We start from the raw sequence: 144,179 nt of genomic DNA, 5'->3' as shown, positions 1-144,179 counted from the left end.
AGGCGTCAAAATCGGCCAAAAAAAGTCCAAATTTTTTTTGACCTCAAAATGTCATAAAAAACGTCATAGTATAGTAAGGCGTTTTTTTCAGGCAAAAAAAGTCAAACATTTTTTTGACCTCAAAATGTCATAAAAAACGTCATAGTATAGTAAGGCGTCAAAATCGGCCAAAAAAAGTCAAAATTTTTTTGACCTCAAAATGTCATAAAAAACATCATAGTATAGTAAGGCGTCAAAATCGGCCAAAAAAAGTCAAAATTTTTTTGGACCTCAAAATGTCATAAAAAACGTCATAGTATAGTAAGGCGTCAAAATCGGGCAAAAAAAGTCAAAATTTTTTTGGACCTCAAAATGTCATAAAAAACGTCATAGTATAGTAAGGCGTTTTTTTCGGGCAAAAAAAGTCAAAAATTTTTTTGACCTCAAAATGTCATAAAAAACGTCATAGTATAGTAAGGCATTTTTTTCGGGTAAAAAAAGTCCACATTTTTTTGGACCTCAAAATGTCATAAAAAACGTCATAGTATAGTAAGGCGTTTTTTCGGTCAAAAAAAGTCCAAATTTTTTTGGACCTCAAAATGTCATAAAAAACGTCATAGTATAGTAAGGCGTTTTTTTCAGGCAAAAAAAGTCAAACATTTTTTTGACCTCAAAATGTCATAAAAAACGTCATAGTATAGTAAGGCGTCAAAATCGGCCAAAAAAAGTCAAAATTTTTTTGACCTCAAAATGTCATAAAAAACATCATAGTATAGTAAGGCGTCAAAATCGGCCAAAAAAAGTCAAAATTTTTTTGGACCTCAAAATGTCATAAAAAACGTCATAGTATAGTAAGGCGTCAAAATCGGGCAAAAAAAGTCAAAATTTTTTTGGACCTCAAAATGTCATAAAAAACGTCATAGTATAGTAAGGCGTTTTTTTCGGGCAAAAAAAGTCAAAAAATTTTTTGACCTCAAAATGTCATAAAAAACGTCATAGTATAGTAAGGCATTTTTTTCGGGTAAAAAAAGTCCACAATTTTTGGACCTCAAAATGTCATAAAAAACGTCATAGTATAGTAAGGCGTTTTTTTCGGGCAAAAAAAGTCAAAATTTTTTTGGACCTCAAAATGTCATAAAAAACGTCATAGTATAGTAAGGCGTCAAAATGTGCCAAAAAAAGTCAAAATTTTTTTGACCTAAAAATGTCATAAAAAACGTCATAATATAGCAAGGCGTCAAAATCGGGCAAAAAAAGTCAAAATTTTTTTGGACCTCAAAATGTCATAAAAAACGTCATAGTATAGTAAGGCGTTTTTTTCGGGCAAAAAAAGTCAAAAAATTTTTTGACCTCAAAATGTCATAAAAAACATCATAGTATAGGAAGGGGTTTTTTTCGGGCAAAAAAAGTCCAAATTTTTTTGCACCTCAAAATGTCATAAAAAACGTCATAGTATAGTAAGGTGTTTTTTTCGGGCAAAAAAAGTCCAAATTTTTTTGGACCTCAAAATGTCATAAAAAAGGTCATAGTATAGTAAGGCGTTTTTTTCAGGCAAAAAAAGTCAAACATTTTTTTGACCTCAAAATGTCATAAAAAATGTCATAGTATAGTAAGAAATTTTTGACTTTTTTTGCCTGAAAAAAACGCCTTACTATACTATGACGTTTTTTATGGCATTTTGAGGTCCAAAAAAATTTGGACTTTTTTTGCCCGATTTTGACGCCTTACTATACTATGACATTTTTATGACATTTTGAGGTCCAAAAAAGTTGTCTTTTTTTGCCCGAAAAAAACGCCTTACTATACTATGACGTTTTTTATGACATTTTGAGGTCAAAAAAATTTGGACTTTTTTTGCCCAAAAAAAACGCCTTACTATACTATGCCTTACTATACTATGACGCTTTTTATGACATTTTGAGATTTTGAGGTCCAAAATGACATTTTGACTTTTTTTGCCCGATTTTGACGCCTTACTATACTATGACGTTTTTTTTTTCATTTCGGGCAAAAAAAGTCCACATTTTTTTGGACCTCAAAATGTCATAAAAAACGTCATAGTATAGTAAGGTGTTTTTTTTGGGCAAAAAAGTCAAAAAATTTTTTTGATCTCAAAATGTCATAAAAAACGTCATAGTATAGTAAGGCGTTTTTTTCGGGCAAAAAAAGTCAAAATTTTTTTGGACCTCAAAATGTCATAAAAAACGTCATAGTATAGTAAGGCGTCAAAATCGGTCAAAAAAAGTCAAAATTTTTTTGGACCTCAAAATGTCATAAAAAACGTCATAGTATAGTAAGGCGTCAAAATCTGCCAAAAAAAGTCTTTTTTTTTTCAGACCTCAAAATGCCATAAAAAAAACGTCATAGTATAGTAAGGCGTCAAAATCGGCCAAAAAAAGTCAAAATTTTTTTGACCTCAAAATGTCATAAAAAACGTCATAGTATAGTAAGGCGTCAAAATCGGCCAAAAAAAGTCAAAATTTTTTTGACCTCAAAATGTCATAAAAAACGTCATAGTATAGTAAGGCGTCAAAATCGGCCAAAAAAAGTCATACTTTAGTAAGGCCTCAAAATGTCATAAAAAACGTCATACCGTGGTATGACGTCAAAATATGCCAAAAAAAAAGTCATACTTTAGTAAGGCCCCAAAATGTCATAAAAAAACATGCTTTCCTCTCCAGTGGTGAGGGGTAGCTGAAATTGAGTGAGAACTCAAAGAGACAGCAGAATTGTTGTTTTCGAGGCATGTTGTTTATTTGATTTCTGCTCACAAAAACTTGGAAGATGCACCCGCTAGTGAAGTGTGATACTACTGTTGTTGATTTCAGTGCATCAAAATGCAAACATGGTCTGAAATTCACCACATTCAGTTGCTCTGCTTTGTTTTGAAGTAACTTTAGGAGGAAAAAAAAACAGGTTACAGATACTAAACACAGCAGGTGCATTTGATTACAGAGGAACACAATTTAACATAAACTTCAAACGTATTTTTTGCTTTGTCAACCTTGAAAAGTGTAACTTGACAAGCCAATAAACATCACTAAACATTTGAATATGAAGAGGATGTGCAGTCATAATGAATGTCTCATTCATTCATTCATTCATTCATTTCAATGTCAATATGTGGATATATTCATGAGAAGTTATAATATGCTGCTAAACTAAAACAAAGTTACAGACACTGTCTTTTGAAGTAGTGTTGTCTACTTAAAGAAAAAACTTGCTGCAAGACACTCAATAGGAGAAATGCATGTTTTCATTTTCTTATGACAGAAAATATGACCAGAGATAAGTACAAATAAAGACAGATCCATTTAGGATGCTAATTATGATGAACTGCTTTTAATTAAAAATTTTTTTAAAGCAGAAAAAATTCGTCAACTGAGAAAGTTTCTAAGAAAGAGACCCTCTTATATGTAGTGCCTAGACAATAGCAAAAAGGAGTGAAAAAAAAATGCAATTTCAACCAATACCCTCCAAGAACATCTTTCTTCGTGACTTAACTTGATTTCCAGAATTTCCTGAAGCACCTTTGGGTGAGACCCAACAACAAAGAGAACAATAACTCTTTCTACTAGACATAAATGTTTGACTGTGACGATATTTCCAGCTGAGTTGAACACAGCTTACAATATCATAGCTGTAGGAGTTTTCCTAGTGGGTGTTCTACACACCCTCCTACAACAATACATAGAAACACACGCAGACACACACACAAACAAACAAATCCCTATACCCACAAACCCATGGAGTCTTTGTTTATTCTCATCTTTCTGCACTTGCACTCCTGTCATAAGAGCTAAAACAAAATGAAACACACACAGAAGCAGAAATGGTAGTTGAGCAAATAACCAGAAAAGTAACAGCATGTAAAGTTTAAGAAAAACTGCATTAAAATAGTTTAAAAAATACACTCAAAAAATAATATATATGTATTTTTAAAGTATATTATTGTTGAGTTGTATTGTCTAAAAAGTTGTAGCATTACATTCTCATACAAATATAGAATAAAAACAAATCCCATAGAAAGTCAGCATATTAGGTAGATTGCTGGTGTAAAATTGACAGTAGACGATACAATATTTGACCAAACTGTATCATGTCCACCATAAAAGTCACAGAAAATCCTGAGTGAGATCTGATTTTAGCAGCTCAATATATCAGTTTAACCTTGTACATAACTATCACTTCAACAACAACACTTAATTCCTATTGTTTAGACTGTTACAGATCAGAACAGTTATGCAGAGCCATGGCTGCTACCCCACAAGGCCTGCTTTTTCACTAAGAGTCAGCTGCCTCGTCTGGCGGTGTTGGGTAACCCTGAGTCAGAGCTCTGCGGCTTGTCTTGGTGTAAACAGATGGTCTAGGCTCTGATGACTAGTTCCTGATCTCACCCAGATAGAGATCCAAGCTGTCAGATGAGATTTCCAAGCTCCACAGAGGTGAGACAACTGAAACGGTTTGAAGTATGTACAGTGTAAATAAAGGGCCAGGTCCAATTTCCAAGGAGAAGTTCTATTTAGATAATCACAATCGAACTGTGTGAAGAGTGACAAGCTCTGATGTAGGAAACCATATTGGGCATGTGCAGTCTTCTATGTATGTCGACACAATGTGTCTTCAGATTCAAAATATCCAACTTGAAAAACAAAAGAAAGAAGAATAAAAAGAAAAAGAAAATTTAAAAAAAGACTCATGGAAAGCGGTCAGAAACTCTTTATAAAGCAATAATTGTTCAAAAAAAATGTTCAGTTTTCTTAAACCAAAAGTGGTAATTGTGAACAAAAATCACTTGAATGTTGTTCTCTTCTCAATCCAAAAAAAATGGTTTAATGTAGAAACGAAACGATATTGAAACAAAAACAAACTGTACACTAAACACTATAATCCCATAAAATGGTTCAGTGAGGAACCATGCTGTTCTATATGTGAAAGGTACAACTCTGGTGAGTTTCAGACGTCTCACTTTAGACATTTCACTTGCAATGCAGCTGTGTCTGTTTGGTTTAGGATGAGCACTTTAAAATATGTTCAGGAATCTAACTGTTAGCTAGACAATTAGTTTCACTTCTAACTTTAACAATCAGCTGAAAGTTTCCAGTAACATTAACATAATTGAAACAAACCAGTTTTTATAGAATATATTTTACTTCAAAAAAGCACCCAAATCTTGATGCTAGCTAATATTAGCCACACAGGTAAGTTAGTGAAGCCAGATGCAATGTTACAGTTCTCCTTGTGGCCACAGTGCTAAAATTGTTTCAGAGCCCAGCTCCGTCCTCATTTTGTTATCCCTCATTTTGCTAACATTTCGTGTTACTGAAAGTTATTTAAATGCTGTTCATGCATCTAAAGCCATTTATGAAATCATGTAAGCAAAGACCTGGCTACATGGGAACCATACATAGGAACCAAATGTCCCTGACCTTTGTTCTCACTGTCCACCCTCCTTCACATTCCTCATACACTGACAATATTCTTCCATCTCATGATGTCAGTTTGAGAACAGTCATATTCTCTGGATAAGGAGGAAGAAGGATTTTCCAAGTGGGATGAAGTGATCATCCCTTTAGGTATTCTGCTCTCAGAGCTTGACGAGGACCAGGGTATATCCTAATGAAGCTGCTTAATTCAATGGAAATATTCCTCCCAATCTCTCCACCTTGCTTTTCAGATGGGAGACAGGGGAAGGAGGGGGTATTTGGAGGGTTTGTGTGGATTGTACTTGATCAAACTGGACCTTTACTAAGATCTCTCCTCACATTTTCCATCCAGAGGCTGAGGCGCTAGCAGACCATCACATCATTACAAGGGCTTTGATAGCCATACCTCTGTTATGAGGGAAAGTAGGCAAGGTGCCCTGTGTCTGTGTGTGTCTGTCTGTCTTTGTCTGTCTTTGTGAGCGTTTGTCTGTGTCTCATCTACCAGTTTGCAGCATTTCAGTTTGCCAAGTTGTGGTCCAAGCTGAAATATTAGATTTTGTCAACATCTAACATTTGTCTTGCATTTATGTTTTCAGACTGTTTTCTCGCTCCTTTACTTAGACTGTTTTTCTGGCCCTTTCTCAGTGACTCTTAGAAATAATCTAAAACATACTGTTTGAATCCTGTGTGGTTTGTTTATACATATCATTTTATTCCATTTTCCCTTATATTTCACCCTGATATTGTCATGTTGTAGAATTGTTAATGTGTTGCATATAAATACTGTATTTCACATTTTTCACAGCTTTGGCCTATGTTTAGATCTGACATATGTTTAATATTTTATATCTAATATGAAATCAGAAAAAAAATAAACACACTCATTATATTGAAAACTACTTTTTTGGTAAAGTGAACCAAGTCACTAATACTAAGACTTGAATTCTGCTCAGTGACTAATTGTAAAAGTGTGATTATGTAAATGTTAAGCAAAGCACTGCTGACTGTATCTTACTACAAAAACAATGGCAATACTTTGCGGGATTTTTTAGAAACAGAATCATTTTTTCATCATAGTTTCATCATTGTGTTTTTCTTTATCGCTCAGTTCCAAAACCTAGCTAAGATTATATTTGGTAATACTATTTCATACATTTTAAATCACTGCAAAACTTATTTCATGACATAACACTCTCCATACATACATCAAGTAAGTATATAAGTATACATGTAGTCAAGACATGTGATCAATAAAGCAAAAAAGCTTTTATTGCCCCTAAATGTTAGGTTCGTTCCTCTAGTGGCCTGCTATAATATTATGTTAACAGCATAATGCCTCCATTAGGACAAAGTGTCATCTTACAAAATCAATACCGACATGTCTGACAGTCACAACGAGTCTGTCTGTCTGTCTATCTGTCCCCTGCTAACTGTTCATGTCATTAGTGAATTACAGCAGCCACTTCCCTGAACTGTTTGGATGGCTGTAACTGGAGAGGAAGTCAGAGTCAGAGAGCATGAAAGCCCAGCCGATACTGCCTGGCTTGTTAATGTTGTTTTCCCTATTTTGACAATCATCGGAAGTGGAAAGGTTTTATCATTTCTCATTGTAGCAATAAGCTCCATCCGGTTCCTGAAGGCCCTCACCGGGCCTGCAAAAGTCTTTCTAGATGTATACAGGTGCACATGTTGACATGAAAAGAAAAAAAGGCCCACAAAAACGCCCCATGCCTGCCAGCCGAGCCTGGTCATGCTTAGCACTGCACATGCTCACATTCATTCTGAAATGTACAACAAAAGTGCGAGTGTGAGCAAGGATTTTCACACACATGCTGTACATCCCCCCTCTGCACTCACTTACACATGCACACACAAACAATAAGGTCCCCATGAAAGGAGGACCGAGATCTAAAGAGATGTAACCAAGTTTGACAATCAACAGCCCCATTAAAGCAGGCCCCACTGCAACCAAACACAGCAGTAATTGTAAATGTCAGGCAGAATTAACACAAAAATAAATAGCTTAACTTTCCTTATGTGTATATATGAGAAGGAACAAGGGTGATTAAAGCAGAGGCCAAAGACACAGCTTTACACAAATCAGTCATCAACTAGCTACATAGCAAGTATTCTGTATAATTTTGATCTTAAAGGGAATATGATCCATGTTCAAAAGCATCAAATTATACATTTTGGCTGTATAAACAGATTATATGTATGTGAACCTTGTAACATTTATGGCTTTTCAACAGAACACATTAACTATGCCATTACATTTGTATGTAGTTTTCCACATTCTCTTCTTCAGCATGATCACATTGCAAATGAAATGACTGACGATGAAAGGACTAACCCAACGCTGGACTCTTCCTCTACATTCCTGCAGGACTAGTGTGGTATGACTGACTGACTGGTTGGCTGGCTGACAGACGGACTGTGGTAAAATCTGAACTGGAATACTTGGGGGAAAGGCCGGAAAGAACTTGTCATGTCTCCTCAGCTGACATGGAAACACACAAGAGGAAAGAGGAACAAAGGGGGGAGAGAGAGAAAAACAGAGAGAGAAAATGTGAGAGAGATAAAAAATATTGCTTTATGCACTATGCGGAAGCATTCATGCATGTATGCCTTACGGTCTCAGCAGTACTTTGGCTTGTGTCATTTGTTCTTTTGACTGTGTTTTGTCCCAGTTGCCTGGTGCCTCCGTATTTATGTGAGCAAGCACAGATCTGGTGTTGTGTTCACCAGTTATGTCATGGTTCCTGGCCTGAGTCCTTCTAGAGCGGGTATGGATTAGCTTATGATTGTTTTGGGAAGAGCTGCCCACACAGCGGCTCCATCTGCAACGTTCAGAAAACAAGAATTTCTACACACTGTACTCTGTGCTCAGTCATGTCGTCTTAACATCTTCAGAACAGAAATATAATCTGAAGATCAGCATGAAACCCACAGTGAGATCACATGAAACCACTTGATCCTGCACGTAGTCTATGACTACATTAAACTCAGGAATGCATTTAAGATTGCCTGCATTCAAAACAAATGGAGGTTTGGTTTTATTGGAGAAGCCAATAGATTTGTGTACAGACATAGTGTAAGAAATGGTCAGTTTGTCTCGTGAATAGGCTCATAAATACATTTTCACTTTTAACTTGTGCTTTTTAACATCTTATGCATCTTAATGGTATTAGACATTGCTGGCACACTGTGGACTGGCAACTGTTATAAATCCTTGCATATTTAAATGCTTTCTGCCTAAGTGCTGCCTTTTTTTATTCTTTTGAAAAGTACACTTTGATATCAGTCACACTATATTTCACTCGCAAATAATTCTAGGTGAAGTTCTCCAATCTATCCAAAAAGCTCTGCAGACTTTTTCACAAAAAATATGTCAACCCACCCAAGAATAAAAACGACCGTTCCTTAACCACTGCAGCAGCTGCCTAGTGCTGGCTGCATCATCTTCAAAGAACTCAGCTGTTTAAGTCAAAAGTGGCATTAACATGTGGCCTTGCAATTCACAGAGGTCAAGCTGAGCGAGAAGGCATGAAAAGTGCTAGAAACACACAGTAGTCAAAGAGAGACCTTGTCAGAAATGTATCCCTGTGCCCATGGCCCTCGACCCCAATCATAAAACTCACAGACACAGAGGAAACCCGCCAGTAAATCAGCTTGTCACTGGCTCTAACACACTGGGTTTGATCCTGGTGATATATGACTTTAATATGTGGATAGAAAGATGGGGCAATGGAGAGGATGTAAGACAAAGAGAGAAAGAGTTGGAGACAGAGAGGGAGAGGAGGAAGGACACATGTAGAGAGAATTTTGAGTATATGAAAGTGTGCGTGCACATCAGGAAAAAACTTCAACCGTGTAGGTAATGGATGGATGGTAAATAACAATAATTAAACAATTATATGTAATAACACGTTTGATTGTAAATCAAATGATCAGTGATGCAGAACTTGGAGGAAATAATCTACACAATGTCAGCAAGACAAGATTTAAACTCAAAAGATCCCTGTCAGGATTTTATTTTTTTTTTTACATAAAATGGTAAAAAGATAACGCAAATAAAGATAAAATACAAGTAAGAAGAAAGTCACTGAGTGTTAAACATGACATGGAGATAAATTGTACAAACATGTATATACATGTTCAATAATTGCTCTTGAGACTAATGACCAGTCATAGTCATAGTTTACTGACCAATACATTACTGTATATTTATTAATGGAGAACAGCAAATGCAAGTGACAAAAACAGGAGAACGTCAGCGGATTTAAGTAAACAAAAGCCAAAATAAGGACTATCACACTCAACTGTGTGAAATTCAGTTATGTGAATGATGCAAAGAATGTGACAGCAGTGGAAATCGGGCTCTCATTTAGCATCATGATCTCATCATGTAATCATCCTGCCTGCCGCTTTAGATGAAGAGTGAGGGAGTGGAGAGAAGGAGAGCAAGAGACGTCTATTTACTTCTGTTTAATTATTACTAATAAGCTGTTAATGACTATAAAATTATGTTAATGAACACTATGTACATTACCATGCGATACCAATAAAGCAGAATTGACTTGAAGGAGGCTGAAGGACAGAGACAAGAAGATCAAAGACAGTGATGGAAGAAGAACAGAAGCTTAAGAGTGACGACAGAGGGCAGAGAGGTGAAGAGCGAGGAAGAGACAGAGGCCTGAAAAGAAAGTGAAGAAAAGGAGGGGAGAGAGAAAAAAACACCAGAGAGAAAGGAGAACAGAGAGTGACAGAGACGATGTAAAGGCAGAGAGAGGGAGAGAAATGACAGAGTGCTGACAACGGAGGGCCAGCAGTCCCTCCACATCACTCAGCTTTCATGGAAAATCAATTCTCCCTGGTATGGACGACGGTGTCAACAGCAGCTCTACAGCCTCGCTTCAGCCATTAACATTAAGAGACGCAGCGCTAATAGTGCTGCCTCTTCAGGTATCATTACAGTCCCTCGGGTCTCTCAGTATAGTGTTCTGGGCTGTGCTCCAGAAAAGGTGCTGAGACAACTTATAATGAAATGACAACTTTCTGTGGAAATTTAAGAGAAAATATAAAAGGCAATCAAATTTACTATTTAATGCTGTATATAATCACAAAATGCCATCAGATGTCTCAATTTAAGCATTAAACCTAAACTGGCTTTTCCAACAAGCTGCATCCATCACTGTGATTGACCATGAAGTCCGGGTATTCACTTTTTAAGGATTTTCCAACCCTGTATCAACCATCCCAGTGGTTGCAACCGAAACATGCAGTATTTAATTCAAAGTACCTCATGCACCTCAGTAAGATTTTTGTGCTGTCATGCAGTATGGGTTTAACGTCATGCAGTACATCCACATGAATCAAACTTTTAGAAAATGAATCCAACATGTGAAATTGTTACTGTGAGCCAACCGCTTAAAAATAAAATAAAACAACAAAGACATGCACAGAGAGCCATAAAACCTGTACTTTCCAATTAAAAAGACAGATCCTATATTTGTCTTTTCACTGTACCACCACCAGTCAGGAATCAGTTGTGTTAGCTTCACTTCCCTTTGGGATGGCATCATTTGTCAAAGTGACAGAAGTAGTGTGAGCACTCGCAGTCCTGGGACCTGTGTATGTGTGTGTGCTGTGGTGATAACATTGCACGTTACTTTGGTAATAAAATGATTGAAGAGTCAGTGTGTGCATTGGTTCCATAGAGAGCACAAACAGTACAAAGCCAACAGCAAACAGCCATCTATCTTTGTATGCGTACAATGTGTGGTAGAGACAGTACTGTGATATGGTGCTGTTCGAGTGTTACGAGTACAGACTTCTAAATATACTGAGTATTTCAAGTATTTCAAGTTATTCAGAATTTGGTGTTCGCCTTTTGGGCCTTTTAGAGTGCAGGACCAGTGGTGGAGGAAGTACTGAAGCTTAGTACTTACGTAAAAGTACAAATAACCCCCAAAACATTTATTCAAGTGAAAGTGGAAGTACTACATCAAGAATCTTAAGTAAAAGTACTAAGTATTTACTTTTAAATTTACTTTAAAGTATTGTTTTAGTGTCGGGGCTGTGCCATTTTTTAAAAAATTTTAATTACTTTATTGATCCCTCCTGGGGAAATTACTCTCTGCATTTTACCCACACCAAGTGAACGAAACACAAACAAAAGCATGCACATGCACATGCACTAGAGAGGCTGTGGCAGGGAGCTACCCAGTGAGGCGCCCGGGGAGCTGGGGTGAATCGGTGCCTTGTTCAGGGGCACCACAGCCATGGTCGCAGAGGCAGGGGAGGCGCGTCTCCTTCACCACCACCGTATCCGTTTTTTTTGCGCTTGGTTGAGGGATCGAACCCACGACCCTCCGATCTCAGGCCAGTCCAAAGTCCAAAGCTGCACTCTTAACCCCCAAATTTTGATAAAGAATGTAGATATACAGATTTATGCCTCTGCCTATGTCACTGCTCACAAGCAACTATACAACACCTGCTTAAATACAGCCAAAGATGGCTGTCTCAAGAGAGCTCAGGCTCACGCTTTTTACAGTAAACTAGCCAATTCCCCTGCAGGAAACTGTGAGAGTGGTGCGGTGTGCTGTGCTGTCCCATTCATTGTCTGTACTGTTACTGTAAAGCAGAAACCAAAATATATTCATGACCTTTGTAAATGAAAAAATGATAAAAGAGAGGGTGGGAGAAGAAGAAGAAGAGAGGGAGTGTAGGACAGATAGAAAAGGGTCCGATTCACAGAGGGGAGAAGAATGATAAAAATGGGCTAGTATGGAAAATCACTGTAGGAAGGAAAGAAGGAAGAGAGGGTAGAAGAAGGATACAGAAAGGATGGATAGATGGGGATGGGGGCACAGAGGGATTAGGAAAGGGAGGATCTATCTATCTATAAAGATAGATAAAAATGATTTGGAGATCTTAAGAGGAGTCAGGGAGGATAAAGGATGGAAGAATGTCAATAGTAGTGTCTGTGTCATTTAAATAAAATTCAATAAAATATGAACAAATTACTTTGGGTCTCTAATTACATCACATTCAGTTATATCATGAACATACTTATCGCAGTTCAACACAGACTGACCAGAGACTGGAAATGACACAGAGCATCAGCTAACAATCAGGAGAGAGCACAATAACAGCTACTACCAACCTCACAGTACAAACTGAGAACGGTAACCTTGGAAACAGCAGAATATCCCATATCATAAGAACTTAAAGTTAAAGCAATAATTTGCTATGGTTTCTTCTGTTAGACATACACATAATTAAGATGCCAATACAGATTTGAAATTCATTCATAAAATCACTCACTTGGTAAAAATACAGCTTTAAGACAGAGTCAGCAACAGTCTGGATGAACAGTAACTACTTACAACAGCACTATGTCATATTAGTATCACATCTTATGCCATATGAATCGGCTCAGTTTGACCTCATTCACTATATAATAGAGAAGGTCTGGCTAATTGAATCCTGTTAATGACACCAAATTACTGCCAAGAGACAAAGAAATCCTTTGACTTCAATATTTTTTTTATTGTTTTTTTTTTTTTTTTTTTGAAGATACCATTTCTTTTAAAAAACACAGAAACCAGCACGTGTTCAGACAGCTTCTCCAGGGTTTGGATTCAGGTGTTCAACTTCAAGTATGTTAATAGCATGTAGCTCAGAAGGAGCAAATTAATCATTATTGTTCAACCTAGTAAACTTGGAACATCTATTAGGTTTTCACAGAGGTCACTATGTTCATCATCACCACGATGGAAAATGAAGCAAATATACGCAAACTGGGCGCATCTTTACAGTCATGTGAGCTATGAGTGGTCTCTCTGCCAAGCTTCCTTCCCTTACCCTGTCCACCCAATAAAAAAATAATAAAAAAAAAAGGTACAAACCCACCTACACTTATACCTGACCCAAATAACCCCATGTTGCTTGATACTGCAGTAAATCTTTTCCGCGATTGACCATACATAGCGCTTTACAGGGGTGGGAAAGATTCCCCTGCCGGGAGGCCTCCCTATGTGCCGACGCCAAAAAAAAAAACATAAGAATCGCAAAACTTTTCCTCACTGCACCTACTTCAACCCAGAAAGGTCCTACTCCAGTCTCCCTTGGAACGAAACTTGGCAGAGAGAGACTAGCCAGTGTTTGACCTCAAAGTCCAACTCACCCTGCCTGTACAATAGCTTCTATAAGCTTCTATCAAAATTTGGGTGGTGATGATGGACAGCAATGCAACTATGCTCAGGACACAGGCCGATCTACACCAAACCTGCCCGTGTACCTCCATCTAATGATGGAAAACTTACCAACTTGTAAGTGATTTTACTCAATATCAAAAAATGTGATCACAAATGTATCTCAAAATCCAATACAGATTTTAAATTCATTCATAAAACATCATCCATGGGCTGAATAACTGCTTGAGAAAGCCAACATCACAGATCCAGCTGTGCTTTGTTTCCTCGTGTCCTCTTGAGGCATCACAAGTGAAGAGCTGGTAAAACTTCAGTTCTAACAACAGAGTTAATAAATGGTCACAGTCTGTGCTTAATCAGCACTTATGCTTCACTATGCCGAAAATCAGCCCATCCACCTCCTAGATGCAGCAGACTCACTTCCTGGTCATGTCTTGTACTTTGAAGAGCAGCTTGTAGACTTTTGCGATGTGGGCTACAACAGTCCTTCAGAGGTGAGGTCCGGAGATCTAGGCGGTGTCCAGGGCTTGGTGGGTCAGGTTAGGTCACAACATTCCCCTTCCAGACTTCCTTAAGGTTGGACATATGACTAAAACAGAAAAAAATCATTAGCAATAAGTAAAAAGCAAACAGACTAAAGCAAACCTTCAACATGACCTCAGATCTTACCTTTGGTTGCCGCTCTCTCACTTCCTCTGACTAATTTCCCCTGACTCTGGTGTCTGCTGCTTTCACATACTGTTGTGGAACAGTCCAGTGCATCCATCCCTACAAGGTGGAAAGTCTGCTGGGAGTCTTCTAAGTCATCTATCCATCAGTCATTAAGTCAAAACTTCACATTCCAGTTCTTTATTGCCTGTGGAACTCATCCTCAGCATGTTCTGCCGTGGTCTTGTGATCTTTGCAAACCCTTCCACAGAGGCTCAGCAGTAATTACAAAATCCAATGTCCTGATGTACGTGGAGACAATCTGAGAAGATGCTATTGTATCCTACTGCACTTTACACCTTTTGCAGAATAATCATATCAACACATTGACAGCTCCATGTCTTGGGCTCAGAGACAGAAAAGTCCAAATGTAAAGACATTTAAAAAAAAAAGACAAAACAAATGATCAAGCACTACAGAGTACAAAGTTTTCTTCATCCAAGTGGAAAAGTTAAATAAATTCACAATAACAAAAAAATTTAAGAAAAAAAGATAACTATGAAAACAAAAGGGAAAAAAAACTACACATAAATATGTAAAGTCAAATTAAAATAAATAGCATGACAAGTGTATGAAAAAAGTGCTAAAAGACAGAAAACTGACAATTTGGGAGAAATGTGTGCAACAGATGTAAAAGTTAAGAGTAACACTATCACTGGAGGTTCAGCCACAGAATAAAGCCTCAGTTCACTCATAACTGAACTACAGCAACCACAGAATCACTTAAGCAGAATTTATAGTCTGTCTAAACTTCAACATGTCTTCCTCACTGTTTCTTCAAGCGCTGGAAAGAGGCCTTGACTGTGTCTTCCCTCTAGTATCTTTGAAATGGTTTCTAAAACATAGTGAAAGGTTTCTCTACTATCTGTAAACATCTTTTCAGGTTTGCCTTCTGAAATGGCTGTCACTCTGTTCACATTTGTTTATAAAGATTAGCAGTTCTAATTCAAGACAAAGCCTGTTATCCTTAAGACTTTCTCTTCAATTCAGCCCATGACAATGTCTCATTTCAAGTATGTCAATAGCATGTAACTCAGCCTGGTAAACTCTATTAGGTTTTCACAGTGGTCACTGAATTCATCATCACCACTAGATGGAAAATGAAGCAAATATACCCAAACTGGGTGCATCTGTACAGTCATCTGAGCTATCTGAGTGGTCTCTCTGCCAGGCTTCCTTCCCTTACCCTGTTCACCACGCAATAAAAAAAAAGGTACGAACCCACCTACACTTAAAACTGACCCAAATAACCCCACGTTACTTGATACTGCAGTGAATCTTGTCCGCGATTGACCGTACGTAGCGCTTTACAGGGGCGGGAAAGATTCCCCTGCCGGGAGGCCTCCCTATGTGCCGACGCCAAAAAAAACATAAGAATCGCAAAACCTTTCCTCGCTGCACCTACTTCAACCCAGAAAGGTCCTATTCCAGTCTCCCCTTGGAACGAAACTTGGCAGAGAGAGACTAGCCAGTGTTTGACCTCAAAGTCCAACTCACCCTGCCTGTACAATAAAGCTTCTATCAAAATTTGGGTGGTGATGATGGACAGCAGTGCAACTATGCTCAGGTCACAGGCTGAATACTACTTAAAAATCAACTCTTACTTTGGAGGATCCCCAATCGATCGACCTCAGACCTGCCTGTGTACCTCCACCATTTACTGATTTTTTTCTGATTTTGGGGTTTATGTATATTCTAAGGGGTGGGTATTGTAGTTTTTTTTTATATTATTTTTGTTATTCATAATTTACATTTTTCTAAAAAAAAAAAAAAAAAATGTTTATATCTTACTTCTGTCTGTCAACTCTTCTGTATACTACGTTGCATTTTCTTCATTTTCTATTGGGAGTTTGATTGTAACTAAAGAATTTCCCTCCAGGGATTAATAAAGTTTCTCTGATTCTGACACACATCCGAAGATTGTTTGTTTCTGATAACAAAAAACAAAAACAGCTGGAAAATTCATTCATAACACATGATCTAACGAGATTTAGGTATGACAAGTGAAGAGCTGGTAAAACTTAAGTTCCAACAACACAGATAATAAATGGTCACAGTCTGTGCTTAATCAGCACTTGAGCTTCACTACGCAGAAAATCAGTCCATCCACCTCCTAAATGCAGCAGACTCACATCCTGGTTGTGTCCTGTAGTTTGTAGAGCAGCTTGCAGACTTGTGCGATGTGGGCAGCAACAGTCCTTCAGACATGAGGTCCGGAGATCTAGGCGGTATCCAGGGCTTGGTGGATCAGGTCAGGTCACAACATTCCCCTTCCAGACTTTCTTAAGGTTGGACATATGACTTGAACAGAGGAAAAAAATCATTAGCCATCAGTAAGAAGCAAACAGACTAAAGCAAACCTTTGACATGGCCTCAGATCTTACCTTTGGTTGCCACTCTCTCACTTCCCCTAACTCTGGTGCCCGCTGCTTTCACAGACTGTGGTGGAACAGTCCAGTGCATGAAAGTCTGCTGGGAGTCTCTGAAATCATCTATCCATCAGTCCATTAACTCGAAACTTCATCACATTCCTGTTCTGTACTACCTGTAGAACTTCTCCTCAGCATGTTCTGCCGTGGTCTTGTGATCTTTGCAAACCCTTCCACAGAGGTTCAGCAGTAATTACAAAGTCCAATGTCCTGACGCACATGGAGACAGTCTGAGAAGACACTATTGTCTCCTGCTGAGAAAAAACAGTATATAGGAAAAAACATACACATAAATATGTAAAGTCAAACTAAAATAAATAACATGACAAGTGTATGAAAAAGGTGCTAAAAGACAGAAAACTGACAATTTGGGAGAAATGTGTGCAACAGACCATGTAAAAGTTAAGAGTATGGATAACGATAGTAACACCATCATCGGAAGTTCAGCCACAGAATAAAGCCTCAGTTCACTCATAATCGAGCTAATGAAGCTACAGAGTCATTTAAGCAGAATTTATGGTCTGCCCAAACTTCAACATGTCTGCCCAAACTTCAACATGTCTTCCTCACTGTTTTTTCAAGCGTCTCCTTGCTGAATAACTGCTTGAGAAAGCCAACATCACAGATCCAGCTGTGTTTCGTTTGAACTTTCCTGAGACCGTCTCCTTTTGAGGCATCACAAATGAAGAGCTGGTAAAACTTCAGTTCCAACATCAGAGTAAATAAATGGTCACAGTCTGTGCTTAATCAGCACTTGAGCTTCACTATGCCGAAAATCAGCCCATCCACCTCCTAGATCCAGCAGACTCACTTCCTGGTCGTGTCCTGTAGTTTGAAGAGCAGCTTGTAGACTTGTGCGATGTGGGCTGCAACCTTCCTTCAGAGGTGAGGTCCGGAGATCTAGGCGGTGTCCAGGGCTTGGTGGATCAGGTCAGGCCACAACATCCCCCTTCTAGCCTTCCTTAAAGTTGGACAAATGACTCAAATAAAGAACAAAACAATCATTAGCAATAAGTAAAAAAGCAAACAGACTAAAGCAAACCTTCAACATGACCTCAGATCTTACCTTTGGTTGCCACTCTCTCACTTCTCCTGACTCTGGTGTCCGCCGCTTTCACAGTGGTGGAACAGTCCAGTGCATCCATCCCTACAGGGTGGAAAGTCTGCTGGGAGTCTCCGAAGTCATCTATCCATCAGTCCATTAACTCGAAACTTCATCACATTCCAGTTCTTTATTGCCTGTGGAACTTCTCCTCAGCATGTTCTGCTGTGGTCTTGTGATCTTTGCAAACCCCTCCACAGAGGCTCAGCAGTAATTACAAAGTCCAATGTTCAATGTCCTGACGTACATGGAGACAGTTTGAGAAGATGCTATTGTATCCTACTGCACTTTGCACTTTTGCAGACTAACATCAACAGGTTGACAGCTCCATGTCTTGGGCTCAGAGATAGAAAAGTCCAAATGTAAAGTAAGAAACTTAAAAAAAAAAGTGACAAAGTTAAATAAATTCACAACGACAAAGAAACTTAAGAAAAGGGATAACTATAAAAAAAAAAAAAACAACATACACATAAATATGTAAAGTTAAACTAAGATAAATAAAATGGCACGTATGAGAATGTGCTAAAAGACAGAAAACTGACAATTTGGGAGAAATGTGTGCAACACACCATGTAAAAGTAAATAGCATGGATAAAGAGAGTAACACCATCACTGGAGGTTCAGTCACAGAATAAAGCCTCAGTTCACTCATAATCGAACTACAGCAGCTACAGAATCATTTAAGCAGAATTTATAGTCTGTCCAAACTTCAACATGTCTTCCTCACTCTGTTTCTTCAAGCACTAGAACAAGGCCTTGACTGTGTCTTCCCCTCTAGTGTCTTTGACATGGTTTCTAAAACATAGTGAAAGGTTTCTCTACTATCTGTAAACATCTTTTCAGGTTTGCCTTTTGAAATGGCTGTCACTCTGTTCACATTTGTTTATAAAGATCAGCAGTTCTACTTTAAGACAAAGCCTGCTATCCTTAAGACTTTCTCTTCAATTCAGCCCATGACAATGTCTCATTTTAAGTATGTCAATAGCACGTAACTCAGTAGGAGCAAATTAATCATTATAGTTCAACCTGGTAAACTTGACACATCTATTAGGTTTTCACAGTGGTCACTGCATTCATCATCACCACTAGATGGAAAATGAAGCAAATATACCCAAACTGGGTGCATCTGTAAAGTCATCTGAGCTATCTGAGTGGTCTCTCTGCCAGGCTTCCTTCCCTTTCCCTGTTCACCACCCAATAAAAAAAAAAGGTACGAACCCACCTATCCTTAAACCTGACCCAAATAACCCCACATTGCTTGATACTGCAGTGAATCTTGTTCACGATTGACCGTGCGTTGCGCTTTACAGGGGCGGGAAAGATTCCCCTGCCGGGAGGCCTCCCTACGTGCCGACGCCAAAGAAAAAAATATAAGAATCGCAAAACCATTCCTCACTGAACCTACTTCAACCCAGAAAGGTCCTACTCCAGTCTCCCCTTGGAACGAAACTTGGCAGAGAGAGACTAGCCAGTGTTTGACCTCAAAGTCCAACTCACCCTGCCTGTACAATAAAGCTTCTATTAAAATTTGGGTGGTGATGATGGACAGCAGTGCAACTATGCTCAGGTCACAGGCTGAATAATATTTAAAAAAAGAAACAACAAGTCTTAATTTGGAGAATCCCCAATCGATCGACATCAGACCTGCCCATGTACTTCCAACATTTAATGATAGAAAACTTAACAACTTAGTGACCTAACAATGATTTTACTCAATATCAAAAAATGTATCTCAGATGCCAATACAAATTTTAAATGCATTCAGAAAACATCATCCATGGGCTGAAAAACTGCTTGAAAAAGCCAACATCAGAAACACATTTACAACGAGAATCAATAACTCCATTTAGACCAGTCAAAATACAGGCAAGTCATTATCAAAGTCTTGGTCCTAATCAGTTATGATGATCTTAAGTTATGACCAGGAAATAACAAGGTTAATCAACAAATTAAAAGAATTTACAGGGAAGCACGTGGAGACAGTAAAAATAAATAAATAAATAAATAAAAATTAAAAAGTTCATTCAAACAGATTGATTAAACTAAAATACAGCACCTACTTGGAGGAAACACCATCAGAAATTAAGGGACGGCCAGCACACCAACATGGCGGCTGTAGATGCCTCCTTTCTCACACTCTACCTTTTACCTCAACAGTAGTCACTTCTATATACAGTAGAACTATGACACACACATTCTTGTCTTACTTCAGTTGTGAGGACACAATGAAGCATAATACCTTAGGTCCTTACCCTAACCTGACCTTAACTATCCAAAATGAAAGTTGAAAGGAGGATCTGACTTATCAAAATGCTTGTTTTTTTTTTTGTTTTTTTTAACAGCTGCCTGCTGCTGTATTTTTTGTCACGCTTGTGACTGTGGTCACAAGTTCAAGTTAATTTGTCTTTGTGACAATTTGGCTAATTTGTCTTGTGACATAACTGCTGATATATATCAATGTGTATTCTGCCAATCATCTGTCTGCTTTGGAAATTTGGTGTTTAGGTTGATCTGATCTGCCAATAAAGCTAATGGGGTGGCCTAAACAGCCCCAATGCTGGGCCCCCAGATCAACCCCTAGCAGGCTGATTAGAGGGAGGGAGAGAGACAAAGGTGTGAGTGTGAGTCTGTGTGTGAGACAGAAGGACAGAGACTTGCACAGCAGCCGAGAAAAGGTAAAGTGATGGCACGGTGGCTGAGCAAACATCAAATACCACATACCTATTGAAGACTCAGACAGCAGCCAGGTTGGAGGGATGGACAGGAACAAATTCTGTAGGAGGAAAAGTTATGGCACGGCGGCCAGACATCCCAGCATCAAAGAAATGAAAGTCGCATACCTCGTATAGCCTCTTGATCCCACGTGGTCAAAATCGACGAGCAAAGAATAATCAAACAAACAATAATCAATTAATCAAACAAACAACCGCCCGACCAACAGACTGATAGAGAGAGAAACAGCCAATGGCAGCCATATTGGATGGACAGGAACAAATTCTGTAGGAGGAAAAGTTATGGCACAGCGGCCAGACATCCCAGCATCAAAGAAATAAAACTCATACCTCGTATAGCCTCTTCATCCAACGTTGTCAAAATTGACGCTAAAATGCTGAGAGAGGGTTAGAGCGCAAGAGAGCGCATGAGGGAGAGACAGACGGGCAAACGGTCGGGCGGTCAAATAATTATGGCATGGTGGCAGTGTGTGAGACAGAAAGAAAAAGAGGGTGAGACAGATTGGCACAGTGGCCGTGTGTGTGTGCGTGCGTGCGTGCGTGCGTGCGTGTGTGTGCGTGCGTGTGTGTGTATGTGTGTGTGTGTGTGCGTGTGTATGTGTGTGTGTGCACGAGACACACACACACACAAACACATCCCAGCAGAAGAATAAAAACTTCACTTACAATTAGTTGATTTCTTCTCATGCTGATCTGTTTGTGGACCTGAAAGAAGAAGAAGAAGAACTAGCTCAGTCTGAGTCTGCAGGTCAGAGCCAGTTTAGTGGACTGATCCTGTCCAACACTCACACTCTGTGGACATCAGTTCACTGAATATAAATCCATCTGTGTGAAGCTTTATTCACACACACCTCACACTGATCAGGGAATAATAATTTCTCCTGGTGTGATCGAGCTTATGGAACATTCCTGTCTTAGTTATTGATCATATTGTAGACTGATGTGTGAGTGAAAGAGAGTGAAGCTGAAAGATGAAGATTTTCAGACTGCAGGTTGTTGTTGCCTGCAGATCGGCAGCATGTTCTCTTCACTGAGCAGCGTTTCACAATCTTTAAATATTGTTTATTGATTAAATTCTGCTCAACGAGTAAAACGGAAAATCAACACTGATCAAACTGATGATCGCGCGCACTGACCTGCAGTTCTGAACTCTGATATAACTAATAAATGTTTATGTGGGTAAAAAGTCTGAGGACTTACAGGCCTGTCTCCACATACCCCTGATAACCTGAGCACGTGGGAGGTGAACTGAGGGTTTACTAACGTGAACTGAGGAGGCCGCTGAGGCCTAATTATCTCTGTGCAGCTGCGCTGTCCCGCGTGTCATATTCAGCTTTTATCTTTACCACATGAACCACATCACGGTTCAGAATTTAAATATGTCAAACCACCAAGACTTAATAAATATTTACTACAGAACCAGGTGAGCTCCACCTTAAAGCATAACCCCAGGTGGCACCAGCGCAACGTGGCACCGTAAACTGTGACTGTTTTCGGAACCATATTGTTGGCGAGCTCCTTGGGGTGAAATCGTGTACTGAAATGTGTGTACTCACTTTCCGAAGAAAGTCCAGAAAGCCGTTTCCAAGCCGTCTGTCTAAGGTGAGCGGTGCCATGGAGACGCGCACTGAGGCTGTGTGCGCGAGCGTGTGCGCGGGCGTGAGCACAAAGTGGCGTCTTTGGCTCACAGGGTGGAAAGGCCCGGGCGTCTCTGTTGCAGCGTCTGAAGAACAGAGATTCACAGGCTGATACACCTGGTGTGATACACCTGGTCTGTTTCCCTCAGTGTGCTCGCACTGTCTCCATACTCACTCAGAAACTCGGTAGAAGTCTGCGTTCCGCGCACACGCGCTCTCCTCTCCTCCAAACCGGCGCGGTAATGGCGGACTCGGTGCAGCGTCTAATAGTCACAGTGGTTAAGGTGAACTACGAGCTGAACTACGAGATGAAACCAGCTCCAACACAGGGCTCAGCGTCCGGTTTTATCAGGTTACACTTTAACTCAAAGTCCCGGGTCTTCACTGAACAGTATTTCACAGATTTGAATAAACTCACAACCAGTGCCTCCGTGTCCCCCTCTTTCTAGCGTCCTCCCGGCCTGCACCTGGCTTATTTAAGTCCCACCCCTCTAACAACCAGGTGGGTCGTCATCTCTGATTGGCTAATGATTGGCCAGTGATAATTGAGCCAGACCATAATATCACAGGCCATGTATTACAAAACAAAACATAGAAACTAATAAGAATGTGCCATACTGCAAATCTGATACCAAGTAAATACAGGGCCAGTACTGCTGATACCACTATGAATGCTTTTTTAATCAGAAAAGCAGCTTATCTACTTTTGTGTAGGGCGGAGCAATGCGTCATAATGACGTGAATGCAATATGCAAACTTGAATGAAAATTGAAAATTTGAATTTTCATGATCATTGAATGATTTTGTGATTTTTCAGTTTTCAATTGATCATGATTATGATCATAATAAAACACAGGACAAAGATTTTAGGCAAATAAATAATACTTTTCAAGTCAAAATTTAAATTTAGATTTTTCAGTTTTTAACAGAAGAGGGCAAATTAAAAAAAGTGCAAATAACTAAACTAAACAAGCAAAAACTACTATTCACCACCTTTGGCTTAGGTCCCCTTTTGGGCCCTGTCCCCATGTTTAGAGCCACAGATTTATAGGTTTTTGTTCAGAAACAATAACATGTTTACATTTTTCCCTTTTATTGCACTTGCTGCAATTGCAATTGCTGACCACTAAATCTGCTTTATCTATTTTATATGTTTTATATTTGACTTTTACTGCAGTTAGTATGACTACTGTTATCACTGTAATAATGTGTCTGATCCTATGAATGGATCCAATGTGCCTGCACCATGTCAGGACACTGGAATCCTCACAGGACTGTTTTCTCTTGTTTTCTTGTATGCTGATGTTTTGTCTTTGGGAAATTTTCGGAGCACCTCACAGCTGCTCCGACGGGCTCATTAAACTACTGCTATTTATTCAAAAACCAAACATGATATCGCCAAACAAATTCACCACCATCACCGTCAAAACCACGAGACCTTAAGGAACACAGTGATGTATTTTTTTTGGTCCTAGTGTCAAAAATGTGGATAATACAGCGAGTTTAAAAAAGAATATTTTCTGCTTTTCTCCAAAATTCCTCTTCTCGATTTACATTGGAGTCAATGGTGCAGTTGAAAGTGACTCATGTCGGTAAAAGGCAGACTATTCAAAAACCGTGTACGGTGCTACATCCCGCACCACTAAATAGTGTGCGATGCTACATCCCGCACCACTAATAAACAAACCCCTACCATCAACATACCATGTTGTATCATAGTAGCAGAAATAAGAAGGGGTCTGAAGATGCAAAACACACACACAAAAACAGGCACTAAAAGTTGTGTAACTTTTGGTGAGCCCCAAAGTTCTCAAATGGTTTTTTCAGCATTTTTTTCGCACATGGGCTGTTGTTCAGCATGTAAAAGAAGAGTGGAGGGGGCAGAGTATGCACAAGAACTGGTATCAGCAACGGCCGCATTGAGTATATGGGTTTGTAAGGGTTTGTGGTACCGAGCAGTGCATGTGTGCATAACATCCTCTTATTGTCAGCACTGCCTTGCTTTATATGTGTCCATGCGCATTCTGGAGGGGTGATGACTTAATTTTTCCACAGTCTACTGCTGCAGGCAGATAAACATGCTGTGCAACAAGGATAATTAACACATGATATCCTGGTCCTTTATCAGTAAACTATGAACTCAGTAAGTGGGCTTCCGAGGACAACATCCTCACAGCAAGACCTCACCGGTACAGCTGAACAGAGCGTTATGAGTTTGCAACATGGCGTCAGGCCCTTCAAAGCAGCTGCACACAGCTGGAGGCCAGTTTTTAGCAAGGACCCAGAGAGAAGAGAGAGAGGAGATAGAGGGATGGCCACAGGACAGGCATCAAAGGGAGGAGACATCTCTACATCAGGTGCATCTCCATAAGCTGTATTTAAGTGACTGGACGTGAGAATAGACAGCAGAAAATAAAAAAGTGTCTTTCAAGAACTGACAGTAGTTGGATAAATTATTACAATTTTGTGTTGGAAGCTAAAGACAACTATATTTCCTGCAGTCTAAAAATGAAAACAAACACAGGCCAAAATGCAAATGCACAAACTATGGAATCACAATCATCAACAACAAAAACCAAAAAACAAAAACCACAATAAAACAACACTTTGTCTTCAGTTAGCAGAAAATAATAATATTTAGAGAATAAATGAACAACTTGACTAACATGCATGTTTTTTTTCTCTTTTTCCTTTCTTTGGCGTATACGCATGCTTGGGCTTAAGGAGGTGGTTGGGCTTGTGAGGATGGTGCATTATTTTCTCAAATAAAATACATATTGAAAACCACAGCAGCAAAAATGTCAGTGATGGTTCTGTGACAACCAAGCCCATACAGAAACAACGGCGGTTGTCAAAAATCTCAAAAAAAGGAGCACTGTCTTGTTACATGCTGTATTTTTAATGATTGCATATTTGCCAGTGTTCAAAGTGGGAAATTAATTTTACACATCAAGACTTTGTTTTCTCATTATCATTACACCCCAAGTGGAACCATGCTTTCTGTATCTGCAGCAGCAAGGGGAGCGCATTTCAACAGTATGCTGCCAAGCAGGATGATGAATGGTTCTGGTTAATCCTCTCCTATTGCATTATCGTATGCCATTGTTCACAAAGTTCTTATCTACTTGGACAGAACTGACACAGACTTCGCACTTCCAGCACACCTGCCTTCTACCCTCCTGTCTGTGGTTTCATCTCTGCTCAACTTTCATTCCCCTTACCTCCCCCATTTCCGCCCTTCCTCTGTCTTTCCCATCACCCCGGTGGTTTCAGAACCATGGAGGTTTTATAGATAAAAACAAGACCATATTGGTGGCGTTGTAAAGCATACTGCGTTCATTGTTTCCTGACTTGGGGAGGGCAATGTACTTTTTTTTTCTCTGTGCACATCTGCCTTGGAACATCTGGATAGTGTCAGCCTTTCAACATTGAAAAGAGTGACCATCACTCTTTCCTCTCTCTGACACATCTCATCTCCTCCCAGTCAGCAAACAGAGAGAAAAAGCAGATCTACCACATTAAAATCAGACAACAAATCGGCTCTAACCGTGCATGATTGGAAACAAAATGCTTTATTAGAAGTGGCTAAGGAAATAAGGAGAAGGCGGTATGGTGGAAGGGATTAGAAACAGAGGTGGCTGAGGTGGTTAAATTGGAAGGTGGTTAACAGATGTAGGAGGGTTTGTGGACAAAGTCTAGTAGGTCCAGTGGATACACGGAGAGTGAAAGGTGGTGTAGAATGCCACTTATGACAATCCTACATTCAGAATATTGATATTAGACAGTAATGCAAAACCCTCAATTACATTAAATGATAATGTTTTCAAACCTTCAATACTGACATTTTAAAAGTTAGTTATATTGCAATGGGCATGCAAGCATGTGTAAGATATGGTGTTGGTTAGAAACATATTGTGACTATGACATATCAACTATGCTTAATTGTTAGTCAGATGATTGGTGGCTTTTATTGTGAAGAAAGCATGATGTACCAAAGGACTGATATATGGAATGTAAGATTAAAAAAAAGAAGAAGAAAAAAAAAGATGACATCTGAGTGTTTGACTTCCATTTGTGATCTTTTAAACATATGGGAAGACAATAACAGTTAAAAGAAAAGCTAACATTATGTGTTGGTCCGTGATATCAGCAAGTGATAAAATAAAAACACGGGAGCAGGTCTATCATCATCCATTTTTTGGAAAATATTTTGCCAATATTTATTATAAAAATATAAATGTTTCCACTACAAATCATTTTACATTAGTAGACAAGGCCATCTACATTTGCACACGTAAACTCTCACACAGACACACGGGTCAGTCTTGAGACAGAAGATGAGGGATCTGGATATAGGGTGCATAACAGTATTGCTCTCTCAGATGTCCCAGGTTTATAAAGTAAGTCTAAAACCAAAACACAGATAGCACTGACACATAATTTACTGTATGCTACAAAAAAGACATCAACATTGCGCTGTATAATGTTAACAAATAAATAATAACGTAATCATAATTGCCTTTTTATTGTAGAAAAAAAACAAAGCTGACAATTATTCAAAATAAGATAAAATATAATACAGATGATTTTTGTCTCTTTTTTTAATTAAAAATGTTGCACAATTTTTTTATTTATTCTTTTATACATACAAACATTTTTACAAAGAGAGATGGCCATGTACATATAGTGGGATCTGTAGCGCTAGTTGCTATCATTACGATGGTTTACATTATGTACATGCTAATTAGAACACATAGCAGCAACAGAAGCATCCACAGGTAGACCAAGTAACAAAGGACCAACTGATATACTGAACAGGTCTGGGTTTCCCAAAAGCACCAAAATCATCCCTGTCCATTAGTTAAGCTTAGTCTATAGCCAAGGCAATAACATTTCCATTCAAAGTGCTCAAATATTGTGTACTAAGTGCTTGGAGCAAGCTTAAAGATAACATCTTCATGGTTAAATATTACCCATCCAACAGCACAAAGTACCAAAGTGCCAGTTTAGAAATACTGGGTATGTGTTGCACTGAGGGATTGATTGGGTGACATCAAAGCAGGAGACTAGCATCTTTAAGTATGTACTTCATTTTATAAAGATCAACATCTAAGGTGCCTTTAGGAAATCCCATCCTGGACATTTGATGTACAAGGATACTATCTCAGAAAGCAATTATCTATAGGAAGTGTTGCGTCTCTTTCAGGGTATTTTTACATCTTGTTAGTCTAGGGCAGTGATGGTAAAACCCCATACCCCTCTGAGAACACAGGGAAAAAAAGACCAAAACTTAAAATTAAAACTGGAGCTTTTTGCTTGGTGATCCCACCATGAACCAGCCCTACACACAACTACAGGAGGCACTCTAATTTTTGCATTTAACACACCAGGATTTATAGATTAAGAGTCAATTTTAATCTAGAACGAAGTCCTTTTTTTTATTTTATTTTTTTACAGCAAATTTCTGATCAAAGGAGAACATGACAGATCCCATGTGACTTTTGTTAATAAGTTACGGATTCGGACCAAAGCAAACAAACTATAGGTTTACAACACTGTCAGAGAAGCAGTGTGACCTAAACAGACTGAACAGAGGACATTTCTCACCCCTTGGAAAAAGGAAATTATGCCTGGTGCTGTGTGGGGTTGATGATGCTAGCCTGTATTACCTGAAGAAGAAACTCAAGTACTAAACTCACTTCTAGTTTAAAACACTTCAGCAACACAACAACATCTGAAGCGGAGGCCTCGATGACACTACTTCATCTTATGTAAGTTCTCTTTTCCCTCTTATCAATTTCTCTCTTGCAGCTTCCCATTTTCTTGCTCCCGTTTTTTTCTTAACCTGCACTCTCAATTCCTGGCTCTGCTCCATCTCTCTGTCTGTTTCTCCTCATTAGAGAAAATAGAACAGAGAACGTATACATCCTGAGATTTCACACAAAGGGCATCGGGTTGAGGGAACAGCACTAAAACTGTACAATATCTGCTCATAAGCACATAGAACATAGATGTCACCGTAAAGAAAATTCTGTGTGTGTGAAGTGTGTTATGGCCCCTGTACCTTCAAAGCACAGCGTTCAATACTTTAATTATACATGTGATAGACTCATGGCTTCCATACAATGAGACTATTTAACTGATTATCATAATTATTGCTTTTATGTGACATGTCTACTGAAAGCAAATGCTATAGGTTAGAGCTACAGAGTAAAATGGCTCGGTTATTGTCTAGGTGCGTCCATATCAGCTCAGCTCTCTCATGGATAGAGACAGTAAATGTAGGTAGTTACAAAGAAAATCTCACACCTCAGACTTTTCTAGTCCAGGAAGGGTCCACAGCCAGGTGAGCTGCTGTTGTCTGCCATGCTCTTCTATACAAGGCATCTCAGCCATTTTGCCGCCTCGTTCCACAGGCTGGTGGGAGGAGACTGAGAGCATGCCCGTCCCCCTTTTATCTGTAAAGGGAAGACTCCCCTTTCCAGCTCAGCCAAATATGGGAGAGCTCCGACTTTTGTGTTAGTCCAGTCCTTGCCCTGTATCCCAGTCCAGTCCCAGTTTGAATCCCTGACCAGGTCTCACTGATTTCCTTGGCTCTCCTCTGATCACTCTACCCTCCTAATAGTCTGTAAGGCATCTCAACTTGGGCATGGAGGGATGGAGGGTTGAAGAGTCAGCCAGTTAACTAGCTGGCAGATCTGCACTGAACTCTTCCTGTTCCTCTGTCAGGACTTGATATCGTCTTTCAACAAAACAATGAAAGCCCTCATCTGAATCATATATTTTACCTCCATTTCCATCCATTTCTAGTTTGGATACACAGCCACTGAGTGCGATTAGCAACCACAGTCTGTTAACACAGACAGAAAGACAGGTTCATTTTTTTAAACGGGTACTGGGCCATTCTTGGTGTGGGAATCTAGGGCTTTGAGGCTGCTCACGATCTTCTTCTGCGGTCCTACGATAGTCACTCCAACCTTTTTCAGATCCCTGGTTTGTGGAGGGGAGAGAGAGTGAAAGACAGAAAAAAATGGAGAGGGTGGAACATGAGGCACAGTCAGTGAGAGGGAGAGAAGTGACAGAGGGAAAGATGAGGAGAAAAAAAGCAAAGTGTGCGTTAGAGATGGAGGATGTGACACCCACGTGGCATTTAATGACATGCTGCCAGTGCTGCTCCCTTCACTTTCCCATGCTGTCATTCACAAAGGACTGCATTTCCCAGAAGGCCACTGGACTGCCACATCTCTGAAGGAGGTGTGCATGTGTGTGCGGGGATGTGTTGACTCCACTCTCCATCATTAACAAACAGGGAGGTGGGCCTGTGGGGCTGCACTGACAGCTGCTATTATGACCCTGTCAGTGGAGGAAACAATGGCATGCAAGGGCCACAGTGGTAGAAAAGACCTAGTTTCCTGCAGTGAACTGGATTTTTTTTTTTTTGACAGGGTGGGTATAAATATGTGGAGAGGAGCAGCACCGGATCCTAGGCAGGATATTACACTCTGATTCAGATGTGTCGGTTAACTTTGTTAATACTCTTAAAAGCTCTTAAATGATTAGTTACTGTCCATGCATTCAAGTGTAAGAAAAGACCATTTGAGCTACAGTGTCAGTTTCACACGTTACACATCATACACATCAAAGTCATACAGCAGTTAGTCAGCTTCATTAAAATACCAAGCCTCATTTAAAACATACAGTAACAACAGCATTAAAATGTATTGTATATACAGAGCAATACACACAACATTGTTGTACACAAAAAGTCAAAGCTCATATTAAGACTCATCTCATTTGCCCACCTAAGAACAATGATATTGCATTAGTAGAAGCAGTGGATCTGCACTTGGAGTGGTGGCATTTCTACGACAAACACTTTCAGCCTTTAAAATATTTGATGGGTTATTAAAATGATCACAGTTAGGGTTGTTTTTTATCATTATTATTATTATTTGCAAGCAGAAGATTTAGTTTGCGAGAGCAGCCAAAAGAGCAGACATTTGGAAACATATTGACCACCCAGAAAATCACAGACTTTGCTTCACTTTGTGTTACAGTGTAAAGGGATAGTTAGGGCTTTAAAAATAAATACATAAATGTAAAGCTTTAAATTTAAACAGCACAATTTGTTGTGTATTTCCATAAAGTTCACTTTAAAGAAACAAAAGGAACTTTTTTCTCCTTTGTTGCTGTAACAATGCCAGACAGACAACAGCTCAGTTTCCATCCACACACTAACTCATTTTTACATACAATGATCAAAACAATTGTAGTATAAAGTCTGCAGTATTTTGACAAACATCCTAATACAAGCAAATGCCACTAATGACATAGCATTTTCAGATTAATTATTAATTTAATTATCAACAGTATTATGAGCATATTCATTATCAGCACTCCTAGAAATATGTCATATTAATACTCATGTCATGCTACTTTGTACATCATCACCAGATATTGTTCTTTTGTCTTTTAGCAGCATGAAATATTATATTATATATTATATTTATAGCTTACAGTGGTATGGAGTCATAGCTGTTGAGTTGTCACTGAATATTAACTAACTATCCCTTTACAAATCAAACAAGTGAAAGCCCATCAGTGGTTCCGGAGGGAGATATCTGCTGCCAGGTATGGGGCCTAGGCCCTCATCCTCCACCCACCATCCAGAGCCTGAGGAGGCGGAGAGAAGCTGGGCGTTAGAGAGTGGTGATCCCCATGGACGGCTCCCATTCTGGGCAAGTGGCGGGTGTGACGTGGACCTCCGTCAGAACAACTCTACTGAGAAACAGCCAGGCCCAGCAAAATTAACACATTCAACTGAATGTCATCAAGGTGCCTTTTCTCTAGGATGGTATCTAAAGCACATTTTTAGTTCTAATAAATCAGGCTAAATCATGTGGCTTCACCTATACAATATAAATTAAACATTTATGTTACAGTCAGGAAGGAACATACTTCATAAATCATTAAAAACTCATCATGAAACAGCCGCAGACTAACTCAACAGCAAAACTTTTATGACTTCAAAATATATTAAAAAATCCCCCATTTATTGGTCCTAGAGGACTTTGCAAAAAGAATTACTCTCAGCCAAAATCTACCATAAATCTGACAAATAATATACAATAAATAATAAGAATTAAAGAATAAGAATAAAACTCAAAAATATAAATTAATGACTGAAAAGACAATGTTTTTTTTCCGTGTTGGTGGTCATTTGCTTAGCAATGTAGAGGTCGTAATTCAGACAAATTTTGATTTATCACTATAATATTATAATCATGTGCTTTTGGGATATAAACCTTAATCACTGTAAGACTTTAAATCCTGTTTTGTTTTGTTTTGTTTTTTTACTATATAGAGTGGAACTAGCAAGGGAAGGGGAACCCTCTATCCATAGGCTGTGCAAAATTTGACAATGACAAAAGCAAAACAAAATAAAACACACCACAGCATCAGCTGACAACAGTGTTAATTTACACTTGAACTTGAGGTAATATTTATTAAGGATGCTCTTTGTTTCAAAAAGTATGGACTATACTGTTCTATCTTCATTTTAGCTATATTTATAGCATTATAGCTGTATTTGAAACACCGACGCACAATAATTAACCTCTGATGTGCCTTAGTGCTGTTCTATTGAGAGTCAAAGCAGCAAAAACTATGTTACACATCTATAATTGACAGAACTCTCCTCATGATGAGAGTGGCAATGAGTGTAAATGAGTTTTTTCCTTATCTTATTTAGACAGACATTTTCTTCTCTGTCACTAAGCTTTTTCAAAGCCACATTAATCATCTTAAAAACAGACAGCACTGATTAAATAACAATACAATAAATGACTACAGTAAAACACAAAACATATAGAAACACACACACCATCACATGAGACAGATTAGCAGCTGAAAGTTTCTTTTTACAGTTTGCCACACTGTTGACTGAACAATTCCCATCATCCCACAGCAATGCCTCTGTTGAGTTTTTTTTCTCCAGTTTAGTTAACAGTGAATGCTGGTATAAAACAGTTTTCCATGAGCAGAAACAAAAAAAACCCATTATGCTTCCACTGTATCAACTTACAAATACACATGAGCAAAGAAAGTGGATGCTCGGTAACTTTAGGGTATCACAGTGTTTTCACAGCCTGCATCACAAAGTGCTGATCGGTCTGCCCTGATTTGCAGAGGAGCACAAACCGTTTGTGAATATGTATTAAACCACCTGCTTCGAATTTTATCACCCCATTAAATGGCCGTTATCAGTTGTCATCAGGAGCATAAACATGTGGGTTAGTAGGGTCCTACTCCACCTCCTAATTAGTTCAGCAGGCCATTATCATGTGCATGTCCTTCGTCATCATGGTGACAATAATAAACATGGAGTATATCAGGTATAAGCACAAAAACTACTTGTTTAGGTTTGGGGAAAATCTTTAGATCATGGCTTCTGTTAAAGTAACTACGTAGTTAACGGGAAACAAGTAGCTTTTTGATTATGTTACCAACGTCACCACACTTTTGCTTCTGTCACAATTACTATTACTGCTAGAGGTTGCCTAATTATAAAACATAACTAAATGTTTTAATAAGCTGCTTGGATAGATGGTGTATATGGTCGATTTTTACGGGAGGACAGTGGTGATGATATGTACCTTCTGGGCTACTGGTAGGTCATTTTTTCCCCTTCTGAAGCATAATTATGGGAGAGATGACAACTGATAATGGCCATTTAATAGGGTGATAATATTCAAAGTGGGTGACTGTGCTGTTGCATATTTGGCTCTGCAAGACATTGTCAGCATTTTGTCACTTCAGACTGTTTTCCTTTGTCCAGCAGAACAGGTAAAGTTCATCACTTCCTCAATCAAATAGTTGCAATGAACTTTGCATGCACTTTGTCCAGATGAGGAAAATAGTCCAAATGATGGGGTATTTCCTAGTCAGTCTATCCTATCCTGTCTCAAAAAAGGACTTCAATTACTCCAGCAGATGACTCAGCACACAGCAGCCAAGTATGATTACTGTTCCTCAGAGGTCAGAGCATCGCCAAGCCTTGTGCTGAATATCAAGGACTAGATTAAGACTGTACAAATCAATAGAGCAATCTATATTGAGCAATGCATAGTCTCAGCCAAGGCTGCTAGCCTTGTAGCTGAGCTAGCCTTGGGTTCCTCTGCCTCAGCCTTCAGTGGATTAAATACTGCAGTGATCCAATTTAGCACCTAGCTACAGAAAAAAAGGCATTGTAGACCAATATGATTTCTTCAGTACGAGGTTACTCCGCTGCAGTTCATCTGTGATGTATTTTGTCAATACCACTATTCTGCAGTGCAAGCATTTTTTGTTTTCTAACATGTTGACTGACGAGAACTATTCATTGATTTAAGGGATTTGTTGATTAAACTGCACGAGAAATGTCTTTTGTGTTGTACCCCTGACAGAACAGACAGAGAAATTGAATTAAGGTAAAACAGACAAAATAACAATGAGAAAGAGCGAGAAAGAAATCAACATTATAAAGCCTTGAAATTGCTGGAATCCAAAATCTGCAGTAAGCAAGCACTCTCCGCATGCCTCATGTTCCTATGGTATCTTTGAATAGAAGCCTTATAATATTAAATTCAGTGATCAATACAAAGCTGCCAATGTGGGAAGTTCCCATTGGTGAAGATATAAACTTCTGTTTCCTTCATAATACTTTTAAGTGTCACTACTGGCCACGTACTGTATTGACATCAACTCCACAATTCATCATTATTTAAGAGGACACACATTACATGCTGCCTCTTTCTAACACATGCAGCCCAACACTGTTAATGACTGCTGGTAAGTTATATACAGCAGTTACAGCGAGATGCAGCACTGACCACCCTTTCCCAACTGACCCAGCTGCTGCCATCACCACAGCGAATGACTGCTTTGATCACAATAATTAGAAATGTCCAATTATTTACCCGGTCACATTCCACATCAATTAAAGCAGCAGCAGGCCAGCAGAGCAAGAGAGGTGGGAGGAAAGAGAGAACCATTCTGCACTTTCCATGGATAAAAAAGAAAGAAAAATGAAAAAAAAAAAGTTAGCTGTCCTTGATTTTCTCGAATGGCTGCACTCTGAACTGTAAGTCTGAAGCTGTGTTCATCATTATAATCTCCCACTCTATTATCACTGTGCTTGGGATTCATAATTCCTTTCAGCCAACCAGTACAGGACCTTGGCCAGAACCTGATCCACTGTCTCAGAACCTTTTATAAACTGGAGGATCCTGTCAGCAGGACCAGACATATCACTGTCTCAGGTACTATTTCCCCCATTATTGAAGGACACTGATTTACTAAACCCTATGCTGTGACAAATACCCTGCATCTATATCATTTCCCACCATGCTCATATGCTCTAACCTCTACCAAAAAACATCTGCATATAAATAATTTATTTTACCGAAAGTGCTTTGGGGGAACAGTAATTGCGAGATTACATACATTTTTCACATTCTTGACATCCAGGATGTGTGGACATGGTGACTGGGCTGTATTTATATACCACTTTTCTAGTCTTATCAACCACTCAAATCTCTTTACACTACAAGTCACATTCACCCATTCACACACACGTTCATAGAGCGCTTTACTAACACACACACACTGATGATACATTGGGGGCAATTTGGGGTTCGGTATCAAGGGCACTTTTAAATGTGGACTGGAGGAGCCAGGGATCGAACCACCTTCTGATTAGTGGATGACCTGCTCTACCACCTATGTGCTTAAAATCAGTGTTGACTTGAATATTTACCCAGAAACCACAATCACATTATGTTGTTCCATCACATTGTGATGGAACAGTGACTGACCAGATGTTATCATATGGTCAGTGTGACCCAGGTCAACATATCACAGATTACATAATCTTGCAGTATGAGGTCTCCCAGTGTGATTTCACTAGATTTGGCTTCCAAATAATTTTCTGACAAACTTTGCTTGATCTTTGCCTCATACTGTTCCACAGTATGGAGAGTGCCAAATCGTTGCATACAAATTTGACAGCTATGCCCTTATTTTTTCTTTCAAAGGTCTCTCTCTCTCTCCCCTCTTTTATCTTGTCAAGTCTCGCCTCTCATTCCCACCCTCAGTTTTCTCTTGTTCCCTCATGGAACTCACTCTCTTTCTTTATTTCTTTCCTTCTGTTTTCTGTTTCTCTATTTATCTCTCTTTCCTTTCATTCTCTCACCTTCTCCCTCTGTGGTCATACTTACAACACTGAGAGCGTGGCGAAAGGCCTGTCATTATAAGTTACCATGAGTCTCATCTGGACACTTTTAGTAATGGCTCTATAGCTTTCTTTACTTACTGAGAACAAGAGTATGTGTGTGTGTTTGAGAGTGTTTATGTGTGTATTCTTCACCAAGAGCCTCTTCAAATTCCTGGGCCTTGCCACGGGTGCTGGGGCCCTGCAAACACTAGTAACATGAATAGGCAGGGAAACCTAATGTGTGTGTGTGCACGTTTTGTTGCCTTACTCTGTGGAGGTCTTGGCCAGGGTGTCACAGGAGCTGTAGCTGACCCCAGAGAAGGCCTCCTTGCAGGGCAAGGTCCTCATTCCATCCATCCAGTCAGCCATCGTCCCCATCGAGGGAACCTCTGAACTACTCCTGTCCAATAACAAGTTGGCTGGCCTGAGAAGAGAGAAAGGAAGGAGTAACATAAATTAATAGTGAAGTAAGAAACACATTTCTTTGTGTAATGACCTGTAAAAAGAAATGGAGATCATAGTTTCAGGAACACAAGGCCATTAGAACCACCCAGATCTGACAGCCTAATCTTATTGCTTCTGCAGCTGCCATCTGCTTTTAAGTCAACCACAACTTGCGAAGGGATAACCCTGCTACAACTTTATGAATCAAGAGTTTGTACAGCATATGTATAGAATATGTACGAAGCTGGTATTTAGTGTTTAGGCACTGATCTTGTCCCATCAAGCATAAACCAAGTCAGCACGGAGGAGAATGGGAAGTGACAAAAATAACCCCTCCACCCAGTGTGACTCAGAGCCTACAGGTGGACACAAGGATGGAAACAGGGCTTATGAAATGCTTTGTGAGCACTGGCACCAATAGCAGCAGTGTTAGCAGTAGTGTTGCAGGACTATTTACAAGGAGCAGTGCAGCAGCATCACTGGCAGAACAAAGGAGTGTACAGAGCATTGTCAGCAACTAGAGTCCCACAATGCAAGGGAGTAATTACATTTGTGCCTATTTTAATGAATAGTTTATGCATATTGCCATACATGGTGTGGATACTGTGCTTGCATACCTGTACAAAACTAACTGTAAAAGCCACACACACACACAAACACACCCACACACACACACAGACCAGCCCTATGTTTCTGTTGCATACAGTAAACTTGCACAATACCTTTGGGCTTTCAGTACAGTGGGGAAATCAAGCTGTCACACAAAATATTTCTATAATGTTTTTAACATATTCAAGAACAAAATTACTAACAAAAGCGGCATCAGTTTCTGTCTAATTTCATTACTGTTTCCTGCAGCACATGTACCATGCGGCAAAATGCAATATTAGATTTGATTAGACTTGATGGTTTCAATTGGATCAAATCAAATTAAATGCACTGCGTTGGGCTTTAGAGTGCTCAGTCAACAGTAGAGGGTGAAGGAAAGGCTGCAGGCACTGTTCTGACTAGCTCTGATTGATGTTTGCTGTAGATGGGGGAAGAGGAAGGACGAGAGAGGTAGAAAGAGCAAGAGAGGAATATTAGAGCAAGAGAGTGCATGGGAAGCTGAAGATGACAAAGAAATTTTCTTTTTCAGTATCTAATTTCTGATGTAATGAATGATTCTGTGTGTTTTATACAAATGTGGTTCATTTTGTTGTTATGAAACCTGATCACAAGGCAGGAAATGGAAAACTAGGTCAAAGCACATTAGGTCAAACTGGAACTCAAAACACACTGATCAATCAAACAATAATGGGTAGGCCAGATCCCTTTGTCTGTGTATTGCTGAATTTTTGAGTGGTACTTAAAACTGGGTTGCAAAGGCTCTCTTTTTTTTTTTTTTTTATAAAGACAGGCAGCACCTGTCTTGGAGATTAGACAAAGACACCTGCATCAAAAGAGGCACAGACACACATGCATACACACACATATATACACACACACACACACGGACACAAGGGAATAGAGTCTTGCGAACAAGGCAGGACAGGACAGGACAGAAAAAGGGTAGTTCTCCCTTAGGGAATACTATTCATAGCCTTGTAAATAAATTCGTTAGAATACCAGGAAGTCCACCTCCGCCTGACTGATTTGGATTGGCAGGGAGATTTGGAGCCACTGTGTGTGTGTGTGTGTGAAAATCTGGGAAATATTGGATACCCTCAGGGAATTAGGAAAACATAATTCTATAAAGTAGGTGAAAAATATTTCCAAATATTTGGAATGTTTATTTTATGTTTTAAGCAGCCTTTTGTGAAAAGGGTAAATTTTAAATTTAAATGAAATACAAATATGCACTACCCACTGTAACTCTCTTGGGGTGTCTATTTTGCACAGGAGGAGTGAGACTGGAGATTTATTGCACTGGTACACTAGACTTATTCTCTAACTACAAAACAAAGTATATTACAATGAAAAAATCATCAAGCTTCCATCAAGCAACAATGTAAAAAACACCAGACTAAGCCAACAAAAGTGAAATGACATGTCAAACGGAGACAGTAAAAAAATAAAAGGAAGAAAAAAAGGGGAGAAAAAGATGCATTTGAGGCGGTGGAGTGGGTGTTGTTACAATGATTGAGTCTTTTCCTGCCAGATCAGAGGCCTGTCAAAATGCTGAGGGCCCCCCAGGACCCCGTGGAGAGACTGGTTTGTAGGAAGAGGAGGGAATTGAGGGCTAGATGGTGGGGGTGGTTTGCATGAGGGGAAAAAAAGGAAGTGTGTAAATCTCCCTGAGAGGACAGTAATATCTTTTTTCTCTTTTTATGAGAAAAAAATGCAAAAATGCTAGTTGCTATTTAATTTTTTTTAAATGTAAAGAAATGATCATGAGGGTTTGACTTTTTTCTACATTTGCTGCAAAACAAGCTGGGACAAAAATGTAGATATATCCAAAATGTCTTGGGTTTCAACTTTTGGGGTTGTCAGATTGAGAATGCTCAGCTTTTTTGCAGAATTATTGATCCTCTCTGCTCTCTTTCTCTCCTCTTCTGTACCCCTTTTCCTCATTTTCTTCTCTGATCTCCTCTTCCCCTTTATCCTCTGCTTTCTTTACCCTTCTCCTGTCTCCTCCGAGAGGTAAACTGCAAATGACCTTGTTTCCCCTCCCTTATCATTTTCTTTGTTTCCTTTGTTGTTACATTTTCAGCAACATCTCACGGCAGCTCAAGAGACAAGATGATTGGAGAGGAAACAGTGAAACAGAGGGATGTGATGAAGGGGAAAATAAAAGAGAAAAGAAAGCATCTGTCTGACGGCAGAAGGGGGTTTCAAAACCCCTCGTGGACGTAACACCATATAGCATGGCAGAAAACACCCGCTCAAACAGAAGGAAGTATAAATACACCGGAGAGAGAATAAAGTCAACCCCCCCTTCTCATTTTCATTTCCCTTTCCCCTCTTTTGCTCAATCTTTCATTCTTTTGACCCCTAAATGACCAGGGCTGTGTAGTCTCTTATTTTTAAAGCTCTCAAGGGAGAAGAGAGGTGGATGAGGAGTAGAGCATGAATAGATACATGTGGGTAGGACAGTGTGGGAGGAATTCACCTCTCACTGTGTTACTGGGACAATTCCCAGGGTGTCCCTTGGAAAGGTTAGACCGATATAGAGGACCAGTGTCAGCCCCTTTAATTGAAATGTTGATAGGTGATCATTAGGCATCTTCTGCCTTTGCTGGATACGATGAATATGATGTAGTTTTAATCAATATTATTCAGGTGGTCTGAGGGAAGCTATTAACCTAAATTGATTCAAGTGTGATATTTTGAATTCCAGTCAAGAAAGCATGATTCTTAATCTGAGTGCTTGATTTATATTTCTAGCCAGAGTTTCACTGCAGAGTTTCAGTTTAGTTTAAGAGAGTTTTTGACTTTATTTAAAGTGAACTTTATTTGAATACAAAAGACACTGAATATTTGTATTTGGCTAAATTAATTCAAAAGGTCTACAGAGCTCTGTTTCTGTAATCCTTGGAGTCTACCTTGTGTCCCTCACTCAGTTTCATTTACTGTCCATCTTACTCAGCTTACATAATTTGACATTTTTTATTTACTCAGCTGACAGATCTTTCCCTATTATGTGCCTTTTTATATCCTCATATCTTTGAATAAATATCTGTGCTCTTTAGTACCCTTAAAGGTTTCCTTTCACCAATAGAAACTTATTTTCCATTCCCAGTCCCAACCTTACCCTACAGGCCAAGATACACACCAACACACATCTCAGCTTAGTTCCATCTGTAGCCATGGCCCGGGCCCCAGTCCCTCTTGCTTTCTCCCAAGCCCTTCACGAGAGAACTGTTTAGCTCTTATTTCAGCCCCTAACCACCTTTCAGCCCCCAACCCAGCCCTAACTACTGAAAGTGAACCAAAGACCCTTGTTCTCTGGACAGAGTTTATTTCAAAATGAGGTACAGTGAGGAGTAACATATATAGATTTGATTTGTTGTTACATGTTTAGAGAAGCTTGTCTTTATTCATTTTGTCTTGCACAGAGTTAATAATGCACAGAGTTAATAATGTGAAAGACCCAAACCAGCTACATCTTTAGCAATGCATTACTGACCACTGCAGATTAATGTTGACTGATAGAATGATTACTAGTTATATTTTAGAATTATGGTTGCAACCATTACCATGCTTTGCTGAACACAAAGGAAGTCACTTTTTCAGTTAGAAGACAGAATAACCTGTGATCTCATATGCTTTAGACACCTTTTAAAGCCAATGGGATAGACAATGGCCTCTAACCCTGACTTGACACCTTTCTGCCCTATAATTAGTCTCTGATGGCCAACCACTGACTCCAGCTTCATCCACATGCAGTGACACTAAACTCTGACCAGGTCCCACCCCCAAAGTCTCCAGATGCTCTACCCCGGCAGCATGCTTTGGTCTGGGATTTGTGGAGGAGGGGGGTGCTACATTAGCCAGCCAGGACAGCCCTGAGACAAACGAGGTGTGTAGAGTTGAGTGCAGCTGCTCCCTCTGCACAACTGCCGCCACCACACACACATACGCAGATGCACACATACACACACCACTCTCATAAATCACAACAGCCGCCTCTGTCGGCCAGCCTGTGCTCGCCCAGTGTTAAAAGCCAATCAGGAAAATTACATGCAAACTCCAAGGGACCTATTTTCACTTTCTTAAGAAATCATTAGTCAATGTTATGAGCTTTGACATCTCCATAATACCACGGCCGTCTGCTGCAGACCCACTGCCTGTGTCCCCTCCCTGCTCAGAACTGACAACTGTACATGGGGCTGCCCTGGTTCCCCACGGCCCCCTGGGAGGGAACGGTGGTCCCAACAAAGGAGAGAAGCGCAAAGGAGGTTAAAAAAGGAGGGAAAAAGTAGATGAAAAAGTAAGGAGAAATATGTCATTACTGCTGAGAAAGATAAATATTCAATGGAAGTGTTTAAGGTAAACAGAAGGGGAGGAGGGCGGTGATAAGTGAAGCTAATAACACCCTGCAAACACAGGAAGCAGGAAGGCAGTGTTTATGTCGAGCTCATGTACTGCCTGATTCCAAAAACAAACAGGCCTACACCAAGGAAAAAAGAAATGTTGATCTAATATCCTTTTCTGTATCCCTTTTGTCTTTTTTATTGTCCATTACATTAATAATTAGAAATTCTGTTCCATTCGTGGAAATTAAAACTGCAACAGTCATTAGTATCCTAGTGCAATATGGTGACAGAGCAGAACGAGCTATAACCTGTAATAATGCTGGGTATGTGAAAGGTGTAATGTACAGTATATCGAGTATTGGGTTTCCTGGAGCCAGGTGTCCGTTAGTCGGGTGCATTGGAACCCAAGCAGAAAAAGGCAGCCAGGAAAACAGTAAGGACAGCCGTCATTTGTGCTATCAAAATATACTGAACCCACACTGAACACCACAAACACCAAAGTGCAAAGCAAATAAATGTGACAGCATACATAGATTTACCTGGATGTGGTGTTGGCCGTGATTTTGAGGCTACCGGGGTTGCGGATGAGTTTATCCAGGATGCTGACTATCTGTTCAAACTTAGGCCGGTTGTTCCTCTCCTTCTGCCAGCAATCCAACATCAGCTGGTAGAGGGTAGCGGGGCAGTCCATGGGTGGGGGGAGGCGGTAACCCTCATCTACAGCTTTAATTACCTTGATGTATTAAAGGAAATACAAGATGGTAGAAATTACAAATGAGAAATATTCATAATCAAAATGACATCTACACTCTATATAAGTTGGTTTTTTTTATCATCATGTTTTTTACATATAAAAAAGTATTCTTCTCAAAATTCTCTGTGTATCATTATGCCCTTAGAGGTGAATAAGACATATTAACTCTCTATGATATAGTAGTTGATCTGCATTTTTGGAGCTAGTTGTTGCATTGTTTTGTGCTGGGTGCACTGCATGGATGCTGGAACTGTTTACACTTCAATGAAATGTATGGGGATCCTAATGAATTAACAAAGCTGCAAAGAACTAGTTCTGAAAGAGACATCCCTGCTAAAGGCAGTTAACTTGGCAACTTGGCAGTACTTACATCCTGATTGGACATTTCCCAGTATGGCCGTTCCCCATATGACATCACTTCCCAGAGCACAATGCCGTAACTCCAAGCATCACTGGCTGATGTAAACTTCCTGTAGGCAATAGCCTCTGGCGCCGTCCACCGAATAGGGATCTTACCTCCCTGAGACACAGAAAGTAAGGGAAAAATTAATCAGTCATTCAATAAATCAGTATTCTTGAGCAGAACAGTCTTACTGCCTGATATCACCATGTACTGTGGCTGATCAGGTTAACTTCTGTACATGAAATCCATGAAAGACCAGATCTGCTGTATCACAGAATAATATCCTGAAGAATAAAAACTGTCAGCATGTTGGCTCAGAACAATGTGCTAAAATCAGTTTTGTGGTGTAAATGTGATGGTATAAATGCTACAAAAAGGTCTCCAGGTCTGTACCGCAGAATCCATTTATGTAATATTGGGTATAACTGAAGAAATGAAATAAAATTAAAAGACACATTTTTATGTCATGTGAAAAGGCCTAAATATCCTGAAAGATTCAGAGAATTTTATTAGCTGTTCTGAAACCTGTTGACCCATATGAGCTCTGTGGTTTGGACTGAGCACGGTGATCTCAACCTCAGATCCAGAACTGGAACAGTTATCTGAAATATTATTATTATTATTATTTCCAGTGCGGTGTGGAGGACCTGCAGTGCAACTTGCTTCATGTTGCCTACAGAAGCATTTGTTGAGTTTGAGTTGTAGTGGAACACTGTACTCTCTCATTGATGAATTTTCTTTCCCACACCGGCAAGTATAAACATTGCAATATAAATGTATAGCACTGACTTTTTTTTTTTAATTTGAAAAAAGTCATGTAAAGAAAATTGAATCTTATTGTAACAGGAATATTGGTAATGATTTAATAAAAAAGCATTGATAGTAAAGTAATAAAAGAGAAAACTGTTAATCAAACCATAATCCAAAGTTTCCTGCATAAATTCCTGCTCAGTGTCTTCTGCATTTGTCATTTTAGTAGAGAAACAGGACAAGTGAAGAAAAAGGAGCTGAGGAAAGGAGGCCGGTGGCAGCCAAAGCTAACACAGACATTGGCCAAGTCACTCAGCTCTTGCCTGGTGCTGTGCAGTCATACACACAGAGTGCCCCCTTAAAAACAAAACACTCTTTTACTGCCTGGCCCCTCAGGGAACAATGAGTAATCTATAAGACACAGAAAAACACACAATCAGACGTGATTGGTGCACAAAGAAACGAGGTACAAACACAAACACACACTGCACTTACACTCGCACTGTGCCCACCTGCTCCACAAAGAGGTTAAAGCATAGGATGTGTGAACACAGCTCACACACGGGGGACATATAAACACATACGAACGACCCAGAACTATAGATTTTGCCTGAAAAGTAAGTGAGAAAGAAAAAAAGGGAGCGTTCCACAGAGGGCTGGATGAGAATCCGCCAGCAGGCGTGGAGCGTTGTCAGTTACGGTAACATGGCAGAGTTTATTATTCTGTCGTATTATTATAGATTATGAATTTCTGGGAGAAAGGCAAACGGCACACTGACTGTTTATTTGACAAGCAATTTTCAGCCAGTAAATTATACTGTGTTTAAAGCGGCTGCACGCATGGTCTAGTCCACAGGGTCCTATGATGAAAATGACCACACACACACATACATGCTGCAAAAATGATATGTGAGTGGTGTAGTGCAACTGCTGGTTGTGTTTCATTTTGTGATATGAGCATCAAGAAGTGAAACAGGTTTTTGTAGGGTGAGATAATTTTCGGTATTTTCATTACAAGTTTCTTTAAACTATATGTCAACTACCACCTTTCAACTGTTTTTCAAAAACCAAATTATCCCACATTACAAGCTGACCATCTTTGAGGTGTTTCTGTTAAAATGTTTTCTTTGCCTATTGTGTTGTGTTGTAAGGTTGTGGTGACCTTTAACAAATTCTGCAGACCCTCAAAATACAATTTGGAATAAAATCTAAGTATTGGTGTGGATTTTGCAGTGGCAGATGGATCAACAAAGCATTTGACCGCACAAACACACACAGCTTCTTATGGATGTAATGCATTCCCTCAGGGCACATGGCGCTTGGAGGGGTCCTCTCCACAACCTCCCAGCTGGTGCAAGTTGTCATTTCTGTGCAGTGATCCAGGGAGGCGAAGCTTTCTGGATTTATGTTGGTCTTATCACAACTCACTGTTTTTATTTATGCGTTCCTCTCTCCAGCCATGATAGAGGGACGTAGTGTATGTGCATAGATTACTTTAACATGTGTGTGTGAGAGAGCAGGAGACAATCGAGGTGTAAATGTGTGATCCATTTTGTGTCCACATTATATGAAGTCCTTATGCATAATAACAACAAAATCGCACAATGTTACTTGGTTTTCTCATCATTTTTGCTGGTGAGAACCAACAAAAATGTAACTTAATCCGATTTTAAAAGAACTGAAAATGCTGTAACCAGTTTTAGGGCTACATTAAAGGGAAAAAGTAAGCTAGCAGACTTTAACACAACATTGCATTATAAGCAATATGTTCCTGAACTGCGTTCCCTAAGACTGCCCAATATATTTGTCTATGCTGCCATTTGTGTCCTTAGTTTGTGTTTGTGCTCCAGCTCACCCTGGTGGTGTAAGCCGCCTCCGGGTCGTCCTCCAGCACTCGGGACAGGCCGAAATCTGACACTTTACACACCAGGTTGCTGTTGACCAGGATGTTTCGAGCCGCCAGATCTCGGTGAACGTAGCCCATGTCTGACAGGTACTTCATGCCTGAGGCGATGCCACGCAGCATACCGACCAACTGGATTCCTGTAAACTGCGCATCATGTTTCTACAAGAGAGGGAGAGAGGAAGGATGAAAGGAAGAAAGACATGCATTGTTAATGCCACACTTTAAATGTATACTATATAGAACACAAAGGCGGTCTGACCTTTCTTGCATAAAATGAAACCTTTCTACATTACTATCCACAGCATTTTCATTAACCTTTAAAAACCACCTTTGACATTCTGCACCCCACCTTCGGCTCAACTGTGAAATCCCAAAGCCAGAGATGCACTAAAGTATGGAAATTAGGATCAGACCAATATATAATTGAAGTGATTTTTCTCTTTTAATCAGTACAATCGCTGCTATCCACTACTCATTTAAGGCTATAAGGCTTCTTCACAAGTATCCATCAATTAATGTGTATTTTCTATAGCTTTAGGTTCATACAAACATTAACATTTTCACAAAGCCATATCAGGTGAAAACACGCAGTGCATTGTGTACTTATATAGACGTTTTGTCTTTCCATGACTCAGTATGAAACTGTTGAGTAATATGCCTCTGAATCCGCATTTAGATTATCGATTGTATTTTTATAGCTCTACAAAATGTTTGCAAAGTGGTTGGATGCAACATTCAAACACAGACTAGACGAGATATAAACATCAAGCACATTTTTGTCTGTTTGCATTGGCTAGCAGGAGTGTTTACACTGGTTTACACAGGCAAGTGTTTATGAGTAAGCCTATATGTTCTGTGATCCACTGCTGTTGTCTGGATGGGGGAGAAATATAAACAGAGGAGACATGAGGAGAGTAGAAGCTTAGGATGATAAAATACTTGACCCTATCAACATATCTATATAAGTGGTAGTTTTTGCTCAGGGTTTGTGCTCAACATTTAGCATGAGTGTGTAGGCCCTACAGTTTGTGTGCCACTGTTTGCATTTACATCTATTGTTCTTCACATGCCACGTCATTTGTGAGATGAGTGTAAGATGAGTGTGTTTTCCTTTAAAAACCACCCGGGTGCACCTAACCTCCCATTTCGTCCCAAGCAATTAGTGGCCAGACCACCTGGCTTAGTCACTTCAAAGCTTTGCAGATTTCAGAACACGGGCAAAAGCTACAATGCATGTGCTCTGAATTTGCATGAGTGTGTTTTCACGTATGACACATTTTCAATGATAAAGTGCAGGCCTCTGGGAAAATGTCAGGAAACAACAGCTTCTCCTCCTGGACGTGTCTGGATGCTGTGCAGACACATGTGGAAAAGGGCTAAAACAGGCATCAGTACACATGCTTTCATGCTAGTGTGGTGGCTTGGCTGTTGCGCTTTGGCTATGTTCAGTGAGGCAGGTCTATTTCTCTTTAAGAGACAGAGGCACGGCAATAATCAAATTCATTCCTAGCTGGCAGAGGAGTGGGGATACAGTTCATAAAGTTTTGCCATTTGATAAGCCCTGTATAGAGGGTACAGCTGGAACAGTCAGAATCTCAGGTACATTATTTGTTGGAATCTACAGAGTAGTCTTAAAACTTTTTAAACATGTGAAAACAATTTTTAGTCTGTGAAAACTGGCAGCTATTGTTTTCTTCTTTGAATTTTCTTTTTTTTTTTCGTTGGAGGTATCACATCTGTTACTTAATAGAACCCAGAAAGATAGATTTATTTGATGATTATCAGAAACATTCTGAAAGCAGAAGACAACATTAAAACTTCTTGATGTGTCAGTACAGCTGTTTTATTCCTACTCTATTAAAATTCTCTTACTTATATAAATAGTTGGACTTCCCAGAGTTTTGACACCTAATGTTAAAGTAGTGACATTTTTAACCAAATGTCACTACTAAGCATTTGACAAATGAAACAGGTGTCATGTTTAACATGTAAAAGCAAAGATTTACTGCCCTGCTCTCCGGACAGAGTGACCTGATGTGTAATGTGTGAACGCAACCTTAGCCTGTGCGTTGTACAGGTGCAATACTTTTTTCCACCACATTAAGGCGGTTCCCTGGTGTGTGCACCTTAATCCTCAGCTAGCCATCAAGTATGTGTTCTCACAGCTGCCTCAGGGTGTGTACCTCTGTGATGTATTACAATCCACTATTACAATCTGCACTTCTTCCAAAAGTGTGTGTGTTTGTCTGTGTTAATACGTACTCTCAAGAAGCTGTCCAGGGATCCGTTCTCCATGTATTCTGTGACGATCATGACGGGTTTACCTGTGACAGAAAAGAAGATTTCAATTTATGGTCACATCATATCAGTTGTATTACTCACAAAACTACCAACCCAGAAAAAAAAATATATATATATATATCACACTGATCTCAGATTTATTCTCTGAAACAAAGTCACAGGGAGTAAACAGGGAGGGCTGTAACTTGACCTAAAGCGGATATACATGGCCATGGGCCCTGATAGGGACCAGGTTGAAATTATTCTCTTTTCTGTCTTTCGCACACATAGGACGTGCATACACACACTCAGAATGGAATGTTTCTTGTCATAGTTTTAGGGCCCCGGCAGGTCAGCTGTCAAAGTGTGACATCTTTATTTCCGTGGACGATCTAGCTGTAAATCTGCACTGCTTGCTATCATCTGTACCTGATCAGACTATAGCTGACACACGGTTTATTACTGGGAAGGTTAAGGGGGAAAAAAAAATCTCTTTAGGAAACCTTTAAATCAGCCATTGTTAAATGAACAGTGTCGGTGTCAGGACTTGTTTGTGTCCCAGATGGCTTTGTTCTCCCTGTTTCACTCTTGACTTACCACCAGCCGTATGCTTCTTCTCCGTTTTATTCTGATTAATGTGCCCTTTTCCATCCACCCCCTGCGTTCTTTCATTCGCAGCCTACCTTTTCTCTATCATCCCTTCCTCTCTTTCCCCATCACCCCATCCTTTCCTTTTCCTTATATTCCTCTTGCATGTATTGTGAACCCTCCCCACATCTGGTGAGACAGACTTTTATTCAGGAATGAAATGGACTGAGTGGAGAGGGTGATGGAATCCGTTGTTAAAAAAAAAAAAAAAATCCTTTACTCCCATTGGAAAAAAAGAACTTTCCATTAACAATTATGGAAGTTGGATGACTCAGTATCTCTAATTAAATCAACTCAGATCTGTAAAAGCAGATCTGGTATGAATTACAATTCAAAATGTCCCTATGAGTCAATCAGACTCCAATAAAAAAAAGTCCTATTTTGGCCCAACAAACAGAACAGCTTTAAGCAAATGAGTCAAAACATCATTATCATAAAGCAAATACAACCCCATTTAAATCATTTTTTTGTAATGTAATTTTTTTCTGCTTTTCACCAATGAAAATAAATAAATAAATAAAAAGGATTTCACTCTGCCAACAGCATGGATTGTCTCAATATAGTCGCAACACTTTCTCCCATGAAAAAACCCCTCAGCATTTAAACACAGTCACAGATACAGTTGGCTGTGATGGATCACTACCAGTGGACTGCTTTTATAGTCACAGACGGGAACACACACACCCGGTCCTCCCTCCTGTCCTCTGTCCTCTTCCCTTTCCCTCTTTCTCTCTATTCCCAACATTGGCAGCAAAGATAAAGGCCCCCAAGCCCCTTTGTTCTGCGTGTGGAAGTGTGTGTACATGCATGTGTACGTATGTGTGTGTATGTATGTATGTGTGTGTGTGTGTGTGCGTGCGTGTGTGCGTGCGTGTGTGTGTGTGTGTGTGTGTGTGTGCGTGCGTGCGTGCGTGCATGTGTGCTTGCATGCGTGTGTGTGTGTGTGTGCCTACAAATATGCAGCCTGTGGATCAGCCAAAAGCAGCAGCAAGGTAAATGGGCTGTGAAAGTCTCAGGATTATTAAGAATTAACAGGAGCAGCTTAATAAATCACCCTACAGCAGTGTGTGTTTATGTGTGTGTGTGTGTGTGTGTGTGTGTGTGTGTGTGTGTGTGTGTGTGTGTGTGTGTGTGTGTGTGTGTATAGGTGTGTGTGAGAGCATATCAAATGGTCCTCCTAAAACTATATCCTGCGCTCATACAGCTCCAACTCACGCACATGTGTTCAGGGTATCCCTCCAAATGTTACGTACACACACACACACACACACACACACACACAGCAGTGAATACTGAGCTACCCCTGTTAGTCTAAAAGCAGCAAATGAAACCACAGTCCTGTGTTATTGCAGCATTTCTCACTGGTTGGACATTAATAGGACGAATGGTGTAAGATATATTAGACACAGTCTTGTGGATGAAAGATTACACACATGCAATGCTTTCACTTTCAGGATGTACCTATCATGTTCAAGGCAACTAACAAGGAGCTAGGAGCAAACCTAAAACTTATAACTGAATGTGCTTTCTTTACTAAATCCTTTCTCTTCCTTTACTTCCTTCCTTTACTTCCTTCCTTAACAAAAATTTTGGTTTCTTCACATAAAAAAATCGCAGATGAAAAAATATAATTTTCCAAAGCAAAACTCCTGATAAAGAAGACGACTACTTGCCTATTTCACTGTTTTCACTTTCATGTAATACACTCAAAATATTTCATAGCATGTAACGACAAATCCCACAATGCAATGTTTCACCTTTGCTTCTAAGAATGTAAATTACACTTCTGCAAAATTACCCTTGTCGTGTTATGAGAATGAATCATAAGTGTCAGAAATTTCAGTTTACTGAACTATCCACTGTAATGTTCAGTGTTTAGTAAGTGAAACAGAGAAGGATTATTAATTAATTAATTAAAACAATGTGACTGGAATATCCATCTGTGGCCATTTGTACAGCACATTTTGAAACATTTTGGTAATTTTTTTTTTTTTTAACAAGCAGGGAGCAATTAAGACACCAAGACTACACAAGAGAAAGGGGAGATGAAAAAAAGAGGAACAAATGAGACAAAAAAGGGAACCAAAATTGAGGACAATAAAGTGAGGGGAAGTTCTCCAGGTATTTTATTCTACTCTTTAGAATAACCATACTAGCAGAACTACTTAACAAGCCTGGTGCCGCAGGGAGAGATAGAGGCCGGGCCCGTTTCTCAGCGACAAAGTTCAGACTCATTATTTCCCTTTTTCTGCAGTCATTCCATTTTAAAGAGGCCTTCTGTGTGCTAATGATAGTCTTATAAAGAGGCCCAGAGGGGAGCAAGTCAGAGATATGGATTTATGGATTTATGCCCACTTTGGACACAGGCTTTGATCAGAGCACATTGATCTGCAGAGATTTACACCACGGCAACTCAATAAAACTCTTGCGCTCTTTCACAGAAGTGTCAGCCACTTTAGAGCCATTTGTCAAAGACGATTGCAAATCCGGAATCAGTAAAAAGACTCTCTGGAGATGTTGGATCTGTGATAGAATGTGAATACAAATCATATCTCTGTTCCCTCTGTTTCTGTTGTATTCTATTCTATTCTATTCTATTTTATTCTATTCTGTTCTTGTGCTTCAATATTATTTGTTAAATATTATTGCCAGTTTTCTCTGCTAATTTGTAATGCATTTATTTTGCCAAAAATATTTCATTTTTGTAATAATACCCCCTAAATATGAAATATTGAAAAAAGAAAAAAGTCACTTTTATGACCTTTGATCAAAGTTAAATTCACAAAGTAAATTCACACCAATGTGCCTTTAAACCATGTGTCATGCATGCACTTACTGCGTGTCACCACCCCCTCCAGTCTGATGATGTTGGGGTGGTCAAACTGTCCCATGATTGATGCCTCAGCCAGGAAGTCCCGCCTCTGTTTATCTGTGTATCCTCCTTTAAGAGTCTTGATGGCCACACAGATCTCCTTCTTACTGGGTAGCTTCAGGCGACCGCTGCACACCTCGCCAAACTCACCTTAAGATAAAATCATGGAAGATGCAATAAGAGAGAATGAAGAGCTTTTTTTTTTTAATCTCTGACAAAGCAAATGTTTTAAACTGCAAGGAAACCTGTTGCTATAGATCAAAAAAAAGATCTTTAAGTCATTACTTAACTCCCATTAATCAGTCAATGTATTTATTGGTTTTGGGGAGAAATCACTGCATAATTATGTGTTACGACCACTAACTATAATAATGACACTATTTGTAGTAATAAACTTTGAAACTGATCTACCCGAGTCCACAGTCGAAGTAGCAGCTCCAAGCTGAACAGACAGCGCAGTGACCTTTCAACTTTCTTTCCATGTCAAATTAAAATGCAGCGTGACTTAACATTCGCTCTGGGAGAGATCAATTAGCATTCCTTGCCAGTGAGGGGATGTGTGTGTTTATTTCAGGCCCCACTTGTGTGTGTGTTACTGTAAGCTTTGTAGGCAGGCTGGCCACTTCAAAGGCAGCCAGCCATGCTACAGCTGGTTACAGGGATTTGGCTGAACCGTAGAAGATGAGTGTAGTGTGTGTGTAACTGTGTCTATGAGTTTATGTGTGTGTTACTCCATAATGTATATGCATATTGAGTGTGCTCATGCATGGTGATGTCAGTGCTAAGACATGTGCGGATCTCTCTTCGTCCAGTACAATCATTTCCCATGGCAGCTCTGGATCAGAGAGCATGGGTCAAACCTTGGACTTGAAGCAATGGGGTCTGGAAGAACTTAGCCAGAATAATTACAACCTGTCCAAATACCAAAAGCATGCCTGGTCCTTTCCTGCTCTGCTCCGTTGTTATGGCCCTCAGCAGTGGACAGACGAGCCAGGCCAGTGCACCTTTTCATGTGGTCACTCCGAGAAAGAAGATCTCAGTCTAATAAGCCTTGATTAGGGACACTCACTCCTTTCCTGTTCTGGGCAGAGCTAGGTATCCCACTTTGATGTTAAAGTCTGACCCATGTAAGCAGAGTGGAGCATGTGTTCTGTCTGTTAACACACAATCACTGATTGGCAAGAAGATCAAAGTCTTGTTAACGTGTTTAATGAAGACAGATGGGGATTGAGGCAGGGATGGAGGGAAAAAAAGAGGCATGTTGTATATTGTTCAGAGTGCTTATATGGCTTCATAAAAATCACACAGATGGGTGGTACCCTGAATTCAAGCTGACGGACAAAAACGTTTACATCATGCCTTAAGCTTTAATGGTCACCGCTGGTGTTCAATTCAAATTGTCCTGTGTTAAAATACATTTAAAGAGCTCAAGTCCACCCTTTCCTGACTAACCTCTTTTCCACTTGCATCTATGACTCCTGGGTTTTTCTCATTGCTTATCATGAAAACATCAAAGTGTTCCCAGAGTTTTCTGTCCATGTCTACTTTATACCAAAATCCGATGCTATTTTGACCACAGGAAAAAAATGCATTATTTCATTAGCACTCACATGTAACAACACATTATTTTTCAGGAGTTTTAGCAATTAGTGCCATAGCCTCAAGGGAGCTGTAGTTGTTGAACGCTAACAAAATTATCATCATTTTGTCTTTGCTGAAATGAAAAGCTGTGATTCTTAAAATGATTGTCAGCATTGGACAAGTCACAGAGTTTGCCCCAAGTGGCTCCAGTCATCTAACATCTAAATTCTGTTTTTAGAAAGCAGGGCAATGATTTGCTACTGAGTGAGATATAATGTTCCTGAGCATGATTTCAAAGTTGCTCTGCAGCACAGATAAAAATAGTCTTATTGCACAACATATTGCTGAGCTACTTGTTAGTATGGAGGCACACTAAAAGAAATATACTTTGTCTCACTGTGTGCATTAAAAATGTATAGTAACCTTCTTCAGTCTGAAATCAAGTGTGTGTGCGAAGGAGCTCAACTGCTGTTGGTTTTAGAGGAATGATACACATGCTTTTCAACTAAGGGTGTAATTATTCATTAAACATACAACATTGGCATTAAGTATATTTTTATTTATTCATCAATACTTCCTTTAACTAGCTTTAAAGTTTGGAAGGAACATTTTCCCATACTGTTAGAAGAAAGAAAATCAGTATCTATTGGGCGTTTTTTTCAATCAGCATCACTAAATGTTAAGTGTTAGTTTATGAACATTTCTTTGTAACTTGTTTTCCAGATATAATGCTTTGTGAAATGAAAATATCACCCTAGAAGCAAATCGTGATAAGGGATTCCAACAGAAAACCAGAGCAGTATTGATAGATTCTACAGCAAATAAAAATTGAGCACAAATAGTTCTCATGAGAGGTGGACTGTATCTGCTTTCTGATAAAAAAAAAAAAAAAAGCCAATATCTACCTATGTATCACTCCATTCCTACAGAGATTTGCATGCTTTGTCTCTGATTTGTACTATAAAATATGCATTGTGGAGTGTAGTGTTGTCCAGTGTGGAGTCAGGTATTAGACTCTCAGGCCGTCCTGACAGCTTTACAGTGTGGAGAGCTGGTGGGACTCTGGAGACCAGCCTGCTGTTATGCACTGTGTGGTTTAGTCTCCATCTATTCTGCCTGCACTCGACATGAATCACAATGCATTACCCTCCCGTCTGCACTCCCACTCAACTTATCAGGGAGTACACTAGGAGAGCAGAGCAGAGCAGAGCAGAGCAGAGCAGAGCAGAGCAGAGCAGAGCAGAGGAGAGGAAGCTTGTTTTACTGTTGCGATCATTAGTTTAGGATTAAAACATCAGGCAAAAAAGGAACTGAAAGGCAGAAAATGAAGGAAGGAAACAGCAAAGGGAGTAATAAAGGTGCAAAGAACAACCTCTCATTTCTCCATCTCTCCCTCCAATAACAGAGAGGGAACCTCAAGCTGGGGCATTAAATGCTTTCTCGTTCCCAGCTGTGCAGTATATGGCACACAGTTAAACTAGTCTGCTGCTACGAAAATGTAGATATATAGGAGTACTACATGTGCTTCATTTTTTTCTGTGAGTGCTTATGCACTCGGTGTGTCTTTGTCATTTAAATAGAGCAGCAAGCGTAAGAAAATAAAGGGAAAGCTCTGAGGTGAGAGTGGGCAGGAGGAGGTTGGGAAAACCATTTATTTTATCTTAATTTATTTTCTATTTTTATACTTTTTAAAATCTGAACTAACTCTTCAGTGCCCTTTTCCTACACTGATAAACTTTTGCATTGATGACCTGAGAAAACTGGTGATCTGCTCTTGTCTTAAGCCAATGTATTATAATTTCTGTCCCCATTTTATTCACTGAGGTCAGTTAATTGCTAAAACTTCAGATAATTCAGTGAGGAGTCAGAATACACAATTAAGTTCACTACATTCAAACTGACTGGCAGAAACGTATTTCCAGAAATGCTTTAGAATGTCAGTGTCATTATCTATATGGTGTCTGGGCATGCAGCAAAGTCTGGTAGGAGCTTAACTTTGTCCATTCTCACCTGCTCCCACCACTTTATCAATGGCGATACAGGAGGCGTCCAGTTCTTTGGCAAACTCGTGCACAGCCTGGCTTGGGTCCTCGTAAGTGTGTGGGTCCACGTAGGTCCTGATTCCCGGCAGACGTACTGCAGCAGCAGAGCAGAGAGCAGGTTGCAGCAATTAATGACCATTTAAAAGCTCTGTCCCTCTGTGTGTGCGTCCCCACAGCTATATGTCCTTTTATTGTGTTAATGACTTTAAACTTTGTGAGGACATATCACCTTTTTGGTGCTTTGCTATACAATGAAAATGAAGAGTCAAATCATCCTGGTGATAAGTGTCTGCTGAACAGAAGAATTTCCTTAAAGGAAGAGGCCAGGATGAGCTTTCAGCAGGAGGCAGTTAATACAGTAAATTATATGTTAGAATAACAATGGCTCTCAAATGCTCCTATGTTGAACCATATGGCATGTCTCCAAGTAAAACTGTTATTATGTGTTTAAGTAAATCTCAGTTACTAAGCTCCTGGCCAGTTGCACACACAGTCATTAATATGCAGCTGATTTGTGATATAAACACATATAGTACATAAGGAATGACTCAACCCACCTGATTTGTCTAAGTAGGACTGCTAAAACCTCATATTAGCTTTGGCTAAATTTGAGAATACATTTATGAAATGTAAAAAAAAAAAAAAGAGGTCTGTGGATTTTGTCGTTTCAAGACTAGTGTGGAAGGAAGGAAGAATCAGAGTCACCAAAAACTGTTTCAGTGTACGTATGGTCATGTGAGTACTGTTTTAAGACAGACTTGAAAAATGTGAACCTATCCTTCAAGTAATAAAGTTGTATTTTATTAGTCCCTGTAGGTTTTTTTTATGCTCTGCATCTGACCCACCTTAACTATTCATGAGGGAGTGGGCAGATGCCGTTCAGTGCTTGGGGAGTTCTTGGGCTAATGTGTAGGTCAAGGTTAAAGGTAAAAATATTCCTAATAAATAGCACATCATATAAGAAAAAAAGGAGTTAAGGGTGATATAAAGAAAAAGGAGAGTTAAGTGTGAGGAGCTTTTTTAAACCTGTTGTCCTGTTATGGTAGCCCACATCTGGGGATAAGTTGTTCCCTGTTGGCTCTTTTACACGTCGGGCCAATTTTACATGGAAAATGTAAACTTTAAATAATCATGTGAGTGAGACTTTTTCATCACTGCTCAAAAATGTATCGTAGGAAAAGACTTTTCTCTGGAGTAAACCCTATAATCAGGGATCGTTTAAACCTTAATTCTCAGTTCTTGCTGTAGCTGGATACAAGAACAGCCTGAACTTGTTCCCTTTCCGAATAAAGCCTCCAGGATTGGTTTGCAAATGGACCGAGAAACCTCCTTCTCAATATGGTCTCGGTCCGATTACTGTCTTCTCATATGACCAAACGAACCGAAGAAAAGGGGAAACCACTTCAAGCTTGGAAATATCTGCTCTAAAACAGCAACCGTTGCTTTAGTGGTGTGAAAATACTCTGATAAAGATGTCTCCCTGAATATAACTATCAGACTACCAATAATGTTACTACCTCTACTCTCCTACTCAGTGAATACCAAAGTGCAGAAAGGATAGAACAAACCAGCCCTGGGGACATGGAGTCCAATACTTACAGTGGCCATTGCCAAAGTGCAGTCTTTTCTCATCAGGATGTTTGGATTTGCTGTGGCAACAAAACCTGCCAATCCAAACAGATAGGTCAGAAACAGTGCCACATTTTTCAGTAAGAGTGTGTGTGTGAGTGTCACCAAATTCATGGGATCCAAAAGCCGGGAGCGACAGCTTTGTGGGGCCCAAAATGCTGGACCCCACAAGTTTACATGGCTGTTTGAGGGTTAAGACTTGTTGTTTTAGTGTTCAGGTTAGAATTAGGTTTGGGTTAGGCGTTAGGGTAAGGGCTGGGATTAGGCATTCAGTTGTGATAGTGAAGGTTAGGTTACCGGGCAAGGGAATGCATCATGTCAATGACGGTTCCCCACAAATATTAAAAAACAAGGATGTGTGTGTATGTGTGTGTGTGTGTGTGTGTGTGTGTGTGTGTGTGTGTGTGTGTGTGTGTGTGTGTGTGTGTGTGTGTGTGTGTGTGTGTGTGTGTGAGAGAGTCTGTGTGTGTAATCCCAGCTCTTATAAGCCAAGAGAGGATCAGTAAGTCTTATAATGAGCCGTGGATTTATACTCTCTCCGAACAGTACTGACTGCCAACTTCAGCCACACACACAGATATGCACACACATACATACACATGCAAACTACTCTTTGTTTTCTCCTGTGAACATACTCGCACACCTAAATACTTTTACAGGAAACACAGAAGACATATAGACATATGGAAAATAACATACAAGATGAAACATTTATAGCAAGTGGTGTTAAGTGCTGTGATTAGAGGACACAACACTTAAACTAAGAATCAAGTCAAGTGAGTGGTGGACAGACCTGCCAATCAGCACGTAGAGCAGCACAGTGAGCAGAATGATGGCCACGGCAGAGGAAATGGCGATGAGAACAACCTGGCTGCTCTCACTTGAGATAGAGAAGGCTGCTGAAAGACAGAGAGTACGTAGGAATAGGCAAACAAATCCATTAACACACACATATCAATTACCTTCCAATCTTATTTCACCATCTATGGTATTTTATAAATATCAAAGTTGTTCAAATATTTCTCAGGACACTTACTGGTTCTTGCCAACAAAACAGGTTTTAAATTAATGTGCTAATGGACTTTGACAGGCCTTATCTCACACTACAGTAATAACTAAAACAAAAACAGAACTAGACTTAACATTACTTAAGCAATGAATAAAAAAGGAAGGTATGTGTAAATAAGCATAATAGCATTTAATTATAAAAGAACACGACAGATTTATCAAACTCTGTAACAGACCAACAAAGCTCAAATACTAGGTGTTTTGAAAATCAGTACTGCTGTAACATAGCAGCTATTATGTTGCTACCACGGCTGATATTTTGTTCAATAAGTGCCCAGACATTTAAATTTGGCCAATCTCATGGAAAAATGTTCCCTCACAATGAACAAGTAATGTTCTTGCTGAGGTAGAAAATCTTTTCAAACAGTTATTAGACGACTGGACACACTGTGTTATTTTAAACTCTGCAGGACAAAAAGCAATCTTGCATAATTGTGTGGTTTCCGATCAGACTGGAAACATGATCTTACCATTCATTATCAGTTATATTATATAAAAGGACAGTATTAGCCTAGTGCTTAATCAGCAAACCCAACATATCCATATTTTCAAGTACAGCAGCAAATGAATTACTGTAAAGCTTCTACTCTGTGCTGAGCTTACAGTCAGGGCTGGTCTCAAACTGGAAACTAGGGCTGCTGGCTCCGTATCCAGCAGCAGTCCGAGCTCTGATCTGCAGCAGGTAGGCAGTGTTGGGCTTTAAACCATTCAGAGTCACATTACAACCCCGAGCACGAAGGATGGTGTAGCTGGTCTCCTGCTCCTCCTGTAAGACAAGAAGGACAAAGGGGAAAAGAAGGGCAGAGAAAGGAATGAAATATTTTTTGATATAATACAATTAAGTCCAGGTTGGAGCAATTAATGAGTACAACATACATATACACTAAGTGCGATAAAACACAGCATGCATTATGTGTGTGCACATTTTTATACGCATTCACCCCCTCCTCCTCCACACACACACATACATCCCAGACAGTTTGGCAGCTTTCTTCCCGATCTGATGAATTATGCCCTTTATATTTTATGACTTTCTCTCCTACTGATCTCCACTGATAAAACAACAGGAGGATTTACACACCAGGTCTGCATTTGGCACATTGTTTCCAGATGTGGAAGGAAGGAAAGCGGTGGAGAAAAGATGAGTGGGAAGTAGGTAGATGCAAAAAAGAAAAGTCAGAAATTAGCCCTTTGAATTTGCCTCTGTGCAGTGACATTTTCACAGATAGAATAACAGGAGAACCTGATTCAATGCTGTAATGCTGTTGGGGAGTTGTGAAAATTTTCAAAAATCCTTTTTATGTTAATTAGGTTTATATCATTTTTCTTTTTTTGTGCAGTAGCACATGCTCCATAATTGTCAGGTGTTACTTAATACAGGCGTCGAGAGAGAAATACATTCGATAGAAAAATCAAATTAAAATTGATTAATGAGACGCTAATAGACATTCAAACAAAACAAAGTAATTATGCATATTTAGTGAGTGGATGTAAAACACACTGCAAATACGTGCAGAACCTTCAGAACAACAGTGGTTGTGAGTTACACACCATTTCCTACTATGCACCAAACATTTTATAATACATAAACCACAATACATAATATATTCTATATATGATTCTATTCATCATTTAGCTGTTTTGCTTATTTTGTTTTTATATTGTAAGAATATTAAATAAGAATTATATTATGAGTGGTTAAAATGCATTTTTCAACACTACTTTGATAATTGCTTTTAATAAAGATGCCATAAAAAGAAATCAATAAATATGATAAAGACAGACAAATTTGGTCAAACACATTAAAGCAATGTTATATTACATTAGGCAGCCTGTTACTATCAAGAAGAGTGGCAGGACATGAGGCAGCGCCTAACATAATGCAGCACCAAGACAAAAACAACCTAAGCGCAAAAGAATATATATATGTAAAAATTCTTTCTGTGGAAGTAGCACTTCAAACTGTATAAGAATGAGTGGCATGAAAATCTGCAGGGGAACAGAACTGGCTATTTAGGGAAGCTAAATCATGGCTTGAACAAAAACGGTTGTCAACAAATGTTGTTTCTCTCTCTGTGCCTCATGGCCCATTTAAATTGTCCAGGGTGAAAATTGCTCAGCCCATCCATGCCCTAGACAGCCCTGCAATCATATTATTACTGTGCTCAATGCTATGAAACAAACTGCTAAATGGGAGAAAAATAGGACAAGGCTGATCTTAAATCTTAATGACAACCTATTAGGGATGTCTTCAACAATCCTAAAAATGAGCTACATGTTTTGCAACATAGTCAAGCCCGTAAAAATCACTCAAGGCCGAATCATGTCCAGGCAGACTTAGATCCTCATTTTATAGACCCAGTTATTAAGAGGCACTCATTGGTAAAGGCAACAGCATAAACACAGCATAGACACGCACACATGCACAAGCAACGTCCAAAAGTAACTTCACGCCCATTAGTGGAGCGGATCAAAGTTTTATGGTGCACAAAGCTTTTTAAACTGGTATGTGCGCGAGGAGGTAACTGATACACCAGACCTGCACTGAGACAACTCTTCATCACAACTATAAATCTACTTGCAGCTTGTCACTGTTCAGCTCTCAGGACAGCATGTGATCCCCTGAAAATCGTACACAGGTGTGGCACAAGCACCTTTGTGTGTGTGTGTGTGTGTGAATGTGAGTGTGAGAGATACAGAGACAGAGAAAGACACTCAGGTCAGACACCTCTCCTCTATGCATTTTGCAGCTCGACAAGTCATTTGATTATCCACTTGTGTGTGTCTGCGTGTGTGTCTCACCAGAACATTGTTAGAATTTAATACAGCCTCTGTGCTGCATTTTGCTTTGATAATGTAAACAAAGCTGTGGCAAATTATAGCTTGTATAACACACACATACACACACACACAGAGTCATAGATGCAAACGAATACAGACCCCAAAACAGGAGATGTACAGCAGGAGTATTGTAAATACAATGTTTCAGCCAGCATTCCTTCCATCTAAGACTAAATAAACAGCCTAAATTAAAGTGGATTTGAAGCTCTCTCTGTGCTCTTTAGATTACGGTGATAAAACATGAAAAAACAATCAGCAAAGAGTATTCCCACAAATTCTATTTTCACAAAGTGCACTTGGAAATGGCTTATCGGGTACAGAACACCCTTTAGCCGGTCAAAGTGACACAAAGATCATAGTTAGTCTGGGATTTCCAAAGATGAAACACCTCTTTTCTTCTGGGAAGCTGCTTGGTTGGGAATTCCCAAGAATATCACCAAACATTCCCTAAGAATGTCCATATATAGGATGCATAGGAAGAGCACAGCCCGAACATTTTAGACACTCGGGCCTTTGGTTTCATGACCGTGTGACACGGAGGTATGTGCTGGCAGAAGGAGTAGTGTGGGCAAAGCTGGAGGCAAAAGACTGGTTAGGTGGGTTTAATTAGAAATAATGAGATGTCAGAGTTTTCCTGGCATGTACCATGTCAGCTGCTTTTACTATGAACCTCTTCACCGTTTACAGTAGCACAACTTTAACTGAGATATTCAAAATTTCAATTCACCACTTAGATCTAACAACCTCAAGAGAAAAGATACAATCAAATCGATATTTCGTTATTTAAGTGGTTTATTCAAATAACCCAAATGTTAAAATTGCTTTTAACTATGCTTAGCATATTTGCGTAGTGAAAATAGCAGAGATGCATTCCTAGCAAGGCTGCGTGAAAAAAACTGTACAGGAAGGTGGTGTTATCAACAAGTACTGAATTATTTAAAAATTAATAAATGTAATATTTTACTACTGACTTTCTCATTTAGAGAACAGTTTCTGAGGGCGTTTAGTAACTTTACTGTGAACTTATAACATATTTTACATTTCTCTACACAAGTCACTGTAGAATTTAAAATATTTCCACAGAAACTCATATTTCTCTGTCATCAGCACTGTATTTATATATCTTGATTTTACTCACGTTAACACTAGTATTAATTTATCATAGTAACAGAGGTTTGCCAGTAGCTGCTCAACAGTGAATTTATGATATCATCATTTGGCATCAGTATAATGTTATTGGGACTGACAGTACATTGGTTCCAGGCACTTTTCCTTTTAATTTACCACAAATCTGGCAATGGCAATTCTGGTAATTCCAGTTGAAATGTAGCATTTATTTCATGTGTATTTACTCAAGAGTTCTGTGGTGAATTAGCCAACTACCTACTACCTAAAGAAAGTAGTTGGTTTTCAGTGTTTCAAGCACTATGTTGGTTTGGTGAGTTTAATTCTAACAATCTTGGAAACAAATAGGTGTCATTTATCTTATTGAGGTTATTTATGATACTGGTTTGTTAATGCTTCAGTGACTCAGGCATTATCGGGGGATACAGTAACCCAACATATTATGTGTTAGCATGTAACATTAAAGTGAAAAGATCTATTGGGTACACATGGGTGATTGTGAAGACTGCTTTCATCAGCTGGTAGGAATCTTTAAAGCATGAAAAGCCCAATCAGCACCTTAGGATTTACAGGGGTATATTGTGAGACTAAATGACCTGTGACAAATAATATTTTCGCTCTGCCTCTTGCTAGAGCTCACAGTAAAAAAGCCCTCTGTGATTTAAATTGAAATATCTCAACTTTTAAAACACCTCTCTACAACTTTTTGTGATTCTCCAGCTTCTTCTACAAAGCAGGAGAATCAACTCATGCTGTATTTGCATGATTTTCCTTGCAAGCCCAAAACCACCACCACTCCAAAAAAAACCCATAGTTAGACTGATAGTTAAACTGATAGTTTTCCATCTACTACATAAAAGTACTTTGCTTTGAGTGATAGTGTGTGGTTGTTGGCAACATGTTCACTCTTCTACTTTAATGAAAGCTAGAGTCATTGGTAAATTGCTATTGGATTACATAATAATGTACACCGTGCATGGCTGCTTAATACTTGTGTAAATACAGACAGAGAAAACCACAAACACAGAAAAGAAGAAACTCTGGCCGATGCCGCAAATCAGAACATCTTCTTCTTGCTAAAAGCTCTCTCTTTTAATCTCTGCCGATCTGTTTTTGTGTTCCCTTTCACCATCCTGTTTATGTGTGTGTGCAATTATGTCTGCATGTGTATTTGTAAGCCTCTTTCTGTCTCATAAGTGAGTCATGGTGTGGTCTTGGTGTGGGGACTTTGTGCTCCAACTCTTGTCCTCCTATGGCCTTCATCCTTGGCATGCTAGAGGTCAGCAGCGTCCCTCTGCCTGCCACACGAAGAGGCCTCTGTCCTGGGTTGTTGTTGGTGGTCTCCCCTGGTTGTCCCAGTTTATTCTTCTGCATGGAAGAGCCCTTTGTCTGGGGGTTGAAATCCCTGGGTATGTATGGCTGCTGTGGAGAATCTTCTGGGAATTTGGTTGGTGCATATGCCTGTCTGTGTGTGTGTTTGTGTGTCTCCGGTAATTCCTGAGAGATGATGTGATTAACAGGGATCAGTGCAAATGCCCAGGGAGTTTGTCACACAGACTCTTCCTCAGAGTTCCCCCCGCTTACATTTTTTCCCTGTCCTCTTTGAATGAATATGCACTTGTGATGAGTGAACATGTGTGTGTGAGTGCAAAACCAGACTTGAGAATCAGACCTGCAGTGAATTCTGACCCAGTATCAGTCATTAACTTTTCCTCTCGCTGTTTTCCGGCCTTGTTTTAACATCTTAGGTAAGGATGGCTGAGCAGGGAACAGAGTTTAGAGAGGAAACAGCTTCTGTCGGCCTACTAATCAAGAGATTAGGGGCCACTGTTGGCATTCAAGCAAACTGCGATCTGGGACATACACATAAACACACACACACACACTGAATCTGCCAAAGTGATTAAACTTGCATCCACGGCTAATTTCACCATCAAATGTCAGCCATAGCACAGCGTTGGTGCTGAAAGCCAGTGTAATTCGTTCTGCACTAATTTCCCTCACAGAGGAATGAGCGACCCCACAGACGCATTTACTGTCTGCCATAAAACTTGTCTCCATTAAGGAGAGCAGGGGAGAGGAGGACAGGATGAGAGATAGAAGGATAGAGATGGGAAGGGGAGATGAGAGGTGAAAATAAGGGAAGGAGGGGAGAAGCAAGGCACGGAGGAACAGACTGGAAGACAAACAAGGAGAAAAAGAAAAAAAGGATGGCGGTAAAGAACTAGAGGAGAAACGAAGAGTTGTGAGGAGAGGAAGTAAGACAAGGGAGGAGAAGACATGAAAAAAACAGACAAACTAAAATATGGTGTGAGGCTTTTGATGGAAACATAACAAGATAAGACTTTGTATTTAACTACTATGATCTACTTTCATCCTGAGATTGATATTTAGATGTATATCACAATATACACAAAAAAGGGATAAGGCCACTACTACCAAGCATCTAAAAGTGAGAAACCACATTCTCACATATTTTTATACAGGATTTAAATTCTTGAATCCAGTCTAAATTATGTGTATTAATATAATTCTTTGCAGTGCGACTTTTCCAATATATGTGGAGATTGTTTTGGCAAAATGCTCAGAAAACAATTTTCATAGGAATAGATGGTGCACCATCTTTGTATCTGGTATCTAGTTATCCTTTATACATCCATTGGTGGCACAGCTAGTGTGGCTCTGTTTGACAAAATCTGTGTACTAAAGCTCACTAATCATGTGCGGTTAATATGCTGGGTGTAGTCTTTTATTTACAGGACAGATATGATGGTGTCCTCATCACACTCTCTGCAATAATGTGAACAAGTGTATTTTCCAAAATGTTGAACTGTTCATTTAAGAAGCACAGTTTATGATGCTGCTTTGCTCAAAGGCACATATGTTAAAGCTTTAACAGTGATGTATTCTGCACCAACCTTTTCGTAGTATTTGATCTCATAGTCCAGAATAATGCCATTGGGTCTTTCTGGTTCCTGCCAGGACAGTGAGACACTGTTTCGAGATGTCTTCTCCTTTCTGATCACTGTTACCGGAGAGGGAGCTGGATGAGAGAGATAGACAAACACAGAGTGAAAGAAAGAGAGAGAGAGAGAGAGAGAGAGAGAGAGAGAGAGACAGAGCTCTGTTATACTGAGGTTCAGTGGAAGTTCAGTCCCCGGTGTTGCATCCTGGCAATTGTCTATGGTTCCTGTTAGCCTAATTCAGTTTGCTGAAGCCCAGTGGGGCCACATTAAAGGCTGTGGCCCAGGATTGCTGGTTGGAACCAGGTAATGTACACTAATGCAAACACCGGCTTGTGCCTATACACACACACACACACACACACACACACACACACACACACACACACACACACACACACACACACACACACACACACACACACACACACACACACACACACACACAGGCTTAAAACACATCTGCATTTTACTGCTGTGAGAACACTATAGCAAATCTTGCTTAGGCCAGCTTTAATTCAGCAAAACATAACTTCATTTTATTATTCAGCTCTGACTGAATTGTGTAGTTTTATAGTGTTTTAGAATGTTTTTTTTTTATTGGTTGTGGCAGCATAAAACAGTTTGTCCTTTACTGTCGCTTCCACACTCTCCATCTTTTTCCTAATATATACTAATACTAATATTCTTCCACGGCTGTCTCCTGAGAGACCTTGACAGATTAAACCTAACCTTGGAATTAAACATTCGGCTTGCAACATGAACAAATACCCATTTTGCTACATTAGATTACTTGTGTTATAGCTCAACCAAGTATTAAGTGAATGAAAGATTTGAAATCTCTGATTCTAAAAATCCTCTCTGCTTGGTCTTTGCAAAGAAAAATTCTCTGAATCAAAGATAATTATCTTTTTTTTTTGTTTTGTTTTACTGAATAAATATAGAAAAATAGAGTAGTTACTATGAGCAACAATAACCACCATTGCTGAACAGACACAGAAAGGCCTGCCAGTTCAAATTTGAGAAGCAGTCTCTGGGAGGAATTACTGGCCAATTTCATCAAAATAAAGAAAAACAAGGCTATGCTTGGTTACCACGTTAAGTGTCTCTGGAGCTGGTGAGAAAGCGACTCTCCCATTCAATCATTTATTAAGTTTCACACAAAAATATTACATTAGTTATATTGCCTAAGAGGCGATTTCCCAGCAGAGTTCAATGGTTTGCTGTTTACTGTAGTGTCTATTGTTCCATTGCCTTTTTGAAAAAGTGTTGTATTTCCAATCTGAAACCCTCTAAACAGTCTCTTTTTCTTTTCTCTCACTCTGCTGTCCCCATCCCTTCCACTTTAGTGCTTTCTCCCTCGCCAGTCTTCCTCGCCAATCCTTCATCCATGCATCGCCTAGCCTCGGGGAGTTCACATGGTCCCAATCTAGTAATTCAGCACATCCCTCCCCCTATCAAACCCTGCACCCCTCCCTCGTTCTGTCTCTCTCTCTTCACTCCCTTTCTCATTTCCCTTTTTTACTGCTCTCTAATTGCCAGGCAGCTCCGGGGCCAACCCGGCATCTGAGGCATCGACTTTTAATTTTATTAGACCACAGGAAAAAACATGTTTGTCTTTGAAATGTTCGAGCCTTTCTTGATTGTGATTATATGGCTGCGTAGTGCGCCTGTGTGTGCGCTTGTGCCTTTTCGTGCATATATTCGTGTGTATTTCCGCGGGAAGTTATTTTTTCTCCTGTAATGAATCCAGATGGGGAGAATCTGTTTCTATACCCCCTGCTCCTCCTCTCCTCCTCTCCCTCTGGTTCTGATAGCCGGGTGAGGCTGTGCTTTTTATTGGCTCTGTGGTTTATGGTGGTAATGATTTACTGTGTCTGGGCTGCTTGGAGGCAGCTTCAAGTTCCTCTCCTCCTCACTTTCCTTCTTCTTGCATCCCTCTCTCTCTCTCTCTCTCTCTCTCTCTCTCTCTCTCTCTCTCTCTCTCTCTCTGCATGTCTATTGCCAAGCACTTAATTTGCTGTCACTCTCTGTTTCTGTCTGTGGTTTAACTGTAAAACTGATATACCAGCATACCAGGCCCATAATGGCCTTAAAAACTGGCCTTCATTCACCTGTGATGTGAGCGACACGATACAGCTGTTGGAACACATCTATTTATCCAGTAGTGGTAGTAGTGATAGTACACTGGAAAGGAGATGTCCACTGGTTTAGAGGCCTTGCTCAAAGAAATTCAATGCCCTGTGAAAAATCCTGTTGAGGTGACATTAATACATAATCCATTTATGATGAAGATCAAATCATCTCTCTAAAAACCTTATTAAAAGCCAAACATCCATTTCTACTTAGTCATTTGTTTGACTATTATCCCTCTAGTTCTTTCCTATATTCCAATCTTATGCATTTGTACATCCTCTTGGACTGGACAGATATCGACCATCACCACCTACAGACTTAGTTGGAATCCATTATTGATACAAGAACAAGATAAAATACTGATGAGGTGGCAAAAACCAGTAGAACGTTTCTCTCTATCTATCTATATGTGGTCACCCAAAACCTACAGTCACATCAGCAAGCAGGTAAAAGCAGATTAAAAAAAAGAAAAAAACAAAGGGATTTGCCCTTGCATGCACAGTGTTTTCTCCTACCAAATCTGCTCTACCTAGTTCAGCTGCAGTTCAGACTGTTGATATTCGACTACTCTAAATGTGAATCACAGTTGTTCTGTTGTTACCATAGTTATGACAATGAGTGGAGGGCAAAAGAGGATAGAGGAGGAGCGCTATCTGACAGCACCTTGACAGCACAGCCAGGACACACTGCTCCTTCCCAGGGAAACACTTAATCCAGCTTTTAACAGCTTTGGCATCTGTACGTGTGTGTGTGTGTATATATGTGAGAGAAAGTGCATAGACGGGTGGGGCTAGTGCACTGACATACCTAATCCTTGTAAACTCTCAGGGCTGATGGAGAGTGTGCAGCTGCAGGCTGAGATATTTGTCAGAAAGAGAGAGGAGATTGAAGGGTGTGTGGTGATGAAGGTGGGTATAGTGTTGAGGAGAGAGTTTTTGTACTTTTACATGTGTGTGCTTGATCTATGATATGGAAAGACCAAGATCCATCTCTTGTGATGATCACTCATGCATTAAAGATGGTTTTCAATATTCTGAGCACACGCAGGCCTCTAAGTGTTGATAAGCTCTCTTCAAATCCAATATATATTCAGATCACAGAGAATCCTCCTGACTAAACACACACAGATTATAATGCTTACTAACAGGAGACTCCAAAGCTTTGTTAAACTGTGTTGTCTTTTACATTTGGATTGTCTTTACATAAAATGTGTAGCTTTTAATCCCCATTGACCTTTCTCCTCATCACAACAAAAAAAAAAATGTCTTGAGTCCTGATTTTTCATCAGCCTTGACATGTGTGCACGTATATGAACACACACACACACACACACACAGGCACAAAATCTATATTTACTACTCATCCCCGTCTTGTCACTTTAAAGAGGTCACGTCTGGTCCTTGTCACTTATAATGTAGGCCAGCTGTGACAACAAAGAGCAAACACAGCAGACATCTGTCTGTATGAATTGTGTGTACACACAACCTTTCACATTTGCATATTTGTGACACTGACAAGTTTCTTCTTTAGAAAGTTTACATATGTATGATCGAGTACTGTGTGTGTACTGTACTTATATGTTTGTCCTTGAGTCTTTCTCCACTCTAAAGTTAAAGCTATATGTTGTTTGATCATCATTATACTTACTAACCTCTGAAAAAGAAAAAAAAAATGTCCAAAAACTATTCAGCCACAGGTAAATCATCTTAGTCTTTCACTAATTAAGCCCAACATGACAATTCATGAACATATATAGAGAAAATACAAAACCAACTTCCTTTTTATATAGCAATGTGTCTGTGAATGAATAGGCGGTACAGAACTGTAAAGGTACTCCAACAGGACATTGCTCTGTAACTGACAAAGCAACTACGGATCAACAGGTATCAGAACTCTGCTGGTGCAGATGCTGTAAGGTTATTTTTATGACTTCTGTGAAACTGTTTTAATATCCAATTATTCAGTATTAATAACAATATTCATCTTAAGTGAATACTATAATTTTTTTGTTTTTAAATTAATCAATTTTCTTAATTATGCCTTTCCTGACTTCTGAAAATGACGTATCCTGCCTCGCTGATTCTACCTGAAGAGTCAATGCACCCACAGAAACCTGTGAAACTTAAAGTTGCATCATTGCAATCAAAACAAATAAAGGGCTTGAAGCGATGTGAAATCCCACTGCATCAAGTATACCCAATCACCCATCATCACACTCTTGCCATCTGCCTATCATCACTGATGTGATGGATTGTGTAAGTCTGACCTTGTTGTATGACAGCTCATGAGAGACAACTCCCATCTGTTCACTCTGCTAAAAAAAAAAAAACACCTTCCAAGTGCTAAATCACCTTCCAGGATATGGAACACTAAGTCCTACAGAGAAATGTGGAAACACATAAAGAAAAGAAGAGAGTGGCTGGGTGTTGGGTGGGTTTGGACAGTGACAGGTAGACATAATGGGTCCTGTGTCCATGTGAAGAGAGGAATGGAAAAGAAGACCAAAGAGAGAGATAATGATTGAGAGGAAAGAAGAAGAAAATGCTGAGCTGCCGACACAAAAACATGAACAAAACACAAAGGCAAAACTGTGTAAGAGAACATGACAGGAGAGGGAATAAATTGATAAACTACAGAGAGACTTCTGCACATTCCTTACTAGAGTCAGGGATTTCTGAGGTTTGGCTCTTTCTACTGCAGCTAGATTTATTTTACTCTTGGAATTTCACGGGACCACTTCCCTTTGCTTCCTTATACTTCTAAGCACTGGATGTGTGGAGAGATATTTGTATAAAAGGTTGATGGGAGTTTCAGGAGTCCATCCTTACATTAAAAGTGTCTGTTAAAAGGATGAGGTTCTTTTTTTTTGTGAAGGAGGAAGATATTCGATCCTGGTCGTTAAACAAGAGAATAGTGGCCTGGGATCGGCTTGTAAATGTCCAGGGCTGATGGTTGGAGTGCATATGTTTGGAGCACATAAAATATAGGCCAGTGTATCATATATGAAAAGGAAGGGAGGGAGAAGAAGAGCTTTTCTTCATGCATGAGTACCGTATACCCATTCATATAGTGTGAGCGGTTTAGATTAGGATGTGACTCATCCTGTCTTGAAAATCGTGAAAATCTGCTATTTGAACTAGGAAATGCAAAGTTAAAAAAAAAAACAAAACATGTAGGAAGCATTTACTTTTTGCCACTTGAAATGATGAGTTTCCTAAAGAGTACTGCCAGACCTTAATGAGCTAAGCCAAATCTCTGGACTGGCTCTGCAATCAATCTGCAATCTGTTTTCTGATTTCTGATTTTCCATAGGTCAAATAAGATCACACCTTCATTTATGTCTCTTAATAGTGCTGGTGATCAAAGTCATAGTATATCTAGAAGATGAAGCATAGCTGGACTTGTTGACTGGTTTTGAATAATTTTTTTACGCATTTGACTTTATTAGATTTCAATAAGGGAGTGATGACAGGAAATGAGAGAGAGGGAGAGATGCAGCTGAGGTCCACAGCCAGATTCAAACTGGGGCCATTGTGGTTCACAGTTGGCATTGTAACCCCTAAGCCATGGGGTGCTCCACTTTTGAGAGAAATCTGAGATACATTTTGTTCTTGTGTCGTCTCCATACACTGTAAAAAGTTAGCACACAACAAATTTTGAATAGTAGTTTAGTTTTTCTCGATTAAGACTTTCCAGATGTGCCACAAAGGCACAAACGTATACATGATTTTACTTTAATGACCTTTAATGAGGTTACTTCAGTGATTTGTATGGCTCCAACTCAGCAAGTGCAACTACTCGGTAAAATCACCTGGTGTAGTGGTTGTTTGAGGAAAAAAACAGAGCTTTGATAATATGTGGTATGAAAATATAACTTTAGAGTATGTCTGGTTGATTCCCTGAGTGCATGCCTTTATCCGTCTTACCAGCTTGGTTGGTGGTGATAGTGACAGCAGCGTACTGCCTCATCTTGGGTGCCAGCGATGACACACCGTTCTGCGCTTCAATCTCAAATGTGTAGTTAGTGTGAGCAAGCAGGTCGCCCACCGTCACCGTGGTGTTGTGGAGGCCCGTCGCTCTGGGCAGAAAGCGAACATTGCTCCGACAAGGCTCGCAATGCTGGGTGCCACCGTTGCTACCGTTAGCAGGGACACCGCGGCAGCGTTTGCAGAGGACAGTAAAGGTGATGTCCCTGCGCCCGCCGGCGTCCTCCGGCCAGCTCCAGTCGAGGATAACTGAAGTCTCGTTGATGGAGGAGATGACATTTCGAGGAGCTGAAGGAGGACCTGGTGCAGAGAGAAGAGAGGAAGATGAGGTGAGGTGGAGGTGAGAAAAGTTTTGAGTGGAAGGGAAAAGGTGAAATACCTACATGGAGATCTGCATTAAAAAAAAAATGTCATAATGAATGCTGCTCACTCTACACTCAACCTCTGTCATTGTAGTTTCATTACGGTAATATCAGGGTTGAGTAAAATCGAGTGTGTGTATGTACAGCATTATAAAATGTGTCTGTTTTTCTCTCTGTCTTCTTGGATCGGTAAGAAAAGTGTATGACACAGCCTCTTCCAGAGAGGAAAAAGACTGTCTTAAAGTCAGACCGACATATAAAAGTAAAAACGTCTTATTACAAACAGATCACTCTGAATATTTCCAGATTTTTATATCAAAGCTATAACTGTAATTACATGGAGGACAAAACAAAACTGCCAAATAACTCCACAGAGAACTTGAGCAGGAGGAGGAGGGAAAGGGAGTAAAATGGGCTTAGTGGATTTTGCCTTGAGATAAAGTTCTTTGTTTGGTTTGTTTGACTTGACAAGAATTTACTTCACTCCCAAACTATGCATAGCTTCTATCTTGTGTAATCAGTATTACAGTCTTTGACTGTTTTTGCACAAGATATTAAAATAAATAAATAAATAAAATAAAATACACCATAGATTAAAGAAGTCTCGCAAAGTGTAATTGTAATCGTCTTCTTGAGACATGTTTAATGTTGTAAATCTAACAGGACTCAGGAGATTTAGGAGCAGTATTGTAACTCTGTGGCAGTATACTTATACACAACTTGTGCCTAAAAGTGAAAAGAGCCACTAAAAATTTCAATTCTAAAAATAGTAAAAAGAAGAGGCTTCAGAAACCAAACCAAAATCATGACCATGCTAAGTTACTAATACTGTTCAATAAAGCATTTAGTGGAAATGAAATAAATTTGGAATATTCCATCATGTTCTTTCATGCATGAGAATTGTTACACACGGGGAATGAAAATAGTGTGATCACAAGACAATACTGGGACTATGAGATTTTTATTTATGATGTTATAACAAATTTCAGCCACAATAGCAATTTCCCAGCTGAAAAAGAAGAATCTGACATTGTATCCCAATCAGTGAAATCTGATTGAGAGCTTTTTATTTGAAGTACACACAAGCAACACATCTCCTGGTAATCATAACATCTTTCTTAACCGTTTACTCCAGATCAGCAATAAAAATCTAATAATTTGTCAAGATCTATATTGTCACTCATCACTACTCATTTCCCTTCTCTTGGTAGGCACAAACAAAGAAACCATCTTTAGATAAAATAGTGTGTTAACTTATTGACTATACCTATTATTTTTAAGAATCTGTGAATTCTAAAAAGTAAGACTGCATTTTCTTTTATCATAATCTCACCCTGACAGTCCTCTGGCTCGCCTATACATCCACCACCACTGATCACATCAAAGTGTTGGACCCGTAATTCACATCAGATATTACCTGCGCAGGCATGCACATGTACACATGCAGGCAATCATATACTAATTCCAAATGTCAAAATAATCCATAGATACTGAGATCAACACTTGACATGAATTATAATGTCTAAGAACTGAGGATGCATCTGTAATCTCCAACTGCCACTGACAATTTATAGACTCCACTATATCACAGGAGATGTTAGCAGATGCTAAAACTTTAAATTTTGGGGGGAAAAAAAGTGATTGAACAGTGTGTTTCAGCAAGGTACAGTGGGGATGGTGGGGATCAGTGAGACAGGCCAGCACTTTTTGTGTTTGTGCTCATTTGGAGGCGGTGCTGTGGGACGTAGGGGAATGTATTAATGCAGTTTTAATTGGTGGAACTGAATTCTTGGGAGTAGACAAACTATCCTTTATCCACTGTTAAGACAGCTGCTACAGGAATGTCTCAAAGACTGTAATGCTGGAAATACCTTTTTTTTTTGTATGTTTCTATGAGTCTAGTATTCTCATTTTCCTGACCTCATAGATTTTTCTGCCAACATTTTCAAATGTCTTGAGTCAACTCTAAACAACCTCTGTCACACCGCTATGAATTAAATCCCTCTTCTGAGATAATCATGATCATTATCTTCTAACAACTTGTCTATTCATTTGCAGCCCTTGCGTCGCTCAATCTGTCCCAATGAGGTGAAATTTGCCTAGCTGACAAGATGGTTGAGATAATCACAACGGGGACCTGCCCTGACTGTCTTTCTAATTAGGATTCTGTCTGTGGCTGTGGGCGTCGATTTGTATTTTCTACTGTTCTCCACACAGTGAAAGATTTTTTCTCCCTAGCCCCTTTAGTAACGGATGTATCCATAATCTGACATCAGGGAATGCAGTGATTTATAGTTTTTTATGGGGAATGCATTTTGGAAGGCTTACAGGAGGCATCTGCATCTGCAATCCATTTGCATCAGATGGAGACAAAAGAGAACCATGTAGAAAAGGTGATAAAGAGTTCTTGGGCTGCTGTGGCTTCAGTGACCTTTAAATAAATGAGAAACGTTAACCCTCTTTGTCTATTAATAAGCTATTTTACTGGTGAATTGAGCAATTGCATACTATAATAACAATGTTCATTTTTTTATGCATAGGAATCCAACTGTTAATGAGATCCTGCAAATTGGAATACCCTCTATAAACACTGTTAGACTATTTTCATGAGAATCAAAATGGGTATTTATAGATACAGATCTAAAGCTTCTGGATTAAATTGCAGGCAGATGGTGTGTAAACACAATATCTTTACTGTCAAGCAGCTTTTTCTATATATATATGTGCAACACAATAATGTTGTGTTTTAGAAGACTTTGCAAGGGCAAACAGTTTTCTCCACAAAAGAATGAGTGTGAAAAGCTATCTGAAAGAATTTAGAGCATAAGGGGATAAGCAGCTCTTTGGGGCAAGGTTAAGACAGGTTTCACTGCTTGTTTTATGGGTTAATGAGAAAATCTTCCTACACCACATTGGAGGGTTTCTCTGGTCAGAAAAAAAAAAAAAACACGAGAGGCTGAGGTCAGGGAGGAACCCGCATCATATGAGGCCGCCACTGACTCCTCACGTAATATGCAGTATAACCCAAAAATGTTGAGCTAATCACAGTGAAATCACATGCACAGACAAATGCGCACACACTTACGGGTACAGGCCATGGAGGCGGGGTCTCCCTCAGCACGAAAGTAGTTTTTCTCACAGCCACAGTGCAACGACCCCTCATGGTGAGAGAAGCTATGAGGCGGACACTTTGAACACTCCATGTTCCCGAGCGTAGATTTGTAGAAGCCTGCCCTGCACACTGGAGACAAAAGAAACACAGATAGATACATGAGCATCATGCTGAACCAGCACATTGACATCTATCTAATAGCTGCATTTTTCTTCAGAGCACCTACAACGAGAGCAAGAGAGAAATGAAAGATGGGGAGTATTTAATGCACTCTCTCACACACACATACAGACACACATACAGACACACACACACAAACAAACTGCAAGAAGAGGACTGAATGTAAATCTGCTGTTCATGTAACAAGAATCCATTGACTGCTGGTAAAAAACAATAATTCTCTGAAATATCTTTGTCTCTGCTGCTCTCTCTCTCTTCATCTCTCAGAAGGCGCAACATGAATAATGCAAATTGTCCCCTCAGATAAAAGGGCTGTTCTCTTTAAATATCTGTGGTATTAAATCTGCACTCAGCAGCTCTTTTAACTCCTACTCGCCACAAATCTGTTGCAATCTGTGCAAGTAGGGTGACACTCCACCTATGTAAAGTATTTAGCAGGTGTATGAGTATGTGTATGTGTATGTGTGTGTCCGTGTAGGAAGAAAGATCAAGGGGAGGGGATCAGGAGAAAAAAAAAGACTTTCTTTTATGTTTTTTCTCTCCTTTCTCTGTCTCATGCCTTCACTGTTAACTCTTTTCTTATGCTCTATCATGGGTTGAGGTTGAAACCCTTGTCATCTTATCTGTACTTGATAATGGGATACAAAGCATTTAAGTCTACAAAAAGCCTCTCTAATAAGTAGATGCAAATTCAAATTACACAAGGCACAGGATTAAAGCTGCATTCAGCCAGTATTTCACAAATATGCCAGAAATTCAGTGTCTTTAAACCATGACTGCTTTTGTGCTTGAAGCAGCATTTATAAAGCCACTTGGGTAAACTGTGTGGGTAAAATGTTGCATTTAGATCAATTCAAATTAAATCCTTCCCGAAGACAAAAGCAGGCTGGTGTTGATTAATTATACAATACAAGTATTTAACCAATCACCTAAAATTTAATCATATTTATTACTGATAAAATGATCTGATGACACTGATTGGACTAGACTTTGTTGTTATTAAAATGCAAACATGGAACTTTAAAGGAATCTGACACTGTTGCACACATACTCTCACACAGAAACATGCTTGTTCTCTCACTCTCTCTCTCTCCGTCTCTCTCTCTCTGTCTCACACACATATACACATATACACATATACACACACACACTAGATTTAAAAAAAAATGACTAGCAGCAACAGCAGCAAGCCAGCAGAATGTGTGGGCTCAGCAGAACAGGTCTGACAGATCCCAGTGGTGGACAACACACTTCTGCAAAAGCCAACACTGCTGATACTACTGCCATATCCATCACTGACACTGGCACACCAAGGTCCCCACGCTGCACTAAATACTCCACTACCTCTCCTTTACAGTGTGTGTGTGTGTAGGTGCGTGTGTGTCTGTACATGCGTGTGGGAGAGAAGTAGAATGTGAAGTGGGTTTAAACAGCCCCATTATGATCCTACTGATGGAATGACAACCACATCACTCGCTGACACACACAAAACAGACCACCCTGATTGGAGGACACACCAGGAAATTAGACCTGACAGCCAGTGTACCCAGCCAATCAGCTAACAGAAGCAGCAAGATAACCGCTGGCTCAGCAGAACATAAAACAGAAGTGTGCATAAACAGACAAATGTTAGAATAAATTAATCTCACAGCAGCGCTACGACAGAGCACACGTGCCCCCTAACAGTTCACCCCTGGATAACACCAAACAAAGATGCTGTTCCTGTATTTGTTGGACAGTTAAACCACTGGGCAAGAGTCCAGCCTGAGTTGTTTCTATTTAGCTACCGTATGTACTAACTCCTGACATAGTTCACACTGAGGATCAGAAACTAATCAGTTATGGAGATATCTATATTCACAGGAGAAGATGTTGGCAAGATTTTTTTTTCTTGGTTTCATATTCTGATGTCACAGATTGTTTTATTTGCCAATACATTTTTTTTTGTTCTGTTAGAATAACATAGATTAAGACTAAGAAGATAGATCAAGACAATTTATCTATCTAAAAATGTACAGTCATCGGCTTTGTAAGTCTGTAGCTCTCAACACCAAGTCCACTGATTCCTTCTGAAGACATACCGTGGATGGGTCAACAGTTATAAAGATATTAATGTGCGTGCGTGTGTGTGTGCATGAAAGAAAGCTAAATAATTTCTTTACACAGCTTTTAGTATTTTAGTATTTTCAGATGCAAATTAACATGTTTGGTGAAGTAGTGTGTATTTACAGTACCAGGAGTTTGTGTATTTGACTAAAATTAAACCACACTGCACATGTTCATTGTAATGGCGGAACATGTCATACAAGGATAACTTGTATAACTTGTTAATAGGATCAGTTTGTTGATATTAAGAAAATATCACCAGGCTTATCCTTTAAGCATGACCCTCTGCAACTACTGAATGTACTGAACATCTTACTACGCTTGGATGAACGAATCCAGCAAGTCACCACTCCACAAACATAAGGAAAACAGCCTCATTTCCCCCCTTGAAAGTTAAAAATATACAGGGACTTTTCAGCGCATAACACAGCCGTGAAACTTATTAGGCACAGAGTGGAACTCATAAACTTTCAATGTAAAAATTAATAACCAAAACTGCACTTACGGTATGAGCTTTTCATATGACAGTTAGCAATATGTTGTATTTTCATGACCACAACCCTAAAAATATTTTTATAACAGCTGGAAATGGATAATAAAGGTTCGGTTTCTTCCCTGTGTCTCTGCCAAGATAAAAAGCAGCTCTGACAGAGGCTGATGGTAAAATCAGATTTGGCTCACAGGAGGTTAACTCCTCATCTAGAGGAGAACCGGGACTGACATTGACCAGCAGTGTGTGCAGGGGCATGAGTGGATAGTATGATCCCATGTGTAGAGGCATGTGCACGTATGTGTGTTCCCCAGAACAGGAAACACAGCACCTCTTCAGATGAAAGAGTATGTGTGATTAATTAAAAGATTTGTGTGCGTGCATGTGTGCATGGTGTGTGAAAATAACACATACAGAGACACGCACACTTTCACGAGAGCATCGCTTCCTTGATAAATAGAAAATTAAATATTTGCAAAAGAGAAAAACATGAAGGTTATCCTCTGTGAATCATCTTTTATTTACTTTCAAATCAATAACAGTAGCAGGAACAGAATGTAAGGACTGTATCACTGTCGTTGTAAATAGTCCTTTGTGATACACACAACACACACGCATTCTAGTTGAAATTCTTGAATACTCACATACTCAAACGGGTATCACACAATGGCTTTTCAACTTTCTACATATTGATAGCTGAAACACAATCTCTTCATTCACTTTTAAAGAGCACCACACACCAACATTCACACATGCACAAAGTCACATGTGCATACACATACAGCTGCAGCCGCCACATGATATGGTTGTTGTAAAATAACCAGGGCTGCAATTTGCTCAATCAATAGTCTAGGTCATACGACACCCTCATCAATAATTAACATGGCTGCTGGATGGTCTAGTGATCACATGCAGTCCCTCTTTTTTTACTAAATATTAGGTGAAAACCTGACCTGACCTTAGAGAGACCAGATTTTGGTACTTTTATATGGGACCGATTTTAAAAAATTTTAAGATAAGAAGGAGATTTTACTGTCCAAATGGGTGATTCTAAAGCAAAGATATGTCTCAATTTAATAAGAGTTTTTTTTTTTTAAATGGAACCTGAAATTAACCAAAAATCCATTACGTGATTATAATCTCATTAGAAGCACAGATAAGCTTTCATTAGAATACACCGTGATCATCATGCCTGAAGATTAAACTCAGCAACATTACTTGTCACATGACCCATGTCCTCTTAACCCCTGACCTCATTTGTAACTTGTAAATTGATTGGTGTCACATAGGGGAAGTAGGAAACTACCTCTGCCCTTGACCCCTACCTTTGTGTCATCCTAATCCAAAGCTTCAGTCTCTCTCTCTCAGTCACATAAGCTTACACGATTCCAAGTTTCAGTCTTGCTACAAACGGAGCCAGAACCAAATGACCTAACAATTGATTTCCTGTTTCCATACCACCTCCGCCTCTTTTCTTTTTAAATCCGACAAGATCGCAGTGACTTTCACTCCCTCTCTACTCCCCCTCCATCTCCCTCCGTCTCCACCTCCCCGTCATCCTGCCCTCCCTCCTCTAGTTCTTTTCTGTGGCTTTCCCTTCCCTTTCTGTTGCTCCATCCTTCTTTCTTTAATTGGAATCGCTCTCTTTGAAATGGAAAAGTTATTTACTTTGACAGCTTAGGCATTTGGCTGGCGGTCTTATCCGGAGCCACTTGTAATGTTACTGGAAACATGGCAACAGTAAACATCTTGCCCCCTGCCATGAGATCCCCCTTTGGGCCAACCAGTAACAAGTTACAGAAATTTGAAAAAGGTCAACGTCTTTTATGAAACCATGGTACAGTTTGGTGGGAAATTTTCACAGCCCAGTAATTATTATTAACCCAGAGACGACCACAATAACAAGCACAAGTGTCATGGAGAGAGACACGTTGAGATACTGATGGCTCGAATTCATGACTATATTACTCTTACAAAGTGACACAGACATCCATTATGCAGAGTTACAATCAATTTGTTGAAGCTAATAAGTCTTAACACAATAAAATGAACTCATTTTTTGTCAGAAATACAAACGAAAGCAATCATCAGAACTGATAGGTTGCGTCTTGGGGCAAATTGCTACACATTCCATCTCTCTTATGTTCAATTATTGTGTCATTTGCCATGATAATCACATTGGGGACACACTGGAGTTTATTCATGTGTCAGCATGGCGAACCAATGTGCATTTGTCTGCCCGTCTCAGCAGAAAAGTGATTCTGTACATCTGTAAGCCTCCAGAGCCACACAGACACATTAACTCCAAACTAAACCTTTAAAGTAATTCGGTTGAGGCGGATGTAATGAGAGCTGCCAAAGGTAATCAGAATATAACAAAGGCTCGTAATAGGCCCTCAGCTCTTAAGGTAGTAATTGCTGATGATTTTATATTGTGGTCCTGTTGTGGCACAGCATAAGCTGGAAGCAGGATCAGGTGGGATATAGCAGCAAATTCTGCAGTATTTTGTGGTTTCTTTGCTGATTTGTTAGAGATCTGTATGTCTGTGTAGTTCCCAGCGATGCCTTAAATTCATTATGCCTAGCTGAAATATGGTGGAATGAGCACACTGTAGATCAAGGTTAAATGATAAAGGAGAGGAAAGGCAGTAATCTCAGTGAAATCTCTGCATTGTTTCACAATGAAATAGCTCATCACTGACACATTTGAAAATGGAATTGGCTATTAAATTTCTTGCCTGCTGTCATGAAAATATAGTAGTTTCTTTATTCAAGATCATCCAGATCGTCCCAAATCATTATAATGACATAGCTAAAACTGTAAAAATGTGGTATTACTGATCGTTTGATTCCAGGTGTTTTGTTTCAGGCTCACTGTTTTATTTTAACTTAGACTTAGTTGGGATTTATAACTAAAATGAACCAATAAAGCAACTCAGTGGGAGGAAAACTAACAACTGTGCTCATCTAGCTTTCACTGAACACCTAAAAATGGGCCACTAGATCAATTTCTGACCCTGATGTTCACTTTCATCACTGCCATGACCTCATAAACTGCATTTTCAGCAGCCATAGAAATGAAGCACTTGGCTTCATAAGCTGAGCAGCAGAGGGCCAGATTGTGATGTTGGAGTTTGTGATGCTAACTGCAGACTAATGGCCTGGAGAGACCCCACTATTCAAGTCTGTTTATCTATACGCACTCAAAGAGACTCTTCTGCTGCCTAGATCCACTGTTTGTGTGTGTGTGTGTGTGTGTGCGCGCGCGCATGTGTGAGTCCAGAATACTAATCATTAAACCACACAACCACTTTATGTGTGTGAAAGAAAGTTGCAATGTGTATGTGTGTGTGTGTTTGTGTGTGTGTGTGTGTGTGTGTGTGTGTGTGTGTGTGTGTGTGTGTGTGTGTGTGTGTGTGTGTGTGTGTGTGTGTGTGTGTGTGTGTGTGTGAGTGCACACACAAACTGGCACGGTAAAGCTTAATTAAGTGATTTGATCCAACACTGATTTGCATAATAAAGCAGCCTGATGAGGAGGATAAGAGGAGGACGTAAGGAAGTTGAGGAAGATGAAGAGAGGTAGAGGAGGAGGATGAGGTCAAGTGAAAGAGAGGAGGAGGAGAAGGAAGGGGAGGAAGAGGCACAAGGTAAGTAAGGTGTACAATACTGGTACTGTAGCAGAAAGGAAATCAGAAAGGGAACATTTGTAAGTAGAAACACTCCAAACCACACAAGCACATTATCATAATAACAAACTGAATGCTGTGTGTGTTTGTGCTTCAAGTGATTATAACCAGAGCAGCCTCTGATATTGGAATTCTGAAATGTGAAATGATGCATCTTCTATATTTCCCCCCAAAAAACTGATTTGCCTTAATTTCCTCATCGAAATTAAATTTAATTATGTCGAGTCGGTTAATGATAATGTCACACAATCAAACAAGCAGCATAGCCAAAGTGCGCTAAGTGCACTAAATTAGATTTTAATGGCAGCAAAGATGGGCTTTTATATATGAGTCTAACCTTGACCACTGAAACATCAGGAGACTTAACTCTTTTTTTTACTTAATCCCTGTATTTAATGTTCACAAAATCCCTCCTCAGTTCAAGGGGAAATGATCAGCATCAACACATCAGATGCCTATTAAAAATACACGTGTTTGCTGAACTGCTGCAGTGTGGTATAAACCTAACAAAAGCATTGAGGGGAATGGACATGACTGAGTAAAAATCTCAAAATATTTAAAACAATTTTTTACCATATACTACTGTATATAAAACATCACCTTTTATGAATACCTCAAATGATTCAATTATATTTTCCATGTTTCTGAATTATTTAAATTCACATATTTTCACATTGTTATCATTAATAACAAAGTCAATGAAAGTCACTTTAAAAAGTGCACTCATCCGTATTAAAAATATATAAATTTTCATTATGACAGTATGGAAGTATGCCACACATGATGCCCTTTCTTAAATCTACATAAATGGTGCATGGAAGAGCAATAGCAGTTCTGTTACAATAGTGTGTGTGTGTGTGTGTGTGTGTGTGTGTGTACTGGTGTGCAAAGCTGCTGTTATGTGAAGGACAATAAATTGGGGCAAAACAGGGCAAGTACTGTACAAATCCCACACACACAGAGACATGGATCAACTCCCTGCTGTCTCCATCAAGGATGCAATAACGGTTTCCTGCACCCTCCACACTCCAGAGATTAGTCAGGTCAGTAAGAAAATCCAGGACAACCAGCACGCCAGCACAAACACACTCTCTAAACACACACGCAACCACATACACTTTGGTAACAACTACATCTGTCCTTATTACATATCTGTCCGAATTACATATTGATCACTTTGTTACCCCAAACTCTCTCTCTGTGAGTGTGTGTGTGTGTGTGATAGAGAGACAGATGGAGGAAAGAAGAAAGAGCGAGTGAGATATGTTGAGAGCAAAACAGAGAAAGATTGATAGAGAGAAATAGCAGATTCACAGGGAAAAGGATGAGGAGATTTTATGGCAGTATAATGAGTTGTCTGTTTACCTCTCATTCTTTGTCTGCGTATGCGTCTTTCTCTTCTTTAAACACACTCTGTGCATCCAAAGGGGCACATTCCCAAACACCAACAATAAATCTGTTTGCCTTGACCCATTACAAACAGTACCACTACCACTGTTTACATTTTCACAAACCCAACACACTACTGTGTGTGTGTGTGTGTGTGTGTGTGTGTGTGTGTGTGTGTGTGTGTGTGTGTGTATCTGTGTGCGTATGCAGGCATTGTGCTGTGTTTGAAGATGACACTGACCTCTTAATGCCCTCTCACTTGCCCAAACACAGACACACACAGATGCACATTCCACTGTTACACTCCCTGGAAACACACACTGCACATCCTAACCGGCCTTTAAACCAATTTGCCTCTACTCATCCTTTACAGAACTATTGTGCTGCTCTGAATACTACTGATAACCAGCCATGTACACCAAACACACATTCACACAAACACACTAGCTGTCGTCATCTTGGTGATTTAGCCCGCCTGCACCATTGTACCATAATCCCATCTGTGACAATAGTAGCCAGTGGCAACCACGTTGCCATGTCCTTGCTGATATGGGAAAACTGAGGGATGTGGAGCTCAGACAGATTCTCATCCTTTGACCAGATTACAATTGGCAAGTAGGGGATTTATACAAGCTATCATTATGAAAAGGAAATCAAAAACTAATGTATTTATATGTAAGTAAATGTACATTACTGAACTGTATTAATTTTCTGTTAAAAGCCCCGTAACCTCATCTTCTTACAGTAAATCAGTGTAAGTTTGTATGCTCTAACACTGTGTTGCTGTTATCCTTCAAACTAAAACAGCAGAAATAATTCAAAGACAAAAGTTTCTATCATTTGCAACAGTTCACTCTTGACTAATTACACACCTCACGCCCAAACACAATCACGGGGTGAGATGTGAAATTATTGTTGATGTGCCAACATATTTTCTGATGGGAAGGCTCAGAATATTACTGTGTTGTTACTTGGAAACACCAAAATTAAAACTAAAATTTAAAAAAGGTTAAATGAAAAAAAAATTACTGAGATGACAGGTGTGGGCAATTTCAGTAGGATCTGACTGAGGAATGGACAGATGGATTGTTATATAATGAATGGAATAATGGATTGATGGGAAACCTGGAGTGGAAAGCTACAGGGTAAAAGGGAGAGGGTGAGGAAAGACTGATGGAAGAAAAGGGGGAGAGAAAGGAAAAATGGGATGGGACACCAAAAAAGTACAAGAGCTCTAGATATTCCAATTCCATATGCATGTATATGAGTGTGTGTGTGTGTCCAGTCCCTGTACCTCTGAGAGACAAGCAACACCAGAGCAGTTTTATTGACCAGTGCCAGACAGGACATACTCTCCACTTTAATAGAAAATAGGTCATCTACAATGCAGCTGGACACACACACACACACACACACACACACACACACACACACACACACACACACACACACACACACACACACACACACACACACACACACACACAATGATGGTGACCCACTTCACTCAATGTGCTCAATCGGCAAGACTTAAACAAAGAAATTGATGTTGTTAGGCACTTTTATAGTTCCACTGATGTGAGACCGCACACAAACACAGACCACTACACCACAGTCAGAAGATTTTCCACCATTATATCTGTATATTTCTTCATGTTTTCAGTTTGATTTTAAATATATTGCATAACAGCATAAGCTATGTTTCACTCAGAAAACAGTGAATCTTTCCATCTTTTGTGAATAAATTCACTGATTGAACTCATATAAATATGCCTTGTCTGTTCTAATGCCAGTGTGAGGTCCCTCTGTGTTTATTGTAATTCAAATGAATAGGCGTCCATATGGTTTCTGACACTGAGCCCCAGTCAGGGAGAAGCTTCTCAACCTGCTGAGGTCTGGGTAGAGATCTGTAGTAAAGCCCACTAGGGAAGACCACTTTCACTGCTGGAGCACCTGAGGACGGCTGAAGGACAAACACACACACGAGTACATACATGTATATGCATGTACTGACAGACACTTGCACACAAGCCTCTGAATGTGGCCCCTGCCATATGCTAAAGAGCCCCCAGGCTCCTCTCACTTCAGACAACATGACATTCTGGCTTTTATTTAGCACACACTGTGTTACTCTCACCGGGATCAGTACAACCCAGACTGGAGAATGGTTGAAAAAACTGAATACTGAAAGTGAACAAACATTTACTTTAAACTCATAACCCCTGGGTCTTTATTTCTAGTCTTTATTTTGCATCACCATTAGGGGATTATCACAGGATTAAATTTCAGTTATGAATATATCAGTCAGTTTTCCTAATTCAATTCTGATCAACACATTTAATTGTTGATTTTCATATTGAATATTGTGTGGACTATGGATGGTTTTATTCGTAAACAAAGAACAGTATCACTGGTGTTCTGCAGCCTTACATTCCATATGTTCAGGACATGATCTATAATGATTTTATCCATTTTTAATTTCCATTCTATGAAGACTGCTTCTTGACTTTTAAAAACTGTTATCAGTTAATGCCTTCTAAAGGTAAATGTGCCTTTTCTTACATTAAAAAAGGTTGTAAGGAATGTATAGGTGTTTGAATTTCAATAGAAAACAAGTGCAACGATATAGTACAAAGAACATAAAATTGGTTCTAAAGGTACACTGTACCTCAGAATATCCATCTAAGACCACTTTGTTTCACAATCATAGTATACCATCCTACAAATAAGCAAATACCTTACCTCATTAAATCACACAAAACCCTATATTTCACATGTATCTCATTAATTCTCACCTTGAAAGTGAACATCACTCCATGAATCTCTGACAGAGGTGGGAAGGTCAGAATCTATTTGTTTAAGTCTGAGAATTCCTCTGTGTAGTCCATGCCCAAGGTGGCTAATAGGATTCTCCCGCATGCAGCAGGGGGATAAAGTGAGAGGCAATTTGATCAAGGTTTCATATAACAAAATAGTAATCACATTCACAGCTCCATGCCAATCTTGCAGCCCCCTCCATTCCCAGTGTTGTGCATTTAAATTAGTCCTATCTTATTTGATGCTTCAGTGTGTTGCCCAGTGATGTTCCTAACCTGTGACGTTCTTTTGTGAGAGCAAATTTAAAAAATTAAAAAAAAAAAAAAAATGAAATAAAAGCCAGACGCTGAAAGTCACCGAAGGGAACATCGATGGGTACCTTATCCTAGGAATGCCCAAATTTGATCTTGTACAGTAGGGTTTTATATATGTACATATAGATGTATAGATGTAAAAATCAACCAACCAAAAAAATAGTAAACCTGGAAACTACGTTAGAAGAAGACAATGACAAGTGACAAGTGCCTGAATGATACGTTCATCTATTATCACTTACTTTATTTGTGTTCTTTGGGACAGGAGCCATTAGCTGTGTCCTGTCATGGAAAGACATATCTGCTATATGGAAAGGACCACCACACAAAGAGTAAAATGCCTCCCTATGGGAGGCATGTTAGCCAAACAAAAACAAGCCCTCCAACTGGAATGACCACACAGGTCGTTTACCCTAACCCTCTCATATGACCCATAGGACCATCTTCCGAAACAGCACCTCTATGGTGTGCCACCCACTCGTTGTCATGGTAACAACAATAAACATGTGGACTGTGGCATACCAGATGTTTGTTTGCAATAAGTTGATGGCTCTTCCCCAAGGTTCTAAGCTTTGCTTTGGCCACAGCGCGAAGTTCATTGTGTCTGTATTGGCTGATAATATCAGCTCTTTTTGCTTTGATCCTCATGCATGCATGCTGGGGCAGAAGCCTTAAAAAACATTTTAGTCAAACTCTTCTTTTCCCACAGTCCTCAATATGATGAAAGGCTAACTATTTAAGAGCCCACAAGAACAAGACGCCAGCAAAACCAATCAGTTAACTCCAGATCAGGAAAACTCTCCATTCTTTTTAGCATCATTGGTCAGTATATTGCTGCAACAGTGTCCAGGCTCAGGTCCCTCTGGAAAAGATTAAGTGGCTAGAGAACATTGAGGAATTCATAACTGAATTCTTTCATTCACAATCCATGGAGTGCTGGTATGCAATGGTTTGCGGAAATAGCAAAAGAGGTCTCCTCAGGCAACAGGGAGTATTTGTGCATTAGGAGATTCTGGTAGTGCTAAACCGCTATGTGTGTGTCCGTCATGTGCATGCATCTGTATAGAAATGTGCGCATATGTGTGTGTGTATGCATGCAGTAGGATTCCTGGGGCAGGTGTCTCAGCAGTGGTTGGGGCAGAGCAGCACTAAATCACTCCTCAACTGACACACCTCACCACAGGGTGTCCCGCCATGTGTTACTGCTGAGACAGAGAGGGAGAGGGAGAAGGAGAGGGAGAGACCCAGGGGTAGCGGTTACTGGGTCACTGAGAAAGAGAGAGAGCGAGAGAGATAAACCTCTCTATAAATCAGCATCTTGTGATTTAGCTGTTATGCATGCGTGAGAGAGAAAATGTACGTCTACATGCTGTGCCCTTGGAAGTGTAAATATGTGTGTGTGTGTGTGTGTGTGTGTGTGTGTGTGTGTGTGTGTGTGTGTGTGTGTGTGTGTGTGTGTGTGTGTGTGTGTGTGTGTGTGTGTGAGTGACAGACCAGCGCAGGTGAACTACAGACAGGGCCAGACATCCTGGCACGATCCAAGTACACATCAAGACTCTCGCCTTACCCCCCTCCTCCCCAACTCTGGCTCTTCTGCTCCCTCTCCCATCATCCTCAGCTGCTGCGGTGCATGTCATACACACATATGCAAACAATCACTCGTACATACAAGGGTGCAAACGGTTAATAAGTATCATTAATTCATGTTAACATTCTTATTGTTTATCACAAGTATGTTTGTATATGTTGTCATTGTATGTTACATATAATCCAAATGAATGTGCGTTGTGTACACACACAGTAAGCCATGTACAGATAAAGACAGAGAGTCCTGAGTGTGTAAACAACATGTGTGCATAGTGTGTGTGCAGTGGTGAGTCATCACTGTTGACCCAAGCATGGATAATATTCACATGGGTCCATTCAAAGCAAACTTCCTGTACTAATCTTAGAATACATACACGCACACACACACACACACACACACACACCACCAAGGATGTTGTGGAGATCCATTAGAGGTCTGTAAACAACACACTGGAGACCAATTACGAATAAGAAAAAATACCACAACAGGGAATTTTAAATATATGAAGACTATTTATGATGTGAGACACTCCTGAGTAATTCATATTGCTAAAACAGAAGCTGCAATGTAAGTATGGCCACTATTTAGCTATGGTAACCAGTAGCATCCAAACACCATGGGAACTGTGGATCAACTCAGCATTGTAGTGCCACAGACACACTTTGCATTACTAAAATATAATTCAAGTTTTATTCCATCTAGAATACAGTAAATGTGAAATTCCTATCACATTTGTGTATCATCTTTGTTCAGGAATGACTCAGGCATGACTAAACTTTTCATTTCTATGACTTTGTGCCCTAGGGGAGCGGTGGAGCGGGTGTTTGGTAGTGGTGGGGTTGAGACACTTGAGCAGGTACAAGTGCAGGTTCAGCAGAAGTGTATTTCCAGCGAGGCACCCTGCAGCGATAACGTTAGAGCCCCAGCTCATCCCAGTGGGAAACAAAAGTTAAACAACCAGATAGTAGTTGTTGTCTTTCCAAAGTAATTCTTACAGGTTTCACCAGAGTTGCTGTTCTGTGTACATACAGTACACAGCAGGCTCTGCTCTCAGTCTTACATGCTCTCTCTCTCTCTCTCTCACACACACACAGACACAAACTGAGCCCAAACTGATATACTCAAGTACACACTGAGAACTTCACCTCCCACATTGTCTTGCCTATTATTATCATTTTTGGCTTTTGTAAAGCAGGATGTGTGTTTGTGTGTGTCTGTATGTGTACTATTATGAGAATTAATCATACTGAGGACTGAGGCAGCATAATACAAAGTTTTCAGTGAGCCTCTGTAGGACGTGCACGCACAGACGCATCTGACCACCAATCAAAAAGCACTTCTTTGGGAAGCAGAAACCAAAGCTGACACATATTGTCAAGTTGATATAGCTCTTTTAAAAGAAATCAAATACTGATCGGTCTGTGTCATCCACATCTCCGTCCCTGACCGCAGCTAGTGAAACTGAACTCAACACTCTGTAAAACAATGCAATGAAACCCGCCTCGCCCCATCTTAAAAAGCTAGAGAGTTAAAGTGTCCCATGACGGACTAAATGCTGTTTCAGAAGCTTTACTCGCTCTGAGAAAAAGCCACATTCAGTGGAAATACTGAATCACTACTTTAAATTTTCATGAAAATAATATCAAGCTAACAGATACTAGAAGCTTTAAAAGACATTTTAATCAAACTTTCCCACAGTCCACAATCTGATGAAAGGCTAACTATCTAACTGGCCCACGAGAACAGGACACCAGCAAAACCAATCAATTAACTCTTGTCTTTAGTATTATTGGTTAGCGTTGGTTATTGTTACGAGGAATGGCAAGAGCAAGAAAGGCTCTCACGGCTGTCATTCATCAAGGGAGAAAGTGGACATTCATCATAGGGTTATTAAGGAATCCTGTAAAGAATGGGCTACCACGGCCCATTTAAGCTCAAACCACAATTTTAATGCCTTTGTGTATTATTTTAGTATTAAGTAGCAATATTAAGGAGCCCGGCCAATATTGTTTCTTTCTATTTGAGAAATTATTTGCAATTAGTGTAATGGCGAATATTTGGAAAAACACAAATCTGGCTGGACAGTCTTTCTCTCCCCTCACACACACAAAGACCCTCACACATACATACATACAGACATACACTGGTGTTCCCTTAATACTGGGGCCAGTGACAGGCTGAAAGGCGAGAGTGATGGATGGGCAGGGCCTAATCACCTTTAATCAGCTCCGTCCTTGAATAATGATGAACAGCCTATTTTACACGCAGAGAATGGAGAGGGAGAGGGAGAGAGAGAGAAGCTTTGAGAAAAGATGTCTGTCGCTTACTCTTTGTTGAATTCATAAGTAGTGGCAGATGCCGTCCCTCCTCCTTTGCTTTCATTCTATACATCCACTTAGTCAATGCAGCACATTCACTTCTTAAAAGCTGCATTGCGACTGTGTTTTTTTCTGCTTGGCTCACACATCCTCATCTGTGTATCTTTACCATATTACAAAATAAAGTGATAACAGACAACATCTTCATATGGCTCAGCAAAAGCTAGAAGGAGGTGTTGTGTTATATGTGATTGCCACTTTAGCGTAGAAATTCAACAGAAAGCAGAGACAGAAATATACTGTGGCTCTCAGTACCAGGTGCTGTCAATGATAAAATATGCTCTCAGCTCTCCAGGAGTGAAAGGCACGCTGGTATTCAAAAGTCTAGTTCTTGTTTAACACACAAAGTTAAAATTTTCAATTCAGCTACATCTCTTCAATGCCACCAAGTTGTATGTGCATTTTCATCTTTAGCATCTATTGAGAATAAAACACAGAATTGCACAACACATTTCTTGTACATGAAAGGGAACCCAAAATTTACAAACAGCATTGAATGAGAAATCTGGCTTTCATCAAACACTGATGAGGGTAATACTATATAAATGAAGTATGAAAGAGTAAGCCCCAGCTGTGGCCTCATCCTCTTAACCCCTCCCACCTTCCAATCAACCACCCCAGGCTTGAGGTGGTTGACAGGCAGCTGAGGGGCAGTGCTGTCAGGGAGGCCAAAGGCTGAAGCGTGGGGGGCCTGGCAGGGCGGCTCAGCTCCAGGACAATGCCATTACAGTGGGGATGAGGACTGCATGAATGACCTGAGGAAATCATGGGGCCAGCAGGAATGTTCTCCCGCTGGGTGGACACATGGTATTTCAGTCTGCAGCAGGGTGATAACCCACACTCACACCAATAACAGCCACCCAGAGCAGTCCATCATTAAAAACAAACCTGGTCAAAGGCTCTCATTGCACAAAAATGCAGAACAGAGCATGACTGCGTGTATGCAAAAATATGAAAGCTGCACATGAGTTCACAGTCTTTACAGACTCCCTTTTGAGTTCATTAAGCATGCACACTGGGCCTTCTTCTCTTTTTAGATGACTGACTTATTCTATGTACATTGTATGAAACTCTTTGTGGTCAGATGATGCCCCCACGTTTAAAATGACAAAGAAATGAATTGCAAAAGTTGATACCAAAGCACATGCCATGGTAGCTAAAAACTGTTTATGCTTTTACTAAACATACAAACCATTTTTTCTCATACTCTATATCTGCATTTTCCCACACTGAGTAGCCAGCCATCCATTCCATTTAACAACAGTATGTATGTGTGAGTGGCCTCCCATTGAAGGGGGACCCTGAGGTCTTTGCAGCCTCACGTGGCCCCACAATTTAAGTCTTAAAGGAGCCAACAGGAGCATGTTACAACCCCATATAGACTAGCCTATAGTGTGTGTTACATACTCTTCATTGACAACAGCCACAGGTTACTATAGTTCACTAGCTATAGTCTTGAGGGTCAAAAATCCTTGGACCTGAAACTTTTGTTAGTGGGAAGGATAATCCAACAGGCGACAGGTTATGGATACCAGAACCTGCATGAGTGGCCTTGCTATTACATTTGATAAAATATTGCTAGCTGACAATAAAACCCCATTAAATTTTTTTTTTTTTTCGAAGGGTAGAGAGCTAAGCTTCATCTTCCATATAGGAAGGTATAAGAACGGTATAACCAATTCCAGTTTACCTCACCCTTGTGGCAAAATTGAATAAGCTATTTATAGCATAACTGTGAATTTAGGCTCCAAAGGCCTCAGGATCCTCCATCCTTTCTTCCCATTTATCTTTCCTGAGTCTCTCCACTATCAAACACTGAGTGTTTGACACTGAGTGTTTGATAGTGGGTAGTATTTGGAAAGTATATTAATAGGTATTAATAGGTATAACAGGTTTAATAGGTATTTTAATATTTTAAAGGATTTCATTTGGACTGCCAGGCTGCTTTGAAGGTAGGGAGAAACCATGTTTTTGAGGTTTCTCTTTTATACTGTGCTGTATTGAACTATCTTTTTCAAATGACCACAATTACAAAAAGACAAGAATAGAATCTATTATCTACTTAATTTCATACAACCTTTTATTTTACAAGACGTCTGTGAAGATTCCACATTGTGCTAGAGCCCCCTATATTACCTTATTTCTGAATCAGTAAATTCTAATCTGAAATTATTTCATTGCATGTGGGCATACAGACATAATTTGGTCTCTCCCATTCCTGAAAGGCAGTGTGTATGGATACACTTAGTTTTTACTTACATTCTAAAATATCAAACAGACTAGCTGTAATATGTCAAAAAACATACTGCATTTATGAAAACATCGTCCAATGTTAACCAGCTGTTACCAATCTAGTGCAATTAACTGAAAGTGATGTGGTATGCTCCATCTAACTCAACAGGCTCCATCATCTTTCCCATGCACTGGAAGCGCCTGTCGTGCCAGTAAAACCCTTCTTCTTTTTCCTTATTGTTTTTATAGGCCCATAAATAGTCCAGGCTAAATTAATGAGGCCACAGAGACGGTGATGGAGGAGTGAGGGGATAAAGGAATGGAAAGATGAAGGGAGTGATAGATGGCATCATTATAGCGCAGCACATCTCACTTAACAGAACTGTTGGCTTTGGAAGTTGTATGTTTTAGCACGTGCCAATTCCTGTCTCGCCTTCCTTGGATGTACAAACATACACAGACACATGTACACACATACGAAAACAGAGTAGAGAAGCGAACAAAGCGCTTTGAAGCACATTCACACGTGCACACGCTCTAAATAGATACGCACATAGATGTACGCAGACATTCACACAGACCTGCCATAAGCAAACTGGACCAATGAGCTTATGTTAAGCCCCACACTCTGTATAAACAGCAAGTCACACACACAAACACATACAGAAGCTAACACTCAAATGGCCAATAAACACACAGACACACAAAAACCCTTTTCAAGCACAATTCACTTATACACACACACACACACACACAGACACACACACACACACACACACACACACACACACACACACACACACACACACACACACCATCATAATTAGCTCAACTGCAGCTATGAGAAATGAAGATAGACCCTATTCTTTCCCCACCTGGGGACAATTTACTGAGTATCTCAGTTAAGCTGAGCACACTGGTAATTAACACTGAGTCCCAGCCAGTTAGCAGGCTGATAGCAGAACTCTGCATTACTGCATTGTTTTAAGTGAAAGACTTAACAGAGCCCATTTTCTACAAGCCAGAATGAGCCATTCTTCACTGCAGCATCCTCACACCAGAAGGAGAACTTAAAATTCATAAGGAGTGACAGAGTAATTACTGTAAAACTAGAATGCACTTAAATAATTCCATGCTGAACAACTCTTCTGCTCCCTGTTGGACATAATTCCTATTGGTTGCTGAACCAGTGTAAAGTGACTTCTTGGCATTTTAAATAATTCCTTAAGATTTGGAATCAAGTCACTAACTCCTGGCTCCTAACTGTAATTCATCAACATTTTTAGTTTGAAATGTAATGCTTGCAGACAAATGCACATATACAATAACTGATGGGGATAGAAATGTAACCTCTTTGGCCGAGCATGTGCTGTTTCCTACACAATTCCTACATTATTCTTGGAAAAGCCAGAGGAAAAGAGAGAGAGAGATTTTTTCTTTAAATTAGAATTGAATGAAACTGAAATTTATCTTCAAAATGAATACATAATGGTAAACTTTAAAACTAAAACGCAAAGACAGAAACAATCCATTCACACAAGTGCAGAGATGTGGCAGAGAGATTGGCAGACTAGACAGAAGATGTTTGCTTCATTATCAAAAGGTGTGTACGCACATGGTTAATGTATGGAATTGTAATTAACACCTTATTTTGCTGGTAATGGGATGCAGCGCAATCTATCAGTGATCAAGCAGTCATGTCTCTCTCCTTCACACTGTCTCTCAACCCATAAATTTCTGCACGTGTGTTGAGGGTGTATGTGTCACTCAGCACGATATTAGCATGGTAAGCACATGCAGATGGCAGTCACAGCCAGTAACCTTTCAGGAGCCATTTACATGTAAATCAATGGATTAATTGGCTAAAGCTCATTAGAGTTGTGATCTCATCAATACCACACACCTCAATTACCTCTGGCACTGAGCTGTCATTCCCCAACACACTCACCCACCCGCCCCCACACACAAGAGTCAGTAGTGTACATGAGGCCCTCCTGATCAGGGACTTGCAATCTACAAAAGACATAATTTGTGAAATTGAATCATAGAGATGTTAGTTTTCTACTATTGTACCAATAAATAAATGTGATTTGACTCTTTTAAAGTAATTATTAACTGCCACAACAATTTCTCAAGATTTTTACTGTATTTTATACTTGTTCATTAACTAATAATTATTCATTACATGTTCATAGCAGCATTTACCAGTTCCTCCGTTTTACTGGCAGCAATGGAGAAATTCTAGCCTAAAGTGCTTTTGCAGAATCTGATCAAAATGTCACACTACAGGTAATTCAGAGTAAACCCAACTGCTTTCCTGTACATGTATTTTGTAGTGACTAAATTTAAAAAAAAAAATTCATATCCATCAGATGTAGAGGCCGGAAACTGATATTCAGGTTTAAGTGAAAGGTTAGTATCAGCGCCAACACATCAATGTAGCTGTTTGCACCAACAGCAATACAAAGTCAGCCAGGAAAGCAGGGAATCATGCAGGAGTCAGTGTGGAGGTCTTGCATTAATCAGTTAGATTTCTCTAACATTCCTTGAGGCTTTGCACTTTGGCATCGCCTCCAGGTGCTGAAATTGAACACTTAATAGCAAAAGACCAGCAGAGCGGAAGAAATGGAAAAATTGGTCAGTTGTATCGCTAGACGTGGGCTGTGCTACCTTCACCTTGACAAATGCTTGGTGCCATCCATTTGAACAGGGAGAGATGAAGGGAAATGAATCGGAGGAGGTGGGAAATCTGTGGATGATGAGTACAGTAATCTTGTTGGACACTGCTGTCTGCCATTTTTCTCTGCTCATCTTCACACTGCTTCTAACGTTCCATGCATATTTGAGTGTGTGTGTGTGTGTGTGTGTGTGCGTGTGTGTGTGTGTGTGCGTGTGTGTGTGTGTAAGAGAGAGAGAGAGAGAGAGAGAAGGAATATGTGAGTGAGTGTGTGTAATTTGTGAGAAAGGTCAGTGCTCATCTCCGCAGTATCCCTCAACCTTTAAAGGTTGGATCTTTTGTCCCAGTATAAGTGACACTTTATTCCAGCCTCTACAAGAGGAGAGACTTAGACAAAGGCAGAGAGAGAAGCTTCTAGCTTGAGGGCAGTAGCATTAAACATTTTGGCAGAACAACTTGTTGACACACAGTAGTCGTCTTGGTAAAGACAGCACCAAGAGATCAGGACAGCGAGGCCAATAAAAAAATACAGCGCTGCAACGGTTGTAACTCCATCAGCTGTAACTTACTAATTTGTTAATATCATGAACCATTATCACAGCTTAACACTATAAACAGTATCATATTATTTCATACCCATTAACTTTAACTTCAACACTGAGACCAAGCAGCCTCCAAACAAAACAAACCACATTTACAAGCAGTTAGAAATGTATTTAAACTGCAGGCACAATAATATGTCTCTCTTTTATAATATGTATATTTACCACGTAATATGATATTAATTAAACATGTAGTGAACTAAGAAATATAAATTTAACTCATAGTAAAGAATAAGAAAGCACTTGACATGAAAAAAAAAAAGCTAATGAGAATTTGTATGTGTGAGAAAGATGTCTGAGTATGGTCAATTAGTGTTCACTTAGAAATATGTTTAGAGATTAATCAATTAATGATTTCTAAAGAATGTGTTTACAATCAATATTGTATCCATACATGTACATGAGACTGATCACTAAAGGCACATTTTCTTCCTTTGTACTGCACATGGCCAAAATGTCTGTCACACTTATACACATTTTGTCTAACTTTTCTGAACATCCTGGCACATGATATCTAATCATCTAAATATGATTCACCTCATTCTTCAGTTGTAGAGACTGTGGCGGAGCAACACTATTGATTTAAAGAAGTCTGATTGATGCTTGATGGTGGGAGCATTTCAAGCAGTGCAATCAATTTCACACCCAGAGTCAGTGTAGTGTTTAGTTTAGATGCTGGGAATTGGTAGTGGGAGATAAAAACAAGTGTATTCAATGAGAATGTTTTTTTTTTTTTTTTTATCTAGATTGCTTGACATGGTCAGCGAAGAACATACAGACAAACACAAAGATGAGAAAAAACACACACACACAAACGTACACACAGCTGCAGGCCTGTAAGGTTGTCCAGTGTGGTTTAGCGTTGCAATCTCCATGCTTGGTTGCTCTGGGCATGCTCTGTTGTGTTTGGCATTCAGCGGACAGGGACAGCTAAAGGCCTGATCACTGAGGCCTGACTGCCTTTAATCAGCACACCCAAACTGACACACACTCATATGCATACACAACAGTAGTGCATGTCCCACACGTAAATGACCCCCCACAACCCACCCCCCTCACAGATTCACACACATACACACACCAGAGGGCATGTCATTCTAGCTGACACCATTTCTAAGTCAACCACCATGGCAGAAGGTAAAATGTCACCACTCTTCTTGCTTCTTGTGCGTGGATAGGGATGGATAGAGTGTGCAGTGAATGAGTGCAGGGACCTTTTCCTTTCTCTCAATCAAATGTGGAAGTAGGGAGAGTCGGGGATGCATGGAGTGCGAGTCTATGGATCATTTGAAAAAGAGAGGACTGTCTGGAACATTAGTGACTCTTCAACAGGGGCACAAGCTGAGAAGTAACTTGAGGTGAGTTATTATATTTTGGGTGCATTCACGCATGTGTGAATGAAGTTCATTTACACTGGATTGTTAAATTTCTTTGAGGTTGAGGAAGGTGAACGTCTGCATCATTCATGGAAAATCCATGTTTTTGTTCTCATCTGCTCTGGAGTCCCGCCCAGTTAGTTCTGCCTTATGCCCATGAGACATCTTTACCAGGTTTGCCACCTCCTCATCTGGCTCTTCTCAGTAAAACTCTAAAGTTCTCCACACTGTTACTGTGAGTGAGGCCAGCATGCATTAAAATTAAGGTTACTCCAGCTGCTTGTCTCCACAGCGTCACTTTTCCAGGCACAAGCTCAAACTTATTCTGGTGGCTGAGGTCATATTTGAGGGTCACAGCAAAAACTGACCTGTAACTCAAAGAGCTTTTGTGGCTTTGCGGCTCATCTCTCTCTCTCTCTCTCTCTCTCTCTCTCTCTCTCTCTCTCTTCACCATGGTTGCCCAATATAGCTGTTGCAACAAACGGGTACTCATGTTACCCCTTTAACTGACACTCGTGAACAAAATTCAAACTAAACTCAAACATGTCTAAACATACCTATAACAGTCACTTCACCAAAGTGGAGAAGTCCAATTTCTCTCCTGGAGAGAACCGTGGCCACAGACTTAAAGATGTCTACCTTTGTGACATCCTTCACTAAACAGCATAGCCCATCAGAAGGGTACAAGGCTCCAGTCTGACTCCTACCTTACACAAACCTGACTTAAGGCCAGCATACTACTTTCACTGGATAAAGGCCAAATAAATTGTAACAACCCTAGTACCCTATACTGCCAGAGTGTCTTATACAGGATACCTGGGCAAGCTCACTCATAGTGTGCATAAAAAGAGTTCAATTGAAAAAACTCGAGTGACACCTTTTCAAAGCCTTTTCATTCTAATGCTGGAAATGCAAGACTTTAAAATTCGCTTCTGACCAGGTTCCTTTGATCCATTGCAGCATACTCAGGAGTCAAAAGCAGGGAAACACTCTTGACAGACAGGCAGTCCATCCCGAGGCTGTCCCATGGAGAGATGTGTATACATTTTGGAAACACTGGAAATTGATGTCTTAATCTATGAATACAGACAGAAGGTTTGTTTGAATCTTTGACATTTTGAAATAAAGAGATGTGAGTGGTCTGTGAAGTATTGATTTGACAAACAAATAAAGGCACCAAATAAGTTAAAGCATATTTTACATATATTCAGAGTACATGTGTGTGTTTGCATGTGTGTCAGTGAGAAGCAGTTCCTGCTGTGGTAGGCACTTTACCTTCCTCTCCTCACCTCTTGCTTACTTTTGGTATACTAATGACCTGTACCTATTGACAGACATGTCTCTCAAACCTATGTCGTGCACTCATTCTCTCTATCACTCCGTCTCTCACACACACACACACAAGCACAGATGCACACAGAGATCCCTGAGGAGCTGCAGACCTGATTAAGATGGAAGACACAAACAATAAAAACACCAAGGTTACCATAGCAAGGTCAACAACACACGAGCAGACACAGGTACAAGGAAATAAACACGTTCAAAAATACAAAGCAGGTGAGTGTAAACCGTGGATCAGTTGCGTACAGATTAGTTCTGTGCTTTTTTTTTCTTTGTTCAAGGCACCAGAAGCTTGCTACAACCAATACATATCATTATGTCTTATTAATATATTTTCTATCCACCGTTACATATATTTACATTCACACTTTATCCACACACATTACTAACTTATTTTTCACTCTGGGTTATTAGCATGCTGCTTGCTGGTCAATACAAACTGTAGAGCATCAGAATCACCAATATTATGTTGATAAGTGGAAAAAACAAAGAAATAAAGGACTTCAAATGCAATATAACGTGTGCATGGGTAACCCACGCAACACTAGTAAGTACTACAGTATCTCAGGCCCACATGTTAAGTTTGTGGGTGACAGCTCGGGCTTGATTTTGTTGTACTGGTATGTGTCACATAATTTAGCATTAGAGAAAAGTCTTAGAGATGTCGGTAAAAATCCTGCTGTTTGCTTTGTGTGAAAGGGCAGAGCAACAGACTGCTGCTGAGAAAGTGAAATGATCAAAAATCTTTCAAAAAAAAGGAGTGACAAAGCTCTTGGACAGTTGCGTGGAGCAGTTCTAAGATGTCCTTACATCGGTGGTAACTGTCTACATGGATACAAGACTTAAATGCAGAATTGCCTCTAGATTTGCATGTGGTGCCCTCACTCTCAAAAGTGTTAAAAGAGACTTTGCTGTCTTTGCTCGGCTGTCATTAAAGAGCGCAGTGTTTGTTGAAACGGAAAGGTTGTTACGCTGACATCCGTGATGTAGCAACACAGCGACATCAGACAGCTGCTGGAAGACAGACATTTATTCGGTGACGCTTGGGTGTTTCAGACTGAAATGACACTGAGAGGCCTCTCTTCACTGAACGCATCGCAGCTGTACAATGAGATGATGCATCTGACAACCACTCACTGGCTCAGTATACATGCCTACAGGACATGTTTAGATAAGTGAGACACTTGACAGCCACAGCCCCTAGATGTGAGTGAGGTTACAGCTGAGGGCACCGTCACATCTTCAGCACCAAGGACAGCAAACATCACGCACAATAGGTTTACAGTAATGCTTCTATTTTATTCATGAGTCAGATTCAAAATGTGATATAAGCTTACACTGAATACCTGTTTCGTACCGTAGCAGTCATATGCAGCTGCTGATTATGTTGTAGATCAGTCCCAGCTTCCTGGGACATTTGAAAGCAATGCATAAAAGAAAAATGATTAGTGCAGCAATGCTGAAGAAAAAAAGAAACATGTCAGCCTCTGTGGATGTTGAATTGATAGCAGTAACATCACAAAAGAGGCATTCTGCGTCAAAAAGTTTTCATCGGGGGTTTATGTCCCAATGACAGCTTGCTTTCTTTCTCTCTTGCCTTCACCTCCCCCGCTCTCCTTCCTCCTCCACTTCCCTCTTCAGCTTGCTCCCTCTCATCTATCAGGAATGATGGAGTGACTCCCCAGTTCTACTCCTCCAGTTACCTCCCCTGTTACATTACATGTGTAGCCAAACATCCACTGTATCTGTCAAACAGGATGCTTCCCGTGGTGTCCATCCCCTCTGTCCTTGTCTGTCCACTGACATGCACTCTCATACACACACACTCTCACATACACATACACATGCACACACAATAGTAATGTCAGTAGTTTCACAGATCATGCCTCAGTGTTAACCCTAACCCATAGGCTGAATGTGAATATGCAGAGAAGCCCTCACACACATATATGCACATATATACATACACAGATATGTTAGATATGTGTGCTCTTTCATTGTGCTTATTTTTGTATGAACAACAAGTCTCTGTGTACAGTACACAAACAAACACACGTACTCATACGCACACACACTGACATAGAAAGACTGGCCGCTGTGAAGTGGTTGGGGGCCTCTCTAACAAATAAACACCCCATCTATCTATCCCTCCATTTCTGTATTAGACTTGCGTGTGTGTGTGTGTGTGTGTGTGTGTGTGTGTGTGTGTGTGTGTGTGTGTGTGTGTGTGTGTGTGTGTGTGCGCATTTGAGTGCATTTGTCTCTGTGTGTGTTAAGTAGAATTCCTGAGCCTGTGGTTACCAACAGCTTTGAAGTCCCAACAACACCAGGGCCCCGGGGTGACAGGCTTACCCGCCAACCCCGGCCTGCTCTGGATGGCCCATAAAGAGAAAAGCAAACAGGCAATAATACCCCAAATGAACAAACCTTTCCTGCATCCTTGGCTACCGCCTCCTCCTTGGCCATGCATGCCAAAAACACACACACACACACACACACACACACACACACACACACACACACACACACACACACACACACACACACACACACATACATACATCACATACATCACATAGACACCGCATCAATACAGTACATGAGTGCACACAGAGATAAGGAAGTGATGTTGATTTAATAGGAACTGAGACACAGACACACTGTATGCTCATGCTAATATTTCAGTTTTCTTGTTTAGCAATGGCTGAGCATGTAAATGCGCACTCTGGCTCTTCGTCTTTCTCATGCACATACAAACAAGGACACAAACACACTCAGATATATATACTACTATGTATACTATATAAGAACACATTATATAAGCATATACAAGATCAGTGCTGACTTTCCTTGCTTACTGAGTAATTTCTGCCTTTGGACTAAAGCTGAATGGTGTCTCTAATTAACGCTATGCTCATCATCTCTCTTTTCTCTCTCTCTCTCTCTCTCTCTCTCTCTCTCTCTTTCTCTGTCTCTCTTTTTCCCTCCCTCCAGTCAGATTTCCCTCCTGGCTGCTGTGTTGTGGAGTGGGACTCAGCGTGATTGCTGTGGGCTCCTCAGCATGCTTTAATTAGCTCCGTTTTATTTTGCACATCAAGGTTATGGAAGATCCTCAAAAAGTCAAATAGTACTGGAGGTGCTCAAAATTTGAGCAGCAATGGAAACAGTATGAAGGAAAATGCAATAACACAAACACATGTTTGAACTGAGGATTCACCTCTGAACACAATAAATCATACATTAGTGCATGCACAATTTTGCATGTGAGTGCATGGTTTCCGTTTTTCCCTGCCTTTCAAAGTCAATAAAAGAGGGTAAACAGAGCAAGATCAAATGCAACTTGGCATATGGGAGGTGATGAGGTTATGTCTTAAGTGTGGACTCCTGTCACATGAAATCCTAAATAAATTTAAAAAAAAAAAAGTTTCTGCCAATGAATCTCTCTGGAGAAAGTACTCAGCTGACACTGTTTAGGAGAGAGTTTATTTTTACTGATTTTGATTTGCATAAGCTTACATATGTGCCTTTGCTCGTTGGGAAGTGATTTAACGAGAAAGAAATGGAAAGATGTGCATATATTTTTAGATTTCGCTAATTTTGCCCAGTGTTACCATCATGAATCAAGACCTTTCTCACTGGAGCACTCAATCCAGGCCTTGTCCTTTCTTCCAGCCTCTTCGCTCCTTTTCAGCTCCAAAAAGGCTAAATACCAGGCAGCACACAGCCAAAAGCCTGCAGCAGAGAAAGCCTCCACACTAAGCTAAACTGACAAGAGAGGAGGAGACTGATGCAATGGAAAGCCAGTGTTAGCAGAGCCATGTACAGTATAACACTTCATTCACCCAAACAAACGCACACACTTACACACAGGTCAGCATGAACTGATGTGATTCCCTGGCTTTGTTTTGAAAATGTGTGCTGCAGAAGTATATGTGTAACACCTGTTTTCAAAAACAACCACGAAGGTGCCCAACAGTAACAGGCCATTGTTATCCTCTGCTAGACTGCGCAGCTCCCATTATGAATGTGTGCAACTATAGTATAGGATGCGTAGCAGGGTGCAGCTGGAACAAGGAACAATGGCTCAGAGGATGCAGTGAACTGGATAAATAACGATGCACACACACAGAAGAACACATGCACCGTACATGCAAACACATATTTGGCAATAAAAGAGGGAAAACACAGATGCAGTGATGTATATCTCCCTGTTTCTGGATTAATACTGTCTGTATGTGTGTGTGTGTGTGTGTGTGTGTGTAAGAGAGAGAGAGAGAGAGAATTTTGATGTGCTTGTGCGTGAGTGTGCGTGTGTATGTGTGTGTTTGTGTGTAGAACTGACATCTTCTTGTGGAGAGCCGGGCAGTTATATAATGGCCAACAAAAACAAACAGAGTCCTTCCAAGGGACCAGAGGGGAGCCAATAGCTCCATGAATTCACGGCACTCAGCCTCAACAGTCTGGCAGAAAAATATACAAAAAAACACAGCACAAAAAACAATATGGGTGATGAGAAAAAAAGAAGGAAAATGTAAGCACAACTTCTGTGGGACTTCCACAGTGTTGCTGAAAAGCTTATGCTCTTATGGGTATTTGATAGCTAAATATTTGTGGCAGAAAAAAACCCAAAGTGTTTAGCAGTGATGCTGATAATCTTTAGTATTTTAGCTACAGCGTTAAATTCTATCTATAGTTGCATTCTTCTCAGAAAGGAAGACTACATACACCATATGTCACATGTATGGCACACAAAAAAATTTGAATGCCACTTTCGATCCCTTGAAAAACACTGAATATAAATGCAAAACATTATTCATATTTTTAACATTCAAGTTTTACTCTGGATAGCAGCAGTATCTTTTGCGATGAACATTAAACTGCATTAAGGGATTTTTGATAGAGGATGGAGAGACTCCAAAACAAACTCACAAAAACACATCGACCAGAAAGAGCAACTCTAGCATCCCACTGGAGTCCTGTGTGATGAATGAAAGTACAATATTCACTGGCATTTTAGCTTTGGTTTGGTCTGACCGCTCCTGAATAAGTATGCGGGTTCCTTTTGGCAAGCTAAATGCTAAATGAGTTTCTTCACCAGCCACGTTGGATCTCCACCATTTTGCATCCACGCTAGGGACCAGCGAGCCAAAACAATGAGATGAAATAGAGATAGAGATTCTGCGGGGACTGGCAGTACTAGCAACCCTAACGACATTATAGGGACATGAGATTCATTGTTGAAGCTGAATAGAGCTTTGCTTAAAATTGAATAATAAACTAGATGCTGAATCATTTTCAAGGAGCTAACCTTGAGTATTTGATTGGTCAGCTTGACGTAGGCTTGCGTGACAAAGTCAGTGAAAGATGTATACTGTGAGTCCAGCATGTCTGCTTGAAAGCCAAGCATGTCTGTGCATGAGGGCAGCAGCTAAATCACTTAAGCGAGAGAGTGGAGAGTGATATAAAACATTCGACATGAGATGGGCGGCGGGGCTTTGAACCAGCGGCCAAGACCATCAGCCACCGGGGTGAGAGGAGAGGGAGGGAGGGAAGAAGTGAAGGAAGTAAACAAGGAGGATAAGGCCCTGCGGTTTGGAAACACTGAGGTCGATGCAGTTGTCAAAAACAAATCATTTTAGGACATGTATCATCAGCACAGAAAGATTAGAAATCATTAGAGTGCCTTAAAACTTGTCAGAATGGGTTCTATTTTATTTTCAAGCAAGGCTAGCAACTCAGGCTTCAGCATGTGTGTGTCACTGCTTCTTTGTGTACAGATTTACTGCATATGTGTAACTGTAATAAGCATTACAACACCAGAAAGTGGATTGTGTGTCTTGATAAATCCAGCAAGAATGTAAACCTGGGTCTCTCCTTGAACGTACAACAGAACAGCTGCTTGCACTTGCAAAACACACATGCACACATGCAAACGCGCACACACACACACACACACACACAGAAACTCGACAGACAGACATCCGTTTGCTGTTTTAGGATCAAATTAGGGTTGCAGGAATTTCACACTGATGGTAGATAGGAGTTAGTTCACCTGCTCCAGTCTGTTCTAATGACAGATGAAAGAGTGACTTAGCGAGATTAGATCTGGCCCCACATTCTCTGTGGAAAGGCCAAAGCCTGCTCACAAAACATACAGTAATCCAGACGATGACTGACGCGTGAATTCACATCGTACAATGTGAAAAACTTGCTGCCTTTCTCCCCGACAAAAGATCCGATGACACCTCCTGCTCTGACATGAACGATGAAATATCAAAACATGTTCACAGCAATATACACTGCATCCTGTGAAATACCTAATGACACATATACATTGCAGCCATCAGACTCACACACACACATACACACTCACTCTCATAACGGGAGGTCATACATAGCGTCCCATTGCCAGAGCCAGACAAAATTCATGTGCTTGTTTGAAGGCGCCACTGAAAAAACATCCTTCCTTTCACAAACATTTCTTGCTATACACACAAACACAGACACAGACACAGACACACACACACACACACACACACACACACACACACACACACACACACACACATTCATGCACAGACATACATACGCAACCCAGCAAGATAACGACAGTCTAATACTGCAGTGTACTCTATTAAAGCCCTTAAACACACTTTGGAGTCTGTATAAACAAAGGCAACTGCTCTCATACTCCTTCTCTTCCTCTCTCACTCCCAGCCACACACACACACACACACACACACAGAACAGAGACTTAGCTAAGTGGAAGATGCTGCATCAAGGCATCTTGTCAAAGAAAACAAAGCATGAAATATTCAGCAAAGGTGCTCCATCCACATCTGACTCAGAGCTAACAGTTGAAGCCACTCAACAACACTCAATCCAAACACCTCTCTCACAACACTCTGCATCTTAAATCTAGCTAAATGTGGCTGCCTGACAGGGCGTGTATGTTTAATCACTCGAATATTCATTTGTGGTATTAGTTGGATTTTAATATGTTTGTTTATTTCAGTAAAACAACAACATGGAGCATTATTACTCAGGACACCAAGCAGTCGCTGAAGCAGCTCCCAGGACAACGGTTTTATTTCACTACAGTTCATTTGAATATAAATGTATTATAGAATGTGCAGTTTTCTTCCCAAGTGAAGCCAATTTAATAATAAATCAACAACAACCAAACTTCTTGCATATGAAGTCATGGGATAAAATCTTACCAAATTGGTTTTGGGGCTCAGTATGTGTCTGTGTGTGGGACTGTGATGTGTAACCACTTGACAAACCACGGTTTAGACATCTGCTTCTATCTGTTTTAGCTGTAGCACTGTAAATATGTTTTCGTCTTTCTCGCTAACTGTCTGTACGGTGACCTAACCCCATGCAGTCATCTATCTGTTAACATGGAGGGCCTGCAGAGCGAGCTGCGTGCTGGGGCCCCCGACGGCTGCACGCGGGGACTGAGGGGGCCTGTTGGTGCAGCTGTCCCACTCCAGGGTAACATAAGACCTTATTAGAGTCCATTAGACCTCTCTGAAACTAATAAGAGATTGTCAAATACATCCAAACATTCACACAATTCACAGAGAGACAGGAAGCAAAAGGAGGGTGGTAGGAAGGGGGACAGGGGTCTGCCATTTGTCTACATAATGTCCCATTCTGATATCTACAACTTTTGTTGTTGCAGAGTAGGACACAATTTGTGGACTGAAGCTTCCAAATATTCTGTATTTGTGTAGTGTATAAGATGTTATAACGTAATAGTTTATTTAAATTATGAATATAATTTGGATTAAGTTGACATATATCTGCCACTTTAATGTCCTCAGCACCCAGTGTCTGTTCTCCTTTTAATTCTTGTTTTTGCAGTCATTTTTTGCCTGTAATTTCACATCTCCCCTAACCTGTTTACGTTTTGTACGTACAAAGTTGTCATCTGACAGCTGCTCCAAAGTTTCTCCTCCCATCTGGACAGCAAGACAGACTCATCTGGAGTCCACGGCCCCAGAAAAAAGAGCTTCCCTTGGCCCTGACAGCAGGGGCTTGACCTGGGAGACTGTCTTTGATCTTTAATTAACACTAGGCATGGTTCTGTAGAGGAGAGAGAGCTGATGAACATGAAATCATTCGGGAGTAGCTACAATAACCAGAGCTAAAGACAGAGTGCTGTTTTTTTTTTTTTTTTTTTTTTCAAACTTCCAACACTGTTTCAGCTTTAAAGCCAGCCGCAGTGCAGAGGTGGCTGCTTTCAAATAGATGCTGTGTCTGGGTTCTTAAACAGAGCGAGAAGCTCTCTAAAACTGAGAAAAGAGGAGCCCATATAGAACAGCATGGACCACAGCATCCTGCCACAACAAAAAGAAAGTGGGGTTTCATGGCACATGCAGCTGGTGCTGCTGTCTCCTTTGCCAAAGCCAATGGGAGTAGTTTTCTCTTTGACATGGTCAAACAAACTATACAGAAGCACAAACCAGAGGAGCATGAAGTAAGCCAATACATATACTGCAGCTATTGTCATTTTATGTAACATACCATAAGCACTGTGCTATTTAAATATAACATGAATTTAAGGCAACATTATCTACAAAAATGCAAAGCACCATGAAAACTTGGTGTGTGGGACAAACTACATTACAGATGCAAAATTTCTCGTTGCAGGGAAACACTGACGAAATAGCATAAGTGTAATTGATGAAAGCTGTTACACCAGCCACAGAAGCCACACACAGGAAATTTAAATTTGCATACGTGTGATTTACTATGATTTTAAAACAGACTGGGATGCTGTCTTATATGCTGAGATGAAAGGCTCATTATGACATTTAACCTCTGATCCCAAAGGGGATATAAAGTTGTCACGTTTTTTGACAAAGTACCTAAGTGATGAAATGATGTAGAGAGAAACAAGGATAGTCAAAGGACAATTGGAATCAATAAACAAATTGTCTGCATCCGCAGGTAAAACCCTCAAGTATGGGATGTTTCACAGAGCATCGTGTCAGTCCATAGATCTAACACAGTTCCGTAAAACCAGGAGCCACAGAGTTCTTCAGTGACTTCAGTCATTTTGACATTTTGGTTCTCGCCAACAACCAACTGGCAAAACCTTAAATCCCTTGCAAAGCATGTGTGATGATGATGTAGCAGATGGAAAGAAAGTCAACAGTCACGATGGACTGAAAATTAAAGGCAGCCAGACATATACTTTGACATTTTTAACCACCTCCGAGGCGACAACAGACTTTGGGGTGAGATTGAGTATCTCCAGACTCCAGCATCTACCCACTCATGCTTCCACCAACACCCACAACAATCACCACAACTATTCCATTATTCACCATCCACTCCAGCCCACTCCTTTCTTCTGCATTATCAGTCCCATCTTTGCTTCTCTGGTTAAGATCTTCCCATAGCTAATGATGTGTCACAGAGATGATTACTATTGAACTACTGAACACTGCAACCTATAGCTCAAAGACCTGGATAACACACATAACACACACACACACACACACACACGCATGGAAATATAACTGTACAATTGTAGCTTTATCCACCACCCTCTTGGGATTTTTGGGTTTGTTGGAAGGCATCACACATGCAGAGTGTTCATGCACACACAAATATACACATACACACATGCATACACAAAAGTTGGGCATTTGACATCAAAGGTTCTGGGCTGACAGCTATGAAGTGTGAGAGTCTTCACATCAAACACTGCACTCCTGCAGCCTTGGCAAACTTTGCATTGTGTCCCACACAGTATTATACATGAGGACAGAAAACCAGGCTGCACTTTTAACTACAAAATAGGTGTACAAGAGAAATGAGACATTACATATGTAGAAAGCTGGACAGCTAACAGAATGAGTGGATGACTAGGAAAGTGTGAGCAAATTGTTGAGAGATAAAATGCATAACTGAAAAAAAACAGGCCTTACTTTGGCAGGTGTTGCTTCTCTCCTCATACCCTGGGTTACATAGACACTTCCCAATAGGCACGAGCCACTCCCCCTCTGTGCTGCAGTACATTCGCGGAGGCTCCTCCTCCTTGGAGTGATTGACACATGAGCCTTTGACCTCCACCAGCGACTGGGAGTCCATTGGCACCGTATCGGGGAAGGAGGCCAGATTCCTCACAGTGTATGGGCACTTCTTAAAGTAAACCCTCACTGAAACTAAAGCTACACAGGCGCCCACGTCCTGGAACGCCAGGTAGAAGCCCTTCTTGGTCATGGGACCCACTTCGCGCACCTCAGTGTTAAGCTTGAGGATGCGATCGCCGAGGTCCATTTGGGTGAAACTCTCATCGGCAGCGATGGTGTCGATCTTAGAGAATTGGTGCTCTCTGAAGTGACTGCCCTGGTCGTCGTCTGTCTCCAGGTAGAGGAGGTTGAAGGTCTCCTTGCAGGTGCCCAGGACCAATGGGATGGAGTTGCAGTCCCTCAGGGTGAACTTGAGCTCCACGTAGATCTTCTGGGCTGACTGGCGAGGGATCCAGTTGGTGCGAAGCCAGTTGTTCTGACTGTACTCCATCACGTTGCAGACCTGGAAGGTCCTGATGGGAGTGTAGTGCTCATCCACCCCACTGATCTCTTCCCACTGAAAAAGATAGAGAGAAGGAGAGGTGGAAGAGAGAGACAGAAAGTAGGAGCCACAGACCAGAGAGAGAGAGAACCAAATACAGGAGAAATAAAGAGGGCAGATTCAAGGGAAAACAGGGAGAAGAAGAGAGAGAAGCACAGCAAGGGATTGTCAAAGAAGCAGGCAGTTGTAAGAGCAAAACAGGAAATTTAAGAAATGAGAGGAGGGTGAAGGCGAAGAAAGCATAGAAGGAGAGGAAAAAGAAAGCGATTAAAAAGATGTGAAGAGTGGAAAAACAAGTCAGACAGAGAACAAGAGTGTGAAAAAAGATGGATGTTTTAGGTGACAAGAAAGGCGAGAAAAGAAATTAGAGGAAAGTAGAAGAGGAAGGAATAGGAAAGAGGGAATTTGGAGTCAGAGAAGGAGGAACACGAGGAAAAGAGGGGAGGATAGCAGAGAGAAAAAATAAAGTTATATCCACCCTGTAAGCATTTACAGATGAATTATTTAGATTCAGATTCACTCTTGCTGAATACTAAGCATCTAATAAACACTTAAGGGTGAAAAATCACACTACCAGATCTCTTGTAAATTACTTAAATTAATTAAAAGCAAACTTGCTGCCTTAGCCAAATTTTCTAGATTAGGGCTCCGTGAAAATATCTCAGAGAAAACCCATGAAGTGTGATCTCCCATCTGTAGCCTACTAAATTTGTGTGAAGCTGCTTAATTGCTGTTAAATATTAACAAAATCTCATAGCGTTTTTTTTTCCACCCTTATACTAACATGTTTTTCTCTACAAGTGAGGACGTTCAAGCTGCAGTCTTGGTTATTTGCATCACAGTACTACTGCTACTAAAGGAAACGTGCTCAATCCACTATAAAACAAAAGAAACTACGAAGTATAGACAGATGTGAGAGTATACCAGGAACGTTCGTGTCTATCTTACATTTTCCCTCCACTGGGAGAAAGCAATGAGAGAGGAGAGGAGAAAAAGAGAGCGGGGTCATTCCTTTTGAATTCAGCACAGCGGGAAGACTCATTGATCATACGCTTTGGCTTCGCTGTCCAGGCAGATCAACACTGAATCAGAGCAATGATGAATGGGCAAACACCTGAAACACTGGGCTCATTGTGGTTAAAATGACAGTCATTAGAACGAAGAACGGGCGTAAATGTGTAAATTGATGCTTTTTTCTATTTTTTTTCCCCCCCTCCGTGAAATTCAGAATGGATGCACGCCTGAATGAGCAATGCTTTCTTCATAGTGAGAGACAGAGAGAGAGACAGAGAGAGAAAGGATTTCTGGGTAAGTGGAAACTGAATTAACGCTCTTTTCGCACAAGAATTAATGGAAACATAAACCCACACACACATGTACATTCACATAAGGCTCATGTGAAGTGTTTAAAGTCCCATAGCAGGCAGACACAGCAGGTGCTTTCAGCCTGAACACAGAAATTAATGACGAGCTAAGAAAGTCTAGGTTCTCTATTACATGCTTTTGTGCGCCTGTGTGTGTGTGTGTGTGTGTGTTTGTGTGTGTGGGAGTGTGGGAGTAAAGCATATCTATGAGCGTCCGGTGTTTCAAGGAGCTCTCAGGCTGAAGGATGGCCACTTGCTTTTCATCTCCCAGTAAAGTTAATGAAACACCCCAGAGAGGGGGAGAGAATGAGGAAGAGGGAAAGAAAAGTGGTCAAAATGGAAGAGACAGAGCTGAAAAACAGCAAAAGGAAGGAGGAGGAGGAGGGAGAGACAAAGTGAGAGGAAACTTGAGGGGAGAGATTCCATTGGTGTTTAGTCTCCCCCGTCATGCTTTCCTTGGCGTCACCTCATTCATCAGAGTGTGGGCCAAGCTCTCTATAGGTCTAACAATAACAGGGCTAAGTAGACAGAAGTGAGTGGGGCCAAATATAGAGAGGTGAAGCAGAACTTAACATTTCACCTCGCTTTACTTACAAGTGTAATAGCTTAACTTTAAATGTAAGTATAAAAATGATGTGATGACATGCAAAAAGCTACGCTGACAGACTGACACAACAGAAAGGGAAGACAAGATCTGCCACGAAGATTAATGGTTCAGCTGACATTATGTTTGATAAGACAATGCACCTACATGAACATAATGAAAAGAATGTATCCCAGCCCACTTCAGCTTTAAATATATTCTACTTTGTCATAGTTAAACTCTGTATGCCTCTCTTCCAGGACTGAGAACAGCACAATCAGGGATCTAACTTTTTAATATTACCTGCTAACATTCTATATAAGGAAAAAGAAAGGTTCAGATTTGGTCCAAAAATACATGAAAATAGGCCACTCATGTCAGCGAAGGTGACACACAAAGTTGAATTGTGTGCTTAGAACAGTGGAAGTACATTAAAGCATACCTTTTGTTGCAACTCTGTCTCATAGAATTCAGATTTATGTACTACTAATTCACAGCAGCGAGTAAGCTTTGAGAAAAACGTAATGTTGCATGAATTTTTACAACATAATGAGAAACATCATGAACTTTTAAATGAATGCCTGTAAAGTTGCAAAATGTTTGTTTTTCATTTGTTCTCCCTGCAATAAATGCTTGTGGTATTGCAGCAAAAAAAGCACAATTAACACTTTCATGGTAATGTTTGAGATGTTGAAGAAAATTATGGAAAGATTGTGGTCTTGGTTAGATCCTGAACAAGTGAACACTGACATTTTTACTTTTTCTATATTTAACCAAAACCACAATCTTTTCCCTCACCTTGACCAAACATATTTAGTGGTCTTAACCTAACCTTGGGTGCAAACTTTGCACAAGAACGTACCACTTCCTTGTCACAGTTGGTTAAAATGAACTCAGTAAATTATATTAGTAAATAAAGCTTCTGAAGTGCATGGTAGTTTATCAGCACCTTCTGCCTCTCTGAGAAAATGTCCAGTATGATTACAATTTACTGCTTCTCTTTATACTATCACACATTAATGGAAAATATCAATTTGGTCATGTAAAAATGTGAAAAATTAATTCAACATTACAGCTGAAAAATGCTACTTTTAAAGCTGGTTGCCTTTGTGGCTTGTTATCTTTATCTCTGTAACCTATCAAGGATCTAATGAAAAACTTAAGAGGATGAGCTAATGTGAGTGAAGCAGATTTAAGTATCTGCACTGGATTGTGCCGACTCTCTCCACTCTCCACTTATTGTTATATTTCATTGTGCCACATTTAGTTTGTCATTACCCTGATAAAGTGGCCTAGAGGTGGAGGGCATGCATGTGTGTGTTTCAGTGTAGACTAAGTATGTATGCTACGCATGTACCATATATATACCAAATAAGCAAATGTGGAAAAGGAATATGGCCAGTGTTCAAATTACTCTCCTGTTTTCTTTGAACATGTTATGTGTTTGCATTTGTGTTTGTGAGTGTGTGTGTGTGTGTGTGTATACTACTTAGTCTTTGTATGCAAATGTATGTGTGAGCTGCGGTCTTTATGCGGTCTTCTTATTCCTATATGTGCTTCTCACAATGATGCAAACTGAGTTAAATCTACAGCGACTGCGAGTGATGAGTCTCTGCATTTCAGCTGTCTTTGGGAGGGGTCTGAAGTTTGCTGAACACAAACACACAGAGTTCAAAATCAAACCCAGGTGTGTGCATGTGTCTGTGTCTGCATGTGTATGTGTAGGCGTGTGTGCTTGTGTTAGGTATGCTGTATCCTATTCCAGAGAAGATGACTCGACTTGAGTAAGTCTCTGCCAAAGTAAATGAGACCTCTGCCATGATATGAGAATCCAGCTCTGGAGGATAGCATCTGTTACATGGAGTTACCCTTCTCACCTCCATCACCAAACATTACATCATATGGATTAAGTCCTTCAACCTTGAATCACTTCTCTGGGTTAGTTTAGCCAAGGCTTGTTTTATCTGTCCTTCACTTGACAAGGAGAAAGCGTGGGTGAGGAAATAAAGGGAGAATGCCTTAACATCATTACCTATCTCCACATCTGGATGTGGATTAGTAAGCAGAGTGTGACACTCTCTACAGTATAGTTCTGGGGAAGTGTATTGCAGCATCAACGAGTCTCAACAGCCACTTCTGGAAAGAGGTGTCCAACCACAGACACAAGATCAGAGTTCTGGTATGTTCTGATTACTTATTTCACAAGCATCCTTGTTGACAGATAGGAAAGGCGGTGGTGGACGATTCTGCAAAATTCTAGATTACATTTAAGGGTTTTATTTAATCCGGAGCCACCATCTTTAAAACTACTACTTCTCGCTTTCTGCAATATCTGGTGTCTGGAAACTCAACTGCCAGCAGAGGCAACTCCCACAGTGAATGTGTAGAACTGTTTGTGTGTCAACCAGGGTAAATAAAAAGCCTAAAATGAGCAGGCATCCCCTTGTTTCTCTCCAGGGGGGCATAACTCACCTCTCCCTGCCCTCTAATTGATATATAACAACACTAGGACCCTACACCAGTCCTCGTGACCTCTGACCCCCCCAACCCCTGATGGTCACAGCCAGGGCACAGTTTGGTGTGATCTTGCCCCTGGCCTCTCTGATCTGTGCTGTAGGTAGGTGAGGCAGCTACAGAGACAGTAAAATGGAGTGTGGTAACTTGATCCGCCCAAGACATTAAAACTACTGCAACAGGCACGTCTCAGAATCACAGAGTCAGCATGCCAGTTCACCCACTTCAAAGACATGAAGGTCAATGGGAGTTAATGGACCAGTATATGGACAAGTATAGGGTATCAATGCATTTAGGCCCAGACTAATTGTGTTTTAGGAAACAAGATTGAGAAAGTGCATCCTCTATTCCAAAGGTTAACAATAAGGGCTTTTTTTTTTGTGGAATGGGTCAGTGTTGGGGTTTTGGTTACAACCAATTTTATGTTTCTGCCCTACTGAACTCCATTTAAGTGATGTCACTCAATCAGCAGTTCATTTGGGATAGGAATGAATGCCAAATCTACAGTGTTACAATGACTACAAAAATAGTTTGCAAAAACAAAACAAAAGAGACATATTATATAGGTTCTATATTGTAGACATCATAATCAAAATCAGAGATTTTTTGCATTTATATTTTTATTTTTAAACCAAACAATGCAATTCTTTTGGACTTCTACAAAATGGGGCTTTATAATAAAAATCAAGAAACAGAGCTCACATATATAGTTGTATGTACAACTGTCCATTATACCTCTACAGCTGGAAGGTGGGGTGGAGGGGGGGTACACAGCAAGTGTGGAGCCAGCTTACGATTTGGGCTCCATGGAGGTCACAGGGGCCACAGACACGACAACTGCAGCATATCAGTCATAGGACATTTCATCAGCCGGTCTTACCAAAGAGAAACCTGAATACACACTTCATACCTCCTCATCTTCCTCATTCCTCATTCCTCCTGTTTTTTAAGAGCCCTGAGTCGTGCCGTGCTAATCCTTGTTTATGCTTTGCTCAAGGACACATCAACAGCAATTGCTGAAGGATGATGGAAACCAGAGAGCCTACCGATTCTGTGTATATTCAAACAAAGCTGAATAAGGAGGATGTGAGTGCTGTAATTCCCCCTGTTTTATTTTATTCTTTTCTTTTCTTTTCTTTTTTAAGACCTTTGGCCAGCTTGAGTCTGTTAGAAATTCATTCATTTACTTCTATGTATTTTCAGTTAACCCCTGAGGACAACATACTGTATACAGTACATCCACAATACTGTGGGTATATTTTCCAGATAGATGTAGATTTGCTTAGGTTTTTTAATAATGTTAAGGTCTAGTATTTTTAATTGTTTTTGCTTAATAATAATAATAATAATAATAATAATAATAATAATAATGTACAATTTGGATGTATTCCTTGTACCAAAGGGCTTGTTTTTCTATAAATTGGTGTATGTTTGTTGTCAGTCAGAGGGTTTGTATCAGATGGTCTTAGCAAGTAGAAAGCAAATATCATATGCCTTATACTCTTTATACATTTTATCCCCTTCCTCCTCTCTGGTCCCTTGCCTTGCCCTGTTAATCCTCGTTTATGGATGGACTTTTCTCTGTACTCTCTCTGTCTCTCTCTCTCTCTCTCTTTTCTGGGGGGGTGGGGGGGGCAGCGTATGCTGGTCAGGCTGATTTCACAGATGGGGTGGCAGCAGAGCACGAGGGGCTTTAAGAGCCCTTGGGTGACTAAAGACGTTGAAACAGCAGTCTACTCTAAGAGCAAAAAAAAAAGAAAAAAAAAGTTGGCTGACTGAAGTGGTGGAACTGGTCCAAAATATAAAAAGCCATGCCATTACACATGCCCCCACCCTCCAGACCTGAGAACTGGAATGTGAGATGTGAACGTGCATGTGGGCGTGTGCGTACTAAATATTTCTCATTATTCCTGACAGTATTTGTAAGTGTGAGCGCTGGCTTCTTTCTATACATGTCAAGCTTGTTCACTGTGACACAAAGGTTCAGTCAATGCCATTGTTAGCTTATAAAAGACTTACACAATCCTGTGGAGAGTATAAGCCTAAACATGTAAAAATAATAACAGGGAAGAAATTTTGCTGTATATCTTTTTTTTCTTAGGATGCCGATTAAGCAGTCCCACTGACTTCATATACTACGAATTTTTCCTATAAAATAAATTTTTTTTTTTTTAAAAATGAAATCTGACAAACATCTAAGTTCAAGCATCAAAAAACTATTTTTGTAAATGTTGCAAAATACATGGAGTTTAGAACTGACTTTTAATGTTTAAAATATTTTCATATTTTAGTGTTTCAGTTGAACATATCAAATTGTAAATAACAAGTGTGTAAGCGTGTTCTGTGTGTAAGCAAAAAACTTTACTTTCTTTAGACAATCGAGTCAACACACAACAGTCCTGGCAAAAACAGGAATGCCATTGTATCCCCTGATGGGTCATATGAAAAATGGACTTCACTTTGTATGTGCCCATTAATTCTATTTTGTATGCAGAGCCAGTGTCTGGGGTGTTGGTTTGTTGCTGAAGAATGCTTTCAAAGCACGCAAGAATGTAATCTTTAACACTCTTTAGTCTTGTGAAGGGGCTAAGCCCCCTGGACACTGCTCAGCAATCAGCCTGCCTCCCAGACAGATAAAAGTATATCTGGATCACACACACTCACGCATGCACATGCACACACATACAAACTCATTGGTTAGTAGCTCCAGAGTGAACATCCTGGGGAGCCTAAGCTCTTAATTTGTTCTGACCGGAGCACGTTGTGTCTCGGTGGGCCAATAGCAGTGGCCTCTCCATCAATGTGAATGACTGTTTGTGTATGTGTGTGTGTGTGTGTGTGTGTGTGGGTGTGTGTGTGTGAGGGCTCAGTGCCACTGCCACATTATGAGAAATCATTTGTGAGCAGCAGTCTCACAGGGCAGGCTGCTTATCGGAGCGCAGTCAGTAGATGACGTGAGTAATTACAAGATGATTCACCTTGAGGACTTGATCATCAGCAATATCTTTCTCTCTGTGTCTCTCTCTCATCCCTTCCTGTCCTTCCCTCTCTCCTGTTCCTTCTCGTTCTTCCTCTCTCTCCATCCCTTTTGCCTCTCTCTCTTTCTGTCTCCCTCTTTTTGATCCTCTACTATCTTCTTTCTTTCTCTCTGGAGTAATTTTCATTTAAAAGTGACATTCGTTCCCTTTCCTGCAGCATTTTTATGAACTGTACAAACACACACTTTTCTTCTGAACTTGTTCAAAGCAAATAACTTGAAATAAAGCAGACCTTGCTGTACACACTGCCTAGTCTCCAACACACATTCCAAAGTCCAGTGCTGGATCAAGTCCCCGATATCGGCATGCATTTTCCTGCTTGCTCACATGTGAAAAACTTCTATCAGCACAACATCAATCTCTCCGTTCAATTGGTCACGCGATTGTCTTGTAACCTGCAATTGTCTTTGGACTAAATGTATTTTAAACAGCCTGCAGTTTTTCCTTTGGGTCATTTTTTCATTGTGGTTCAACCTCATGAAGAAACTCTTGAGGGTGCCAGCACTGTATACGGCCGAGGGAAACAAGGTTTGGCAGCTCCACGGAACAAATGACTGGATTACCTTAAGCCACTGCCAAGGAGTAATTCTAACACTTAATAAAGGAAAAACGAGGAAGTGAGCTGTGTGTGTGCACGTATGTGTGTGTCAGTGTGGCCAGCCCCGGGGCACAGTAGTCTAACTAGTTAGACAAATAAACACTGAGTGAGAGCCCACTGGAGGGACTTTGGTAGCAGAGAGCGGCTGATAGATGAGGCCACCGAAATTATTTCCATAAGCATGGGGCGATGATGCCACAATGTTGCTGGTTAGTTTTCATGAAAGCTGTATAGTTCTCGTGGTTGAAAAAGTTAGAGAATTGCAGCACAAAAACTAAAAGACTAAACTTAAAATGACTAATTAGATTGTCTAAATTGCAAAGTGGGTAATGAATAAAAGTAGCACATCAGATCCCATAAGCCCAAATTTGGATGAGGAATTAACTAATTTTAATTTTTTTTTTTTTTTTTTAGTGAGGCAAAGTTGGAACATAAGACTAAAAGCTGTTTTAAAGCGTGTGTGACAGACAGAATGAGGTGGTGCACATTGTCAATTAAGAACAAATGGATTAACAAGTGAAATCTCAACAATGGAATTACAGTGTTTACATGCAACTTCCGTAAAATGCTATCTTTGTCGTTGATGTGATATTTACTAAAAAGGGTCTAAGCTTATCGACATTCTTATGTGGATGCTTTTGTGCCAACAACCTAAAATCCTTTAATGCCTTAATCTTTCTTTAAACACACGCACACTGAAATACACAAATGCCCGCACATGCACGCAGTTCATTTTCCCTTAAGCATCTTGACCATATGGCAAGCCCCGAATGCTTAACCTTTAACCTGTGAGATGGAGAATGGACAAAAAATGTCTAAAGAAAAGTGGGTTAATCCGCACTTGGCTGATTGGGTTAACATGACATAATGAGAACCACAGGAGTTTGAAAATCCTGATTTCGTGTGGTGTGGGACTAAAGCCCACATCAAGTTCATGTTGGTGGATCTGTCTACCAAATGTAAGCATATTAAAACATGATGCGGGTAAATACAGAAGTAGAAAATACTCACCCCGTGCGATGGGTAGGAAATCCATCCTAACTCCCCCTGGCTTGCTTTAGAGTCTAACAGGTTGACTGTGGTGAGAAAGAGAAAGAGAAAGAGAGAGGGAAAACAAAGAGAACATATGAGTGTCTAGTCCTTGTTAGCCCCAATTAGCCCTTATCTAATCCCACAGGAGGGATCACCAACCTCAAGCACTGATCATGACTCTATTTACTCAGCTGCCACACACACACACACACACACACACACACACGACACATATCCTAAGTTAACCAACAGTGAGAGCTAGCTGTCTTGTCTTGCAATGTAAAGCATCAAAGCAGAAGCTAGTTGGGCAAACTGGCTGCACCACAGATATTCTGAAGAGGTGCGGATCTAAAGTCAAACCAACATTTCAAAAATCACAAGAAGTGTTTAATTTCAAAGACTCATGCTTCTGACCCATCTGACTCCCCCCCGCCCAATTCCATGTAGCCACACGAACACCTATGGTGACTGGACTGTAACCAGTTAAAGCAAAACAGCATCAAATGTAGATTTGGATGCAATTACCAGTTTCAGAGGTGGTCAGAAACTCAATTGGCCACTCTGAAAGCAAAATCCTTTTATAATGAATGTAATTTTATGTGTGTGTCCGGCCAAGAATTCACCCTTTTCAAACAGAAACCAAGCAGCCGAAGGGAAAATTCATGTCTAATAGACAGAATTTGACAGAGAACAAAATAAGACAAGGAACTCTATTAGCACGATGGTGCAAGTTGACACTTTGGGTGTAGCAAAAGGGGTTTCATATGGTGAACTTTATGGTGCCAAAGCAGCAGCCACGTCAGTACTGAAGGTGTATAATTTCAGTGTCACGACATACTGGTAATTGTACCTTCATTGCCCACCTCCTCAGGCCAAAAATCTGAAGCACACAGTGGACAGCGCAGCGCCCACGTGAACGGATTGTGCTTACCAACCCATGGTGTGCACATGTCAGAGAAATCAACTCTGACATACAGTATCTTCCTCTTGCACAGAAAAATAAGCTACAACATCTTCTATTCTTAGTATATACACATGGCTGTGGTGTGAATGATTGTCATCGAATACACCTGTCAGTATGGGCCATGACATACTGACAGATGGGCCATGAGTGGGGAATGTGGAGGCAGCCTTATGCTCTATAGATTCTCTCACTTCTTCTGCAGTGGTTAGAAACACAAATAAGAGACAATAAACTATTACAGCTTGTGAGTACATTCATTTCTAGGAAAATAACAGAAAGTAAAGCACTCATGTAGCTACAATAGACTAATGAAAATAAGTATGAAATATTTAAATAACTAAATAACACTTTTTATGTCTAATTTATGTTTAATCCTTTTTCATTATGTTTCTCAAACGGATAACTGAGAAAATTAATATGGTGATATTTTAGTGTGAATGAGAGATAAAGTGTGTGAATAACAGATAAACCCAGTGGGCTGAAGAGTGAGAAAACTGATACAACCACGGTAAGCATGTTTTTTTTTTTTTTTTTTAACATCATATTTTTATTACTGAGCAAAAAAACTGATCAAACTTTATGAAACATTTTTTCCAAAGCCTCATTTTGGGCACACATATATAAAAGAATGATCTCAGAAAGAATTATTAAGTAATTAATCTGTTTTCATTCAATGGAAAAAAAAACACACACATGGAAATGAGTTTACATGCTGTTATTACAAACGCGCACACTAAGTGGCCTGCGTGAAAAAAGCAGAGGATAAATAATCAGGCTTCACTGTTCCACAAGGCTCTCCTTTTTAGTTAGAACCTGAAACTGAAACTGACTCAGCCTCTTTCTCCTCGTCCTGCTGAGAGCAAACCAGTCCACAGCTCACGACACACACACACTTGCCCAAGAAATCACACACATACACAGCAAAACACAGCCCTGCAGCTGTAACTCTATTCACTGTGAAAATATGAATATACAGTCTCCCTCTATTGTTCCATTCAAAGTACACATGTCCTAAGATAGTCACAGAGAGTGCTTGTGGGTCACGAAAGACTGATGCGGCACTCTGAAAACTATTTTAGTCAAGATATTTTACTCTTCATGAGAGACAAAAACTAAATTTGCAGAGAGAAGTGATTTTGCTGCTCTATGAACTACCTGTTGTTTCACACCAGAATAAGGGTTGAGATTGAATCACCAATTTCTTCAGGCAAGTCTCTGATAACTATCAGCCAGCCTGGCAAGAAAAAAAAAGAGCCAGAAAGGGAAGTAGAGAAAGGAACACACACACACACACACACACACTTATTATCAAATTCCAGGATCAAAAAGCTACTAAATCGAGGCACACCTGAGCTGCAGCCATGCTAAGCCTCTCAGCCAGTTGAGTGGCAGTAGACACATTCCTATTAGAGTCTAATGAAGCTATCTGTTCATGTCAGATAATAGCAGCTCAGCATCCAGGGCCATTGCTTCCAATTTACATTTCTCAACAAGCCGAGCCCACCACTCACAAATTGAGCCGAGCGGGGGAATTTGAGAGCAGAAAATTAGATGGCTCTCATATCGCAGGAGGAAAAAGCCCCCTCCAGCTGCACTTGGCTGGGGAAATCAGCACCCACACATGCACACAAGCACACACTCACAAATACACACATAAATACTCAGACTGTGTGCACAGAAAGAAACACAGAATCACACCAAAGGACGTAACATCATCCGAAAAATAAGAGGAGTAAATACACATTGAGATACGTATATGAACTCAAATGATGCACACAGATACGCATTCAAAAGGAAAAGCATTTACACACCCACATATACTGGATGCATACACTCTGATGCTCACAAAAACATGCACATGCGCACTCAAGTGGGCACAAAATAAGCCCAACACAAACATTTGCGGTTAGTCTTTCTTACTCGCTCTCGCTCTCTTTCTCTCTCACTCACACACACACACACACACAGTCAGTTAGCAAGCTAGCGCCAGCCAAGCAAATAGCCCCTGCCCCATCAGGGAGTGCCTCTAAACGGGAACTAGGAGTATTAATAGCAAACTGAGCCAGCCCGTCTGGGAAGGAGCGAAACATCACAGAGGTGGAAACAGGTGAATCAATATATAACACATAGATAGGCTCCCCATCCCACACACATCAGCCGACCCCAACAAAACGGAAGTGGAAGACACAACGCCGCAGGCAAACCAGAATGCCCTGCAAGTATTTATGATAAACTGATGGGATATTGTACCATCCAGCCAGTAAAGCCAAAGAGCAGCTTCGCAAATACGGTTGCCATGTGGCATTAATTCTCATTTTTACATTTTCTAGTAACCTAGTATCGCTTGGCATAATATTTGTTGAAATTTTAACAGGAAACACTGGAGCAAAGATCCACGGGGTGCCTATTTTGATGTCTATATTCTCATAATTTAATGGCTAAGTTAACCATTATGACTGTCTGGTGCAAACTTTAAATCAATAGTCTCGTAATTTCTCCCTCACTCTCTGCCGCTCACTAACACACCCCCAGTAAAACACAATGAAAGAAACTGGTTCCCAGCAGATGTACACAGAGACTTAATCCTCTGCCAGAGACACAATTAAAATGTTGGATGAGTGGAGGGAGAAGCTGTCAGTCAGAGATGCTGGCATAGAATAGAACAGAACAGACACATGTGCATTCTCTTCTAATACCTTCCATCTAATCGTGAGCAAAGTGGATGGGGCTTTGTCTTTGCAGCCTGGCTCTGTGCATGTGAAGGTTGGCAGGCCGCAGTGCAGGCAAAGCAAGGCGACTTGTGTCTGTGTTAAAGGGTGAAGCGTTCACCTCCCATTATGAATTATTCAAGTGCAGAGTCGCTCTGTCTGATGTAGCTGCTGCTTGCCCAACCCCTCTGCCCCCATTCCTCTTTCTTTCTTTCTTTCTTCGTTCCTTTCTTTCTTTCTTTCTTCTATTCTTATACCTCTTACATGCACACTGACTTTAACACTCACATAAGGGCATACAGAAAACCTGCATACATACTCTACAATCTTATATCTCCACCCACAAACCTACAGGTACTAACACAGGAACACACGAAACCTTATCTTTATCAAAACTCTAGAGCTTAAACCACCTGCTGTTAAAATGAGGATGCCGCTTTCCATCTTCAGCTCAATGTTTGGTCAAGACATACACGCAAATATAGGCCTACAGTACATGTAGAGAAAGGCGGTTATATTTAAAGTAGGGGCATGTGTAAGCACATTTCCAGCGCCTCTGAAAGGTACCATCGCTCACAAACGCCCATTCGTCCCAGCGGGACTGCTGCGCCAGGCTCCTCGGGGCCAAGCCTCCCTACCGCCGGCTAAAAATATCAGAGGCCTCCCGACGCCCCGCAGAGAGGCCAACGTCACACCACGCACAGGGACACACTGCCGCACCACAGCTAACACCTTTGTTTGTATGTTTTTTCTAAATTAAACGTGGAGGGGGCGGCAAAAAACAAAGTTGAAACGAATCTGCGCCACTAGACGATATTCTCAGGGATTTTCTCACTATTTCCTTCAACTTTTTTCCAAAAGTTTTACACAGGATCATTGCGAAAGCCACACAGTAAATGCTATTATTAAAAAAAATGTTGGTCGAGGCTCGGTGCCGAGATGGGCCAGAAGACTGAAAGAAATATAACTAGACATCTGGTCTCCTTATAAATGTGGAGGGAAATAATATAATAATAACATAAGTTTGCCATCGTCCTGTTAAAGTTGAGATTTGTTTTCCATTTGTTTTTGTCTTTACTTACCGAGTAATGAATGTATTTATCAAATTACAGATCTGCGATTAATGAGACCTGTGTTTCATTTCCTAATTTACTGATCGCTTTGATATAAACTCCAGTAACCTGTTAACGAATTTACAAAAGTTTATTTTATCTCCATCGATTTTAAAGTTCACAGACACACATTTCTGGTCAGCTCTCAGTGTTCCTGCGTAATCTGCTGCGCGTTTGCAGGATAGATTTGATCAGCAGCAGCCTGCTCCTATAACTTGCTTTATTCTTCACTCATGTGAACGTTGACCAACCGAAAAGCACAAGTAAATCCCCATGAATAATAATAATAATTATATTAAAAAGGGGTGAAAAGGAAAAAAAGGTGTCAGATTTCGTGATTTATCAGGGTTGTCACTGCGTCTGAGTATAAATATGATTATATATATTTTTAAAAAGAACACACAGACCTACTCCACTGGCAATGCTTAGTGACTTTTAAAAACCAATAAGAGAATCAGTTCCGTATCTGGTACTTTCCGTAAGTCAAAGAACCACATAGGCAACTATAGGTGTACTTACAAGTTACAGTGTCCGTTTATTTACTTTGTTCCATCAGGAGAAATGCACCTGTAGAACTGATCCGTGAGTTGGTGGTAACTTTTTATTAGTTTGTTTTTTCTTCTTCTTCGTTATTCCTATTATGTATTCTGTAGCACTATTATGTATTCTGTAGGTAACAATTAATACCACGACCTGTTCTTTTTCATCGTGACTTGGCAACTGCAGTCTAAGCCCCACCACAACGCAGGAACGACTCATTTACATCAACACTGTTAACCATTTTTATCCGTGGGAGAGAATCAGCTCTCTGCTAATTCAAAGTGTGATGTGTATCCTTCTCTTGTAAATCTATATTTTCGATAGGGCTGTATAAATTTGAATCCTCCTATAGAAACGGAGCGGCTCGATACTGACACTCTCTGGTTGGTACATTTATTTGTTGGAAAGGTGAATTGTCTGATTGTTTATTTATCTTATTGACATTTTGTACTTTTGCTGTTCCTACTAACTTGTAAACCGGTCGGAGGATTTATCCCTCTCCCTCCCTCTCTCTCCTTTCCCCCCTCTTTCTCTCTCTCTCACACATAAACTCGCCCAGTTTTCTCTCGCTGACACGCTCTCAAACACACACACACACACACGCACACACACTCTTACCAGGAGACTACTGTATATTGTGTTAGTGTAATGTGTATTTTCTGTGGTCTTGCTTCTTTTTCAGTGCTGATCCTCTCTGTCCATCAGCCTTAATTCACAGTAAACTACTTAAATCTCGAGTATAAAAAAAAAAAAAACGTTTCTTAGGGCAGAGGCACTATGTGCAGTAGGCCTGGTTTCAGATTCAGAGACTTTATTGTCATTCACTGAAACCAGGCCTACTGCACATGGTGCCTCTGCCCTAAGAAACTTTTTATGACCTTGATCCAGTCACCCACTATTCTGTTTTTCACGGAATTTAACCTTTTTTCCTCCCAGTTTCCGACGGATGCCTTCATATCATAAATTAAACCCCCTGATCTCGTGCACTGCATTAATAACTAGGCGGAGAGCAGCAGGACTACAGTTTACTGTCACAGGATGTGGAGCACAAAAAGACAAAACTGTAAACAAGTTCATATACATCAAACGAACCTTTCCATTCAGAGGACAGGAAAAGTGGATTTGAATTTAAGCTTTTCAAAGTAACTCGTAAGTTTAGGAGGGAATTGAATTCAGGTTCACAAATAAAAAGAAAAAAAAACAGTGGTCTGGTTATTAGTCCTTTCGGTTACAGGAGTCCTCATCAATGTGGGTTATAATAAACTCAACGGAAACAACACAATCGATGCTTTCTTTTGGGCTCAGGCGTCTCTATTAGTTCAGGACTGCTCTTTTTGATGCGGCCTATAAAGCAAAAACTTTCCAGACTCATCCTACACTACCAGGATCAGTTAGTTACTCACGCACTTACTTTCTTAGTTCTCTACGTGGACTGCAGAAGGACCAGAAACATGCTTTTGCGCGTTTCGCACTTCTCTTGTCTGCATCCGAACATTTAATTACCGTAGAGCAGATTACGCCCACCAAAGGCTCGCTCAGATTCATTTAATTACTTTGTATGTGTTAAGGTTTAAATCGCGCATGTCTGCGTTGGTTTCTTCCTTATTAATTCACGTGAAGTACCATTTGAGAATTAGGAAACTTTCGGTGTATTCATATAGGCTACTGTACAGTAAGTATTTTATTTATTCGTTAGAATATTTTTACAGGGAAACTGATCCCCACCCCAAACCATGTCCAAATCTTCACTCAAATGTATTTTCCCCGTGTGCAGTTTTAACCTTCACCTTCAGCCCGCTACAAAACACTTTGACCTCAGGTCGTTTTTATGGGACGTAAAAAAAAAACAGAAGTGGAAATGTTTTAGAAAATGTAAAGAAAGTTAAGCAAATCTCCAAGTGTATGAGGAGAACGTTTCACTTGTTTCACATGTGTGAAGAAGCGACTGCGCTGAGAGCAGAATAAGGCAGACACCGGTGTCTGCCTTATTCTGCCAGGCTTCGAAATAAAGAAGTGAGCGAAACTTGCACTGGAAATGAGTGAATTTAAGTCGTCTGCACTGCCGTCCTTTTAATGAAACACTGCATTTAACAAGCCTGTATCTATTATAAAACACAGTCTTTACGTGACTTGCAAGATGGACAGCTTACAGTAACCCCACAGACGCATACAAGTGAACAGCTTTGTTTTGTTTTTTTTAGGTCAAAAAAAAAAAAAAAATCTATCCGCGTTTTTACGCACTATGAGACTGTGTTCATCCTCTATTTATTGCCTTTAAATCGGTGCGACTGTGAGTCTAACTGGGGCGTCTACCCCAAATGGATTCCTGGATAAAACAGATCAACACGAACCTCTGGTGGAAACACAGACAGCAGAGTTTCTTTACATCTTTTCGCCCCGTAATAACTCCGCAATGGGCGCTTTGGAAACTGCCGCGCCATCGCTCAGTTCATTCCAATTTAAACAACTATTAACCCCCTTTTTTTCGCGAGATTATCCGAAATTAGGTTACCTTGTCTGTTTTGGGTCTATTTTCCAAGTTTAATATCTAATTATTGCCTGTTGGTGATCAGATCCCGGCTCTCACTGATCTTCGGTGTCACCTTCATGCGCTTTGGATCATCTTGTCATTGTTATGACTAAAATTTTGGACACTAGCAAGTCAGCGGCGAGCGCACAGCACTGGCCCCGACATGTGCCGTAGCGCACCATTCACACGCGCAGCAACACATACTGTAAACACACACATGTCCGCAGCCCGAGAGTTCCCTTACCTTCATTGGGGGGATAGATGACGGTAAACGCAGGGATAACGCAGGACAATAAAAGAGGTAAAATGAAAAGGAGTGATCGCGGATTGCAATCCATGGCGGCGGATCAGAGGTACATAACTCCATGAAGCCACTGACTGATCTGAGAGCGTCTTCTCTCCACTCAGCGTTCTCCCTCTCTCTTGCTCCGTCTCCCTCCGGTTGGAGCAGTTTTCCGCTGGGTCCTATAGAGTCTGACAGACAGCACAACACAGCCGGCAAGTTCACCACAGGTCAGTTTAGATCCGGTACCACGGGCGTCTTCTTGACGTGAATGACAAACTCAGCTTATTCAGCATATTTTACAGCCCGAGTCTATCCAAAACTGTAATTTGAATCACTAAAACAGAGAGCAGAGGCTAAGAGAAATATTAGAAATCTATCTGGGAACATAAGAGTAACACCATATGCTCCTGTGACCTACTACTGCAATAATTCAATCACATTTACCTATTACTCTTGCTGTTCTCTTCTTTATTCTCACAGGAAGTTAGTTAAATTATAAAGGTATATGGTTAGGTTATTAAAAGGAAATATGTGACCTAATGGTATAGCCTATCAGTATCATTAAGGCTTTATTTGGCCCAGTAAAAGTACAGCAGATGAATCCATGATCTACAGGCCTTTATCCCAACAAGTGAGTGTAAATCAAATGTACTTAAAAAAAACTATACTGTAGAATAGCCAACAAGAACCTGATGTTTGAAGTAAAACAGCCAAAAGCAGCCTGTGATTTTGGATCATACACAAGGAACGACTTGGTTTTATTTGGACTGTGGAACAACCAATATTGCCCACTTGCTTTAAATCTAAAAATTGGAACAGCCAGCAGGATCCTGTCATTTTCAATGCAGACTGTGGACAAGCCGGGAGGGACATGTTTATAAGCCTAATTTGGAGAAAATAGAATCCAGTTCTTTGTTTTATTTTACAGTGAGTTTTTGAAAGGCACACAGGAAAAAAATAATGTATGAAAACAATTGTCTTTTTCATATTAGTCGTTACATCTTATTAAAACCATAGACTGTTATACGTAATGTTTCATTTTTATAGCTGCTTTAAACATAATTTAAAATAAAGTACACAATATAATAAATACCCTAAAGCAAAACATACATTTAGTTTTTTTGCTGTTTAATGATTGATAACCGACTGATAAAGTTTTATTTATCAGTGTGTGAATGGACATATGATGTGCTTGTATTTGGGTCTACTGTGTGCATTTTTCTGTGAGGGCCATTAGGGGCCCCAGACACCACAATACATGATCCACACTGAAAAGCTGGGGTGGGCAGTGTAGCTTCAGAGCCCTCGCTGAGACGCCAGCTGTTGCGGTGGGGGGTTGGAGGTTGGGAAGGCATCTGACGTATGGGAAAAGTTAAACAAAACAGCTACACACAGAGGCCAACAACACAGCTACACTTGCATTTGCAGAAACTGGTACAAAATTCAAATTACTTCAGAAGGTAATTTATAATAACTTCCAGCAGGAGGTCTCGCTCAGAGATAAGTTCTCTTAGATTAAAAAAAAAAAAAAAGACTTTTTTTTTGGTGATAAAATATTTCCAATATTCAGTGTTGATTCAGTGATTATACAAACCATTATGACACAGTAGGAAACATTGCTAAATTTGTGGAAATGTGCCTAAGACTACTGCATTTTGAAAAATTGCGAATGCAGCATTGCTTTCACATGCTACTGCATTTTCAGCAGAAAGTCTTTTATTTTATTATATGACATGCTCAGTATATTATGTCGCCGGCAGTGTATTCAGAAGTCCTTTAAAATTAACTGGGGCTTTTTTTTTTTACAGTGCATTTCATGTAGATATTTCAGAACAAATGACTTAACAGAGAACTCAGAGCAGCGTCTTACGGAGAGAGATTTATGAGTTTCAGGTTGTCAATGGATACAGTGAAGAATGATGCCAGGAGGTCTCTGGCCACATTATTAAGTGGCTGTGGCATGTGGATTTACAGCAGGCTTTAGATGTGCCAGCCTTCACCATACATCATCTTCTACATCCCACTAATTCACTTATTTCACACTGAAATAGATTAATACCGAGGTCACACAGCTCACAGTCAATTCAAAGGCTCATTATTGTGGACTCGCAGTTTACATATATGAGGATTTAGTTTCAACTTTCTGAGCAAATAACTAGATATATTTTCTCATACAGTACAACATATTCATGGAAAATTGACAGAATACTGAATTTTGAACGGAAAACAGGCATTCTGGGTTTGTGTCTTTCATTTCATCTTAATTTGAATAATATTACACTTTACCCGCACTTTTACTACAAAAAACTAAATAATTACAAGTTGCAAATTGAGTTTAAAATTAAACTTAACGTTCACAAATTAAAATATTTGCACCAATAAAGTAGAGAAGAGTGACGAGCAGCAACAGAAACAGTGATCTCGATAATACAGTATTGGTGAGCGTGATTATAATGTGGCATATAAAGGAACTTTTTACTGACAGTCAAACATAATCAGCAGTAACTGTTCATTTTGTTGTCTGAGAAACACTGTCACTGTGTTTTTAGTCAATAAACCTGCAAGTTAGTTTAGACTAATTGCTGAAAATCTGTTTCTGATTGTGGTGAATTGGAAAAATGTGACGGGTCCCTCCCGTCTATCCACTCCAACACCCCCCCCCCCCCCCTCGCCTCAATGAGCGCTTGTCCATTCTTGAACTCTAGCCAGTGGAACAATCCAGTATGAGATGGAGGAAAATATTGATTTAGAGCTGCAATTGTAAGTCATGATGTGTCCTGACATGGCTGTATAGCGCTCCAAACTCACAGAACAGATGTTGTTTAGGAGCCGCTTTGAAGCTGCCAAGGCCTGGCCTTCTTACACAGTAACACACAAACAAACAAACAGATAGGCTGACTGTGTTTACTGCTTGCTGTCAGTACCCTCTTCCTCCCTGTGGTTCTGAGACGGCACATTCCTCCATACTCGCAGCATACAGGAGGAGGAGAAGCCAGCGGGCTTCTGGCATGTAACATTATCCCCCCACACCAAACATCATACCAGGGACGCTTTCTTACCATTGCCAGCACCACTACTCTTCACCCTTTTCCCTTGTCCTTTTTTTATTTTCTTACCGCATTACAGGGGATTCTAAAACTTAAAAAGAAAACTCAAACGTTCTGGTTACTGTTCTCATTAAGGCACAATTATAGACCTTTTTTTTTTTTTTAAATTTGCATTACACTTGTGCATTATATCAAATATAATACAAAATGTGTAATGTTTTTATTCAGGAAAAATAATTAGAATTCTTATAATACTAATAGCAACATTTGTTACATTTGTCCCAAGAAATTGAGTGAACACCTAGTATTTGTTTGGGTCTACTGAAAGCACCACACTGCCACACACAATAAATCCAGTACCATTTGGCAATGACAGCACTAGTTATCACCCTTCAGGAATTCAGTGTTATTGTCATATATATTAAAAGCAGTAAAAGTTGGTGCCTCTGATTTAGCATCATGCAGAGGAACTGATTTTGAAATGGAGGTTAATATCAGCATCACAAGAAGTGTTTCAATCTTATGAAGAATGGGTCTACTTGAGTGTGTCTGTTTACACAAAGAAATCAAGTGCCCCCTCTATATTTGCACCAGTGATTAATTGGGTTATGGTCTCCCACTCACTCTCAGAGAGGCAAGTGGGAGGCTGCTCTGATAGGACTGACCGACCTGCCATAACTGGGTCCTGTGAGACGGAGCTGGGCCTCTTTCCCACTACGAACAACTCTCTCTCTCTCTTTCCACATTCAGCCACAATCATGTCCCATCATACAGCTTGTGCAGTGGGAAGAGGCTGGAAGGGAGGCGAGTACAAAGCATGCAAGGGAGTAGATTTTTGGGGTTGCTGAAATGGGCTTGTTTTATTATAAAAGATTCCTACTATTGAAAGAATGGACTGCAGCTCTCTATTTAAATTATTTTACTCAATAAAAATTACTCAAAAAAAAATAGCTGCACTGAACAATAAGCCCTTTACATAATTGTTAGTTTCCTATGATTTGGATTGTGGTCTAAAATGTCTTTTTAGGACTTTGGTCAAATCTATGGTCACACACGTGTGTGTATGAGTGACAGCAGTGTAAGCAGATGGTTGTACAGTTCCCTGAGAAAATCAACAACATGGCTGAACTAACCCCAGTGCTAGAAAGACTAAAATTCATCACTTAAAATAAAAGTAGTAATACTATGATAAAAAAAAAAAAAAAAAAAAAAAACTGCGTTATTGTTTTCAGAATAAAAGTACTTTTTTGGAATGGTTTATGCTTTTATTGCTGTAGCGTTTTTGGGTTGCACATTATCAAGATCACTCATGAGTTAAACAGTGTAGGGGACACACTGCAGTGGGTTTTGTTTTTTTTTTTCATGGTAGAAGAAGTAGAAGAAGTTACTCCTTTCCTCGTCTGTTCAGCCACGGTGGACATTGTTGCTCATGCATACCAACCGGTTGAAACTAGTTAACCAGCAAAATGCCAGACACGTAACTTCCCACATCCCTAAGAATCTTTTCCTAGGAAAGACTGACCAGAAGAACAAAGCCCCCATTAACTAGTTAGAGGTTACACAGCTACTTATTTACATTACATGCATACAGTTAGTAGTAGGGAACAGAATAGGAGACATTTTATTGTATGTGGATGTTGCTGATTACCCTTCTAAAAAAATTTACAACTCTGTCCTACCTTTTTAGCCCCTAAAGCATCAAGCTGGGGAAAGTCCTGAAACAAAACAGTCTGACATGAGGGTTTATTTACTGGAGGACAATTAAACAAGGCTAAACCATAAGAGCTGGTAATTAGAAAGGGAGGAAACAACATTTGGTCTCCTTGATGGCTGGCATTGAGGTTTTGTCACAAGGAGACACAGAAATGCAAGCAAGCAGACAGAAACTCACTCGTTCTTTCACTTCCCTTCTCTCTCTAGCACTGAAATCAGCAGCAGTTTTGTATCTTCGAATGTGAGAGATGAATCATTTTAATGGTGAAAAACAATAGTTGGAAGCAGAATACTTGATCACTAATTTGACTGTTATAACAAACTCATTTCATAGTGTTGCAACATAAGAGTCACAGCCAAGTACTGAGGTAATTAGCCAAAGCGAATGAATGTATTGTGTTTTCTGGGAAAGGGATTCTGCCCTAATACAGGAAGGCGTCCGTCATAGAGTCAGTTTTCATCAATCTTTGAAGGACAGTGCCTTAACCCCCATCTCAGTGCCTCTGCTGTTCCTTCTGCCAGTATTGTCTTGGATTCTATTCCTCCTCCATCTGCTATAGGATTAGATTTGTGCACATGAACACACACACTAACTCGGGTTTTAAAACACTGTATGCCAAATAATACCTTGGCAGAAATGCACTTGACTTCCAAAACAAATGCAGTTTATGCACTTTTATTCATAAACTTTCTTATGAGAATATTGTGACATGTGACATGTCAACTAGGTAGTTAAAAAAAAATCTGTGTTTAAAATCACATATGAAGAGGTTTATTGTTTTAAAGTGTATTCATTCTGTATTTTAAGTCTATCGTTTGGTCTCAAACGTGTATTATTAAGAAATTAGGACAATGTCCATAATAATAGCTCCAAATGTGAGAACATGAAGTTATCAATCAAACATATCAATCAAATGACATAAGCAGGATATCAGTCACTGTAATAAGGTGTGTGTGCTTTCTAATGGTTTCACTCTGACAGCAGCAGTCTTCATTGGGAAGACAGTCAGGTCTGTTGCTGCGCTGTTGCAGAGACATTTAACTAAAATATTCAGGAGAAAAGCACCTTAATTATACAGATGATGGAGTACAGGCCCTGAAGTCGTGTGTGTTTGTGTGTGTGTGTGTGTGAGAGAGAGAGAGTGTGACAGTATCACACAGCTTCCATAATAGCATCTAATTGGCCGATGGCTCTGCAGATCTCTCACTCTCATTGGTCACATCTGTGTTGTCTAGACTGTTGCCGCACTTTTTTTTTTTTGCATGTACGGATATAGACACACATATGTATGTATTTTTGCAAGACATACATCTGCAACACACACAGACAAGAGTGCACAGGCACCATTCACATCCACACAAAGCATGGTGAACTGTGACAGACTTTTGTGTTTACTTCTGGTGCTGCAGGAGAGGAAGAGGAGACAAAATGGAAGATTCTGTGGCATCAGGAAGCACACAAGCACACACACACACTTGTTGCCTGCTCCTTGCCAAAGCTACTAAATGAGGTGTTCCTTTTTCATTAATCATGGCTGTAGTTAAGGTTACCTGAGCGACAGTCAAGGAGTTGGGCAGAAAAAAAGGCAGCTGGAGCACTGAGTGACACTGAACAGCCTTGTGTACGTACTAATTATGTTACATTAATATGATTATTTCAGCACCTACTCATTAAATTACACTTTCTCGGCCTGCACAGAGCATTTTCATTAAGGGTGTATGGCTGATTTATTTGTCAAGGAAAAAAATGGATGGGGCTTTGACGCAGAAGTACGAAGCTACAGACCAACATGAGGATTAATGTGCTCTGCAGATGGATGACGTAAAACATGTGTTGCTTTGAGATTGACCAGTTTTAAGCTAAAGCTAAAACAGAACAGGATGTAAAACAAACATCTTAATAATAATGTCTTTGTCTACCATTGCAAACCACCCTTCTGTGGATTTCTGTGTTTCTGTCATCTGCTTCTAGTCTCGCCTGTGGAGCTCAACAGTTTGGCAAGCTTGGTGAAAACCAAGGCTTTGGGTGTGGCACACATCTACAAACTTAATCCTAACTGCGTTTGTGAGACCTTCTGTTGAAACATCAGAGTGTGCTGGCTAAATCCTCACTGGAAGCCTCACTGGAATGTCATTTTGCTTGTAGCAACACTCTTTAAGTGTTCTGTGATGTATAATATGCAGATTACAAGCTCACTGGAAACATAGCTAAACGTTTCTTACAATATAGCTATTCATTAGTCAAACATCACAAGACTAACCTTTCAACCACAAGGCATTTTAACTACTGTTAACCATTAAGGAGTGTCAATAAATGCTTTCCTAGATGTGTAATGTGTTTAAAAGAGACCAGATTACAGCACAGATAACTTTTCTCATAACAACTGCAACATGAGTTGATTAGATTTACAGTCATCTTTAATTATACCATTGGCCAAAAAAATATTAAACCCATACTTTTTACAGTACATATTGGGTGCTGCCTGGAGTGCAGTAATAAACAAGTATTTACAAGGAGCTTATGGAGCATTAAAAAGCTTTATAGAAACTTTTGGAAAGCTCACTAGACTTTGGTCATGGATAAGAAAACCAAGCAAAAAACTAACTAACAAGCATTTTATAGGAAAGTGATGCTGAGCTGCTGATGTGAGCAAGATAACAATTATATGTGCTTCTCGGACTGAAAACGATTATGTTTGCTCAGTTGAAAATAATCGCATCGACTCATAATAAGAGGTTGTCACAATAGTGATTATGTATTACTGATGACAATGTTCAAATTGCTTGCTCGACAAATAAACATGCACACGAGAACAAAAACCGCCACCTATGAAAATAAGACAATGTGTCAACTTTTTATTACCCACAGTGAATCTGCTGGGTGTGTTCGTGCATTTCCAGCCACACAAACTGTTCCAATAACACCTCGTACCTGTCCAGTTCCATCTGAGTCTGTCAAACATGTTTTACAGCAAGTTCTGTCAGAGCTGGAGCTCTTGAAGGCAGCACTTTTTCATTACTTTTTCAGTCTGGGAATTCAAACCAGTTTAGTTGCTAGATGATGAAATGATGATGATGAGTTGATAGTGGATAAAAACTAGAATTAACTTTTATACAAGTAGATATGCTGTGTTCCAGTTTATTAATTAATGAAACCAACAGTACAGGTCAAAACGATACAATGACTCTATCGTTGCTCATCACAACCACTGCTGTTCCCGTAAAAAACCAAGCGGCACTTCATCACGGATCAGGTATGCTGGCCTCCATTATCCCATTATTTGTCAGTGCAGTCTAAGTATGTATATCCTCTGGTACACATGGTTACCATCAGCGTGACTCCGACCACAAAACCACAGTGTTAGTCTAATCTCTAAATACCGTGTGTAATGGGCCCGTGTCATTATGTTGCTTTGCTTTATGACACACACATAGTCCTCAAAACAGCGCAGTGATGAGTGTGTGTTTGTACCACATCCAACCGAAACGCTGTAATACTTAACGGCAAAACCCTCATCAGTCTTCAGAGTGGCTGTCTTTCATGTGAAGAGTGTCTGATGGTCTTCCTGTCTTGTTTCAGACACTTTTAAATGCATTCTGGAGAGGGCTTAACATGCTTTTACCGACAAGCAGGCACAGGGCCTGAACGGTGCAAGCCTTGGCGCTTTTGTGTCAGGCTTTTATCTGTGTGGGTTGATGGGGAAGGTGGGGTTATGGCGTGGCTAAAAAGCAGAGACATTTTGGGTAAACTTATATTATCCTCTGTCTGTCTTTTTAACTGTCACCATCTCTCTCTCTCTCTCTCTCTCTCTCTCTCTCTCTCTCCAACTTCCTTCCTCTGCAACCAAGACTCATCCTGAGAACAGAAAGATCACCTCCATTTGTCTTCATTAGCATATTCGCTAACAGACTCTTTGCCGGAGCCCGTGGGAAACTGCTGTAATTGCTAAGATAGCTGTAGACTAAACCACTGAAGGAATCTATAGAGCAGTGTGTACGCGTGTGTCAGTAATGGGGGGATTTCAGAGATGAACTTCACCTTGACTCTTCATGCCTCTTGCTCCTCTCTTCTGTCTTATATCTCTGTGTGTGCGCACAGTGTATGGAAGAGAGTTCAGAAAGCATGAAGGAAACAACAGCCCAAAAAAAAATGACTCTGAACAGGCAGCTGTTTCTGAATCTCGTCATAGGAATTTATCAACAAGCATAATTCTGGCACCAACCTCCTATGGTGCCACAATCATCTCCATGAAAAGAATCATCACACAAGTTTCCCATCCTAAGAAGGGTATTTTTGAGTTTTCAGTTCATTCAGATGAATGCAGAAAGGAATTATCCTTGCATATCTGAACTACTAGGGAGGAGAGGTTGTTTGATCCATCCTAATATATGGATGATTGCGCTCCACTGTGATTCAAATTATGAAGCACTCATCCTCAAAAACATCCTATACAGTCCAACTGGCAGCTGAAATGTTCCTAATTGCAAGGCGCAAACAAACACAAAAATTACAGCAACTGTGCCCAATTAGGGGATATTTTTGCGCTGCTTTCTGTGATTCTATGGTTGATTAGCTGCCTTTTCAGGTAACAGTTAGCACTGAGTACATCAGAAGTTCAGAGAGTTCAGGTCAGAAGTGCGGCTCCAAATTTTGCTGGCGAATTTAAAAGAATTTGCAAGAGCTGTATCAATATAAACATGGATGCTTGGAGCGATGATCATATAAATTCAATAGTTAACTGAAAGTTGAAGGTTGCCCTTACTATCTGCACCAGAGAGCTGTCTTCTTGCAGTTAATAGCATTCTTTCTCTTGTCTAGTTCTCTCATTATTGTTTAAAGAGGAACAGGGATGGGAAACCCACAATGGGAGATGACTAAGAACCTTGCCTGCATATAGTATACATAGTTTGCATTAGTCAACACACAGCAATGAATGCTCATGTAATCCCATTGTATCATTGTTGACATAGAGGGCAACAGCTGAGAATGTCAAGCAGAAACAAAACACAAAAACACACACAACGCTTATAATTACTATGCATATGGAAGCACACATTATACCAATTTGGCCTGGGGGTGCATGGTTTGCGTGTACAATCCAACCAACATACACAAGCGTGCTTATTAGACAGTCTAAAGCGTTGTGACACAGGCCCAGTGGCACAATTTCACTGACACACACGCTCAGCATCACGCCATCCCTCACCTCCACATGACCATTTCTTTTTTTCTTTCCCTGATCTTTACTGTTACAGCAGACGGCAGTGCTCTGAAACCTCATGTTGCCCAGTCAAGTGAAACACTTTAAGAGACCCAGTATGATTCATAACTTGGAAAAAACCAAATTTATTTTAAGTCCTGCTGTCACCAATTGAGGCTGGCCTTGAGCCAAACACGCGCATTCTTTTCACAATCTGTACAACAATGCACATAACTATTGTTCCCTTTCTCAAGTGATTATCTCAGGTCAGTGGAGTGTCTAACCAAGGGCGGCATTCACAAATAAAGACACTTACAGTTTCTTTCATTTCAGCTGATCTGTCACAGCATGAAAGAGATGCTGTGTTGCAAAGTTGCCAGTGTGAAAAAGCAGTTTCTTAGCATGAGATAGACTTTTCCTCCCGGACATGGACAAAACAAGCATCAGATACTTTTTCTTCATGGTTCTGTCATTTCTGAGACACGTTCACCAAGGCATGTTTACAGATGATATTTTTAGGATGTAAATGTCTTCATCTTGAGAAAAAGGTTTCAGATTTGACTCAAAAACACCAAATTAGGCCTAGCTAAGTATTCATAGTTGCCTTTATTTAAAGGATTTAAATGTTAAATAATAACACAATTAAATGATGAGAAAAAGCCTTGAACACTATGAGTAAACGGTACTAGTAGGGTTTCACATATATGAAAATGAAATTCAACTAAACTGAGGAGATTTAAAGAATAAAAATATAAATATTAAATTATTAAAATTATAAAACATCGTTTGTCTGACTGCCGTGAGGGATGGATGCTGTGGTGGACTCATCAAGCAACTTTTTTGAAATCCATTTCACACAATTGTACCTTTATACCAGCTGTTTTTTTTTTGTTTTTTGTTTTTATTTGTTTATCTGTTTATTTATTTATTTATTATAATATGATCAATTGAAATCTTGCAAAAATCTTTAAAACTTAGAATCTTGATCTGGATGGAATTACTCCTTGAACATACATCTGGATTGCCAGATCAGGCTGCACCAGCTATTATAAGTCCATCATTAATGGGTGTACATGCTTAGAAACAACTAATCTGTAGCCTACGTGAGAACAGCTTTTTGTGGTGCAACCTGTTTTTACTTTTTGTAATGCATTAATATCCAATCAGTCACTGAGCCAAATAGTTGATGTTTGAATTTAAGGACAGCTGGAGCAACTGGTGGTATGGCACTTCTGCTAGTTGGCAGTGAAAGAGGTCAAGTGAATGAACTGGAGAAACAGATGAGAAAAGGTGAGAGACTGGTGGAATTTGGTAGTCAGTTTGGCTTGGTCTCCACACAGGATTGATTGGATATGATTAGAGGTGCCATCCTGTCTGCCAGGGCAGACCTGAACCACTTAGATTCTGCTCACTTTGCCAACCCACCCAGGCTTACACTTCCACTGTCCTCCCATCTGTCCTCTTCTCCTCTTCATCCATCTATCCATCCATAGCAGAGTGAATGCCAGGGGCAGAACCACAAAGGCAATTCCAAAGAGAACAGCACCGTAATTGCACTGACTGAGAAAAGTTCTCAATTGGCCTGTCTGGTTAAGTGAAGAAGGGCAATACCATCCTCCTTTTTCCACACATGATCTCTCCTGTCTTCACTTCCATCCCTCCCTCGCTGCTGTCTATACTTCAGAGCCAAGGCCATACTAGGCCCTGCCAGGTCGAAGAACTCAACCACATGTCAGACATCGTGCTATGACACACTATCCCTCCCTTTCTTCTTTCTCTGCCAAACCCCACTTCATCCTTGCACAAGTCTTTTGTGGAAAGTTGACTTTTTTGCTGTGCCAGAAGCTGCATCCTAACACTCCTCCATCCCTCTCAATCATACCAAACAGAGATAGCAGAAGTCTTCAAGATGGATTATTTTACTTCTTACTAACGCAATAAATCATATTTTGGACCATCCGGGCAGGGCGTTACGGTTCTTTCCTGTGTCGTAAGTAACAGCAATCAGAGCAGTCTTGACAGCTGGGATGCCTTTTCAAGGATTCAGAGGATACTGAGTTGCTATGCAATCCTCAGTTGGCCTCAGACAAATACAGTCAGACTAAGTAAACATGCAGTTCTGTGCACAAACATAACTGCATATGTAACTTTGATCAATAGAGGCCTTCTTCAAGGCTGATACTGATGTTATTATAGTTACATTGGTGTAGGAATCCATGTAAAACTGCATTTGATATTTCTCTATATCACTACAACTTGTAATAATGGTGAAAATAATAAGTTTTATGTACACACATGGAATCTGTTATTAAATCAGCTCAGGTTAAACACGTTAGACAACCACTGTAATATCTACCAACTATAATCTCACAGGTACACAGCAGTATACAGGTACTGGGAATATTTTTTATTAAACGCTAAATTTACCCTGATGTATTGACAAACGATATGCTAGCGAAAGCACATGCAGGCACAATGCCAGATCAGGGGGCCAAAAGTTAGACAGCTTTCCACAAGATACATTTAGACTCCCGCCTTCACACTTCATGGCCTTTTATGTTCTGTTTGTTTCTCCCTGATCACCTATAGATTTACAGCAGACTAGCTGCGAGGCTAACAAACCAAGCCTGCACACACACACACTCACACACACAAAATACAACCAGCTGGGAGACAGCAGAGATCCAGTAAAGGAAGACAATGATTGATGTTTAAACACAGAGGAACAAATGAAACCAATCAAAACTAATCAGGAACGGCAGCTCAATACAACGGAGGCTGGGCAAGCATAAGGAATGTGTCTGCAGGTTGACAAGGATGCAGCTACATCCTCTGATTACAATAGCGCTCTGCCATTCTGTATACAATCTGTTTCACTGTTCATCTCGGTCCAGTGTACAAATGTTTACCTTGAGTAGCCTACGATGAACAATGACTTTCATGGGAAATAGAACAATGTTTTACTGACAGTGAAAACATTCCCTGGAAACATTCAGATGCTGTTTTGGTTGGAGCTAGTGCAGAAGCATCCAGACTGATCTGCATTTTGTCCACACGGTGCAAAGCACACCAAGCCTGACTGGCCATTTTCAAATATCATCATTAGAGTATCACATTTATGCACTTCGTTTCTGGCCAAAAATAAATTTAATAAATGGCTTCAACATTAAATGTTGTATTATACTGTAGCAATACCTCAGAGGCAGTAATTAAGGGATTATGGGATAGCGGTGGAGCGGAAGCACTGTTAAGGGAGTTAAAGCTTTTATAAAAAGGTTTTCTGTTATATCATAAAGTATGTGTAATTCAGTATAAGGGTTATCTCACAAGTCTTCTTTAAAGTGGTTATAATCAATATTCTTATAATAACACTGTGTCAAATGAAAAATCAAATGTAGTGACGAGTGTAGAGAATTATGACCCGAATCTGTAGCTCATCTGCTCATAGTGTTGTTTCTCACTGAAAAAGCTCTTAAATCCCAGTGTGCACTACCTGTTCAGCACCAAACAGCAGACAAAGTTGGCTTCTAGCTGGTGAACATAGTGGGGCATTTAGCAGCTAAAGAGCCAGAGATTTCCTTCAGGAGTTGGATTTGCATTCATCCAATGGCCACACACATGACTGCAAATGAATTCTAATGTTGCTGCAAAAGGGCTGAAAGTGTATATTAACAGCTGTTAATAGTGAATTTGCTGACAAACTCACTATTTCTATTTTCAAGGTGATAATATGCAAATGTTGTGTTTATAACATGTTTCTGTTGCCCCCATGTGGCCCAAAAAATATAAAAATTATAAAAATAAAATAAAAACAAGTTTAAAGTAAGATTATTTATTACTATTATGTTGTTATTAAAAGAAAAACACTGGAAACTATGCAACAGCAAAAAAGTTTTCATCCACATTTTGTAAAAATGTGTTACTTGTGCAGATACTTTACGATTCCTTACAAGTCACATATCGTCTGTACTGACTTAATGAGAGCAGCAATTACTAATTGACAGAAAAATAATGAATACCCTTTCTAATTGCAGAGACATATTAATGGACTAAGAATGAAGCTACACATTAAATGATCCTGCGAGTACAAAGGAGAGGTCAGCAGAACTATTTTGACATATAATTTGTACGATTCCAACCAAAGAGGGTTTATATAATTTATATAACTATGATTAAGTATAATCATAGTGTGAAGATAAAGTGTAGACCACGGTTGTTTTGGCAGAGAATGTAAAAACCTTTTTACAGGAGACTGCAAACTGCCCTTCCAGAAAACAGGCCTGACTTTGTTGTATTGAGCTGTTGGTTATAACAGTACAGTTTCTGACAATATAAAACTAAAGGAAAGAGGATCTGGCAAGGCAAAGTTACTCTAGCAGCATTTCTCTCTTAAAAAAGACTCACATGGAAATCATTTTTTCCATCTATAGGTGAGTTTCTGAAAGTTAAAAAAAAAAAAAAAACATGGGCAACACAGAGCTCTGTTTGATTGTCATTGTTTTCACCACTTTACTACTGCTGGTACTGCTAAGGGAGAAAACTGTATTCTGGCCTTAAAGCACATAAGTTTAGGAAGTCAGAAATAAAACAGGGCTTGAACCTGTCAATAATTTAAAATTAATTAGAACAATATAGTAATTAAGTCTTACCAGAAGTACAGTTTATATGGGCGTATACTTTCCTGTGGAAATCCCAGTTACACTGCGGTTTGTTGTATCCTGTGGAGCTGGAAGTGTTGCTAAGGCATATTTTAAGCAGGAACAATGAATTGCAGCAGTATTAATGACTTTCTCTTATCTGAAGGTTATTCATTAAGCATTTTTCATTGTTAGTAGGCTCCAAGCATGTTGACGACAGATGTCCTCTGTCTCAGCCAGTTACTGGCATCACAAACTGCTGGTAATAAAATATAGTCACAGTAACTGTACAATTAACCAAATCTCTGCGGTGAACTTTCTCTCTCTCTCTCTCTCTCTCTCTCTCTCTCTCTCTCTCTCTCTCTCTCTGAGACACACACACACACGCACACATTAACACATCATGGCGGTGGAGCTACTCACTCTCTATAAAGTAACAATGTTTACTCAAGCAACCACACAAAGGAAATTAATTTAAATTCCTCTGTGTGTCTGGCTCTCTCTCTCCCACACACACACCCATAATGCACATATTCAAAAACATAAATCACTTCAAAGGATATATCAACAGATTTTATCAAAAAGAGATTTCTAAAATTCAACAACAAAGAATCTCAAAGAGAACACATGAAAATAAGATTTAGGAAGACAACCACATCCCACTGTCAGCAGGCTGAAATGAGCAGTGGACCATAGACGGACTCACCTGGCTGAGCCGCTGCCAGTGTATGGTATTTATTAAATTAACTTGGCATTTTCAGTAGGATGTGTACATATTACTGTAATACAGTACAATGAACCGTACAGTCTGCTCACTTAAAGCTTACAATTTTAAAGAAATAAAGTTTATTATGACAGAAATGATGAGGTCAAACAAGAAATTGTCTGAGCGAGTTTCATTTAGCTCCCACAGCATTACCAGCTAGTGTATGATTTCTTTATTCTGGATTTTATAGTTGAGTGTAATTCATTTTGAACTTCGTATCATGTGTATCGTATCATGTATTTTGGCACTTCATCCTTAAAAATATGGCAATGTGGTGAAAAGATGGCAACAAAGGGGCAACAATGTGGAAACAAGGTGATAACAAGGTGGCAAAAAAAGTGGTGACTATGCTCCCCTGCTACATGATGGTACAAATCGCCTCACCTGATAACCGTCTTTGGTCATGTTTCAGCCAGCAATAGCACTGTCTCAGTGAAATGCAAGGACCGCATTGGTGTATGCATTTTGCTGCAAACCTCAGTGCTTGCAAAATAAACAAAACGAGAATGATGCAACAACTTGGCATGCACATGCCAAAGACAAGCCAAAGATTACACCCACTAGGATGTGGAATCTCCCATAAAGAATTAAATATTATGTGGGGTCAGTCTGATTGATGTGTTTAATATTGAACAGAGAATGAGACGTGGTGTCTTTGTCATGTCCCTTTTTTATTTTATTTATTTATTTTAATATATTATTATTTATATTTAATGAATATTAAATATAACTATAATATTAATTATATTTAATGAAATCATATGATGGTTAATTCTCCTGCTTTCTAGCGGTAAATAGAAGGACAGAGGCCATCTTTTTGAAGCACAGGCCTGAAGAACGCCGTAAATTGTTTGCTGATCTACAGAAGTTCACCAGTCTGACTTTCACTGGAGAGGCTGTGTCCCATGATGTTATAAATGGTGTCAAAAACTTTCGAGCAAAATTCTCAAAGACAGGGCAAAGTGTTTTTAAAATAATCTAGATTTATATAACATTAAATCCCAACCAAAAAACAAATGTTACATGAAATATAAAGAATGGTGGAGCTACGCTCTTTACTTTTAAAGGCACAGTCCAGCTCGAGTCATTGAGGCCACGTGCCATCAGTGAACCAACTTGGAAAGGAGTACATCCTGTTTTCCAGACAATCATAGTATTGAGTTGCCCCCCCCCCCCCCCCCCAACAGGCCTTTCCTCTGCTGCAGCTTGCTTGAGTCATTACACACTGTGAGGACGATGATGTCTCCCCTGGAGGTGGTAAAGAGGTAAATTGGAACTGAAGTGAGGGGTTCTGTGTCCACTGTGCAGAGCAGGGCCCGGACGAACCCTGGGGTCTTCAGGCCCCTCGTTAGCAGACTGGCCTACATGTTTTCTTTTGCTGGCAAACTGCAGGAGGTCAATTGCTACTAAATTACCAGCTTTGGCTGGGAAAACAGCGTGCAGATAATTAGTTCACTCTGCCTGTCCACACGATTAAATTTTCTGAAAAACAGTCTAAGAGATGATTCAGGGCTTCAGTGCTGCAATTAGTCCAACATTAGTCCAGCATTTGAGCCTGTATGGGTGTCTGTGTTGGAAACATGAGGGAAGCAGAGAAAAATGCTGATGAATGTTTGCAGACTGATGCAGACGAAACACATCCTGTGACTTGAGCAACAGTAAAGCTGACACACAAGAATCTACATTAAATTTTAGCTACCTGAGCTAAATTTCCTTCAGCTACTGCTGTCATTAAAGATATTTTACGATAAACAGATACTGTTGAAATCGGTTTAATTTAGACATAAGATTTCTCCAGTTTCATGCACATATCAAAAATGGTCGCTCAAAAGTAGCAAAACTAAACACCATTCAGTGCAGCTGGTGAAAAAGCACTCATTGAGCATGACTAAGTAATTCTTGTTTTGAATAACGGTCTCCAAAAGCGATACCTCATCCATTTCCCAGACAAAGGAATCATTTTAGGACTCTAAGGTTTAAGATTAAACTTGATGTATGACAAACAAGTACAGCCACACAGTGAGATCGAGGTATGCAGGACAAGAAAAAATTCTCATAACAATAACTACCATGAGAGATCTATCAACATGGTACACCCCACTCATTTGTCACAAGCAAAGCTGCTCTGAAATTATACCCATATCGAAATAACAAAATAGAATAGTGGATTTTTATCAAAGAGTAAAGAGACTCTTTACTAAGCAAGACAAAATATTTTGGGAGGGGGAAAAAATGTCACTCCACATCAGGAACAGTCCATGGTAGAAAACTGAAGGATGACAAAGAATGACCCCACAACTTGTCTCACAGTAGATAAATGTTGCTGAACGACTGTAACCGATGAACAAATACATGGGACAAAATCAAGTCTGAGTAAGATGCTGTGAATCTGTTACAGTCACTGTGATTTTCATTTTCTAAATCACCCAATTATCAAGAGTCACAGAGGTTGAAGTTTGTCCCAGCATGCACCTTGTGAGAGCTATTGAAACAGAGGACAGGTCTCCAGTCAAACACTTTCCAATCATGTGTTTGAGTATTTAATGAGACACTGGAAGTTTAAGAGCTAACTTTCTAATTGCACTGGGTGGAGAAATCCTTCTCAGCTTTCCACTGTATAATGATATTACTGTATTAGGCACTTTGTGATGTGTGTGAACACATAGTAATTATTGTCTGCACAATTTGTTAAAGTGCCCATTTGTTCACTGGAGACAAGGAGTACTGATTTGCAAAATCGTAACTTTAGGCTTCCATTCTGTCTGATTAGGGTCCGCCTGTCCGAGTTTTAGGTCACACAGGCCCACAGTGAGTCCTCCAGCCCAGGGAGGATTGAACTCTGTGTCCACTCTTTCCTCTGTGTTTCATAAACAACCTTGAGGAATTCTGAGGCAATGAGATCTTTCTTTCACATTCAAGGTGTTAATTGATTTGCTTTGCACTATAGATGTGCCACTTTAAAGAAATGAATACAACATTGGGATCTTGTGAAAATCTCCTTGCAAAGTGAATGGGATGGCTCAAAATAAACTGAAAAAGTGACTGAGAGCAGTAAAGCGAGGCTCACCAACCTGATAAAAAGGGAGACTACATGTTTACTGTAATTCAGTAAGAAAATACATGTTGGTGACAGTAGTTTGTCTTTTTTATTTTTTGAAAACACAAACTTAATCAAATTAAATTAGCTTTATTTTTCGACAACTCTTTCATTTACTCCCCCATTCTCTCCGCTTTAACATTTCACCCACTTTTTTTTCTTTGTGTTGCTTGACATTTCAAATTATTCTATCTCATATGTGTGAATGCGGGTGTGTGTGTGTGTCTGTCTTTCTCGACTGTCTGGCAGACATTTATCTCACTGTTCAGGACATAAATTATGTATCATATCAGGCGTCTGTAGCAGGTCAAACCAAAGAGAAATCTGAAGAACATATTGTGCAAGTAAGTAAGTTTCCTTTTACTAAAAGCATTTGTATTACATTTACAGGTTTAAGCACAAACATTGCACCTAAAATTGAAAATAAACACTCTGATCTGTTTACAATTCTGCTGGTCATTTTCAAATCTGCTGAGTCTTTCATGAGGTCTTTGTGTTTAAAACAAAAAACAAATGTTGACATTTGAAATGGAATAGATAATGGAATAACGGCCAGGTGGAAGCAACACTGACAAGCACTCTAAGCAACCCTGTTATCTCCAATTATCTGTAGTATATAATCCATGGGGTAAATAGAAAGTAATATTTGGGACTGTGGACACAAGGATTTCCTCTTGCATGTGTGGAGACAGAGATGCAAACACAGTTATCTGCTGCACATGCACGTAGCCGCAGGCAAACCACTCAGCTTTTAATGCTGGACTGACCATTACCCATGCTGCACACACAGGCCAGCAGACAGCACAAACACACCAGCGTACACATGCACATACAAAATGTTTCCATGCACGCTCTCAATGTGCAAGACTCATGCATGTATGCAGGACAGGCGCAAAGGCACATAACACATAACATATATATTGTCATCCTATTATCTGACCCTCTCTAGCTATCTCCATCATACAGGCCTCCTCTGACCCCAGGGGTCAAAGCAGGGTGTGTGTCCTCCCCCACAATGACCTTTGTTAAGGTTAGCAGGGGGAGAGCCCCAGGGAGGATAGAGCTGCGCACACACACACACTCACACACATACAAATACACACTACACTCTGAAATAAATAGACTGCATATGAACAATCAGGTTTACCCTAGTAGTAAATAAGTAAGTAAATTATAATCATAATAATGACATAAAAAGAAGTAATTTTCTGTACATGTATTTCTATATATACAGCACAGTGCAGTGGCATTTGTAACACTATATATCTTTATTATTGTATACCTACTGTACATACTTGGTCACTTAAACACACATGTCCGCTCAGGAGTCAAATGAAAA

The 144,179-nt window shown here is 40.0% G+C and overlaps 1 protein-coding gene across 5 annotated transcripts; it reads right to left on the bottom strand.

Annotated features, from left to right (window-relative positions):
- Positions 1 to 26,432: 26,432 nt before the first annotated feature.
- Positions 26,433 to 124,490, bottom strand: epha3 (eph receptor A3). Of its 5 annotated transcripts, none has more exons than XM_041056555.1 (19): positions 124,338 to 124,490; positions 116,219 to 116,283; positions 108,059 to 108,070; positions 106,465 to 107,125; positions 73,318 to 73,473; positions 69,811 to 70,170; positions 63,704 to 63,828; positions 57,423 to 57,585; positions 56,545 to 56,650; positions 55,722 to 55,786; positions 54,091 to 54,216; positions 50,464 to 50,649; positions 46,962 to 47,023; positions 44,649 to 44,858; positions 42,011 to 42,160; positions 41,426 to 41,619; positions 35,753 to 35,908; positions 30,896 to 31,013; positions 26,433 to 29,222 (listed from the first exon to the last, which is right to left on the bottom strand). In XM_041056555.1, the coding sequence occupies exons 1-18, from the start codon at positions 124,429 to 124,431 to the stop codon at positions 30,932 to 30,934; spliced, it is 2,973 nt and encodes a 990-aa protein (XP_040912489.1). In that variant the 5' UTR covers positions 124,432 to 124,490; the 3' UTR covers positions 26,433 to 29,222; positions 30,896 to 30,931. The 5 variants fall into 5 exon arrangements, with proteins under 5 accessions (XP_040912489.1, XP_040912490.1, XP_040912486.1 ...); XM_041056556.1 differs by having other exon boundaries at positions 30,896 to 31,010; XM_041056552.1 differs by lacking the exon at positions 30,896 to 31,013.
- Between the last annotated feature and the right edge of the window lie 19,689 nt (positions 124,491 to 144,179).

This window comes from Toxotes jaculatrix, chromosome 15 (genome assembly GCF_017976425.1).
Source record: "Toxotes jaculatrix isolate fToxJac2 chromosome 15, fToxJac2.pri, whole genome shotgun sequence".
In the NCBI taxonomy this organism is placed as follows: Eukaryota; Metazoa; Chordata; class Actinopteri; family Toxotidae; genus Toxotes; species Toxotes jaculatrix.
This window is presented reverse-complemented; position numbering and strand designations above follow the sequence as displayed.

Excerpts from the sequence above, each read along its gene's own strand:
- epha3 (XM_041056552.1), bottom strand. The coding sequence starts at position 124,431 with ATGGATTGCAATCCGCGATCACTCCTTTTCATTTTACCTCTTTTATTG. Across the intron at positions 55,787-56,544 it reads CTCTACGTGCTGATTGGCAG|GTTTTGTTGCCACAGCAAAT; the intron begins GTCTGTCCACCA and ends TTGGATTGGCAG. Across the intron at positions 42,161-44,648 it reads AGGCGGCTTACACCACCAGG|GGAGGTAAGATCCCTATTCG; the intron begins GTGAGCTGGAGC and ends TCTGTGTCTCAG.